Source organism: Ochotona curzoniae, unplaced genomic scaffold (assembly GCF_017591425.1).
Source record: "Ochotona curzoniae isolate NIBS_2020 unplaced genomic scaffold, NIBS_Ocur_1.0 scaffold_4701, whole genome shotgun sequence".
NCBI classification, from domain to species: Eukaryota; Metazoa; Chordata; class Mammalia; order Lagomorpha; family Ochotonidae; genus Ochotona; species Ochotona curzoniae.
In genome coordinates, this window is record NW_024467122.1 from 48403966 (window position 1) to 48525080 (window position 121115).

Here is a 121115-nt window from a genome sequence, read left to right on the forward strand (position 1 = left end):
CATTCATAGTGATGGATAGGTAGCACATTTCATGTAATGGCAGGCAGAACAAACCAAAATGCTTCTGCACCTCTAACCTTCTCTGACTCGTTGAGAAAACACACAAAGAGATAAGACACAGTGGAGGGCTGCAGGGCCTCCCACTCAACACTGACACTGATTGGGGATACAAATGCATCTTTAAGAGCTTGGAGATACCAAGAGAATATCAGGGAAACCAAGAACTCCTCCCTGGGCACATCTACTAGCACATGTGTCAAACAGAGGTGGAAGAGCCAGCCTTTTCCTATGTCCCTGTGAAAGAGGAAGAACGGCATCAAGAGAAGTACCAAATGTATAACTGGGGGGTTCCAGTAAATGGTGTCAGGTGCCTGTCCTGTCAACATAAAATGCTTTCCAATTTGAAAGTTAGCCAAATGGGCCTCCTCTTTGTGACCACCTCACTCTGTAGTTACCCTAGGCTTCCCTTCCAGTGCCTCTGCTCCATTTTCGTTTATGGACATGCTTCTCTCTGTTCTCTGTGGTGCCTGGAGGAGTGAGCAATCTCCATAATATGTCTCTGGAGTACCCATTCCAGACCATCTCCAAACTCCAGTTTTCACCCCCTCAGAGAGGTATGAGCTGGGACACAGAGAGCACTCCTTCCAAAAGAGCACATCTAATGTGATACGGAATTTCCTTCCATCAGAAGATGTAGGGTCACACAAGAGGATCAACTGGAGTGGCTGATAGCTGTGAATAGATCACACAAACTGTAGGGCCAGACTGTGTGTGTTGGGGTAGGGAGAGGGAATGGGCAAGAGACAAGAACACAAGCCTCCCGGCTTCTTCCAGGGTTCCATAGTCCTGGCTAGGAGTCTACCTTGGGGAAGATGCTCACTTTGTTGTTTCTGGTCATCTTCCGCTCCACCCTGCCCACCCTGGGTATCTTCGTCTGGATTAGCTCTTCTGGGGTGTTCCCCAGTGGTGGGAGCAGTCTCTTCTTGCTGTGCCGGCTCTCCGAGAGCCACTGAGGAGGCAGCTCAAAAGGCCCAAAGCCAAACTGCAGGGAATACTTCTCAGGAAATATCTCAGGATCCATAGCACCTATTGGTGCCACCTGGGATGTAGAGTCCACCACTCCTGGGGGTGGGGCCAAGGGTACAAACCGTGGCCCCTGCTCTCGGTCTAGGCAGCCAGGGAGCATTTCCTTGGCTTGGATGTCAGCTGAGCTGGCATATTTGGCTTCACTCTCTTCCTCTTCCTCTGTAGACTTAAAGATTTCCTGCTGCCCGATATGGAACATCTCTAGGAGCTGGCTGCCCGACCGCATGCTGGGTTCCAGGCTGGCATCGGGCATGCTGCTCCCCGTGCTAACTACATTCCGGCGGCTGTAGCGGTGGTGCAACTGCACCAAGGTCCCCATCAAGCACTTGCGAACAGATTTGTTCACGGTAAGAAAGAGCACGGGGTTCGCCAGCAGAGAGACTTTGGGCAGCCAAATAGCAGTGAGCAGCAAGAAGACAGAAGTGTTGGGAACATTGAGCACGGTCTGATAGACCACGAGGGTGGCATAAGGCACGCTACACAAGATGAAGACCATCACCATGGACAGCAGTGTGGCGTGCAGTTCAGCCTCACGCTGGGAGGCATAGGGGATGGAGATGGTGTTCTGCGGGGTCCGCAAGGCAGCTATGATGACCTTTTTCTTCTGGCTGGCACTGAGGGCCCGTCGGATCAGGATCAGGAAAAGGAAGACCACAGCCACAGGCACAATGACTGTGGTGATGTTGTAGATGAGGACATAGACCAGGTGGCCCAGGGAGTTGCTCCAGACTTCCGTGCAAGTGGACATGGCATAGATGTCAGCCACATTGGTCACTGCAAACACCGGGACACTGGCCACCACCGCGTGGGCCCAGATATATATCACCAGTTCACGGGACTTGGCATCAGATATCTTCCTCTCCAGTGGATAGAGAACAGAATAGTACCTGCAAGATACACACACACACACAGACACACACACACACACAAACACACTCTAATTTCACGGAAGGAAATACTCTTCCAACCAGGGGATCTACCCTACCAAAAGTAGGTGAGAAGGGAAAAATAAGTCAAAAAATTTTGGGGGGTTGGGAGAAAGGATGGGAGGCACAAAATAGAAGGAACCACTGAGGGGAGGGGAGGGGACAGATCCAGGAAGCCAGACCTTAATTTTGAGGACTTTAGACTACCAAACAATGCACAACATCCTAGACTATATTTTTGAAAAATAATATTGGGACTTCCTAAGAATTTTTTATTTTTCTGATTTCATATAGTACTTATAGGCTTTTCAAACTTACATTTCCTCTTTTACATTGATTGTACCTTTTGCCTTTTTGTTTTGTCTTCTTTTAAAAAATTATTTGTTTTTATTTGAAAGGCAGATTTCTCTGGATTCATCCCCCAAATGGCTGCAATGATCAGAGGAGAGCCAATCCAAAGCTAGGAGCCTGTGGATGACAGATCCGTGAGTACCAGGGTTGGGGGTCTGACAGGGCCGGGTCACCTGGACCAGGTCCTTGGGCCTGCCTGCAAGAACTGGTCCTGCTCAGTGGAAGAGATGGAGCAGTGGACATCAGGCCCTGATGCACATGGAGGTTATGGCAGCACCTTGGGGCCTGCTGAAGACATCTGCTTCCACAGTGAAGGAAAGAGAATAGAAAAAGTTGGACAAGTACCCCAGGCAAGTGATGACAGCAAATATCTGGGTGAATGAAGATTAAGTTCTACTATGTCAGCCAATGGACATTGGAAGGGTTTCCTCATTCTTGAATCTGAGAGAGTGACAGCATTTCAGAACTATCGAAACCACCTGGGCAGAACCCTTGAGGCATGTGCCACATTGATATTGGGTGACCATTCCCTATCCCAGGATACTGGAACAGTTGGAAGGCTGGGCATGGCTTCTTCCCTTATCACTGTCCCCATCCCCCGGAAACAGGAAGGAGAAATTGAAAATTTGGAAACAATGATCACACCTACTTTTCCCTAACCCTTGATCCTTCCTACCCTTTCCAACTATGTAAACAGCATCTAAATAAAAAAGAAGAAAAATAATACCTTGCCAAAACAGCAAGGAATAGCCCTGTATTATAAGTGAACAAGTTAATAATTTTAATTCATAGTTAATTTTATAATTACTGCCATATTAATCACTCAGTACTCCAAAAGCAATTGATATGTCTGAGATGCCTATGCTATTAAATTTCTGTTAAAATCAAATGAGTTTCTTTTTTCCTCCAAGCTTTCATTTGATCACTTTCTAATTGCCAATACAGAGCTCTGAAGTACTTTGCTTCAATGCCACTAGTGATCTGAGAACCTAGTACTGCCTGAGACCCCAGCTCACAGCTGCCATCCCAGATATGATCCATTTCCTCACTGAGCTGAACCCTCATCAGTGCAATCAGGTATTGCTGGGCTTGACCTCTCAACTCCACTGACCTTCACTCATCCACAGGGTCAGTCAAGTATGTATAACTTCCTTTAACAAGAGTCCCTGGACACCAGGAGCCAGGTGCTGTACCAGGCCTTGGTTTACAAAGATGAAAAGACAGATAGGAACATCTCCAAACCCAACAGAGAGAAAGACACATACAATCACCATCAGCAAAGAAATGATAGCTCTACTGGAAGCAGACACCAACGGGATGCAGGGCAGGGAGCATCTCAAGCTACCTGGGAAAATATCAAAGAGCAGGCATCACTGTGGAGGAGTCTGGCAGGGGAACACACTGGGGGAACAGGTTCCAGGCAGAAGGAGCTGTGACTCAAAGACAACAGAAAGCACAGATGATCAGGGAAGCATACAGCATGGTGACATGCATTCTAGATTTCTTCTGAAGGAAGAACAAAAGAAAGAAATGCTTACTAAGTGATGACATTCTCATAATTTGGGGTGTCTAACTATGGCTAAACTTTTCTAGTAACAATTTTCTAAGTATGTTATGGCCCCACCCCATCCATGAATTCATGTCTAGGAGCCCACTGACAGATTACCTTGTGTAATGACACATGACAAACTCAGGCTTCCATTAATTTCCAATACTATTATGCATTGGGAAACAGGCTGCAACGCAAGTGCACAGGCTCAACATAAACAATTGTCTTAGTGTGCACATTTAAAGATGAAACAGGAAGTGAAGGTGGCCTCCCAATCATATTGCTGACTTGGGGACCATGAAATCAATGGCTGCAAAAGAACAAACATTTTGCTTGTCTTCCCTTCTTCATGTGCACTGCATTTCTACTTGCAAGAACTGTGTCATTCAATAATAAAATAAGAGTCTACCAGTCTTGCTTTTCTGTAAAATGACTTCTTTACCTTTTTGCATTAATAATGGCAAAGAAAATAAGGAAAAGAAGTAAGGATTTTTATTGTTTGCTTATTTCTTGTCTAAGATTGATGACCCAGCAATAAACAACAGGGATTATTGCATTGCTTCCAGGTAAAACACCAAGCTGTTCAGAATAATGTGTTCCCAGTGTTGCTGAATCCAATTCTTAACACACCTTCAGGATTCATAGCAGTATTGTTTAAAATATTCAAACAGAGAAAACAGCTCAAATGTTCATCAGACAGTAAATGAGAAAAACAAAATGTGGACTGCTCCTGAAGCAGAATATTATTTGGCCATTAAAAAAATGAGGCCAGTGTTGTGGTACAATGGATTAAGACACCACCTGCAAGGACATCTGGTACCACAGCAGAGGACAGAGGACAGAATAAATCAATAAACTACCCTGCCAAGAGTTGGCAGTGAAAATCTGGGCAAACAGAGACTCTGAGGTGGACTATGTCAGCCGATGGATTCTGGAGAGATTTCATCATGCTTGGATGGCGAGACTGGCAGTAATTCAGAACTGTTGAACTATCAAAACCACTTGAGCAGTGCCCTTGGAGCATGCCCCACATCAGGGCATAAAATAATTTTAAAAATAATTAAAATAATTTTTAAAAAGACTCCACCTGCAATGCTGGCATTCCATATGGGCTCTGGTTCTAGTCCTGGCTGCTTTACTTTCAATCCAGCTCCCTGAGCAAACAGCCAAAGACGATCCAGGCCTAGGGCCCCTGCACCATATAGAAGACCTGGATGAAGCTCCTGGCTTTGGCCTGGTCCAGCCCCAGCCACTACAGTCATTTGGGGAGCAAACTAGCAAAAGAAAGATATCTCTCTATACATATCTCTCTCTGCTTTTCCTGTTTCTGTGTGTGTTGCTGTACTTTTCAAAAGGATAAAATAAATCTTTTTTTAATGAAGCACTGCTAATATGCTATAACATGGATGAACCTTAAAAACATGCTACATGAACGAGGTTAGATTCAATAGGACAATGAAAATGCATTTGTATGGAATATTCAAAGAAAAAAAAACATGTAGGGCCCGGCGCGGTGGCGCAAGTGGTTAAAGGTCCTCGCCTTGCACGCCCGGGATCCCATATGGGCGCCGGTTCTAATCCCGGCAGCCCCGCTTCCCTTCCAGCTCCCTGCTTGTGGCCTGGGAAAGCAGTCGAGGACGGCCCAAAGCTTTGGGAACCTGCACCCGCGTGGGAGACCCGGAAGAGGCTCCTGGCTTCGGATCGGCGTAGTATCGACCCGTTGCGCTCACTTGGGGAGTGAATCATCGGATGGAAGATCTTCCTCTCTGTCTCTCCTCTCTGTACATCCGCCTTTCCAATAACAAAATAATAAAAATAAATCTTTAAAAAAAAAAAGAAAAAAAAAACATGTAAAGAAAATGGATGAGAGATTGCCAAGGACTGGGGATGATGCTGTAGAGTGACAGTAAATGGATCTGAGGGTGACCCCAGGTTATGGAAATGTTCTGTAATTACATTAAAGTAATGGCTATACAACCCTATAAACATGCTAAAACTTACTGACTTGTGTGCACAGTAATTTGATGAATTTTGTAATATGCAAATTACACCTCCAAACTAAAGAAAATAAAAATTCAGAATGCAAACCTGAGGACAACACAGCACCACAGCAGGTTGCATGTGCAATGGCTGGAAGGATATGAGCCGGGGACACAAACTGCATCACAGCATCCACGAGAGTGTGGACCCCAAAAAAGAACTCTGATTTTATTCACTGTTAAACTCCAGTCCTTTTCAATGATACTTCCCAGATAGTCAAAGATCTCTTGTTGGGCAATTGAAGGAAGAAACAGGATATTCACCATAGAGCAGTCATAGTAAATTGGCATCATATGGCACATACTCAGCATGTTAAAGAAAATTCGGTAATCCATAGCATACTTTTTGAACAAAAACTAATTGAAAACATTTTAAAAATCCAAAATTTTTTCATTTTTGCATTTTCCTCATTGAAAACAGAAAGTCCTGTCCTCTAGAACAAGACACCCCCAAACCAACTGTTTCCTGTGACTAATAAGTGGCTGAGCCCTAAGAATGGTAACTGGAACTCACTCTCCATGAATCACAACCCCCAACCTGGCCCTTGACTTTGTCCCTTGATTTTGTCACCTTTCTTGACTGTCCCTGTAAATAGTGAGATTCTAATTCTTCTACAGAGCAGGAATGGTTCCCAACGAGACCTTACAGTAAAGGGTCTGTAGAGAATAAATCTAAGGATGGATACACTAACTGGAAAGGATTTTAAGAGAAAGAGGAATATATTGGTAGGGTCTATTCTAGTGCATGCCATAAATAAGTCATATAATCATTCTTTTTTAAAAGATTTACTTACTTTATATGAAAGGCAGATTTTACAGAGAGAAGGAAAGATAAAGACAGAATGGCTTTCATCTGCTGATTCACTCCCTAATAGCCGCAACAGGGGAGCAAGGCTGAACTGAAGCTGGGAGCTAAGAGCTTATTTCTAGATCTCTTATGTGGATGTAACATGTAATGTTCGGCCATACTCTGCTGCTTTCCAGGCCATAGGCTAGGAGCTGATCGGCAGTGGAGCAGTTGGGACACAAACCAGCACCCATATCGGATGCCAGCACCACAAGGAGGAGGTTTAGCCTACTGCACCATGACACCAGCCCCACATTTAATTCTTATAGCTGAGGAACCAAGGCTAAAATTGCCTAGGTAAGAGCTATGAAGCAGGTCTCAAAACAAGACTTCTGACTCTTGAGTTCTCAGCCCCAAATGCAGTGACTTCACCCAGCTGCCAAGGGCTGTCTGGGACGCTGCATCTCTTCATGCAAGCAACATGGGCAGGCGATGCAATCAGTGTTCCAGGCCTGAGGGGTGGAAGGGATGCCAGGTATACTCCCCACAGATCGCTAGTGTATTAAGCCTGTTTTGAACAGACAAGGGATTTAAGGATTTTGAATTCACTTAAAACTTACTTAAATTTTAAGAAAAACAACAAAAGTCAGAACAAACATCACTTTCTCTTCTACAACATGTCACCTCTGTAAATCTTGAGGTCAAAAGCAATTCATAGACACGAAATACTTTTCATTTCTTGTTTGCCTATTTAATTCTGTTCTCTCAAATGTAGTGTTATCTAAATTGTACTCATGAAGTGCTAACAACAAAGGAAAAGGAAGGAACTACTGATTGCTGAAATTGTCACATCTTACTGGAACACATTTGACCATATTCTTTCCAATGGTAATAACTAAGATTTAAGAGTCATTTCAAAATTACCATTCTTTAAATGAGGACAAGGAGGAGCACACAGGTAAGACTTAAACTGGTGGCGTTGGTGTCCTTCCTGGGAACCATGGACCACCTTGGACTGTGCTCCACTTCCCATCCAGCTCCCTGCTAATGTGCCTGAGCAAGTATTGGAGGATGGCCAAAGTCCTTGGGCCCCTCTACCCACATGGGAGACCTAGAAGAAGCTCCTGGCTCCAGGCTTTGGACTGGCCCACCTCCAACCTTTGTGGTTATTTGAGGAGTGAACCAGTGGATGGAACCTCTCCCTTTCTGTCTTTCCTTCTTTTTCTCTATGTAACTTTGCTTTTCAAAGAGGACAGGAAGAAAAAGCAGGTGGTACCACCACCACCAGCACGTGATGCCTCAGAAATAAATCTACCAGAAGAATTCTGCTGTGACCTGGTCAGGCCCAAATAGCCCATTTATAAAATAACCACTACATCCCTCGCATCTCCACAAATGTTCTCATCCTGTATAAAAGAGCCTTGATTGCAGTTATCAATCAGATGAGAAATCTACTACAAACTGCAATGTAAACACTAATTCCAACCAAGCTGAAGCAGCACCAGGATCCTGCAGCTCTGTCCCCATCCTCATCCTGTAACCTCACCCTCGGGTCTCTTCTCAATGATCCTACTTCCTGTCACAGCTGTTAAAATCAACTCTCCTTTGTGATGCATCTGTTTTGGGTAGCCATAGTTTTTCTGTGGATCACAGGCAGAATAAACACAGCGCATGGAACACTGACTATTCATCATTTCTTCACGGTGCTAATTTCTTCAATGCGCTTTCAAAAATGGAACTTGTGGCTACTGATCTTACCTGTCCAAAGCAATGGCAGGGAAGCTGAGGATTGTCACGGAGCAGAAGACTTTGTGCAGGAATTTCACGACCTTGCAGAAAAACATGGTGTAGATCCACCAGCAACAGTGAGGACTGGTGCTGAGGATGATGTCGAAGGGCACGCACACCAGACTGGCGCAGATACCCGAGCAGGCCAGGTTTTTAATGAACCTGTTGGTAACAGATTTGAACACGGTTGTGCGGCAAGTTGACCATAACACCGTGAAGTTTCCTGGCCAGGTATGCAAAGAAATAAAATAACAACATAATTTAAATAAAAAGGACAAAGAAAGAAAATACAGATTAAAAATATTTTAAAGCCACATATAAGATTTCAAATGTTGAATTCAAAGGATTTAAAACTGATGTTATATTGTCAATTTATGTGAAGTTATTAAAATACTTTAACATACTACAAAATGTAAAAGAAATACTAGTGGGGATGTTATTTAATTTTAGGCTTAAAGATATTGTAATGATGATGACTCAGTCTCATCAGTGTTTAAGTATTTTTCCAGGCATTATATAATGTCAAGCAGTCTACTCTTAGCAAGTAGGCTAATGACATCCATGTTGCCAAACCCTGTGGCACAAAAATGGCACAATCCATGGACATAATTTAAAATTATTTGATACCTATATTTTTAAGTATTAAACTAAAAGACAGTTGAAGCTTTAGTAACAATATATGTCACTTAAACCAGTATATCCAAAATATCATTTTAGCATGTAATTATCACTTAAAATTATTAATGAGATATTTTTCATTTCTGCTTTTGTGTCAAGACTTCAAAGTCCAGTGTCCATTTTACTTTACTCTTTCAGCACCTCTCAAGTTTGCAAAAGCCACATTTCCAGTGAGCTCCACTGCACTGGACAGCACGGTCCTGAAATCGTTACCACAACTGGCACAATCAACCATCTCTGAGCATTCTCCTCTTGTGGCTTCCAATTTCCTAGTCTTCCTGCTCCCTTTCACTTCTGCCAACCCCTGGCTGCTCCAAGACTTCTCCACAAGGTGTTCTCTCTCTCTCTCTCTCTCTCCCCCTCCCTCCTCCTCTTCCTCTCTCTTTTCTTGTTCTTAGGTTAGAGTACTCACTTCATGTGCCAAAGTAAGCCTCTCCTCTAAAATCCACTCTTGTTTCTATTTCTCTGATTCCTCAAGCCCTTTCAATTATGTCTCACTGTGGTGTCTTCAAAGGCCTCTGTAACCTGGTGCCTATCTGTCTCTTCTCAGACTTACCTGCTGACCTGGGTACAAGTCACTCGCTCTGACATTTTTTTTCTAGTTTTGAAACAAATCAGTTAAGCCTGCTTCGGTGCCTTGGCACACATTTTTAAACTCTGTTTAGAACATTCTTGATATGTTTGGTTCCTTTTAATCCAGGTCTTGGTTCCAGTGTTGCTTCTTCCAAAAGGCCTTATTTAATCATTTTACTTTTTTAAAAACTCACTAATTCTTTCTACATTATACAATGTTGTACTGTGTGTGCCCTTGATAGCTCTTATCATAATTATGGTTTATTTTTTATCTTGATTACATGAGGACAAAAGCCACATCAATCTTGTTCCCTAAAATAACTTCACGCCCAACTCAATATGTGGTACAAGAATAAGCATTTTGTAAAGATTTGCTGAATAAACAGTTGCCAAAACTCTCTGTGGAAAATTAAATCCTTTCTGTATGTTATGTCAAGGTATAAAGGTAATTTAAATCAGCAGAATCACTAAATCACTAACCATCTGAATGAATACTCTAGACAAACTGAATCATAGTCAATAGGTAGGGACTAGGAACCCACTGTTGTCACAAGTACCCCAGGACAGATGAGCTCACGTTAAAGTCTCAGGAACACCACTTCCAGAGTCCACAGTTCTGCCCCCACAGGGCTCTCATAGGGCCTTGCTTTCAGGTACACTGGGCAGTCTACGCCACAGGCACACTTTTATCATGTAAGATAGTCATGTCCCAGTGGTACTGCTCCCTCCCATGCACATGCTCAGAGAATGCCTCCTCCTCAAGTGAGCTGACAACTGTGCCACATGGTGAAAAAGGTGACCATGCAGAGCAAGAGGACAGCAGGGCAAAGGTACAGCCAGGGTCATGGCAAGAAGTGGCCTCTGCACTTCTTCAAACTCAGTGTTCTGTGGCTGCCCATTAAGTATCAGGCAAGGTTTAAAACAAAAACAAAAGGGCCCCTACATTTATGCATGTAAGCCATTTGCTTCCAGGAGACTTTCTACGTCTTGTTCTTTACATTGATATGCTGACTATGAGCATACATGCACAAATTTATTCTGTGTAATGGTTACTTATGCTGACACCGCTTCAAATTTTCCGCCAATGTAAGTCAAATGATGATATATTTCAAGCGTCAGTGGTTTTGGATTTCTCTTCCCTCACTCCACCTCTGTCCTTTTAATACAGCACAGATCTGAGTCTGGGTGAAGCATATTTCCTCACTGAAGCTTTACAACCAGGACTTACAATCTAATCATTACTTCATTAAGGAAATAACCCACTTGAAGAAATCTTCGATGATGACAATGGACGTATCTTGATATCTTTGGTGGTTAAGATCAGGGGAGGAACTTCCCATAAAGAAGATCCTTCCTTGTTATAAGTCAAGTCCTTTAGGGTTTGTTTTTTTCTGTCATTGTATCCTGTGTACACAGTAGCCAGTCAGTGTGCAATTCCTCCTATCCCATGTAAGTTTGATTTTCACTGCCTTTCTTCCTGTTTTTCTTGCTTTGTTGAATCCACCTATGGACCAGAATATTAGTGAAATGTTATTGCAGAAGAGACTATAAGAAAATTGGTGCATCATGCAGAGATAATGCAAAATTCTCTTTCTTGTTAAAAAAAAACATAGATTATTGTTTGTGCCTCAACCAATTAAAGTGCATGAAGGAAAAAAAATCTTCATGGTTTGGTAGATTATGCTGAATAAAACAGCTTAATAATAGAATAGGAAAATTCATAGTGAAAGAGAAGGCAGACTGTGGGCCAGAGGCCTTCCATTGGAAGCTTGTTTGGAAAAGTGAACTGTTTGGTAATAATGTTCATTACTACTCTCACACTCTCTCCCAAGCAACTTTTTTTCTCATTACCATAGCATACATGCAGTGTTACTGTACTTTTTCTTGGTAAAAGATCACATTTTAGCAACATATGGACTGAAATAATAATTTGAGGTCAAGGTATTCTGATTGTACGACAGAGTACCAGATATGTTAGAAACCATATCGGTGATATAATGAATGCCATGTTACACTTGGAAATGAGAAAACATGTCTTCAATGAATTTTTACTGAAAAAATCTGAGGATGTTAAAAAATTACATTATATCTCCATCTAGGTAAGACTCAGAATCAGAAACTAAATCCCTGTGCTAAGAATCTGAAGCTAGCAATGAAGCTAGCTTCCATTCTCTGCAGGACTGCTCCCTCTCTCCATTTAAAACAGACTCATTTGAATCCAAGAACCTGAAGTGTACCAAAATATCAGAAGAGGAACATACACACCCAACATCTGATTAGCCACACATTTCAAAAATGTGTGCATACATGTAAATACATATATAAGCATTCTCACACACAAATATACATATATCAAAGCAAGAAAACTGACTGTTTTGATGATTTAGTCTCAATAGCACTTTAGATCCTCCTAGGGTTTACAGGACAATCCAAGAATAGCTCAGTATATATTTAAGGAACCAGGCATTCAAACTCCAACTACCTTTTACTTTAGAGAATGTGCTCAAAATCACTTCACTTTCCTTAGGAATGATCCAAGCTCTGTATACATTCTTCCTACCGGGTATTCCCATTAGACTTTTAAATGCTGAAGTAAACACAGCAACATATTTCATACAGCTAGAGTAATGGCACTGGAACAAGTCTACTCAACCATTTTTCCTAACTAAAATGCAAGTAAAGATTTCCCTTTTCACAGTATACTTGATAGCCAAAAACAACTAACATGAAAGACACATTAACCACAACTTACAGGTAGTGCTCCATTGATAATGAAAGACCACTCAGTTAACTTTTTTCCAACTAAATATTACTTATGCAAATTTTGGCTGTGGTTAAACCTTTTATCTGGGTTAGAGGCTTTGCATGTTTGAAAGCAATGGTACTGGTGTGTTGAATAGACTCCTAATCAGAATGAAAAAGGTACTCCAAAACAGTCTTGGACAATGGTGTGTCTCTGAGAATCCTCCTAGGAAAATAGATTTAAAAGCTACCATCTTCCCTGAGACACTAAAAGCAGTGAAAAGAGTCACCATCATGATTTACAGGGTAACATATTACTCAGAACATTCTGAAACCTGAAACTTTAGAAAAGCTAATATAAACAAAAAAATATTAAATTACAAATAGAAGCCTAAGAAGATGAATTGACCTGAAGGAAGCTAAAGTGAACCTACAAGGGTTGGAAAGATTACAAAGGAACTTTTACATTCAGACAACAGCATGTGATGGAAGCGGACAGTCAAAGTAATAGTAACCTGGTAATACAGAAAAAAAGAAGAACGGCCAACTACTTATGTACAGTGGATTCTTCAAATGTCTTCTGTGAGCTTTAGCTTGCAGTCAAAAAGGCATCCAAGCATAAAATCTCTTGGGGTACATGAATTACATAAAGGGAATATTAGGAAATGCTTCTATTAATCTGCCAGGTAATATAGGAATGTCTTTTGGCGTGTCTTCATATTTAAAGTGAATTTCTCAGAGATATCATATAACTGGTCTTTGCTTTATTAGTTGATCTGACACTCTGTCTGTTATATTTAAACTATTTGCCTCTAATTTAATTTTTGACATGACTGAATAATTACAATCCACATATCTTCTAGCTCTTTGCTCTTTTCCCATTTGTTTTTTGTTCCCTTTTCCTATTTTTCTTGGTTTTCATTGAGTAACATATATTGTCATTTTAACAACCACCCAAAAGAAATAGCGCTTTTCTGGTTATACTCTAATTTGTTTACTGACTGTTACTGGACTTTTAACTTGTTTCTGATATTTCTGATTTCTCTACTACATACTATTCCTGATATTTCTCTTGTACATAATACTTAGATCAAAATCCTTATAAGCATAGATCTTTGTAAACTGAACAATATTGGTTAAGGAGAAATGCTTAGAAGAAATTCTTAGAAGCATAATTTCTTGGTCCAAAGGACTATGTGTTTTTTTTTTAAGATTTATTTTTATTATTTTTTTATTGGAAAGGCGGATATACAGAGAGGAGAGAGAGAGAGGAAGATCTTCCGTCCGATGATTCACTCCCCAAGTGAGCGCAACGGGCCGATACTATGCCGATCCGAAGCCAGGAGCCTCTTCCGGGTCTCCCACGCGGGTACAGGGTCCCAAAGCTTTGGTTCGTCCTCTGCTGCTTTCCCAGGCCACAGGCAGGGAGCTGGAAGGGAAGCGGGGCTGCCGGGATTAGAACCAGTGCCCATATGGGATCCCGGGCGTGCAAGGCGAGGACCTTTAACCACTTGCGCCACCGCGCCGGGCCCGGGACTATGTGTTTTTTAAAAATATATATTTATTGTTATTGGAAAGTCAGATATACAGAAAAGAGAGATAAGCAAAGATCTTCTGTCCACTGGTTCACTCCCCAAGTGGCCACAATGGCTGGAGCTGAGCTGAGCCAACGCCAGGAGCCAGGAGATTCTTCCGGGTCTTCCACGAGGGTGCAGGATCCCAAGACATTGAGCTTTGTGGCTTTCCCAGGCCACAAGCAGGGAGCTGGATGAAAGTGGAGCAATCAGGACATGAACTGCCCCCCTATGGGATGCTAATACTTGGAGGTGGAGATTAACCAGTTAAACAAACACACTGGCTCCAGGCCATGCAGTTTTAATATACTCATACACTGCACATGATCCTCTACAAGTAGCAATGAGAAAGTTGGTTTTGTCACACACTTGCTACAATTTCTGAGGTTTCACCAAAATTCTTATAACTTTGTGTGTTTTATCAATCCTAGGATTTATGTTTTCCTAACTTCAACAAAATCACACATTCGACTACACTCTTAATCACTTATATTTTCTAACTATTTATCCTCTGTAAACTAGGTATTTCTCAGGTGCAATTTCCATATTGCAGGTTCAATCCATCTGGATGTATTCAAACCATATATTTTTTTAAAAAAATGTATTTGGGGGCTGGCTCAAGTATTCTCCTTGAATGTGCTGGGATCCCATAAAGGCACTGGTTCTAATGCTGGCAGCCCTGCTTTTCATCCAACTCCCTGTTTGTGGCCTGGGAAAGAAGTTGAGTATATCCCAAAACCTCGGGACCCTGCACCCATGTGGGAGATCAGGAAGAAGCTCTAGAATCCTGGCTTTCTATTGGCACAGCTCTGGCCATTGCAGCCCCTTGGCAAGTGAATCAACAGACAAAAGATCTTCTCTGTCTCTCCTTCTCATTTTATATCTAACTTTCCAATAAAAATAAATAAATACTTTAAAAACGTATTTAGGTCCAACTTAAATGGTGTATTCTTTATTCTCTGTGCCTAGTTATTTGCTTATATCTTTCATTCTTTCTATAATTTGTAAAGATTTTTTTGGATGCCTTTTGTTTCCTTCATTTCTTTATTCTCATGTACCTAGTTCTAGAAGGGTTCGTTTTGTCATTTGTTGGGTCTATTGGATCTCTATAATGGTCGTCCATAAACCATTTTTAATGTTTAATACTGAGTTCATAGTTTGCAGAGGTGGTTTTTCTGTAAGCAGCTGTATTCCCTAGTGTGGAAGTGTTCCAAGGGACTAGCCATGCACACACCTAATGCTTTGCCGCACTTTCAGTACAAATAAAAGACAATATGGTTGGAGGATCATTATGAGAAAAGTTAAGTTAGCAGGCAAAGTTTTCTCCTTCTCATTGTCACCTCAGGGCAGTGACCTGCCTGAGGTCTCTTTTCTCCAGCAAGAAGGCAGGAGTTGCTGCAAGGATTGCTCATTCCTTCAAAGTCTGGCCTCAACTCGAAGCAGATGAGAGCTTTCATATCAAAGAGGCCTCTTCTCCAGATAGACAACTGTTCTTCCAAGTCTATAAAGTTTTCTAATAGAAAACATTCACACAGGGCCCCACCAAAACCTTCCAACAACACACCAACATGATACATCTTAATAAAGCTCCAGAGTGAATTTTAAAACCTCAGAGGGTCAAGAAAATTAAAAATGAAATCAATGGTCTTGATATCGTTTCATTAAGAAAAGATTTAAAACCTCCAAGTAATGATGAGTGCCTGAGGAGTACTTTAAATTCAATTAGCTAAGCAGCTTGAAACCACTAACAGATTATTATAATGAAAAAACTTAATGGTGTCTGGCCAAGGATGTGTTACATGTAATAAAACAATGATTATATTTGATTTTTAAAACTTTCAAAACATTAATCTTTACATGCCATCTTCCCAATAATTAGCCACTAAGCCCTTTTGTGCATTTAAGCTCACAGACTAACCAACTGAGAATTTTAATCAAATGGAGGGGTGTCACGTTTTTAAGCACCACTACTGGGAATTAAATGAATCCCTGAAGACATTGTTCTGATTTATTTCAGTGTGATTGAGGCATGGTTTAATGGACAGGCTACCTGAGTGCCAATGGTGCTGGGTGAAGCCCTCAGGCTGCCTGGCAGTGCATTCTGGGAACTTGGGAGTGTGGAGTTACAGGGAATCTGGAGATGTCACAGGTGGGGACAAGCAAGGACCTGATGGTTCATCTCCAGGTGAGGAATGGCTTCTCTGGGACTTCCATGGACAAAGTCCCTCTATTTGAAGAGTTAGAAGAGGGAACCCAACAGCAAGTCTCTGAAAATGGAACTGGTACTATCAGACTGAGCCATGAAGCCGATAAATACATGAGAGAGAATCAAGTCTGGAGGTAGAATCTGTGGGGGAGTATGTGGGCTCACCCATGTGGGAAAGCAATCTCCGTTGGCATACGGCATGCACAGGATCTACGACTGGGAATAGGCCTGGCTGGGGAGCTAAGGGGACTCCTTAGCTGAGCTGGAATTCCTACTGGTGAGTATGAGAGCCAGAATTAAGGCATTGTACTGGGCTGGACATGGTTGCAATCTCTCCCTGCATGGGTGTGGACTGGGTTTGGGGAGTACCAGACTAGGCTAGGCTGGCACCTATTGGTACTAGTGAGAGTCAGAGTTGGCATAGCATAGGCCAATGTGAAAGCTGAACCATGTGAGAGCTGTGTCTGTGCATGGACCAGTTGTGGCTGGGCTGCAACACTCAACAGTAAAAACTGGAAAGAACGTGGGCCAGTTGGGCAGGGACACCATTCCTGCCAGGACAAAGTCAACCTGGACCAAAGAACCATCGGTGTGTGCAAGATTTGCCACTGGGAGGAGACCAGATAAATGAGCTTGGTGAACTCCATTGTCAGGTTGTAGTCCCTCCAGGTAAGTGCAAGAACCAACACAAGGAATAGCCTAAATCAGGCCAGGTTACAGTACCCATGGCATACATGTGGGTCAGGTCTCGGGGAGGGCCAGGGTGGGCCAGTTTATAACATTCACTGGCAGATTTGAGAAACAGGATGGGATTTAGGAGGGACCGGGTCAGAACATAACACCAGCCAGCTCACACTGGAGCCAGGATGGGGAGCTGACTGGGCAAGACTAGGCTGCAGCACCAACTAGCATAAGCTGGAACTGGGAGCAGGATGCATCAAACTAGGCTGAAGCACCTGCTGGTGGATGCCAAGGTGAGATGAGCCATGCTAGTCTGAGGAGTCAAGTCTGTGAGTCCCAGGGATTGAGCGGCCCTTTGGCCTGCCTGAGAGGTGGGTGTTAGATCTGTGAGCCCTAGGGGTGGGGCGTTTAGCGGGGTTTGGGTCACCTGGTCCATGTCCTGAGGTTCACTTGCATGGTGGTTGTTGAATCCATGAGCCCTAAAGGCAGGGGTTTGGTGGGGCTTGGGTCTCCTGGACCAAGTCCTAGGTCCCACCTTCATGATAGGGATCAGGTCCATGAGCTCCAGGGGTGGAGGGTCCAAAAGGTCCTGTGTTGCATGGCCCAGGCCCTTGGGCCTATCTGCACGATATGTGCTGGGTCCAAGAGCTCCAAGAGTGGAGGCCTCAGTGGGGCTCAGATCACCCAGCCTGGCTTCTTGGGCTTACCTGCAGGAGTGTGCCATGTTCATGAGCCCCAGGACTGAGGTCTGGTGGGGCCCAGGTCACCTTGTCTGGGTCCATGAATACACCTATGAGAACTGGTCCTCTTCAGCATAAAGGCTGGACCTCTGGACAGTGGGCCATGATGAACATAGAGGACATGATAGTCCACTGGGGCCTGCAGAGGACATCTAGCTCCGTTGCAGAGGAAGTAGAACAGAACAAGTTGGACAACTACCCCAGCCAAACAATGACAGCAAGTATCTGGGTGAATGGAGACTCTAAGGTCAACTGTATCAGTTAGTGGACTTTGGAAGGGATTCCTCATCCATAGATCAGTGAGATCCACAGCTTTTTGGAACTATCGCATCCACCTGGGCAGGATCTTGAGAGCATGTACCACATTGTGACTCTGGGTTGACATTGGGTGACTTTTCCCCATCCTCGGTTACTGGGATGTTGTGGGGCTGGGTATGACCTATCCCCGTATCTCTCCCCTCCCTCCAGAAATGAGAAAAAGAAATAGAAAGTTTGGAAACAATGATCACACTCACTTCTCCCTAATGCAAGATCCTTCCCACCCTGATTAACTATGTAAACATCATCTAAAATAATAATAATTTTTAAGAGTTTTAAAAAGAGAGAGTACAATATGAAGGTAGGTAAAAGGTCTTGTGCACCCAGAATTACTAATGGTTGGGGCAAAATGGGACAAGGCCCTGGACCTATTCCTTGATGCTGTTGTTCATCGTAAATTCTGGGATTTTTGGATTGGGTCCTGCTCTAGATGTTAAGACAGGCATTGAGAAATGAACAGATGGGGATCTCGCTATGCATCTCTCCCCTTCCTTACCACTCAAATCATTGTTTTTAAAAAGCTGCAATTTCAAATAATAAAGAATAATAATCTCCTAAAAAGAATTATTATTTATTTATTCATACATAAGTACATAAATAAATAATCAGGAGACAAAAAGTAACTGATCAATTACATCAAATTTTTAAAAAAACAAGCAAAGATTTACATCAGTTTAGTTGATTTCATCAAAAACATTCAACAGCTCCCTATGGCCATTAAGGAAAAATGTAAATTCAAATTTCCAAGCAATATATAATACTCTTTGCTTAAGACAAGATTTCTGGTCGCACTCCACCCTTTAACCCCTCCCCTCTCACTTAACAACCCCAAACCATGATATTCTGATGGAAGGAAGTGATTTGTTTCAGGTCAATTATTCTGCTGTAACAGAGTATCACAGAGGGCAGTTTATAAAGAACAGAAACTTTCTCACAGTTCTGGAGGCCAGAAGTCCAAATCAAGGCACTGGCAGTTTCAGCTGTCTGCTGAGGGCTGCCCTCTGCCTCTAAGGAGACACCTTGCTGCTCCATCCTTCAGAAGGGAGGAAAGCTGAGTCCTCATGTGACAGAAGGTAGAAGGATATGCAAACCACAGCACAGGAAGCGGCTTTTATAAAACCTCATTCTTGTCCCCAAGAGAGGAGGCATCATGACCTAATCACCTGCAAATGCACCCAGCACCACCCCCAATCCCACCACCACTCTAAACTTTGGAGAAGCCAGGATCAAACCATAGCAAAATCCAACCATTAAATTCACTGAACTCTTCGATTTAACCTGGTTAGATTTTTCTGGATCCTTAAATTTGCTTTCCAAGTAAAACCTTTAAAAGGAACTCTCTTCTACAACAGTCAGAGAGAACACAGTTGAGAGTGAAGCAAAGACAAGGTAACAAAAGAGCACTCCTTTGTGTGAAGAAGATCAACCGCACCTGGAAAGCTCAGATACTGCTGGGCTGTGTGGCCCTGAGGACCCTTAGGGGCGAGGGACACTCACACCAAACAACTGAGTTTCAAAGTTCACACTTCTGAAGAAAAGTCTGAAGAATCCTAAAAACAATTCCCTCTCCTTAGTTTTTCAAAAAACTTCCCCTTTAACCTATGCAAATAAATCTATCAACTATTCAGACAGTCAGTGCTGGTTCCGCAAAAAGTATTTTTTTTTCCTTGCTCTGGTATCAGAATTATAGTTGACAACAAGAATATGGGCAGAAACCAGCAGTTACACAAAAGGTGCACCCGATGGTTGCAAATACAATTTGCTCTTCCTCCCCAGTCTAAAAAGCTGAAGCTTTTTCTTACTAATGAAGTGTCAGTTTCCTGTAGCTTGTGATTAAACCATCTATTTCTCCCCAACTCTACTAAGGAGAAAACTATGTTATTTTAGTTGTCATTTTTTTTATTCCAGAGGTTTTTTTCTGAGATGATACAGAAAGTTCAAATTAAGCAGGAACTAAATTAACAGTAGGAAACTACGTAGAAAATTAATTAAAATTCATGATGAATTTAAAAATAATTGCTTTGAATGAAAAGCATCTTATGAAATATATATATCTCCAATCTAACCTTGGATAGTTAATGTTCAGAAAATTTGTTCCCAATGAGTAATTCAAATAAAATATGAATAGGATTCACTTTTGTAATGCATAAGAATTATATAAAGAAACTCCAACAATAGCCTTGCCTGGTCAGCTCCAGTGGGGCCACAAAAAAAGGTTTCAGGCGAGTCTACAACTAATGCTCACATGTTTTAATGTTAATGATATCCCCAAAGGCAAGGCAGTCTGTTTAGTTCAATCAACACAGGAAGAGCTCAGGAACCACAGCCAAATCTGACCCTTTGGCTCTCTTACCACAGTCACAAGGTTCCTGAAATCAGTCCCTCCCATCTTTCACCATCCAGCAAGATACACACAAAGAAGTTAAGACAAATAGAGACTGGAGTTGGTAACTCCATCTTTTTTCAATGGCTTAAATTTTTTTTTTCCATATAAATCAACTAGAAAATTTTCATTGCTTCACAAGATACCTTATTCTCCAGCTCTCTCATTAAGTCTATTCATCTTCCTGAAAGGTATTGTTATTCCCTGGATCTCAGAGTCACTTGCCCCATTTAACTACGACAGCATTGAAACCCATTAATAATCAAAAGTTTCATTGCCTACTCGATGGTTTCTCTGGCTTGAAATTCTGTATCACCACCAAACTAGTTTTGAGGCCTTCTTCCACAATGTAATGGTCAAGAGGTGTTGGTGTCCTTAAGAGGTGACTGGTCTTTAGGATGATTAATGATTTCTTGGGGAAGTGAGTTCTCGCACTTGTGAAATTGGTTATTGTGAGTGTGAGTTATTATGACAAAGCAAGTCTGGCACTTACCTGTCTCACATACATCCTTCTCTTCAATATTTACCCACTTACTCTCTGCTTCCTGCCACAAGCTGAAGCCACACAAGGCCCTCACCAGAAGCTGAGCAGATGCTAAAGCCTTGCTCTTCAGGTGGACAGGAGGAGGCTTGTAGCCAGACCCTGGAGACTCCCAGATCCTCACCAAGGACTACATCCCAACTGCCAAGGAGACCACAGGGAATTGGAGTGCCTTCAGAGGCCAAGAATTCTGAGGTCATCCACCTCTGTTTGGATCTACCACATGGGATGGAAGAAGCCCAAATCCTTCCTCGCAGGTTCCAAGGTCATTGGAACAACAGCCAGGAGCCCTGAGCGGTCCGCAGAAACAGAAGAACAGCAAGCTTCCTTCGGGAATCGGGAGAGGAACTTTCTCTGGTCCTTACTTAATTCCAACTCTGGATCCCCACCCTCTCTTGCAATTACACACACACACACACATACACATACACACACACACACACACACACACACACACACACATTAGAATAGATAGACAGAGAACAACAAGGAAAGCTTAGAATCAGACAGGAAATGGTCAGCGTGGACTCACACATACCTTACCAGGTAGGACACAAAGATTAGTTACTCTTCACTAAGGTATTTAAGATTTCTCTGCACACCCCTCCTAAAACTGTTATGCTTTTCAACTGTTGACATATGCCTTGTTAGAGTTATAAGCCAGTTTAGACTATCCTAAAATCTGCCAAGTTCAGCAAAATTATGCTTCAACACTATAAAATGCTAAATACTAAAATGAAAATAGACAATAGACAGCTGAATAGTACCCTATAATCATTTTAAGGTGTATAGCAGATGGTTCTGTGTATAAACTAAAACTGAAATGTTAATGAAGTAGTCAAAGGATGTGATTAAGAACTTGCTTTTTAAAACATATTTGTTACTCAATACCATGTCAATTAATTCCATAATGTTGTAAACTGTTGTTGATGTTATGTTGTGAATTTTAATTGATCGAGATAATATTCTGCCAGCTCTACCTTCAGACTAGAGATGGTCTCCCCAAGAAACCGTTGAATTGATCTGGACAATAAGATGCTGAACTCTATGCTTGGTATATGTTTGCAAAGTAAGAATCTTGACTGAATTTGAACTGTAATACTGCAACAAGGTGGAGGAATCCACCATGGAGGGAGGATACAGGGAGGAGTTGGGGGAATCCCAGAGCCTATGAAACAGTGTCACATAATGCAATGTAATTAATAAAAATTTAATTAATTAATTAATTAATTAATTAAGCCTTGCTCCTGGCCTTCTGGCCTCCAAAACTGCCTTGTAGGAAGAGAAAATAGATTAAGATAACAGGCACTTGAGGAAAGTCTCCAGGGAAAAGAATATGAGTAATTCAATTATGTCTTTATGTTCCCTTTGGGTCAGCATCCAAACAAGGTATGCCCAACTGAGGGGAAGCAAAAATAATTCACTACCATAAATATGTGCTACACAAGCCATTTCACCAAAATTCTTCACATCTACCACTCTGGTCCAGCAATCCCTAAGGCAGGATCCATATCTTCTGCATCATCCGTGCTGCGATTAGCCTACCATTTCTCCACTAACCTAAGATTATGAGGTTTGAAAAGAACTGTCCCTAAAAACTCTGACAACCTTCAATTGCACCAAACTTGTTTTTATATCTAGGAGTTGCTTCCTAAAGACCTCATTAAATGAATAAATAAAGAGTAACTTCACCAGAATCATCAGAATGGTTTGTGTACTCAATTGGGTTGGTGTATCTTATGGATGGCACCTGACTTCTCCAGTCAACAAACTGAATGTTTACTGCCTCCTGTGGCCAACACACAGCAACATATAGCATTGGGGGCAGCTTGGGAGAGATGTATTCAGCAACCATGCATAATTCTACATTCTAATTAGTGTACTGGATGGAATACTCATGCACTTCGTTCCCATACTCCCTCTGTTCCAGGAACTATAATTATGCCATCGGAAAGGAAAAATCATGTTGGAAATATCCCCAAAGACCCCAAAGGAAAAACAATTAGAGACTAAGAAAAGAAAGTGGGCCCGTTCCTGTTGCAGTCCCTGAGACTCAGTGTAGTTGATGAGAGTTGGAGGAACAATAGCCTGGAAATGGGAGCCTCTTTCTCCTTATGATCCAGCGCAGCTGGACAATACATTACTTTAAAATTGAGAATTCCATTCCCTTTTTCACAGCTGAGTTTTGGAAGGGAGGCAAACAATAGAGAAGAGGATAAGGAACAAGGGTAGATCTCTAGAGAATAGCCCTCCTGTGCGTCCTTCACACACTTTTTCCTCTCCCCACAAGGAAGGAGCAACTAACAGCATAGGAGCATTTGTACAACAAGGAACTGGGTGAGAGCAGCAGATGGGGTAAAAGCTGGAGATTGCCAAATAGGGATGAGGCCAGAGGCAGATGGCCAAGGCAGGGAGGCTCTGGAAGGAAGTTGAAAAATGATAGCTCTGGAGGTTAAAGCAAAGTCAAGAACAGATCACAAGAGGCATTATAAGAGTGAGCTTCAGCATGTAGTCCATGGGGGCAAACTAAGAGAAGGGAATAATGCTCAGACAGAACAGGACGAGTCAAGAATACTATAAAGGGAAAAAAAATAGCACCTTGATACAGGGTACAAGTTGAAAACTAAGGCACCTGATTTGAATATGGTTCTTTTCGAGGCAAGAATTATGCCAACAAGAGGTGTTGAGATGCCCTGCAGATGTTACAACATTTGTCTGTGATTTAGGGCATGTGGGTGGGCAGAAACACCACCCCTTGGAAAGCAAATTGTTCAATTTTCTTCTTTTTTCTTCTTCTGCCGTCCGTCAAACAGTACCAGAATGGGGAGAGTGGAAAGGAGAACAAAAATTAAGGGCAAACCAGTAGCTTCTATTTGTCTCCCTGTTGTAAACCCTGCAGTTTATGTGCCTTTCACAGTGACTATTTAAGGCAATCAGGACTTTTTGTACCTGTATCTCCATTACTTCATTACTGAAAACTGGACAAAAAATTTCTTTGCTTTGTATCATTTTCTAAGAATCCAAAATCTGTGAGGGTGATGGCCACAGTGACACAAATAAACAAAGAAGAATTTGCCTTTTTTAGCATTTCATGAATAGTCAGCCTACAATTGCTGCATTTTTCCTCTAATATTAGTTGATTTGAATAACACAGAGTTATTTACCATGTAATTTCCCTGCTGGTTCAAAATAAAACCAGCATGAAATACTATTAGCCTGTTTAAGCCACCAATATCAATGATGAGATCTAACCTCTTATTTTCCCATTACAAAACAAAAGACAGAAGAAAAATTAGTTTGTGAAATATTGATCTTCTATTTTTCAAGTCTGTAAAATACTGGCTTTTACAGTGCAATTAATGTCACTGATTTAATGTGGATGAAGCAATTAACATAAACTATACAATCTACTTAAATTAAGCTACAGTTTCTGTCAGACTTACATTACATGGCTGGAGACAGAAAACTGCCTAGTAAGTATTTCCCCAAATAAGGAAATAAAAGTGAGTATTTATGCAAAGGTAGGTGACACACTACCACTTCTTAAATTATTATTTTGTTCATTAAGAACTTTTAAGGAGCAAGATTATAATCAATAACACCAAATAAAGTCTATGCTGTCATACAGACTGAAGAATCATCTTTAATTTCCTTCTATAGTAATCTACCCCTAAGATGGTCAATGATTCCTCACTTCCTAGAATTCCCCACCCATGTCTGGGTGTGGGCTTCTCCCACAATGAACAGGGCCAACTTGAGTAAACAGTGGATGTGGCAGAAATGGGTAGCGAGACTTCCTAGCCTATAACATAAAAGACATTGTGGGGAAAAAAAAGACATTGTCATTTCTGTCTTCATTTCCTTTGAATCAATTGCTCTAGGGAAAGCTAGTTGACATGTCTCAAGGAAAGCCAAGCATCCATATGAAGACATGGAAAGAACTGAGACCCCATGTCAACAGCCATGTGAGCAAACTAACGAGGAAGTTGATCCTCTAACCCAACTCAAGTCTTCAGGTGACTGCTGCTCTGCTCCACATCTTAACTGCAGTTAACCATACTTTGAGCCAGAACACCTAGCTTAGCGGCTTCCAAATTTCCGGCCTACAAAAACACGGAGAGATAAATGTTTACAACTCTGAGCCACTATCTACTGAGATCTTTCACCTAGACACATTGCATAAGCTCTGTCTTACTTTTTTCAAAAAGTTTCCAAAAAATTTTTCAAATAATTACATTGCAGGGATGCTATAATAAAGCACTAAAAAGTGCTGCCCAAACACTGCCTCACCCATGCTGTTAAATAACTATCATGTTATGTATAATTATTTGCAAACAATCTTTTATTAATCATTACATAATTATAAATAGACATATTTCTGTAAGCCATGAAAGGCATCACAGTACTCACTGAACATCCACAAAATACTATTACTACAGAGAGGTAGGTTTTCATTTCAAAGAAAATAAATCAAAAGGCTTTCCACTTTTCTCCTAGACATAACTCCGCTAACTCATGAGAGTAAATCTCCTGTTTAATCTGTCTGGCTCAGAATTACAATAAACACAAAAACCCAGATGATTAATAGTCCATAAAATAAGTTTATCAGCTTGACTTCTTTCTGTTAACAGTAAAAATGATGAAATTAGGAAAACATAGCTTCTTCTGGTGGAATATGATTTGCTTGATGAGTGGCTATTTTTTTTTTTTACCTTTCTATTTTCCACGATATAGTTTTATAGGCTCAGGGATTTCTTCTTTCACCCTCCCCATTTACACTTACACCACTCCCAACCCCGATAAGTTGCTATTTTAAAAGGCACAAAATAGTTGAGACACATCAGCCATTAACACCAAGGGTGAAACTGGCAGGGTGATAGTAAGGGCCTAATAGTAGCAGCATCTACTTTTCCCTTATGGGATAATCTCAACAAAACCGTTTGGAGGTCTGATATCTACTACCAGTTAGACATTAGAGACTGGCAGCCACACATCCAGAGCTTTCTGGTTTTCTACCACTTTGGCCACTTCTCTTCCTTCATCAGGGCTCAGTTTTGGTCTTTGTCATGCAGTTTACTCTTCTCATATTCAGACTGTTTCAGAAGAAATTCTAATGACTTCTGCACTTATTGCTTTACTCGCCCTTTATTTGAGTCACAGACCTAAATATACATATTGCCACCAGATTATCCATATGTCCACCTGACAACTTCACTTTAGATTTTCACAAGCATTTCAAAGCTAAAATTACAAACTAAATCTTTGATCTTATTTCCCACATCTCCTTCTCCTCCAATATTCTCCTGGTTGTTCATGTCAAAACATGGGAATCGGACTTGACACTTCTTTCTCAGCCCTACATCCAAGCCGGTGCTGACTTCTGTCAAGTCTGCCAATAAATGTACAACACACCTGCCTCTCTGCTTCAACCCGATAGCTGTCTTCTCACTGCAGCTACTGTAATCACCTCCCAGTTGATCTCCACTCTCCATCTCACATATTCTCCACACAACAACCAGTCTGATCATTTGTAAAGCCATCAGCAACATCATTCCTCTTTCTTGAAATTCTTTGCTTTCCTACTGTTTGTAAAGGTAAAATCCAAATGTCTAGCCTGGCCCACCACACAAACATGTGAGAATCAGAAAAGCTGCTCTTTCACTGTGATCACTAATTAGAGCAGACAAAAAGTCCATGAACTTGAATGTAAATGACACCTCCCAGAGTAGTGTGATGGACAAAGAGGCGTAGCACCTTTACAGTTTAAAACTATCCTCTTTCTTTACTCTTTGCTTCTTCACAAAGAAAGAGGATTTTTAAAAGAGATATATTTAATTACTTGAAAATAAGAGTTACAAAGACAGAGAGATCCATATGGGCACCAATTCAGTGCTAGTTGCTCCACTTCTGATCCAGTTTCTTGTTATAATGTGCCAGGAAAAGCAGTGGAAGATGACTTAACTGCTTATACTCCTGCACCTATGTGGGAGTCTGGAATGAAGCTCCTGGCTCCTGACTTCACACTGACTCAGATTTGAGCAATTGCGCTCATTTGAGGGAATGAATGAGTAGATGTAACATCCCTCATCTCTTTCAACTCTGCCTGTCAAATAAATAAATAAATCATTAAGAAATAAAAATAGAATGTTATTATATATGTACATACATGTGTGTGAATATATGCAAATATATGTAGTACATTTCAGGATGTAATAATGTAATACATTATTCCTGCAATGTAAATTGTATGGGGTAAATACATTACAATTTATTTCGATTTTGTCCTACAAGTTGACAATCACTTTGTTTATGGGGTTTTGTCATTAAAAACAATACTACTGGACCCCGACATGGTAGCCTAGCTGCTAAAGTTCTCTCCTTACATGCACCGGGATCCCATATGGGCACCAATTCTAATCCTGGCAGCCCCACTTCCCATCCAGCTACTTGCCAGAGGCCTGGGAAAGCAGTTGAAAATGCCCCAATGCCTTGGGACCTTATACCCACATCAGAGACCGGGAAGACATTCCAGGCTCCTGGCTTTAAATTGGCTCAGCTCTGGCCATTGCAGCTGCTTGGGGAGTGAATCAGCGCATAGAAGATCTCCCTCTCTGTCTCTCCTCCTCTCTGCATATCTGACTTTCCAATTAAAAAAAATATATACTGCCTTGCTGTTGTGTATAAATACTCATTTTCTGTTGTTTTCCCCAGAGACTTCTTACTAATTTTTGCCAACCGATGGTCAACAAGTTTATCAAAATCCAGAAGGGGGGCTGGCATTGTGGCAGAGGAGGTAGCATCATTGCCTCCAATGCTGGCATCCCATATGGGTGCCAATTTGTGTCCCAGCTGCTCTATTTCTGAACCAGCTCTACTAATGGCCTGGGGAAAGCAGCAGAAAATGATCCAAATGTTTGAGACTGGCCACCAATACAGGAGACTCAGATGAAGCTCCTAGCTCCTGCCTTCATCCCAGCCCCATGCAGGCCATGCAACTATCCAGAGCATGAAGGAGAGATGAATGATCAATCTCTCTCCCTCTCCCTAACTCATTACTTCAAATAAAATTTTTAAATCCTTTAAAAAAAAAAAAGGAGTACTCCCTGTGTCAGTGTTTCATCTACTCCAAATGGGAGACTGAAGCATTTCTGGAGTAACCAAATTGCTTCAGGGTTGGATGCTGCTCTCAACACTCCACAGGCTTAGAAGCAAGCTTAACTGGGTCAGGCAGACACTCCAACCTCACTGCTCTGATTCACAGATCAATGTACTGCCTTTCATTGGGAAAAGCATCCTCGAGAGAGTTAACACCACTCTGGGGTGCCTACTTTGTAGCCTACTGGATGAGAAAGATGCCGGAGTGAAAGGAAAGGTAGATTTTTATAAGAAAATTTTTTGCCTTGGAGAAAATCTACAACACACACAGACACACACATACAAGACCCTGAAATTGTGGCCACATCCTAGTCCAAGAGACATGCCATGTGGACAAGCCCAAGCAAGGCAGTGGATGAGGCAACTGAGAGTTCAGCCTGAAGCAGAGATGGAAAATCATTTTCAGAAAAACCCAATTGCTCTTCAGCAGAGAACACTGACAGTAGGTACATTCCTGGAAAGGGCCTGGGAGGTTTCTGGTGAAAGTAAAGACAGAATCTTAGAGCACCTTAAAAGCTAGGAAACTCTCAGGCAGGAAGGGTCTTGTTTTAGCAGGGAAGGTGGAAAGATGTGAGGCTGCACAGCTCTGGAAATGCTTAGGGTTTCCTGGTTAACATGCTAGCCACGCAGATTGTCCTCCCCTCCTGCAGGGGAGCGCCTGTGGCCTCTGCAGAGAGCTAGGCAAAGCCAGAACACTCCTAGAAAGTGTGTACACATATTACCTACTTTGTCTTCCTCATTCCCATAATCTTTCTGAATTACATGTGTCTGAACGCCATCTTTTTATGTTTCTAAATTTATTCAGCACACAACAGTTTCTATGACTAAAATCCATCATGCTTACTGAAATTGCTTCTTCAGCTCTTGCCTGGAGAAAAAGGAAGCCAGGGTGAGGAAGTGTGAACAAGAGGAGCTGAAATCAATCCCAAAGATAGCACCAGAGTCAGCCTCCAAGAATGAAACTTGACCACTGACACAGCACATCCGAAGGAAAAAGGAGAAACCATCTTTCACCATTGTTCAGCAAAGACAAAATAAAAAGACACAGTACTAAAGGATGGAGATAGAAATATCCTTATATGTTTAGGGTGACTAGTGGATTGCTACAGGCATAGGAATGTACCCTGGAAGTATCTACTAAATGCACGTATCTTGAGCATAGTTCGCCTGTTGTGGAAGTACCCCATCCATAACCAAAACAATATATATCGTTGTATGTTCAAATGTGCTTGTTCCAAGACTGCTGACAGGGACACCTACATGAAAACAACCTGAATATCCATCATTAAGCTACAACATGGCACATCCCTGTGTGAACATGTAGAAGTGTCCATTCCACGTGGTCAACATTCACTACTTTACTAGTAGAACTAGAAGATGGAATATGTGATTTCTTTGGCTTTTAAGATCAAACAGTGTTAGGGAATATATGCTTGTTCAAACACACAAAACAACCACACACAGAAAGACAACTCTCTAGTTTTAGCCAGTCAGGTGTAACGGTAACAATATCACCTTTAGGGGTTATTTTTTGTTTGTTTGTTTTTGTTTCTAAAAACCTGTTCTTAAAATACAGATATTCCTGGAGTTGTGTGTGTGTGTGTGTGGTTCTTTTTTCTTTTTTTATCCTTAACTGGAGATGAAGATAATGTTGGGATTATTTTACAGCAGTGACAGCAAGCTCACAGAACCATCCTGAACTAAGGTGGGAACTAGGAGGAACAGAGGTAGGAACAGTCTCTCCTACTCATGGTCTGAGTGACAAGCATCTTGACAAAGTACCTTGTCTGGAAAAGAGAAGCCAGGGAGGGGAAAGACCCTGAGTGGAGGGGCTGCTGAGTTGCCTCCACTTCCTGTTCCTGTCTTCGCCTGAGGCCAAGGTTTCTTCATGCACTGCTCAGGTTTCCTGTCTGGTTCTTTGGGGATAGAGTGGATTCTAGGCCACCTGAAAGGGCAGTTTACAAGGACCTGAAGGATGGAAGTCTTAGCATAGGTTAAGAAAGCAGCCTTACCAGCAGGGATCAAATGTGCCAAACATGGTTTCTTGTAATTCACCCTGGGAACAAGATAAGTAATCAGAAATGTGTGATTTTTCCCTCTGTTCCAGTAAAATAAAAAAAAAAAAATTAAAGACTGCCCATGTACTAAAAAAGAAGTGCCAGGAGAATCGAAGATAGGGAACTGGGGGTAAAAAACAAACATAAGTAAAGAAGCCATGAAATTAGAAAGAATGCCAAAGAATCAAACGATAAATGTGCATACAGACACCAAGGAACGTGCAATGCCCTGGGGAATCAATCTACAAGATCTCTGTAGAGGGAAGCTGCAGGTATTTACAGAGAAAAGTGAGTAATTGTAGGAATGAAGGAGGTGGGCTTAGGACACACTTAAAAGTGGTCCAAGAGCTGCAGACATGAGTCAAAAATAATTAGTTAATGAAGATCTTTGCTCTGATTACTTTTTCTGTTGTAAGACACTTTTGTTTATTGCTTTAACTTCATTAGCATTGTCTCCACTCTGAGTATTTGGCTACCTGGCTTTACAGCTCTAACTTGCAAAATTAACTACCTCCCTTAAGGACAAAGTTGATCTGTTCTTCAGTCCCTGTCTCTTCTCTCTAAACTGAGAGACCTGGGGCCCCTGAGCTGGTAGCACATGAACTTTCCAACCAGATTTTCCTTAGTTGTTATACCAAGGCTGCCATATTCACACAAGGATGAGTAATAAATATTAACTGGGAAGTAAATTTCATGTTCTCGGTTTTGAAAAATTCAAACAATTTGTAGGGCAGAAGGTCTTCAAAAAGTTTCTGGGAAGTATATATTATAAAAAGCAATGGGTGCATTCCAAAATGTTTTGTACCAAAGTAAAATAATCTTTCCATAACTTTGTGAAGGATTTTCAAATATTTATTTATATATGAATACATACATAAGCCAGCCAGTTATCTAAATAAACAGATCTTGTTATTGCTCCTGGCGTGAATCATTTGCAGAATTCAAATCATTTTATTTATTTTGTATCATAAGATAACTGATATGAAGAGAATGCTAAGGTGCTGCTAAGAAGAAATTATCATTATTTAGTCATTTTTCTGTCTTTTTGAAAGGTAGACTGGGAAAGAGATAGCGACATAGAGAAAGGACAAACAGGGATAAAGAGATTTTTCATCCACTGGTTCAATCCTCAACTGCCGCAGCAGCCAGGACTGGGCCAGACCTGAGTCTCCCACATGGGAGACAGAGACCCAAGCATCATCACTACTGCCTCCCAGGGTGCACATTATCAGGAAGCTGGAACTGCACCTTTCATGTCCAATGACTATGGCATAATATATTCAATTTTCAAGGCTAAGGGCAAGGACATCTTTAGGGCAGAATAGGGTGGACAGCACTATCCTGTTGCCAACCATACCCAGAAATTCTACTTCTAGATACATATACAAGAACAATAAAATTGTCCACCTCATAATGTACAGAATGTTCACTGTTAATAATGACAAAAAGTGGTAGCAACTTCAATGTGTACTAACAAAAGAACAAAGAAAGTGTGCTCCATCCATGCCATAGAGTATAATGCTATAACATGGAAAAAAAATTCAAAACACTGCCAAGTGAAGAAGCCAGTAACACACACATACACACACGTACACAGATTTCATTTATATGCATGCATGATAGGCAAATTCTTAGAGATAGAGAGCAGATCGGTAGTTGCCTAGGGCTGAAGGCAGCAGAAACTTGTTTGGGAGGAAATGGAAATGTCAGTGAGCATGAGGTATCTGTCTAGAGTAATAAAAATATTCTGGATCATGTGATGATGGTTGCACAATTCGATGAAGATGCAAAAAATGCTGAATTGCATACTATAAAGGAAAACTGAGTCTATCAATGTGTTCCTAAAGTGGGGACCAAAAAAAAAAAAACCAGAGAAATTCATTTACTTTATCAATCCCATGTCCCTTATAGGCTGATTTTAGTATATTCTTTTGCAGGACTGCTGTCTCCCAAGTAAGTAAAAAAAAAAAAAAAAAAAAAAAAACCAAACAAAACACACACAGCTAAATAATATTCTAAAAGAGTTGACACAGAGATGTGTCTGGCATGTCTGACACCAGTCTCAGTTGCCTGCACCAGAGGAATCTGATCTTGCTCCCCAGTAAATGGTGAAACAGGGAAGCAATTAAACAAGTGAAGCATTTTTGCTGTGTTGATGGTATCTCCAGTCTCTCTCTAACTCTCTCTCCTCTGTCACAATCACATTTCTTTTCCTACTAATTCTCCCCCATATATAACGTAGCACATTTTATATCTCTTGCTTTCACAACTCAACAGTTTATTTATTCTGCTAACAGAAAGCTTGCTAATAGCAAATCACAGGCAAAATCAGAATCTCAAGACAGACTTAGCAATTCTCTTAATATAAAATGACATTGTGACATAAAGGGTTAAGCCACCATCTGTTACATCAGCATCCCATATGGGTGCTGATTTGAGTCCCAGCTGCTCCACTTCCAGTCCAACTCCTTGCTGATGCACCTGGGAAAGCAGCAGAAGAGGTCCTAAGTGCTCAAGCCTCTGCATTGTAATGGGAAACCTGGATGACACTCCTGGTCCCTCAACCTGTCTTAGCCTCAGATATTATGGCTACCTGGGGAGTGAATCAATAGATGGAAGATTCTCTCTTTCTCTCCCTTTCTAATACACAGAATAAATCTTAAATCTAAATATTTTGCATAAAATTAAAATTCTAAGTCTGTTAAATCAATTTTTTAAAGCGATAAAGTAAAAGCAAGATAAAAAATCCTTTATCTTGTAAACATTATGCAGAAGAAAATGCATTGGACAAAATAGCTGAAGTGGCTAAATCCTCACCTTGCATGCCCAGGATCCCATAAGGGCACTGGTTCATGTCCCATCTGTTCCACTTCCCATCTAGCTCCCTGTTTGTGGCCCTGAAAAGCTGTGGAGAATGGCCCAAAGCTTTGGGATCCTGCACCAATGTGCGAGACTCAGAAGAAGTTCCTGTCTCCTGGCTTCAGTTTGGCTGAGCTCTGGCCATTGTGGCCACTTGGGAAATGAATCAGCAGACAAAAGATCTTTCTCTCTGGCCCTTGCAACTAAAAGTGACAATAACTACAGATTTAACCTAATATTTGGGCCTCCCTGCCAGAATCTTGGTCTTCAAGTATCATAATTCATGAATATTAAACATTAGGTTGCTTGTAAAACTAGAGTTTCTCATGACATACCCAATACCCTCAACAAACCAGCTGAGTTATTCTTTGCATTTATACCCAGGAATATGTATTTAAGATTCTAGGTGAGTAGCTACATATTAGACATTGGGAAACACTGTCATAAAATATAAATTTAACCTCAACCCACACTATATAGCTATTAATTTAGCTACTCATCTGCTCCATTATCCAAACTATAATGAAATTGTGGAGAAAACAGACCAAGGAGGTGAATGAATGAAGGTCGAGAAATCATTCATAATGTCTCTAATAAGCTAATGAGAACCCTTCTTCTCACCCATTTGCTACCCCGCATTTCCTACTGAAAAAAATAAATTGGGTGAGAAAATTTAGTTCTAGAACCTACAGGCTACATAGATCCGGTTCCAGAAGTACCTATACTTTTCTTTGGCTTTCAGATGTCAGAAAAACACATTTTAACAAGACCTCAACAATTCAGGGCTTTGAAGAACAACACTCGGGTTGTGCAAACCACTATGATATTCTTTTAATCTCTTCTCACCCAAGAGCCAAGTAGAATAGGTGCTGAGATGACTCTTGGACTCCCTACGAATATCCAATCACCCTGGTTTGCCCAGGACTGACAAAGCTATGGGATACACGTTTTTAGTGCTGAAATCAAGAACACCATAGGTGAAGCTGGCATTGTGACATACCAGGTTAAGCTACTGATTACAGTGCTGGAATTGCAATATGGGTACTGGTTCAAGTTCCAGCTGCTCCACTTCCAGTGCAGCTTCCTACTAACATACCTGTGAAAACCAGCAGGGAATGGTCTGAGCGCCTCTGCACCCACATGGGAAATCCCAGATGAAGCCCCTGGTTCCTGGCTCCTGGTTTGACATGGCTCAGCCTCAATATTTGTGACCATTTGAGGAATGAACCAGTGAGTGAAAGATTTCTCTCTCCTTGTGAATCTTATCTAGGATGTGAAATTTTCTTGGGTCAGACTCTCCCTCTCTTTTTTCCCTCTATAACTCTGTCTTTTGAATAAATAAAATACATCTTTTTAAAAATCTGAAAATCAGAAAAACAAAAATTAAAAATCCAATAAATAGGCTTAATAGCACAATGGAGGGAAGATAGGGAAGAGAACGTAGGTAGGAGTACCGAATAGCAGAAACAACAAGGGTCCAGCGCCATGGTTTAGTGGCTCAAGTCCTCACCTTGAGTGTGCTGGGCGCCAGTTCTAAATTTGGCAGCCCCACTTCCCATCCAGCTCCATGCTTGTGGCCTGGGAAAGCAGTCAATGATGGCCCAAAGCCTTGGGTCCCTGCACCCATATGGGAGACCAGGAAGAGCTGCTAGCTCCAGGCTTCGGATCAGCTCAACACTGCCCATTGTGATCACTTAGGGAGTGAATCATCAGACAGAAGATCTTCCTCTCTGTCTCTCCTCCTCTCTGTATATCTGACTTTCCAATTAAAATAAATGAATCTTTTTTTAAATGCTGAGATAGGCAATACTGAAAAAAAAATCAAATGTAGCATCAAAATTTAAAATTCAGGGGAAAATGGGGAAAAATATAGCATTCCTTATCAGGATTTGTGTATCTCTAAGTTCTTTGTCTCATTCCATTTCTTCACAGTCAATGTTAAGTTTTTATCATTCCACAAGATAGCTTATATAGTTTTTGTAAGATAACTAGTAACCACAAAACAAACAGCAAAAACAGCATCAAGGAATCAAAGTACACTAGTAAAAAAAAAAAAAAAATCACCTATCAACAAAACGAAGCTTGTAAGACAGGGAAAAAAAAACCCACAAAAAAGAACCAAAATACATACAGGGACCAAAAAACAAAACCAAAAAACCACCTGGGGCTAGGCCTTGGCACAGCCAATTAAGTTACCTCTCGTGACACTGGCATCTCAATCAGAGTGCCAGTTTGAGTCTCAGTTGCTCCAATTCTGATGTAGTTTCTTGCTAATACACCTGAGGAGGCAGTGGATGACAGGCCAAGTACCTGGGCCCTGGCAATCTACACAGGAGAGTCAGAAGCAGTTAACTGACTCTTGGCTTTAGCCTGGCCCAACTGTAGCTACTGCAGTAATTTGGTAGGAAACCAACTAACAGAAGATACTGCTCTTTCTCTCTCTCTCTTTGACAGTCTCTCCCTTTCTCAATGATGTTGTGCTTTTAAATAAATAGATAGATAAATAGATAGATAGATAGACAAATCTTTTTAAAAATTAAAAAGATTCCTGGCTGCGAAACCAGCAAACAGAAGAGTTTCTCTCACTCTCTCTTTGCCTTTCAAATTAAAAAAATAAATCCTAAGAAAAGAAAAAGTACATATTTCACTATAAAATTCTCAATATGATAAGGAATATTAAATTCTCAATATGATATAAAAATTAAAATTCATATAAAATTCTCAATATGATAAGGAATATTATTTTTAAAAAGCCTCCTCCTAACATTATACACAATGTTAAAAGACTAAATTTTTCCCCTTACAACTGGGAATGGGATGTAAGGATCTCCATTATCGGGATTCTTTTTCAATATAATGCTATAACTTTTAGACAGATAAACTGTTTGATTCCCTGTTATTAATTTTCCTTGAAAATATAAAACTTACAGAAGAGGGTAACAGTTCAGGTGTTGCTAGGGAAGGAGACTGTTGTACCAGGGATATAGGAGCATACAAAAGCATCAGAAGGACACTTGTGGTGGTGTGAAATTTCTGTATTTTCATTTATCAATGTCAAGATCTTAACTGTAATATCACAGCATAATACACAGTGTCACTCTTTGGGGGAAACTGGGTTAAGTATGCAGTTATTTCTACTATTTCTTTTCTTTTCTTTAAGATTTATTCATTATTTTTATTAGAAAGGTAGATTTACAGAAAGAAGGAAAGACAGAACAAAAAACCTTGCATCTGCTGGTTCACTCCCCAAATGGCCACAATGGCCAGAGCTAAGCTGATCTAAAGCCAGAAGCCGGGAGCTACCTCCAGGTCCAGTATGTGGGTGCAGGATCCCAAGGCTTTGGGCCATCCTCCACTGCTTTCCCTGGCCAAAAGCAGGAAGCTAGACATAAGTGGAGCACCCAGGACATGAACCAGCACCAATATGGGATACCGGCACTCACAGGCAGAGAATTAGCAAGTTGAGCCATCATGATAGCCTTGGGTCTCTATTATTTCTCTATTAAGTCCAAGCCAATCTACTGTTATCTCAAAATAAAATGTCTAATTTAAAAATAAAGATCATCTTGATGACTTTGGGGAAAATTAATAGCAAAAGCACAAGAGAACAAAAGAGACGCTAGTGAGGAGACTATGAAGTTTTCCTAAGAAAGAAAGGGTCATGTGACAAATAACATGGTAGGAGTTGAAACAGGAGAAGTAAGTAGGTTGGAGCTATATTATGGAGCTAAAATCTATAGCATTTGTTGATACATCAACTTAGGAAGTGAAAAAAAAAAGTGAAAATGATTCCTTGGTCTCTTACTTGAACAACTCTAGAGAAAATATTATTTACTGAGACAATAACATTTATGTTCAGAGAAACACTTGAGGTCTGAGATTATTGTCCAATTGGTTCGCCTTCTTTAAAAATTTGTGGGCCATTGCTTTGGTAAGCTAAGCCTCCACCTGTGGTGCTGGCATCCCATATGGTCACCAGTCCATGTTCCAACTCCTGCACTTCCTGGCCTGGGAAAACAGCAGAACATGGCTCAAGTCTTTGGATCCCTGCACCTCTCAAGAGACCCAGAAGAAGCTCCTGGCTCCTAGCTCCCAGCCACAGCTGTTGAAGTCATCTGGGAAGTAAGCAGATAGAAAACCAATTTCTTTCTTTTTGTACCTGTCTTTCAAACAAATAAGTGTATCTTTCTTTTTAAAAAAAATCAAGAAATAAAAAGAAGTCTCAGGAGCCAAATCAGGGCTGTAAGGAGGATGCCTAATAATCTCCCGTCGAAGTCCTTCTCCTGATGACTCCTTTCCTGATGACAGCAATGAGCTGGAGCAGTGCTGCAGGAGAAGAGGACTCTTGGGAAATCATCCTAGCGACTTTCTCAAAACTATCTCATAATAAGCCTTTCAAAAAATCAACAAGCTAACTGCTTTGAACAATCCAAAACACTGCTGTCATGAACTTGCTCTTGACTGGTAAACTTTCACTTTTACTGGACCACTTCCACTGCTAGGTACCTATTGTTTTGATTATGTTTTGTCTTTGGAAACACTGATAAAATATTTTGTCTTCTATTACAATTCTTTGAAGAAATACCTCATGATCTTGATTCCAACTGTTGAGGATGTTCCTTGAAACCCTTGCTATTATCTGTAACTGATCCAGGTGCAACAGTCTTGGCATCTATGGAGCAGATAATTTCTCAACTTCAATTTTTCACCCAGAATTGAACCATGTGATATGTCTCTGATGCTGGCTATTGTTTCTGCTGTTAATCAGCAGTCCTCTTCAGCAAGGTCATGTACAAGATTCACATTTTCCTTGAAAATTGTGAATGGTCTGCCAAATACAGGCTTCATCTTCAGTATTGTCTTATCCCTTGTAATAGGTTATCTGTGGGTCTGGTTGAGGCATAAGCATCCCAGAGCGGAGTACTGGTTCAACTTTGCTTCTGATCAAGCTCTCTGCTAATATTCCCAGGAAACAAGCAGAAAATAGCCCAGGTACTTGGGCCCATATGAGAGACCTGGATGGAATTCAGGTTCCTGGTTTCAGCATGGCCCAACTCTAGCCATTAAAGTCATTTGGGAAGTGAAACCTCATATAGAAGATTCTCATTCTCTCTCTCTCTCTCTCTCTCTCTCTCTCTCAGAGTGTGTGACTGCTTGTGTGTGTGACTGCCTTTCAAATAAATTTTAAAATCTTTAAAACTAAAAAAAAAAAAAGAATCCATTTGTAAAGTATTGATTTTGACCTGTTTTTTTAGGCTTTGTCCCCAGGAGTTTTTAAATAAAGCATCATGATAATATCATCACTCTTCCATGCAAGTTTCATCATGAATTTGACATTGGTTACTGCTTCAATTTCAGAATTCATATTATTCTGATACTACTTTTTTATTGGTGCCTTAAATTAGATCTTGTTTAGACATGTTGTAACAAATTAGTGTGAGTTTACTTTGGCAGAGGAAAATTTTGAATTCCTTTAAAAGTTTTTCTATAGAATGCATTTTCCATTAAATGTCTAAAGATTCCTTGTAATTATTCCAATACATGAGGTACCTACAAGGTTTAACACTGTTTGTAGTCTTTTAATAAAATCAATATTAGAAACATAAGCCTAAAAAAACAAAAGAGAGGAAGCACTGCTAAGTCAGAAGCCTCAATTTCATCATTTTTCAAGAATCTGAATACCACAGATACCCTGATATTGTAAATAAACTGCCTCCTTAAAAATTTCCCCACTCAACCAAATACCCTCAGTAACTATGTTTCCTGGTATCTGATAACGCTGCTTCATTTAGGATAACTAGATGACCTACACCAAATAATCCCCAATCACGGGGTGTTACAAGACTGAAGGTCTGGCACCCAAATGGGCACTTGGGAGCCTCTGTCTTTTTCTTTAAGGCAACGCTTGATCCTTATGCATTAACAACAATTCTTGTTTACCTTATGAGCAGGAATCAGCATGCCGCGGTCCCTGGTTGTCATAGCAACTGGAATTTCACACACCAAAATGGATTTCTCAGAACACTGACTTGGAGTAGCACTTTTTTGGGGGGGGGGGGCATATATTTTAACACATGAAGGCTCTGGCACCATTTGCAGTCATCTCTTTGATCTCAGACATATTTTGTTTCTGAAATGTCGTGGTGTCTGAAGACCAACACCAAAAAAAGATTTCTAGCTTTGCCCCTTAATGAGCCTTTCAGTTGTCATTGCTCTCTTGGCTGCGCTCTGCGCCTCCTTGTGGTCCTGTAGCTCAGGGATATCATAAGGCCATGTAATCAGATTCATCCACCAGGCAACAATAATCTACCGACATATCCTAAAGGGAAGAAATTACATATCCCTTTATTTCATGCTGTTCTTATTTTTCTGGTCTAGTGTTTCCTGCTGCCCCCAAAAAGAGAAAAGAATGAGATTGTTCAACCATAACATTATGGAGAAATTGGGTACATTCATGAAGGGAATGTTTTCTTGTTTGGGAAGTTTCCAAATGGCCCTAAAATACATATAAAGCACATGTATTGCACCTCCCGCTCTCATAGTGAACACTGAAAATCTACTGTCTCTCTGGGCCTCATCTAGGAATCCTTCAGGGGGAAAAATTAAAATATTTTCTATTTTGGACTTCTGACTTAGATAATGTTACAAAAAACACAAGTGTAGTGCTGTTTGAGTAAAGAAGTCAGAAAGTCATCCTAATAAATACCATAGATTTTACAAAAACAATCTGAAAACTAGTCTGGGTATCTCACTTGCAAAGTGAACTAGTCCATACCTACCAATTAAGGCAAATCAACTATGATGTCAAACACAAAGTCATTAGGGAATACAGATGTTAGCTTTCTTCTGTAGCTCAAATTGTATTTTTTTTTTCCAGATTTGTTTTTTATTGCAAAGTCAGACATACAGAGAAGAGGAGAGACAGAGAGGAAGATCTTTTGTCTGATGACTCACTCCCCAAGTGACTGCAATGGCCAGAGCTGCAGCAATCTGAAGCCACCCAGATTATATTGTTTAAAAAAATTATTAGAAGGCCCAGCACAGTAGCCTAGTGGCCAATAAAAATTAATACAGTTTTAAAAAAAGGAAAGACAAATTGTTGGTTAAAGCAGATGAATTTCCAGCTTTGCAAAATGAAAAATATGCCATTCTGGTGTCTGTTTCCAAAGATTAAGCCATACTCTTAATATATGGGTCAGTTCCTCTAGATTACATAATCATGACAGTGTCCAGGGCCTTTGTAACACTAAACTGTAAACAGTGGAAACACCCTGAACCCTGTACATTTGTGGCATAGGAAAACTCCAGTGATCACTATGAATTTACAATCTCAGGGTCTGTGAGCCTTTGTGCTCACTCTATCCTGCCTGCTGATAGAGTCTCTGTAATTTCCACTGTAACAACACAAAGCAAAACAAAAGATATCTCCTCACCAAGAACTCTCTGATTGTGCCTGGGAGGAGGGAAGCAGGGAAGTCTGTCCCATAGAGGAGCACCCAGCGGTCCTGGATCATTGTTACTGCTTTCTGTTTCCCTTCCCACTCAGAAATCACTGAGTCATCCTCTTGGAAAACTTGTCCTTACCTCCAAAGGGTCTCTCTATGCTAAATCAGCAAGGAATTCTCCCAACAAAAAGGATCTTTCCCAAATGATTTTCCTAGTGATTCTCCATTTAATAGAGGATGGTTAGAGAACACCATTTTCTCTCTACATTAAAACTACAGAATACATGACCAATATTATTTTCAAGCCCTTTCTCAGAAAAAAAAATTGCACCAAAAAACCCACACAAACTGGCATACAAAGCCTTATGCAAAAAGGAGCCATACTGCTTACTTTACTCTTCCCCCAATTTAATCCCATTTATACAATTAGTGAAGGAGTCAGGGAGCAGAATAAGCTCTTACTCATTCTCAGCCCACCTAAAATTCAGCATTACCTTTTAGGATTACTGTAGAGATTAGAGATCAGGTATTTCTCAAGTGTCCCTTGCCACTAATGTACAGATCTTAGTGTGATTTCAGTCCCACTAAGAACACACCTTTGGGAACTGTGAGCAGCCTGAGTGATGTGAAGGTTGCAGCATCTGGAGGCTGAAAGGAGCATTGGGCAAGCACAGTAACAGAAGCTTTGGTTCTGTGCAGGCAGCTCTGGTAGAACTTCTGGCATTTATACCCAGGTGCTATAAAAGCCCCTATGCCCATGTAGTTGCAGATTTTCACTGTATGGTTCCTATTTAGTACCCAAGCTCAGCTCCCTTACTGTCTCTGAAATTCTGCAAGCTGCCAAATGTCTTCTCAGAAAATATTCTTCAGCTAGGTAAAAGTGGATTCTGCTACTTGAATCTAACAAACCTCCAAAAAAAAAGTTGAGGATGAGGTGCCTGAAGTTAATCACAATGGGACAACTAGTGCTTACTGATCACTTGGAATACCACAGGCAAAATTCTAAACATCTGGCATATGTAAATTGATTTAGGTCTCCTAACAACCATAGAAGAGGCAGGCATGTTATTAATTACATTTTTTTCAGTTTCAATATATTTTTATCTTGAATTTTGAATTATGTGGTATAATTTCATATAGGCTGGGACTTCCCACCAAAATCATACTCTCATTAGATTATTCCCATTTTGTTACAATAGTGTAGTCCTTCATAAGGAATCATAATTCTATCAGTCTCTTATTTAAGTGTACCCCAACATTGTTGGTACAATCTCAGACAGTCCAGCATCCCATTGTCTACACATGTCCAGCAGTTTCATTGGGATCCATCTTTGGTCTGGAAGCAGGGATGCATATTCCATTATAATCCCATATCTGTATTTGATAGACCCCAGTATTCTATCACTATGTATTTCTGTAAGTGTGAAGCCATGAAACAAGGTTAACAACTGGTATGAGTTAGAATAGCCAAGACAAGAACGAGAATCAAGATGGAATAGGGTAAGGATATGTTTAAATAGATGGAAAAACATTTAATCAAGATGAAGCAGAGAGGACACATTCCAGGAAATAGGAGAGGACAGAACAACAGCAGAGGGGTACCTGGAGATTGACTGACACAGAAAAGCAGCGAAAACAATGGTGTGGTATTGCAGTGACTGACACTCCAGCCGCATTCAGCAAACAGCAATCTGAACTCCACCAGCAGCTGGAACTCCACCAGCAACCAGGTGGGAAGAGACTTTCATTAGGAGCTTGGGACAAAGAACACTCCGTCCTGCTGGTTTGTTTGATTTGACTAGGAGCAGAGACAGAGCAGCAGATCCCAGACTGGTAGTGCGAGAACAGGGTGTATTCCTCAGCCCAATCAGCCCTCGAGAGCCAAATTGGGTGCCATTTTGCATAAGGAGGCAAAGGCAAGGGAAAAGACTGAGTATACGCTGAGCTGGGAGTGAACTCATTTCTGACTCAGTGAACTGCAGCAATGCAGCATCTACAGGTTCCACCCAAGACAAGTCTGGGTAGCCCTCAAACCTAATGCCCAGCAGATCAAGAACTCTAATAGTTGCATGTCAGGCGCCATATTATACAATGTGGCAAATGTTTTAATGGACAACAATGAACTGCGCATGTGCTGAGCTTGAGAACTCACTGAGTTCCATGGATTGCACTGGTCCCATAGGAAAATAATACTTACTGTGGCATCGTATGGGTCAAAATAGGTTCATGTGGCACCCAGACCTAACGGCCAACAGGTTCTGGCAAGATCACCACCAACAACAACCTAGCTATATAGGACACCTGATGTCTCCCTAATCCTGGGACCTGTCCCAACTGGAAGTGGGAGAAAGGTTGCAGAGATATAAGTGTAAACGCAGCATGATATCACAGGAGGTGGAGAGTGGTGAGCCAGGAGCTGGGACTACGGAAACCATGGTGGAAATCTAACATGAGAGCCCAGACCCAGAACTTGCTGGAGGGAGTAGCTGCAAGCAAAGAGCTGTGTACCAACTGCAATAAGTAAAACTGAATTATAGACCTGTGGCTGACACAGCTTAGTAACCTGCCCTAAGGAGAAGACTCTGATAATTAGAAGTACAATGAGCAAGAGCAAAAGAAGAGACAGAGGCACAAAGACTATTACTAAAGACTCCCCTGCAAAGGAGCAAAACCCTATGCCAACCTTAGAGTTAACTGAGGAAGATATCAAGAAAATGGGGGACACAGAATTCAGAAAACTCATTATAAAGCTTCTGATCAACAATGAGAAGCACATACAAGAGTTCAAAGAATTTAAGGAAGCAATATGTTACACAAGAAATAGCAGCAATAAAGCAAATCAAGGCTGATATATCAGAAATTAAAAATACCGTAGAGCAAATTAAAAGTACACTGGAGAGTCTCCAAAATGGAATTAAGCAAGCAGAAGAAAGAATCTCAGAATTGGAAGATATCTCCTGTCACGAGGGGGAAGCAAACAAAAAGCTAGAAGCAGAGCTGGATCCGGCCAAAAAAAGTATTCAAGAACTGAAAGACACTATTAAGAGGCCAAATATAAGAGTTATGGGAGTCCCAGAAAGTGCAGAAAGAGAAATTGGTTTTACAAATATATTTAATGAAGTAATAAGGGAAAATTTCCCTAATCTGGAGATGAATTGGGAAACAAGATCCAGGAGGGTCACAGAACTCCCAACAGCTTGATCAAAAGCAATCTCCACCACAACACATGGCAATCAAGCTTTCTTCACTCAAACATAAGGAAAAGATCCTTAAATATGCACATGAAAAAAAAATCAACCGACATATAAAGGAATGCCAATTAAACTCAAAGGAGACCTCTCAAAGGAAACTCTACAGGCAAGAAGAGAATGGAGTGACGTATTCCAGATTCTAAAATTGTCGGCCCAGAATAACATACCTAGCAAAACTTTCTTTTGTTTTTGAAAATGAAATAAAATTCTTCCACAGCAAAGAAAAGCTAAAAGAATTTGCCTCTTCCAAATCTGCCCTGCAAATGATACTTAAAGATGTTCTCTTGACAGCGAAGAGGAATAGCACCCACCAAAACCAAAGGCAAACGGGAAGAACATCACAGCAAAATGACAACAGAAGATTAAACCAATGAACAACCCATCCCTAAAATGACAGGACCAAATTACCACCCATACATATTAACCCTGAATGTAACTGGCTTAAGCTCAATCAAACATCATAGATTAGTAGACTAGATTAAAAAACAAAAATGATTTGTTGCCTACAGGGACATATCTCACCAACAAAAATCAGTGGAAACTGTGTCTCACGGATTTTGATTTTTTGTTGTTGTTGTCAGTTTCACCTCCTCAAAATAGTTTCTTCTGATTAAATTATTCAGTGACACACAGATCATACAGTAGGATCATTTTCTTCAAGAAGGTTCTTGATTTTCTTTTTCTTTCTCTTCAGCAACACATTAGTCTTTCAGTAGCATGTTATTTAACTTCATGGTGTTGTTAATTTCTTTTTCTTCCTGTTGTTAATTTTGTGTTGTGGCTTTTCATTTAAGGGAATGTATAGTAGCTGTTAAATGGAGACTCTCAAATCTAGTAACATGTTATTTAACTTCATGGCATTGTAAATTTCTATTTTTCTCCTATTGTTGATTTTGCATTGTGGCTCTTCATTTAAAGGGATGTACAGCGACTGTGTAATGGAGACTAACATATTCAAATGTGAGGATACAATGCAGTATGCGTCTCTACTTCCTGACTAAAGATGGACTCCCAGTGAAACTGTTCAGTGTATGACAATAGGATGATAGACTCTCTGCCATTGTCCATTCGCACAATAATGGACATATGACTGTGTATAAAGAACTACACTTTAGTAATGATATAGGGATAGTAGTGATATATAGTAATGATTGGTGGGAGAGGATTGAGGGAGGGAATAAGGGAAATCCCAGGGCTTATGGAACTATATCATAAAAGGATAATAATAATAATGATGATGATGATAATGATAAATAAAAGGTTAAAACAATCTTTTAAAAGACTCAGTCACAAATCACACACATTCATTAGAAGTGAACAGGAATCCCGAATCTGTATTATAAAATACCGGAAATTTGTTCACCTTAGATAGCTAAAAAAAATTTTAAAGACAAAAGGAGAAAGAGGAGAAGGAAAATGAAAGAGGAAGAAGAGTACTAAGTCTAGCATCATCCATGCTGGGTGGAATGCCACGAGTGAGGGGTGGAAGAGAGGCTGGCTATCAAGCATAGACTTTGTTTGACTTGTTCCCTATTACAGTGGAAATATCTAGAAGTTTCTAGTAGGTATTGAATATATATACATATTTATTAGTTAAGTGTGAAGAAACAAAATAACTAAGATGTAGAAAATTGGGACCCTTGTACACTCTGGCATAGCACGGTGCAGGCTGCTATGAAAAACATTATAGGTTCCTCAAAAAATAACAATAGAATGACCATATGATTCAGCAAACTCACTTCTGAGTATACAAATATATCTAAAAGACTGAAAAGAAGATTTCATAGAAATATTTACACATCCAGGTTCATAACAGCATTATTCACAGTAATCAAGAGATAGAAACAATCTAAATGTCCATCAGCAGATGAATGGATAGAAAACAAATGTGGTAGACACATACAATGGAGTATTATTCAGCCTTTAAAAGGCAAGAAAACTTCGAGGACATTAAAACAAGTGAAAGATGCTATTCACAGAAATAATATTGTCTGAGTTCTCTCAAAGAATTGTTTAAAGTAGTCAAATTCATAGGCACAGAGAGTAGACTGATAGTTACCAGGCACTAGGATGGGGGTAAAAAGAGCAGTTGCTTATTAAGTGTACAATTTCAGCTTCGCAATATGAAAAAGTGCTGGAGAAGGTTGAACAATGTAAATTTAGTTAACACCACTGATAAGTACATTTAAAAGTAGTTAAGATTGTAAATATAAGGCTGGGCACAGTAGCCTAGTAGCTAAAGTCCTCACATTGCACGTGCTGGGATCCCATATGGTTGCCAATTTTAATCCCAGCAGCCCTGCTTCCCATCCAGCTCCCTGCTTGTGGCCTGGAAAAGCAGTGGAGGACAGCTCAAGGCCTTGGGACCCTACACCCATGTGGGAGACCAGAAAGAAGCTCCTGGCTCCTGACTTTGGAATGGCACAGCTCTGGCTGTTGCGGCTACTTGGGGAGTGAATCATTGGACAGATCTTCCTCTCTGCCTCTCCCCCTCTCTGTGTATCTGACTTTCCAATAAATAAATAAATATTTTTTAAAAGATTGTAAATATATAGTATGTGATTTCTGCCATAATTTAGCAGGAAGCCATAAATAAGGACAGCACTGTGTTACTTCATTTGTAACAGGTTAAGTTACCATCATCTGTAGTGCTGGCATCCCATACAGGCCTCTGTTCAAGTTTCATCTACCCCACTTCTGATCTAGCTCCCTGCTAATGGCCTAAAAAAAGTAACAGAAGATGGTCCAAGTACCTGGGTCCTTGCACCCACATGGGAGACCTGGAAGAAGCTCCTGGCTCCTGGCCTCAACCTAGCCTAGCCCTACCAGCCACTATGGCTATTTGGGGAGTGAACAAATAAAAAGAAGATTTCTCTCTCTCTCTCTCTCTTTCTCTCTCTCTCTCTCTCTCTCTCTCTCTCTTAACCTCTCTCCTTTCCCCTTGCTCCCCACCTCCATCCCTCTCTTTTGCTGTAACTCTATCTTTCAAAATATAATACATTTTTTATCCAATCTTCTGCTGATGGGCATTTTGGTTGCTTCCATGTTTTTGCAATTACTGATTGTGCTGCAATGAACATAGGGATGCATGTTGGTTTGTCGTAAAACAGGTGTTTTGGATATATTCCTAGGAGTGCTATTGCTGGGTCATTTGGTATGCAGATTTTGAGTTGTTTGAGTGTTCTCCAGACTGATTTCCATAAAGGCTGTACCAATTTGCAGCTCCACCAGCAGTGGAGTAGGGTTCCCTTTTCCCCGCATCCTCGCCAGCAAGCGTCGTTGGTGTTCTTGTTTATGTGGACAATAAGACGCTGAACTTTATGCTAGGCATGTGTTTGCAAGCAATGAATCTCAACTGAACTTGAACTATGGTTATGCAACAAGGTGGAGGAATCCACCATGGGGGGAGGGGTATGGGAGGGGTAGGGGGAATCCCCAGCGCCTATAAAACTGTACTACATAATACAATGTAAGCAACAATAGAAAATATATATATATAATACATTTTTAAAGATTTTTTTTTTTAATTTGAAAAAGAGACAAAGAAATCCTCCATTCACTGCTTCACAGATAGCTGCAATGGCTGGAACTGAGCAGATCTGAAACCAAGAACCTGGAGCTTCTTCCAGATCTCCCATGTGGGTGCTGGGGCCCAAGGCGCTGGTCCATCTTCTGATGCCTTCTCAGGTTCTTTAGCAGAAAACTGAATTGGAAGCAGAGAAATCGGACATGAATCAGAGCCCGTGTAGCATTCCCAGCACGTAGGCAGAGGTTTAACTTACTACACCATGATGCCAGCAAATAAATAAAATTAATATTTTTAGGGCCCGGCATGGTAGCCTAGTGCCTGAAGTCCTCACTTTGCATGAACAGGATCCCATAATGGTGCCAGTTTGTGTTCCAGCTACTCCACTTCCCATCTAGCTTCCTGCTTGTGGCCTGGGAAAGCAGTCAAGGATTTCCCACAGATTTAGGACCCTGAACCCACTTAGAAGACCTGGAAGAAGTTCCTGGCTCCTGGCTTCAAATCAGCTCAGCTCCGGCTCTTGTGGCCACTTTAGGAGAGAACCGGTAGAGGGAAAATCTTTCTCTCTGTCTCTCCTTCTCTCTATAAATCTGACTTTCCAATAAAAATAAATAAACCTTAATAAATAGATAAATAAATAATGTTTAAAAGCCTTAAATCCCCTGTGGTTTGGGGCTGATGCAGCAGCCTATCATTTGATATACTCCCTAAATCAAACTTAGAAAAATTAGCCTTTTACACAAGCACAGAGTTTATCATTTGTGTGACCAGACACACAGACAGAGGCTCACACTTCAAACTACCTCCCCCTGGTCTGTAGAAGAGGCTTATAAAGAATCAGAAGCAGAAGTGGGAAAAGTAGGGATGGGATCTGACTAGAGGTAATAATATCCTTGGCATGTCTTTTGTGCTGACTGTGGAAGTGCAGCTCCTGTTCTTGAGATTGCCATACAATGTCTATGTCAACAACACATTTTTCCATCAGCAGATTTGGCAACAAATTTCTTGAAAAACAAGAATTTTTCTCAAAAAAAAAATGGTAGCTTTCAGATAACAGGGCTGAGGAAATTGACAGAGGATAGGAAGGGGCTATTGCAAGGGAATAGCAACTTCAATAGTCAATGATTACAACAGGGCCAAGGAACCGACTAAGAGAAAAAGAGCCTTTTTTAAGGGATCCCAGCGTACACACCCCGAAATTCACTGTTATATCTGTTACTAACAGAAATGAGCACAACAGAAAAAAACACCACATTTATTAATCCCTTAGCTCTCAGACTTCAAAGTGACACTCCTTTGTAAGCAAAACTAAGATATTTTTTTAAAAATCCACTCAATGACAATCATGAATAAAGACATACTTTGCACTGAGGGGCGAGAGGCTGGGCAGTGCAAATGCTGTAGTTAGAGGCTCTTAAAATAAAGGCTTCACATCCTCATAAATGCAGAGGTCACAGTCAGAGCATTTCAGGCTATTCTCAGCCAACAAACAGCTTCTCCAGCATTGCCTCAACCCGGGAAAACAGACCCATTCTCCTCCCCAGGGCACTTGAAGTGCTATGCCCCTCCGGCATGCTCCACATATCCTACAAAGCAAAACAGAAGCAAGGGCAACTGTTCTGAGTTCCTAGGGCAGAAATTAAAGCACAGGGGACCTGGCGCCATAGCGTAGTGATTAAGGTCCTCGCCTGGAACCCGCCAGGATCCCATATGCGCACTGGTTCTAATCCTGGTGGCTCTGCTTCCCATCCAGCTCCCTGTCTATGGCCTGGGAATGCAGTCAAGGACGGCCCAAAACCTTGGGACCCAGCACCAGCATGGGAGATCCAGAGGTGGCTCCTGGCTTCAGATTGGCACAGAACCAGCCGTTGCGACCACTTGGGGAGTGAACCATTGGACAGAAGATCTTCCTCTCTGTATCTCCTGTCTGTATATCTGCCTTTCCAATAAAAAAAAAAAAAGCACAGGGGGCTGTAAGAGCCTGCTGGCATCACATATATGGACAAAAGCAAATACTGACATGACTCATAATCAGGAATAACTGAAAACAACTCAAATATCCTGCAGCTGTTAAATTCATAAACTCATATAGCAGTATTCTGTATAAGAGTGGTTTATTTCACTAAGCATAATGATTTACAGTTATACCCATTCTGTTGCAAAATATCCCATGTCTTGTAACTGTAGATTCTTTTCCCTCTGTTAGCCATCTGGAACATCTGTTGAGAAAATGCTTTCATTCAAAGTTATTTTTAGGGCCCGGCGCAATCGCATAGTGGTTAAGGTCCTCGCCTTGAACACGCCGGGATCCCATATGGGCACCGGTTCTAATCCTGAGGCCCCGCTTCCCATCCAGCTCCCTGCTGGCCCCTGCCTTTGGAACCCTGCACCCATATGGGAGACCCAGAAGAGGCTCCTGGCTTCGGGTTGGCTCAGCTCCAGCCATTGCGGCCGCTTGGGGAGTGATTCATTGGACGCGAAATCTTCCTCTTTGTCTCTCCTCTCTGTATATCCGCCTTTCCAATAAAAATAAATAAATCTTTTTTTTAAAAAAAGTTATTTTTAGTTGTTAATATACTTCCTGCCACTGGCTAAATAAGGACATTAAAAAGGAGAGATCCAAGGGCTCATAGCCTGCACTCACATGAGAAAGACAGGCTGGCTTTGGACTTGGTTGGTTGCTGAGCAGGATTGCAGGATGAAGCAGGAGAGCCAGGCTGACTTTACTCTCAATATTGACATCACATTTATCACAACCTTCTCAGAGTTAATGCCCCACTTGAAACATAATGACAGTTTAAATGATAATGATGTGGCACCTTGGAATACTCAGTAACATCAGATGAAACAACTAAAGGTTCTAATACCAGCTATGAAGGAGAGAAATTCCCCTGAGAGACATGATGACTTGGCCCTAACTGCAAGCATTCTGCTTACCATGGCCCTAAAAAATACCTAGCACGTCCCCAAAACTCCACACCATCATGACACCTAACAAAGTTTATCAACCTTGATGTGATGGCAGGGATCCTTAAAGATTATGAAAATGAACACTATGAAAATAAAAACTATACATGGGTTTCAGAGGGTTTTTTGCACAAAATAAACATCTTTAATTTTATTTTCCATGAACTTTTTGAAGTCCCTTCATACAGAATTGCCTATAATATGGTGTTTAAAATAATTTCATTCAAAACTACAGCACCAGTGTTACTAAGAACATGTTAAAAAAAAAAAGGCTTAAAAGAAATGTTCACTCTTCTATTAAGACTGTGACGATCTCTGTTTAAGTTTCTGTATGCTTTTTAATGGAGATGAAGTATGTACCCAGTGGGAAATCTCACATCAACTCACATCAAAGAGGCATCAGTTCACTCTCATTGGAAACATGTATTTCAGTTCAGAAAGTTCTGATTTTAAAATGTTGAAGATGTGATTCACAGAGGAAGCAGGAACCCCATAACAAACCTTAACACAAGGACAGTACCAAATCTGGAGAATCAATGTTAATCCATCGGCCCAAACATTACCTATGCCTTTTAACAAGGAGACCTCACCAGTTCTAGAACTGGCACCCTCAAAACACTTCACATATTCTAGGTCACTGTTCAGGACCCTTTTCTCCTTTGAGACCACTAACCCCACTGAAAGTCTCCAGTTATAGCCCTGCCTCTGTCCTCAGAGCAAGAACTCAGCTCAGACTTAGAAAGAAGAAACTACTGATACACACGTGAATTTCAGCACCATCATGCTAGGTAAAAGAAGCCAGCCTCAAAGGGTTACTGTAGGAGGAGGGCTTCAAAAAGTTCATGAAAAACATATCTCATGAAAAAAGTATTCATGGTTTCAAAAAAAATTTTTCTACACTCAATCTTTTAATTCTATTTCTCCAGAAAGTTTCTGAAGTATCCGCTAATGATTCCACTTATACAGCATTCTAGAAAAGACAGAAGACAGACTGGTAGTTGCCAGGGGTATGAGTTGGGTGGGGAGGTTGCCTACATTTTGGGAGGATGGTAGAACTGTTTGTATCTTAACTGCTGATTGTCATAGGATTGCATGCATTTGTCCTAACTTAGTCCTATATACTAAAAGGAACACTTTATTTTGTGTATGTTATTGCTTAACAGATATGATTTTAAAGGGAAAAGAGAAAACCTTGAAGGTGGAAGGTCCTTAAGTCAGATTGCAAAGCATTAAGACATGACAGAGGGCAAGAACACCTGCATGGTGGCAGCTGAATTGCAAAAGTGAGGGAGCAAGAGGCAGCAGATCAGATAGAGGGCACAGAGACGAGGAAAATAAAATCCAGAAGACAGAGAAAAAAAAATTTTAATGAGTACAAACAGCTCTTGGATGAAGGTCACGCAGAGTCCAGAATAGAGGTAAAAGTTGAACACTGGGAGGATAGTTTATACTCTGAGACTGAAGAAGGCAGCAGCATGTGATACACTGGTGAACAAAGTACAGAATTTATTTGCAGGTATTCATGCCAGATGACTTACCTCAATCCCATCTAATGTCTCCTAGAAGTCCTGTACACCTGCCACCACATGCTGTGCGTAGCATAGGGACTTGACTGGAAGGTACAGTGGGCCACAGATTAGGGACACTGGACTCAAACCTGGAGCTCAGGCTCCAAACTACCAGAATGAGAATAAGTGAGGCAGAAATGGATGATGGTCAGAAGCAAGGGGCAGAGACAGGGAGTCAGTTGTGAAAAGGCCTTGTAGCCATGGAGTTGGACCTTGACCCTGGAAACTACTCAGAGAACCTGGAGGATTTTAAGCTGTGGAGCGAAATCATCAGCTAAGGATTCTGTTTTTTCATTTTTGTTTTTTAAAAGTATCATAGATCATTAAAACTATAGTAGTATAACATTCTTAACTATTGGTTTGACAAAAATATAAAAGTTCTACAAAATTATATTTGCAGCAATACTGATAGACATAGGAATTTCTTTTTGTACTTCTGTATTTCTTAAAGGTTTTTTTTTTTTTTTAATTTATTGGAAAGTCAGATATACAGGGAGGAGGAAAGACAGACTGGAAGATCTTCTATCCATTGATTCACTCTACAAGTGGCCACAATGGCCATAGCTGAGCCAATCAGAAGCCAGGAGCCAAGAGCTTCTCCTTGATCTTCCATGTGGGTGCAGGGTCCCAAGGTTTTGGGCTGTCCTCTACTGCTTTCCCAGGCCACAGGCAGGGAGTTGGATGAGAGGTGGGGCTGCTGGGATTAGAACTGGTGCCCATATGGAATCCTGGTACGTTGAAAGCAAGAACTTCAGCCAAGAGGCCACTGCATTGGGCCCCATTCTTTTTGTAGTTAAATAATAATCCATTATGTTTATTTTCCCACATTTTCCTTATCCATTCATCTGATGATAGACATCTTAGTTAACTGTAAATTTTGGCTATTGTGAATAGTGCTGCTACAAAATGGTGACACAGATATCACTTGAAACAACATAATCTTTTTTTTTTTTTTTTTTTTTTGGTATATACCATGCAATGGGAGTTCTGGGTAACATGGCAAGCCTATTTCTAGTTTACTAACAAATCTTCACACTGATTTCCACAGTGTCTGCACTAATTTACATTCCCACCAACAGTGTCTAAATGGTCCTCCTTCCTCCACATCCTCCTCAATATTTGTTACTCTTTGTGTTTTGGATTTTTTTTTTTTTTTTTTTTGCCATTCTGACAAGGGTGAGGGGTTATCACACTGTGGTTTTGATTTGCATTTCCCTGATGGCTAGTGATGTCAAACCTGTTTTTATATGTTTTTTGGCAATTTGCACTTCTTCTTTAAAGAACTGTCTATTGAGATCCTTTGCTCATATCTTCGCTGGATTGGTGGGGGTGAGGGTCTGTTGTTGTGGAGTTTTTAAGTTGCTGATATATCCTGGATATTAATTCTTTGTCAGATAGGTATTTTGCAAATACTTTATCCATTCCTTTGCTATCACTTCATTCTGTTGTTTTCGTTGCTGTGCAGAGGCTTCTGGGTTTGATATAGTCTCAGTGGTTTGGTTTTGATTTTCTTGCCTGTGCTCTGGGAGTTTTGTCCAAGAACCATCACCAATGTCAATATCTTGGAGTGTTTCCCTAAGTACAGAACTTAGAAAACTTAGTTTCTTCCAAAACCTTCATAGTCTCGGGTCTTAAATTTAGATCTTTTATTAGTGCTGAGTTGATTTATGGATATGGTAAGAGCTGTATTTAATTCTTCTAGAGACAGACACAAAGTTAAAGCTCCATTTTTGCCAGCACCATTTGCTGAAGAGATTATCCTTATTCCATTTTATGATCTGAATCCCTTTCTCAAAAAGCAGTTGGCTGTGTTGCATGGATTAATTTCTGGCTCTCTTTTGTTCATCTATCATATTTTATGTGAATATCATGCTGTTCCTTATTAGTATAGTTTTGTAGAATGCTTTGAAAGCAAGCACTCCATACCTCTGACTTGGTTTCCCTTGCCTAGTATCACTTCAGTTGTTCTGGGTTTTTTGTGATTCCATAAGAATTTGAGGATTGCTTTTCTAAGTCTGTAAAGACAGTCATTGGTATTTTGATAGGCATTGTCCTGAACCTGTAGATCGCTTCAGGTAGCATGGACATTTCAATGATAAGTGATTCTTCCAATCCATGAGCAAAGAATATCTTTCTCACTTTTGTGTCCTTCATTCATTCATTCATTCATTCATTCATTTTGTCCATCAATGCTTGATAATTTTCACTGTAGAGAAGTTACACTTGTTTGGTTAAATCTTTTTTTTTTTTTAGTGGTTATTGTGGGGGAGATTTGTTTATTTCTCTTTCAGTGAGTATATCAAAAAGCTTCTACGTTTGTACGTTTAAAAAAAATTTTTTTTTTTGCAAAGTCAGATGTATAGAGAGGAGGAAAGACAGAGAGGAAGATCTTCCATCTAACGATTCACTCCCAAATGACTGCAACTGCCAGAGTTGAGCTGTACCGAAGCCGGGAGCCAGGAGCTCCTCTGGGTCTCCCAGGCAGGTGCAGGGTCCCAGGGCTTTGGGTCATCCTCCACTGCTTTTCCAGGCCACAAGCAGGGAGCTGGATGGGAAGCAGGGCTGCTGGGATTAAAAGCGGTGCTCATATGGGATTCCAGTGCATTCAAGGCAAGATAAGGACTTTTGCCATGAGGCCATTGCTCTGGGCCCTTGTATATTTATTTTATAAACTGCAACTTTACTGAATTAGTTCACCAATTCTAACAGCTTTTTGATGGTGTGTTTAAGTTTTTTTCATGTACATCATGTCATCTCCAAACATGGATAATTTTACTTCCTCTTCCAATTTTGATGTTCTTTATTCCTTTCTCCTCCCTAATTGCTCTCATTAAAACTTCCAGTACTATATTAAACAAAAGTGGCAAAAGTAATCATGCTTGTCTTTTTCCAGATCTAAGGGGAAATGCTTTCAGTTTTTTCCCCACTCAGAAAAATGTTGGTTGTTGGTTTGTAATATTTGAGGCATGTTCCTCCTGTACCAACTTGTAGAGCTTTTTATCCTGAAGGTGCATTAAATTTTATCAGATGCTTTCTCTGCATCTATTTGGGTGACTATAAGGTTTTTGCTCTTGATTCTTTCAGTATAATTTAGGACTGGTGAATGCTGACCCACCCTTGCATTTCTGGAATGAATCCCACTTGAGAGTGATGTACGATCTTTTTGATTTGGCTGTAGATTCAATTTGCCAGTGGATTTTTTTTTTTTTTTTTTGAGAATCCTTGAATCATGTTCATTAAGGATATAGATCTGTAGGGTTTTTTTTTTTCTAATGTCATGTTTTTTATTTTGGTATCAAAGTAATGATGGCCTAACAAGTTCCATCCTGCTCAATATTCTGCAAAAGTCTGCAGCATATTGGACTTACTTCCTCTTTGAATGCTTTTTGCAGAATGCAGTAGTGATGCCGTAAGGTCATGGACTTACTTTGATGGAAGACTTTTGATTACCACTTCAAGCATTTATTGTTATGAATCCACTTAGGTTGTCTATATCTTCTTGATTTAATATTAGTGCGGTATATGAATCCAGATGTTATTCATTAATATGTTCCAATTTAGTAGCATACAGTTCTTCACCATAGTTTCTTACAATCCTTTGTATTCAGTAGTGTCAGGTAATGTCTCATTTTTCATCTCTAATTTTATTTATTTGACCTTTTTCTTTTTTCTTTGTTAGTCTGTCAGGAGGTTTTTCTATTAATAGAAAAAAAGCCAACTCTTGCATTGGTTTTTGGTTTCAATTTCACTACTTTCTGCTCTGATTCTTACTATTTCTTGACTCCTGATAATCTGGGATTTTGTTCTTATTTTTTCTGTCTTCAAGATTAATTCTAAGATTTTTTTAAAGATTTATTTATTATTTTTATTGGAAAGGCAGATTCAGAGAAGAGAGACAGAGAAATATCTTCTGATTCACTCCCCAAATACCCATTATGGCCAGAGCTAAGCTGATCTGAAGCCAGCAGCCAGGAGCTACTTTCAGGTTTCTTCTCATGACTGTATTGTCCCAAGGCTTTTGGCCATTCTCCTCTACTCTCCTAGACCATTAGCAGGGAGCTGGATGGGAAGTGGAACAGCCAGGACACAAACTAGAGCCCATGTGGAATGCCAGTGTTTGGAGATGGAGAATTAGGCAGTTGAGCCAAAATGCCAGCCCCCATCATTAGATCTTTAGTTAGAAACATTTCTCTTTTATAAAGATAAGAACTTAATGCTATAAGCTTCCCTCTTAATACTGCTTTTGCTGTGTCCCAAAGGGTTTGATATGTTGTGCTTTCGTTTTCATCTAGGTCAAGAAAGTTTTGATTTCCTTTTTAATATCTCCAGTGACCCATTGGTCATTCTGTAGCATGCTGTTTAATTTCCACGTGTTTATAAGTATTCTATTGTTTTTATTGTTGATGTTTAATTTTATTCATTTATAGTCTTAGAAGCTGCATAGTGTGAATTCAGTCTTTTTAAATTTGCTGACACTTGATTTGTAGCCTAATACAGGGTCTATCCTAGAAAATGTTCCACATGGTGATGCGAAGAACGTGTATTCTGTGGCTGCAAGGAGGTCCCTTTGCTCAATAGTATGTTTCAACTCCAAAATATTGATTTTCTGTCTGGGTGATCCAGACATTGATCAAAGTTAAGTGTACAGTCACCAACGATTATTTTACTGGCATCTATCTCTCCCTTTAGATCTAATAATATTTTCTGTATATATCTGGGTAGTCTTGTGTTGGGTGCACATATTTGTTATTATTAATTCTCACTGAATTGAACATTTTATCAAAATACAATGTCCTTCATTTTCTCTTTTTATAATTTTATTTGAAGTTTGCTTTATCTTATTTTAGAATATAAGATACTAATTTTTCATTTCCATTTGCCTGCTCTGTCTTCTTCTAGCCCTTCACTTTTAGTCTGTGTCTGTCTTTGTGAGGTGAATTTCTTGTAGGTAGCATATAGTAAGATCCTGGATTTTTATCCATTCAGCCAACCTAAGCCTTTCGGCTGGAAAATTTTAATTCACTTACATTCAAGATTAGTACTGATACATAAGAACTAAGATTTGTCATTTTGTAGAGTGGATACTGATTCTACCTGCTCTCTTAATGAATGTAGCGATGTCAAGCACTCTTGTGGTATTCACTGCCCTGCAGGATGCCTTTCAGGATTTCTTCTAATATTGATCTGGTGTTGGTGAGCTCTCTCAATTTCTGCATACATCAATAAGGATTTTAGAACTAGTAAAGGACAAAGGGACAGAGAAACAGAAACAGATTCCCTTCTTGGCAGATGATCAAGCAGTGGAGAAGAGAACAGATTCTATTGGGCTGTATTTAGGACATTTGTATGGGAAGAAAAAGTCATGCAAGGAGTGGAAGTAGGGCTGAAAGAGAGAGGGCTAGAGTGTATGATCACTCTCCAGACCCCTCAGCAGCATCTCTGAGGAGTGATGACAACTGCAGCATATTTGCTCAAGTATTTCTGGAATAGGAGTTTGAGTATCTGAGGGACAGCATTTTGCACGGGCTTTGAAGTCTCATCTACTATTAATATTAACTGAATTCTAGCTATGTCTCTCAGGCTGAACATGGCCATAATGCCATTCTCTGAGGTCACTAACAACATCTCACTAAAGAAGTGGCATGGGCTGGGAGACAATGTAAAACTGATAAAGGCATGGGAAATCAACAAATTCACCCTGACCAGAGAATAAGGCTAAAGCAAAAAGATACTAATAGAAAATAAGCCCGGAGTAATGAACATACCCATCAACTGATTCCTTCAGGCTTTTCCCCTTTTTTCACAAATTTGTCTTTGCTTAAGAGTGATACAAATGACAATCAGCATACAAAATGTAGAGTGTCTCACTCAGGAAAACCCTTCAACCTGCCAAAGAACAGTGCCTGACTATAGGCAGAATGGGACTTCTAAATGAAAGCAGGTGGGAAGCTGGGTCAGAAGAAGTTATTGGAACACACAAATGAGATACAAAGTACCCATTGACAATACCTCCCTTCCTCACCAAAGCTGGTACATCACTAAGCATCTCACCTAGAGCAGTCAAGGAGGGTTTATTTAAAACAAATCACCCTAATTGGTGTCATCAATGGCGCATTAACTCAGCACTTACAATGAAATGTGAGGACAGGTCAGACTTTCAGAACTCCGAGGCTTGCCAGTCCTTCACAGAGCCTCTCTGATGGAAGGGCCGCCCGGACAGTGTTTTCACCCAAAGGGAAGAGCAAGAAGAGCCAGGCCAGGGTCTCTCCCTCCCTCACCTGAAGGTCCTTCGGTAAGCAAATAGGTCTGAAGTGTACAGAACAGATAGTGGATTTGCTACTGAAGTGCCGCCCCCCCCCCCTCCAAATAAGCACCTTAGTTCTGCATAACATTCTCTGAGGCACTCAATTCCAAACACACTGCACACACTTTCCTCTTGTATTCTGATTAAGTCACAGCAAAGGCAAACCGCATACATCTGTTTAACTTTTTTTCCACAAAAAGAGAGAGGGGGATCCTTCCTTTATTCTTTCCCCTTCCTTCCTCTCTGTCCTTCCTTTTCTTCTTTACTTCTGTCATTCCTTCCTTCCCTCGTCACTCCGTTCCTTCCTACTCCCCCCCCCCCTTTTTTTGGCTATTTTAGAATCCATAATTTAGTTTTACTTTAAAATAGACTCTATCATGAGAATTTTGAAAAATACTCAGATTTAGTGAAATTAAAATTATCCAGGACCCAGCACAATGGCTGTAATGGCTAATCCTCTACCTGCAAGCACTGTTATCCCATACAGACACTGGGTGGTACACCAGCTGCTCCATTTCCCAACTGGATCCTTCCTTATGGCCTGGGTAAAGCAGTGGAGGATGGTCCAAAGCCTTGGGACCCTGCACCCATGTGGGAGACCAGGAGGAGCTTCCTGACTCCTGGCTTCACATTGGCTCAGCTCCGACTGTTGCAGTCATTTGGAGAGTGAACCAGGAGACAGAAGATCTTTCTCTCTCCTTCACTCTGTAAATATGCCTTTCTAGTCAAGATAAATAAAATTAAAAATACACGTCCAATAAATCTTCCTCTATAAAACTGTTTTCAAGGGATACTATAGATGCTTGGATCTAGGGACCCCAATGCAGCAGCTGGAATCATGAGAGGCTGTGTGTGCCAAGCTTCTCCTGTGACAGCTATGCCAGGTTCTGGACAAGAGAGCCTTCAAATAATGTCAGCCTCCGGCAATTCTCTTGGCTCCCAGAGGTCCAGTCCTGAGTCATCAATCTTGTGAAACAGAAGTTACTTGTCACAGGAAGTCTACTGAGCAAGTCTGCCCTAAAGTATACAAATACCTCCTGGCCTCTTTTTTCTTTTCTCTCTTCCACTCTTCATTCTGACTGCTTTGTCTTCCTTTTTCAATCCCTTCCTTCTTATTTATTTGAACTCTTGTTCAGAGACTACTGTTTCTCTGCGGTAGCACACTCTCCATCACATTACCTCCTCAGACATAGTCCCTAGCTAGTTCAACTTCTTCCAACTTTATCCCCAGGCTCATTGAATTGTAAAAAATAAAGGAAACATCATAGATGTAGAATGACAATATCCCACTGGCAAATCTAGAATTCTGTGCAGTTATGAAGGGAGGGGATAGTACTGCTTTCTTAGGAATGAAGTAAAAAAGTACCAAAAACTTTCAGTCTTAAAACAACCAAGATTTATTCTGTTATACTCCTGGAAGCCAGAAGCCTAAGATTCATTTCCTGAGCCAATGTTGAGGTCCTAGCAGGGTCAGTTTCTTCAGAAGCTCTACAGGCAAGTCAATATTTTTGCCTTCCAAGATTCCTACACTTGTCAGCTCCTAATCCCTTCCTGTGACATTCCAACTGCCTACTTTCATTGCCACATCTCCTCCTTCTATGTCAGCTCTCTCTCTTACAAGATCATTTCAGATGACATTTAGGGCCCACCTAGATAATTCAGAAAAATGGCCTCATCTGAAGATCTATAGCTTAATTACACTTTCAAAATCCTTTTTTTCCATAGGAGATAATAGCCACAGCTTCCAGGAAGTAGGGCATGGGCAATAGGGGCCATTATTCAGCCTACCACAGAGAGCTAAACTAATTCCATACATTCTCTCCCTGAGTCAGTCAGGCACCTCAGATCTGCTCTTTAAAAAAAAGAAATATGGTAAATTTTAGTGTTTTATTTTATTAGCAAAATATTATTGGTAGCATCCCACAACTTACCACATCTTGCCAGTGTGGTGAAACAACCAAACAAACCAAAAAATGTAGCATTAGTGTGGGAGGCAGAATTCTAAGAGGATTCCCCAAGATTCCCAACCCCTGTTGTGCATGTGCTGTTTAATCCTCTCCCTTTAGGTGTGGTGGGACTTGAGAGTCGATGGGACATCATTCCCCCAGCTGCACATCAGAACATCTGATACTGGCACAGCAAACCAGACTGGGATTCGCCTGCAGACTGAAAAGAAAGGTCCCAGGTCACTATGACAAGTGCAGTTTTTAGGGTGAGTGTGACTATAGCTTATAGCCATCCAAAAAATGAGGACCAAATCCTAATAATCCAAGGGGAAAAAATTCTTTCAACAACTTGAATGAGGTATAAGAGGATCTAAATGAGATCACAAACCCAGCCTCAGCCTGGTGAGACAGTGAGCTGATCCAGCTAATCAGGGCCCTGACTTCTGGCCCATGGAGACTGGGACAGAGCAAATTTGTGTTATGTTAGTGTAGTAATTTATTATGCCATGATAGAAAACCAATGCAGTTGGCAAGCATTGGATTTGAACAGAAAGTTAGACAGACTTCAAGAGGGTCAATAAACTATTTAACACTTTATGACAATTTAAAAATACCTATAAACATGGGCCTGGTGTCATGGCCTAGCGGCTCAAGTCCTCGCCTTGAATGCACCAGGTTCCCATATGGGCGCCGGTTCTAATCCCGGCAGCCCCACCTCTCATCTAGCTCCCTGCTTGTGGCCTGGGGAAGCAGTTGAGGATGGCCCAAAGCCTTGGGACACTGCACCCGTGAGGAAGACCCAGAAGAGGATCTGGGCTCCAGGCTCCAGGCTCCTGGCTTTGGATTGGTGCAGCAACTGCCACTGCAGTCACTTGGGGAGTGAATTATCGGATGGAGGATCTTCCTCTCTGTCTCTCCTCTCTGTATATCTGACTTTCCAATGAAAACAAATAAAGCTTTAAAAAAACCTATAAATGTGCATTTAATTATATAATGGGTCCATAACTTGCTTAAGAGTATCAACATACTACTGACTCAAATAAGACTGGGAAGTCCAATGAAAGACTCATAACCTTTTGAAGTGTTTCTTTTGAAGACTCCATCTGGCATGATATCAAAAAATAGAGAAATTTTATCAAGCAAAAGTAGAAACTATCATTTGCTAGTATCGTCCTAACTCTCTTACCGCACAAGAGAAGGTGGAAGTGGAGATGGAGGAGCATATTTCATAGTAATATAGTAATATATATATATATATATATTATATATTTTTTATAGTAATATATATATATCAGTGAAGAGAAATGCAGCATAGCCTCTCTCTCCCAGAGGGCAGCTCACTGTCCTTAACAGTACACATACAGGGGCCCGGCGCGGTGGCGCAAGTGGTTAAAGGTCCTCACCTTGCGCGCCCGGGATCCCATATGGGCGCCGGTTCTAATCCCGGCGGCCCCGCTTCCCTTCCAGCTCCCTGCCTGTGGCCTGGGAAAGCAGTCGAGGACGGCCCAAAGTTTTGGGAACCTGCACCCGTGTGGGAGACCCGGAAGAGGCTCCTGGCTTCGGACCGGCATAGCATCGGCCCGTTGCGCTCACTTGGGGAGTGAATCATCGGACAGAAGATCTTCCTCTCTGTCTCTCCTCTCTGTATATCTGCCTTTCCAATGAAAAAATAATAAAAAAAAAAAAAACAGTACACATACAGAACAGACAGTGCCCAACCTTTCTCAGTTGCCACCTTTGATTTTATGCCCTTTCCCTAACTTTCTACAGTGCATCCTTGCTCCCTGCTCAATGAAGAAATGCCTCAAAATTCTTTTTCAGACTTTCCTAACTGAATTCAAAGCAACTCTCTCTTCTCAATAGACTCTCTTCCACTCATTCAGATGATCAATGTCTGATGGAATGACACCTGTCTATTACATGATTTCCTGGGAACCAAACAAGTCAACCTGTTTGGGAGTCTAAGCAATCCAGAGCTTTACATTTAAAGCACCTACATTCATTTAATGTCAACACCATATTATGTAATGATTCCTGGTGGGTGACCTAAAAGCTAAAACACAAAGACATTCAGAAATCAACCTTGCATCAGCAAATGAATTTGCTTTTAAATGGGCAAGAACTAATGAAGCTGTAATTATTTTATCCAAGTCAGCATTTATTTCCTGAGCACTTACAAATATGTAACCCACTGAATTAGGTTCTGTGGAGAATGCAAAAATCTTAAACTAGTTCTTTATATTCTCAAGGTAAGAATATAATGATCAGAGAAACATGAGAATAACTCAGTAAACTTTTTCATTTTAAGACATCATTTTTCTCATTTTCTTCCACCTTCCGCTTAATTTTTACTGTTATTTGGAAGGCAGAGAAAGAAACATTTATCTGCTAATTTACTTCCCTAGTGCCTGCAACAGCTAGGAACTGAGAACCAATCCTAGTTGGGTAGCAGACACCCAAACATTTGGGTGTAGTTATCATCACTGCCTCCCAGAGTCTACACTGGTAAGAAACTGTGGTCAAAAGTGGAAGCAAACGTCAAACCAGGTACTCTCATGTGGAACACGGTTGTCTTAACCATTAGAGCAAATGCCTGCTCTATTAAATTCCTTTAAGGCAGAGGAAAGAGTTATATCAGAGATGTGAACAACATCGGAAGTGAAACAAGAAGGTATGACATCTGACTTGATAAGCCTTATAGGAACAAATAGGGTGCTCCTCCCAAAGTGAAGGACAACACAGTCCAGTGCAGAGAAACTAAAAGCTCATGATGCATGCAAAGAATAAGAGAATGGAATGGGCACAAGAGAACATGAAGTTTTCTAAGGCTAGTTGTGATCCAATACAGAAGGTAATAACAGATCCTATACGTAGCAAGAAGTTTGGAAAGGGCTTTGTCTTGCTGCTGCTGCTTTGTGTACGTGTATGCATGCGCCCACATGCATGCATGTGCACACACTCGTGTTTAATCTTGAAAATGACAGAAACCAAACAATGCTTTCAGGAAATATCTCTGGCAGCAGTAGGAAAAATGGCTTGTAGTACCAAAATATTAGGGAAACAAAAACCAGTGAGGAGTTCATATGGGTTCTAATAGCTAACACTTATTGAACACTAAGCACTATATTTGTATTATCTCAATCTAAAATTAATCCCCAAAAGTAGGTATTAGCACTAACTTAATTATTTGTGCCTCTGAATTATCTAAGTCTCATTTAGGCTTAGAGAAGCTAAGAAGCTTTCTCAAGGTCATAAAGCAAATGGGTAGCAGTGCCAGATCCCAAATCAAGTTTAACTTCTGAATTCAAGTTTTTACTGCATCATATTCCAAGTGACAAGTTCTACACTAGAGCAACGGCAGGTGACACGGGAAACATTTCAAGGATGGATACATTATATTTAGTGACAGATTAAATTTGGAAGTGGGAAGGATATAAAAATAAAAATGTAACTAGAAGATTCCTGGCTCAAGTGACTATAAGTGAAGCTGTCCCTGGCAAAGATGACAGAACTGGACTAAGGATTCTAACACTGGTTGCAGCAGATGCAGAGCTACTGAATCTGTCGATCTGGTGGGTTACCCCAGATTTTAACTTAGCCCTTTGTTCTAAAGCATGTTTGCCAGGATTAAAACTGTTCTCATTAATTTATATTCAGTGGAAGGTGAAGTCATCTCCTGGCAGACCAGCTAGTAGGAGGCTGCAATGACAGCACCATCAGCATGCTAAACCTTCACCAGCAGCAGCCATCCGACCCCAACAAAGGCCATTCAGGTCATTTCCTTTTCATCTTCTTCTCTTTTGTCCAATCAATTCATTGACCACATATTTGTACCAAGCACAACAGCATAAAGCCAGATGGCCATATTCAAATATTCCTTGTTAATTATTCTGATTAAAGGTATCAAGTCACTCATCTCTTATAGATTTGCATAATTCATTATTTTTTTCACCTTTTACTATATTTATATTCTTAAGAGCCAATTAGAGTAATTAACTGTGTCTTACCATCACTGTTCTAGATGTTACATGAGGTTAATGTTCATAAAATCCTTCAACATTAAGTCCAGGCCCCAACAAACAAAAGTGTGCCATAGACTAACAGAACACCAAGAGCTGGTATGCAACCAATATCGCCATCTGTTGGTGGCAAACAGAATTGATCATTTTTGTTTAGTGATGCAGCTTCGTTCTGTCAAAGTTGGTACTTCTTAAATTCCTAAATATGGGAGCCACTATCTCAAACAGAATAACACATATAAGATAACCATGACAATACAAATGCCAATATCTATTGTTTCTTAAGCAATAAAGGAAGTCACACTTTATTGGGTAACATTTACTTTCTGAGAAATATTTGTTTTTATAGAATTCACAATAAACAAATGCATATTTTCATATCACTCTAAGAGTTAAAATTTTTAAAGTATTCCTGGAGAAATGCATATGCAATCACATACACAAGCAAAGCTGACTCACTCATAAATACTGAGCTTTTAAATTCTATACATAAGTCTTTGTAAAGAATTAGGAGGACCACTGGACTAACAGTAAACAGTTCTATAAGTTTATCTTAGTCAAATCCTCAAATTAGCCAATTTCTTCAAATATAAAATGAGGTTATAATGCTGATCCTCTAATTAGCCTGCTGAAAAATTCAAGATATGTGAACATTTTTTTAAAGTATGAAGCATAAAAAAAAAAACTTAAAATAGCCTCACCATCTTGTTTCACTCAAAGTTCCTCATACACATTGCATTCAACAGTAACTGCCATCAACTGATTCACCTGGTGTGTATTTTTGGCAGAGACCTAAAAGGTTCAATTTCATATTCTTCCTAAAGATTGGCCTTTTCAAAAGAATACTTTTAAAAAGAAGGAATATTAGGTGGTAGAACAAAAGTACAGTGTTTCTGCTTTCAAAAACCATAAAGCCCTTTCATGTTCCTACTGACAGGCATCTAAGCTTGGTTTTATGAAAAAATAATAAAAAAAATAAATCTTTAAATATATGAAATAAATAACAGATACCACACCCCAATAAAGGGGAAATTCAGGAATCTCATTTTCCTTTGAACTTAAAATGTCATTGCTAGCAGGACCGGTGCAATAGCCTAGCAGTTAACAGTCCTTGCCTTGCATGTGCTGGGATCCCATATGGGCACTGGTTCTAATCCCAGCAGCTCCGCTTCCCATCCAGATCCCTGCTTGTGGCCTGGGAAAGCAGCGGAAGATGGCCCAAAGCCTTGGGACCCTGAACCCATGTGGGAGACCTAGAAGGAGCTCCTGGCTTCAAATCGACTCAGCTCCAGTCATTGCAGCCACTTGGGAAGTGAATCATCAGATGGAAAATCTTCCTCTCTGTCTCTCCTCCTCTCTGTATATCTGATTTTCCAATAATAAATAAATAAACAAACAAATAAATAAATCTTCTTTTAAAATCTCATTGCTAGCACTTTATTTTGCACAGAAAATTCAGGCCCAGTTAATTGGAGTAACACATACCTTCTCCATCTTGATTTATTTAAAGATTTCTTTTTCTTTTCTTTTTCTTTTTTTTTTTTTTTAATTCAAAGGCAGAGTTACAGATACAGAAGAGTCAGAGAGAGAGAGAGAGAGAGAGATCTTCCACTCACTGGTTCATTCCCCAAGAGACTAGCCCAGGGTGCAGGGGCTAAAGAACTTGAGCCATCCTCTGTTTCCTTCTCAGGCCATTAGCAAGAAGCTGGATCCGAACTGTTACAGCCAGGACTCAAATCAGAACCCATACGTATGCTGGTACCACAGGCAGAGAATCTGCCCAATATGACACAGCATCAGCCCCCTCTCATTTTGATATTTAAATTTTTCATTATTTTTTAAATTTAAAATTTTTGAACTTAAAATATTTAAGGTATTTATTTGAGAGGCAAAGAGAGAGAGACAGAAAGAACCAGTTCACTTCTCAAGGATTGCAGTGTCCAGAACTGGGATGGGGCCAAAACCAGGAGTCAGGAACTCAATCCAAGTGTCCTATGTGGATGACAGGAAGCCAGTCACTTGAGTCATAACTGCTATCTCCCAGGTTCTTCATTAGCAGGAAGCTGGGATTAGTGGCCAGAGCCAGGTATCAACCCTAGGTACTCCATCCAATAAGGAATGCAGGTATCTTAACCACTAAGCCAAAACCCACTCCCATCTTCCTGAATACTAGATTGGTGTGTGTTGCAGTTCTTAAATGGTATTCTACCGTTCGTTCTAATATGAGAGGTGTGCTATAAATCATGTTTAGACTTTAATGCCTATTAGTGTTATAGAATTGCCTGCCAAGTATCTCACAAAAGCAGGGATTTTTTGCAGTTTATTTCCTAGTGGAAAATTTTTGCAGTGGCCAAGCAAATGCTCTAAGTATAGGTAGTTTGTAGTCTATTTTGCACCTTTTAGGTGATCTTAGAATCAGGGCACAAAAGTTACTTCTTTAACTTATAAACAAAATCTTCACTTCCAATGCCACAGTTTAGATGCCTTATCTATCTAATTTTATTCTATTTTTCTTAATAGAGCAATTAAAAATCTCATAAGGAAACCCAGTTACCAAGTCTAGCAACTCAAGAACACCTAGAGGAAATTCATGTTTGTCTCCAGTGCTATTTATATTTTCTCTTCTTTTATTCTTTAGTTTGTTGTCTCATAGGCTTGGAGAGATTTTTGTTGCCAGGAAACAGAAGAACAAAACAGAACACAAAAGCTAAGAGGAGAACAGGTTTTACACACACACACACACACACACACACACACACAAATGTTCAAGGGAACATCCCTAATTACACTCATTTACAGACATGTTCACCAAGATTCACCCAAATACCCTCAAAAAAGCAAAAATACTTTTCTAAATAGCTAATGCCTTTTATCAAATTAGAATCTTCCAATGAACTAGGTCCCAAGTGCACTAAAGCCATGCTCTTGGCTCTTATTTTCAACTCTTTCAATTACAGCTACAATATTTCCTGATACAGATGCACCAAACAATGAGACAGTCACAATTTCCTTCACTATAAGTGATGATTTTTGTTTTATTGGGGGTATGATTGAAAAAGCTGCATACATTTAAGGCATTTGTGATATTTTAACTGGTATCTACATTATGAAATGTTTACCACCATCAAGATAATTAACATATCCATAATCTCACAATCACTACTTCTGTGTGTTACAAACATCTAATGCCTACTTTATAAGCAAATTCCAAGCATACAATGTTATTAGTTATACTCATCATGCTGTACATGAAATGCAAATAACTTACTCGTCCTTCCTACTTCTACCCTCTAACCAACATCTGTCCATATCTGTATCTCTGGAAACCAGAATTCTATTCTCTGCTTGCTTGAGTTCAATTTTTTTAAGGTTATACATGTGAGATTCAGAAGAGTTTGTCTTTCTATGACTGGTTTTGCTCACTCAGCATAATGTGTGCCAAGTTCACACATTCTGTTGTAAATGACTGGCTTTTTTCTTAGAATTCAACCATATGCTGTGTGTGTGTGTGCCTGTGTGTAAAATCATATTGATATATAGTACCACATTTTCTTTTATCAATTGCTAGGCACTTAGATCAATTTTCTAACAGCTATTTTGAATAATGCTGAAATAAAAATGTGAATGTACATATCTCTTTGAGATGCCGATTTCATTTCCTTTGGATATATGCCCAGAAGCAGCATTGCTGGATCATATAGTGCTTTCATTTTAACTTTTGGAAGGTCCTCCACACTATTTTCCATAATGCCTATTCTAATTATTTAACATTCATACCAATTTACAAGAATTCTTGCCTTTAGCAGTGAATTCATTTTAAAGCTCTTTGGATAATTAAGCTTACTATTAAACAAATAAGAGAATGATATTTTTAAAAAGTGACCAAGTCCTAGTGTTCCACAGCACAGTAGGGTGACTACAGGTCACAAAATGTGCTATATACTATACAAAGAACTGGAAGAAAGGAGCTGGTAGGCTTCTAACACAAGGAAAAGATAAGGAAATGGAAAGATTTGTGACCTACTTTGATTAGTCAATATTTATTGACTAATAAATAATAACAAAAAAGCAAATGACCAGAGTGACAATTGGAAAGTTTGCTGGCTGACAAGTGATCCTTTAAAGTCATGTGAGCAGAACACTGAATAACCCCTACGTATTCAGGTACCTAGAAGTCCATCCTTCCTGAACATCATAGACGGGTAAGATGAGAACAGGCATTGTTGGGTATATGCATATGAGATTGGGAATGGAAGATGACCCATCTTGGTGGCAGTTAGAGTGAGAGGCTATTAGGTACTCTAGCAGTATCACAGATCTACATCTGGTGGAAGATCAAAACTGAACATACAGACTCATGCTACCATTTCAGAGACTATCTAGCCTACCTCCTCACTTTATAAATGAAATCACATCTAAACGGTTAAGCGATTAGTTCAAGTCCATTAAGCAGGTTAAAGGCAGAGCTAAGACTCCTTTCCAGGACTTTAACATTCTGTCCAGAGGTGAAACCCTGAACAGTTTTGGTATTGCTTCATGAACAATCCTCCCTCACTCTGAGATGTTGAAGAATATGGTCATGGGAGCCACTCATCCTTGAATGAACAGATCAAGGGACACCAGGTGATTTTTAGATAAAGACCACCTCCCAGAGATAGGGAGCAGGCTAATTTTTAAGATTACCATTTTGTATGAGCAAAAATGATGTTATAAATATCCAAATTACCTTTGGCAGAAAAAAAAAATACTGCCCACTCATGATAGTACCTGTATTCCAAAGCTATACTGAAGTTCTAAGGTCAATTAACCTCAATAACCTTCATTTTTTTTTTCATACATTCAGAATCATAGTCTCATGCCCACACTGTACAGGGCTTCCTCTCCCTGACCTTGCTCCTTATTCTCTTCCTTCTCCAACTTCCCGTTATATCCTTTGAAACTTTGTTCTGTGATTAGGACTAATACTTAACAGCATCTTGATTACTTCACAGACTACTCCCTATAACCTTGAGCTTCAGCAAAAATTCAAAGACCCAGCTTCCCCACTGGAGGCTGTTCATCCCATGTACTCCTGCTCAGGTTTGGGAATTGAGTCATCAGCTTCCTCACGCCTCCTCATATGCCTTGCACACTAACCTCCCACTTTAATATAAAACCCTGGCTTCTAGAAAACAAACTCTTCATTTCCTTCTATTCTCTCCTTGTTTCTGTAATCTGCCCATCTCCAGAATATTGCTTCTCATTTGCTGAAGAAATATTGGGCATGGCCTGTGTCTGCCCATACCTCGCCTTTGTCTAGAATAATTTCAAAGCCCAGATAGGTGACCAGATTCACAACTCCTGCATTTATCAACTCCAGTGAACATGACATTCTTCTCTTCATTCCACTCCATGCAATGGACACCATTAGTCTTTGTCACACTCGGAACTTGTCTGACTAGGAATCCTTAAACCCTAACCACAATTGCTTAAAATGGAGAAATTCACTCTACTCTTTTTTTCCACTTACTTATAAAACCATAGCACTCTACTTTCATTGCTTTTGTGAAATGGTTTTCTCCCACCGTCATTGTTCATTGCTCTCTGCAGCCAATGGATGCTCTCTGGTCTTTCTCAGCTGAGCATGATGCCTTTATCATCCCCTTTCAGAAATGCTCTATACCCTTTGCTTTTAAGGCATTGAAACTAACTCAGTTCTTGATCACTTCTTTGAATCTTCTACCACTGTCTCTTTCATGAAGCTCCTTTTCTTCCACATGCTTTTTAAATGCCCACTAAACACTCTCTTTAGGTAAACTTACCCATTCTCAAAATTTCAGTATGCCATGTTCTAATGACTTCCACATCTGTATCCTCAAGCTTTGGATTCTCTTATCAAACTAAGCTGTATTAGTCAGTGCTTTGTTACAACAAAATACCTAATATATACTACATACGAAGGAAGGAGGCTTATTTCGACCCATGGTTTTAGTGTCACAGCCCAAAACTGGGCAGGCTCACTGGTTCAGCGTCTTGAGAGTGTTCCTACTTGCCAAGGCATATAGTGTCACAGGGTAAAAAGAAAGTGCACATGCCTGTCTCTTTTTCTCCTTATAAAGAAACCCTAATCCTATCATGGGACCCCACTGTGATGGTTTGATTCAATCACAACACTTCCCAAAGCCTTATGTCTTAACACCTTATTAGGTTAAGTTTCTACCCTCTGATTATCATTAACACAAAACCTTAACAAATGGGCCTTTAGTGGATCTTTAACATCCAGATTAATATACAAACTATAGCATGGGTACTCAATGTGTATCTCAAATTCAACTTGTAATAAACATAATCACATATACATCTTACTTTACCCCAACCTACTTTTCCTGAATTCAGTTTCTTTGTCTATTGATGGCACCACTCCAGAAACCCAGTACAGAAAACTAGGCATCATCCTTAAGTCCATTTATTATTATTATGATTATTATTATTATTTTATAATACAGTTCCATAGGCCCTGGGATTTCCCTTATCCCCTCCCCAAATCCCTCCTCTTCATTGAGTTCCCCTATATTATTACTATAGTATACTTCATTATACATAGACATATGTCCATCATTGCGGGCATGGACAATGGCAGAGAGTTCAGCATCCTATTGTCAAGATATAGTAAACAATTTCATTAGGAGTCCATCTTTAGTCTGGAAATAGAGATGTATACTGCATTGTATCCTCACATCTGGATATGACAGTCTCCATTACACAGTTACTATAATACTCTTAAATGAGAAGTCATAAAACAAAATCAACAATAGGAAGAAAAAAGAAATCAACAACTCCATGAAGTTAAATAACATACTACTGAGTGACTAATGTGTTGCTGAAGAACTATAAAAGAAAATCAAGAACCTTCTTGAAGAAAATGATGCTTCTGTATGATCTAAGTGTCATTGAATAATTTAATCAGAAGAAAGTGTTTTGAAGAGATGAAACTAACCAAACCTTCACCCTCATATCTGACCAATCACCAACTCCAATTTACCGTCCATGTTTCTTGAACTTGTTACCCTTACACCCTTGAATTCTTCACCCTTACTGCCATGTATTGACCTGAGCACTTACTATATCTCACCTAGAAATTTACAACAGCCTCCCTTTGACCTCATGTTTCATAGCTGGCCTCCCTCAAGCCCATTCTTCCCTACAACCACGAGAATGATCTTTATTTTTATTGGAAAGGCAGATCAGATTTATGGAGAGACAGAAAGAAAGATCTTCCATCTCCTGGTTTATTCCCCAAGTAGCTGCAACGGCCAGAGCTGAGCTGATCTAAAGCCAGGGAGCCAGGAGCTTCTTCCGGGTGTCCCATGTGGTTGCAAGGTTTCCAAGGCTTTGGGCCATTCTCAACTGCTTTTACTATGGATCTAGATAGAAGTGGAGCATCTGGGACATGAACTGCCACCCATAAGGTATTCTGGCATTTGAAAAGTGAGGATTTAGCCATTGAGCTGGGCCCCAACAGAATGATATACTTGAACATTAATCTATCATTATCTCTGCCCTATTTAAGACTACTGTATGGTTCCCTAAAGGCCAGTGAAAAAATTCCAAGATTCCCAAGTAGCAATGTTCACCCTTGTAGGATCTGCTTTCTGTTCAATCCTCCAGCCTCACCTTTCATCATCCCCAACTTTATCATTTATGCTGCAGCCACTTTGAACTACGACTAATTTTCACATAGCATGCTGTGCACATCTCCAGCACTACACTTAATACAATCAATTGTAACTATTTGTTTTATATTTCCATCTTCTCCAGTAGACCATGAGCTGGCATACTAGACCACTGTATATCTTGCTCATTCCTCTGTCTCTAATAACAAGGTATTTGGCACAGAGTTAGCACTAAATATTAATGAATGAGCAATAAACTTAGAAGTTTCCTACTATATCACTAAAGATAACAACAGTATAGAACTCTCAGGTGACCCAATAGGTAGTCCAGTGTAGATCTGCCAGTCTAGGAAAAAGTTTTACTCCCATATACTCATCCCTTGTATTTGAAATGAAAAACCAACTGGGATTTTTCACAGCAATTCTATTATGTTCTTAATATAATCATACAGTTAGAAGCAGTACTTGGTGCAGCTGGCCCCAACTAACATATTTTTGCTTCCTTGTGTAGAACTGAGTGTAAAACTTTCACAGTTATTGATATGCTGTGTTTTATCCTACATTCACATACAGAAGATAGTTTTGGCATAAACATAGTAATGAAAAGAGCAGCAAAAGTATTAGACCTCACAATAATTCTTTGAGTAGTGAATCCACCTAGCTATTCTAGAACAGGCAGAGACTGTGAAAACATAACTGGGACATCTTGCACAGCAAAGGAGAGCCAACACTATCAGACAATTATTTCACTTTCCATCATGTTGCTGTCCAGAAAAATCCTCTCAGATCCACTTGAAGCAGTCGAAGGCTTCCCATCATTTTCAAACTGCATTTCAAAAACTTCACATAACCTCCCAACTAAACTGAGCTTTTCCAAAACAAGTACAAAATACTGCTTTGACTCATTTTGACACTAAGAGCAGAAAAGAGACCAAAAATCCAGAGAAGAGACACCAGAAACATTACATATTTCAGACAAAACAGATAAAATTATTTCCAAGAAACTAGTAAGGCCAGACATGAGATTAAGGACAAATATGCTCACTGGAAAAAATCAATGTAAGTATTTAGCACAATTATTAATAATTCTTCTGGAATCACATATCAAAGGCATGCCATGTCTAACTATCTGAAATGATTATTTATGTATACTAGCAGGTACTTCACAGTTATATGAAATTACTGACTGATGTTCAAAGGCTGCACATGAATTATCATATGAATGGAACTGGATTCTATCACCAAAAACCCAGTCTGTAGAAGAGATTTCTTTTTGTTTAGTTAACATTTATTTTGTGAGTAATAATATAAATGGGAAAAGGTACATTAGGATCAGTTCCGAGGGAATAACCTGCCAAGTCTGCAGTGAAGATGGAGGATGCTACACAAATAAAAACATTTGACCTTTATTCCAAAACACCCACGTCTGTAATCAACACAACAGCTGACATTTAACAATGTACCTTTCACTCTTAGTGCAGTCTTGCAGAAAATAGTTTAGATGTGAATGTAGTCAAATTATAGCTATACTGTGCACATGTCTTCTCAGTATGCTCTGTAAAGAAACAGGCAAACTTTCCTCAGAAATTCTCTGGCTGGCTGGCTGTCAAGGATGGCCATGCGAACTCCTGAAAAATGAGGAATAAGAGTAAGGCAGTCCTGATTCACACAGATAGTGTCAGGAAGGGGCAGTTCCTTGGCTTCAAGTGACAAATGTCAGCAACGTAGTTAGTAGCTGGATATTCCTAATGGTCCTTTTTTTTTTTTTTAGATTGATTTATTTTTGCTTAAAAGGCAGATTTTACAGAGGGAGGTGAGACAGAAAGAGGTCTTCCATCTGCTGGTTCACCACCCAAATGGCGACAGTGACCAGAGCTAAACTGATCCAGAAGCCAGGATTTTCTTCCAAGTTTCCCACACAAGTTCAGATTCCAAGGCTTTGGGCCATCTTCCGCTGCTTTCCCAGGCCACAAGCAGGGAGCTGGATGGGAAGTGTCATCACCAGGACACGAACCAGCACCCATATGGGATCCGTGGCATGCAAGGCGAGGACTTTGGCTACTAGGCTACCATGTCGGGTCCACAGCCTCATACTTAATATTCTTATCCAGGACCAAAAACTATTTATGCTAAATATTGAGAGTAAGTATTGAGATTTTTTAGAATGAACCACAAAGTTGAAGGAAATTAACCTGTAGATTCAGCATCTGATAGAGCTCTACTCTGGTCTTTGGGTAGAAAACTTATCATTTTCAGACACAGTTTCAGTGTGAATTATTCCAAGTTTCCAAATTGATGGAGACATCACACCTTTACCGCTGTTCCTGGCAGACTCTAATTACGAAGAAATGCTTTCTATTTTAATAAGACAATGAGAAAAAAAAACACTGGATAGAGAATTCATCATCTAACTAGATACTGAGTATTTTACTTAGAAATTGCAATTAAATTCTTTTTGATTGACAAAAGAAACTGTCAATTTTAAGCATGCTCTTTACTGAGGAATGACTGACATGTAAAAGCACTGTTTATATTTAATGTGTATCATTCAATAAATCTGGAGCACATATGCATGAAACCATACCTACCATCAAGGATGTAAGCATGCCCATCACCTCCCAAGGTTCACCCCACCCTTTTTATTAAGCATGGTTTTTATTATTAATTTTTTTACATTTTACAAATGTACCTCAAATTATGATATACTTGTGTCCAAAGCATCCTCTAAGTGATCTGTACTAGCTAAAGGTTTGAGATGTCAAGACGGCTTAAAATGCACACTCTATACTTCCATATGATCATTTAGAAATTTTCTTCTTCATAGGCCTGAATGCTCTGACATTCACCATGTAACTAGTTTTCTTTCTTGTCATAGACAAATGGATGCAGCATCTATTATTAACTATTCTTATATAAATAAGACACATTAGACATATAACAACATTTAAAAAGAGCATGTAATGGTATCAAATTTCTATGATAAATCTTTGTTCAGAAATGCAGTGTTTTGCTATTCAATGATTCTATCAAAGAAAACCCTGATCGGTAGTACTGCCTCTGATAAAGTAATACATCCATGGAGTGATCCTGGACCAACATCTCTGTCCCAGAGGAGGAAAGAAAAGAGGTCTAACATCTTCTTTTCCCCACAGATACTGCTCTTGGTTGTAGGCAAACCCTTGAGGCCCCATGCTCTTAAAGTAACTTTCTGGGTCCTGACTGCTCTGACTTTGACTTAATTCTCACTGGCAAACAGCAATAGGGAGTGCCCGTACCACCTTAAATAGAACATTTGACAAGTTCCTCTATCTTGGTGTTCTGTAACTTTCAACAAAGTAGTAGATAAGGGAAACTCTCAAATCTAAAATTTCTAACTCTTTAAGTTGAAGTGTTAGTACGAAAACACCATAATTACATACACCTTGTATAAGAATTATAAAACCAACAGTTTCCTAACATGGTATTTGGCTTTATATACCAGAAATGCAACTACAATTTGAAATACAGTTAAGGCACAGTCTGCAGTGTCAGCATTTCACATGTATATCATTTTGTGTCTCTGCTACTCCACTTTTGATCCAGATCTCTGCTATTGTGCCAGAGAAAGCAGCAGAGAATGGCCAATGTGCATGGACTCCTGTATAAACATGGAGTCTGCTGGGGTTCATGCAGTGGATGTGGATGACATAAAATTGTGAAGAGAACAGCTCCCCTGTTTGGCAAAGCCCAGAGGAACTTCCAGCTGTTTGGCAAAGCCCAACGGATGTCTCCGACCACCTTGACACAGTCTCACCCCTTTTTGCATGGACACTCAACCACCCCACTAAGAATTCTGTAATCCATTGAGGCATTGTTGTTTGCCCTTTTGAGATGGGTTTTGCAACTGATGTGAGCATGGGAGTTAATATCGCTGATAATGTCTTAGTGAGTGGGCCTTTAATAATTTACACACAGGAACACAATTAAGCCAGTGCCATTTCTGGACACCTTATTGTGTGCCTATCCATTGCCCCGGAATCTGGCCCAGATATGTAGCACACCTTCTGGGAAAGCGCTTGATAAATATCCTAAATATTAATGAAAGGGATGGGAATATGAGTTGAAACTGAAATGGTAATAAATACAGTCACTGAGGAATGAACCAGCAGATGGAAAATCAATCTTTCTCTCCTTTCCTTCCCTCTCTAACTGCCTTTCAAACAAAGATGAATCTTTAAAAAAAAAAAAAAGCCCAGACTCCTACCTTTCTACTCGCCATTCTTAGCAGACTGTGTAAGTGCAATACAATTACTCCTTCCCTAGAAATTACATGCATATATCATGCCAAAGAGACATGGGTAGAGGTCAGTGACTGAAAGCACACCCCTAGCTTTCTGTATCTCTTTTTTGGAAAGAAAAAACTACAATCCCAAAATCTACTCTGTAAATGTCCACTTGCAATCCACTAGTTGGATATGGGTAACCAAGCCATTCCTACTTAAAAATTAATCTCACAGATAAATTTTTTAAAGATTTATTTATCTTTATTGGAGAGTCAGATTTACAGAGTGAAGGAGAAACAAAGTTCTACCATCCGCTGGTTCATTCCCCAAGCAGCCACAATGGCCGGATCTGAGCTGATCCGAAGCCAGAAGCCAGGAGCTTCTTCCAGGTCTCCCATGTGGGCACAGGATCCCAAGGCTTTGGGCCATCCTCTACTGCTTTCCCAGGCCACAAGCAGTGAGCTGGAAGGGAAGTGGAGCAGCCTCAGTGGAATCGATGCCCATATGGGATCCCGGGCATGCAAGGTGAGGACTTTAGCCACTAGTATACTGCACTGGGCCCAGATAATTTTATCTGAACATGTTTTTACTCTCAACAAATTAAGGTTCTTTAAGTCATAATAAGAGAATAGATCTTGAATAGGCAATAAAAAGAGGCTGCAACATGATCAAAAACAGGTAAGCTTTAGCTAAGTTCCACATGTCAAAAACCACTGACTCAAACCTCAAACTGTCTACAATTTCAATTTTTTTCTAAGAAACAGCTCTAATGTTCTGTTCTTTGCCTTCAAACTTATTCTTCATAATGCACTTACATTGCTGCTGTCCTTCATAATGATTCCCCAAACACTCCTGAAAATATCACTTTGGCAATAACATTTGAAAAGAAGAGATAAAGATGCACCAGGCCATCACCAATCTCTTAGGAAATCAAGCACATTCTTGAGCGCTGCTCTGCTTGACAGAATGTTTCTGCTGCTGATTCCATAGCAAGAAATGTGCCTGTGTTCATTTCAGATGTAAGATCATTTCCAAAGCAAGTCTGAGAAAGGAAAGATGAGACCACGAAGGGAAACAAACCCATTCTCTACCTCCTTGCACCTATGCAATTTCTGCAGCCCAGTAAGTCACCTGTAGCTCTCCAAAGGAAGTTAGAGACAAGTCTTTCAATTAATTAGCTGTGTCACAATTATCACAGGACTTGGCAGTACTGCACACTTGTCCTCATAGGTAAGGAGGGAAGTCCCCTGGCCTTGACTGTTTCTCACAGTGTCCCTCTCAGAAATGATCTCTGTGGATGTAGAGCAGGACACAAAGAGGAAGACACACTTTCTCCAGATCTCACACTGAGCAATTTCACGTAATTTTCCTGATTTCCCAGAGGAACACCAAACAACATGCTTCTTTAGAAATGGGAATATCGGGTTTTGTCTGTCAGGAACTGAGAATCAGCAAACAATTGTACAAGCACATGTCCCTCCTGTTGGGCAGCAGCACAACGAACACAAGACCAGTCTCGTGAAATTGGCAAGACCAAGGGATTCGTTCCAATTCTGAAATACCTGAAGAGGTCATCACATCCCTCTCCTTTACCTTGATTCTCACATCCATAAAATTAAAATATTTGGCCAAATTGAAGATTGATGTGTTGTTTTTCACCACCCCACCTCCCATAGCAGCCAAATGGAGGTGAGTGAATCCACATTTGGCACATAAATATTACAGCAACAAAGCAGGAGTTAAGGACACAAAAAGTGTTTATTCATACTATCTCCTTTTTGATAAATGTTTTGCAAATTCCTGTCTAGGATTCATGATGTAATGATAGTAGGGTTCAACATTGTGGCATAGCAAATTAAGCCATATGGGCACTGTTTCTGGCCCAGGTGTTATTGTTCCAATCTAGCTCCCTGTTAATATGCTTCAGAAAGCAGTTGAAGATAGCCCAGTCTCCATATGGGAGACTGGAAGAAGTTCCCAGTTCCTGGCTTCAACCTGGCCAAGCTCCAGCCATTGTGGCTGTTTACTGAATTGTGAATGGAAGATGTTTTCTATCCCCTCTCTCTAACTCTACCTGTCAAATAAATAATCTTTAAAAAAAAAAAAAAGACACCTCAGTAGCTGAAAATGAAATAATTACAATCTCCTTCAGCTGGAACAACTAATTGATCCCAGGCCTGCTAGCAGCAAAGCATCACATACCGGTAACCCTTGGAAAAAGGCTTTGTCCTTAATGCCCAACCAGATTGTACTGGTATTCTATTTTAAACAGAAAAGTGATAAGGTCAGACAGTCTATACTTGTTGCAATGAGACACAGGCTGGGCCTCAGGAGAATTCTGAAGTTATTTCCTCCCTAATATTCTATTAGTCTAAACGAGTTGTTCTCAAACTTTAAACCTATGCATTACCTGAAAAACTGTTTTTAAGATGCAAATGCCTAAGCCTATTCCAGTGGATTTAGTTCAGTTGGTTCATTTCCCAGATGGCCTCAAAAGACAAGAGCCTGGAATTCTAACCAGGTGGTCTAGGTCAAGCAAAAATCAGGAGACAAGAATTCCAATGGAAAACCATCTCCTGCTGCTATCCAGGCCCATTAGCAGGGAACTAAGACAGAAACACAGCAGCCAGGACTTGAGCCCAGGCTTACTCGGGATGCAGGCACCACAGGTTGCACCTTAACCAGCTGTGGCACAGTGCAGGTTTGGAGTGTTTCCCAGGAAGAGATACACTGGACAATCACAAGAAGGAGATTCTGATATACCAGAAAAGAGCCTGGGCTTCCTTCACTTGCTTCAAACTGTCATTATGAATCAGAATGTTCTTGCTTGTAAGGAATATGGAGGCAACCTGGGTGTGAATCAAGTTACGCATATTCTAGAGAAATGTAGAGATGAACAGTTCACAGCCACTTTTGCTTGAAGGATGCTGAGTAAGACAACAGCCTCATTAGATACTGTATGCAAATGACTCATTCATTCCATGGGTTTAAAAAGGCAGAACAGTGGCTCTGCAGAGTCCTGTATCTGCCACCACTAGAGACACAAGGTCCTTTTCTTTTACCTTATCACTTCTCTAAACATGTACTGGTCTCTGTTAAACATACTCTAAAAGCCAGCATTCTAAGCCACCTATTTGAGATTTACTCAAGTCCCTAAGTGTTTCTCCAACATGCTTTGACATGAATGTCCCCTCCACAAGTCATGTTTAAATTTGATCGCTAGTGGGGCCCAGCGCGGTGGCGCAAGTGGTTAAGGTTCTCGCCTTGCATGCCCGGGATCCCATATGGGCACCGGTTCTAATCCCGGCAGCCCCGCTTCCCTTCCAGCTCCCTGCCTGTGGCCTGGGAAAGCAGTGGAGGACGGCCCAAAGTCTTGGGACCCTGCACCCGTGTGGGAGACCTGGAAGAGGCTCCTGGCTTCGGATCGGCATAGCATCGGCCGTTGCGGCTCATTTGGGGAGTGAATCATCAGATGGAAGATCTTCCTCTCTGTCTCTCCTCTCTGTATATCCGCCTTTCCAATAAAATAAATAAATAAATTTGATCGCTAGTGTGGTGGTATCGGGAGGTGGGACCCAGAAGAGGTGATTAGGTCATGAGGGTTCCATCCTCAGACTGGATTAATGCCATTAGATTCTTGTTTATTTTCTCTCTTAAAAAGTGCATTTTTTGAAAGAATTGCAGAAAGATCATCCACCTACTGGTTCACTCCCAAGATGACTTTAGCTGCCAGGGTGGGGTCAAGTCAAAGCCAAGAGCTTCATCTGGGTCTTCCACTTGGGTCAGCCTCTGTTGCTTTTCCTAGGCCATTATCAGGGAACAGGATTTTAAGTGCAACAATCAAGATGTAAATTGCAGCAGCTTTACCCACTATACCACATACCATAATGTTTTCTCAGGAGTGGGTTGGTTATCCTGGCAGTGTATTTGTTATGAAAGCAACTCTCTCCTTATGAATATTCTCTTTTTCCCACCCTCTCACCAGTATACGGACCACAATGTTACAATACAGCAGGTAGGTCCTAATCAGATGACAGCACCATTATAATAATGGACTTCCCAGCTTCTAGAATTGTGAGAAATTTCTTTCCTTTGTAAGTTATTCGGTCTGTGATACTCTGCTATAACAGAAGAACACCAAGAAAAAGACATCTATGTTAACAAATTTCTCTCTTGGGGCCAGGGCTGTGGCCTAACTGCTAAAGTCCTCGCCTTGAACACACCAGGATCCCATATGGGCGCCGGTTCTAATTCCGGTGGCCCCACTTCCCATCCAGCTCCCTGCTTGTGGCCTGGGAAAGCAGTCGAGGACGGCCCAGAGCCTTGGGACTCTGCACCCATATGAGAGACCTGGAAGAAGTTCCTGGCTCCTGGCTTTGGATTGGCGCAGCACTGGCTATTGCAGTCACTTGGGGAGTGAATCATCAGACCGAAGATCTTGCTGTCTGTCTCTCCCTCTCTGTGTATATCTGACTTTGCGATAAAAATAAAATAAATCTTTTAAAAATGTTTCTCTCTCTTTTTCTGTGTCAACATGTCTTTTGTTAAAAAGGAACCAAGGGAAAACTCAGAAGGGTAAAAGGAAAATCATTTTTCCTTGGCTGTAATGTCTGAGTCCTCCTTCTCCCTGAAGCCCTGCTTCACCAACCACTTCCTATCCTTTTTGAGTGAGTAAAGTTACCAGGCATGATTTTAATTTCCAGAAACGTATCTCTTCTGGAAACTTGCAGCTGTCATTACTTCCAAGGAGACAGTGAATGGTTTGCAACAGAAAACTGAACTCGAGACAAGACCCTTCTCTACTCTGCTCTTTAACTCCCACCCCTAGCTTCACTTCCAATTCCAGATTCCTGCTAATACAGACCCTGGGAGGCAGTGGATGCTGACTCAGGTACTTCAGTTCCCACCACCCACGTTGGAGACTCGGATGGAGTTTTAGGATCCTGGCTTCACCCTGACTCAACCCTAGCTGTTGCAGCCATTTGCAGAATGAACCAACAAATGGAACATCCTGATCTCTCTCTCACTCCCTCCCTCCCACTCTTCCTCCCTTCTTCCTACCCTTTGTGACAATAAACAATAATAAATTTCAACACAACCCATGCAATTGCTTTTCAAAAAATGAAAGTTGGGGCCAACACTTTGCACAGTGCTTAAGATGTTGTCTGAGACACCAGCATCCCATACAGGCAAAGGCTCAACTTGTGGCTACTCCATTTCCAATCCAACTCCCTCCTACTGTGCCTAGGAAGATAGCAGGAAATAATCAAGTACTTGTGCCCCTGCCACCACGTAGGAGACATAGATAGAGTTCCTGGCTCTCTGCTTTCAGATAAATAAATTTTTAAAAAAATAAGAGTTAATTGAGCAAAGACAAATTCTAACATAACGTAAAGGGAAGACTAAGGAGTTAAAGCTTAAGCATAGCCGACTCAGAGCCTATGGAGATATTGGCTCTTTAAACGGGACACTATGGATTTTTATACTCTAATTTTGACAACAAATTATACTTTTTACTTTTAAACATATTTATTCCATTATGAGCCCATTATTAGAATATTTGCTTCACAAATACTGACTCATTAGTCTAGCTACCAACACCACGTATGAATGCTCCATTTCACTCAGACAAAAGACACTACTGACTCCAACCATTTTCCCCATGAAAAATCAGAAGCACAAATCTGCTCACCACCCACTTAATGGCTCTGAGCCTGCTAATGGCACAAAATGAACTGGAATTGAACTGTATCAGATCAGGAATAAACTGGGCTGACCAGGCCTCTACAGTGGCCACAGGCTACATCTGGTACCCTGGAATATGGCCCTTCAAATGCACAACTTGAAGGGTTGTGAATTAAGGCAGAAGCCCATGGGGAGGAAGCATTTTGGTGTTGCCTTAGACCTTCTCTTTGTTGAAGAGATAAGAGATAACAACAATTTATTAAATATTCTTCAGCTTTATAACAATGGCAACAAACATAAAACAAAATACAAAACATGTTCTTCTTGTGTCTTTAAATATTACATCATGAATAAAAAATTATCTCCCTGAACTCAGTATTGACAATAAACAACAAAATCTTCCTGTAGAGTAATCGTATGCCAAGAGCATCTTCTTATGCTGTTTTGTTTTTTAAAAACATTTTTATTTGAGAGACAGAGAGAGATGACAAAATGGAGGGAGAGAGAGAAAAAAAGAGGCAGAGAAGGAGAAAGGGAGAGGGAGAGAGACAGCTGGCTCACTCTCAAAATATCTGCAACAGCCAGGACTGGGCCATGTGAGTGGTGGAGTCCCAGGTATTTGAGTCATCATATGCTGCCTCCTAAGGCAAGCATCATCTGGACACTGGAATCATAACAATAGCTGAGACTCAATCATAAGCATTCTGACACATGATGAAGGCATTCTAAAGCAGTAACTTAACTGCTGAGCCAAACACCCAACTCTGCTTATTATGTTTTAGAACTAAACATCAGAATGAGACCAAAATAAAACATATATATCCCACGTAGGAATTTTAAAACCAAAAGAAAATAATAGTCTTCATGTATACTTTAAGCAATTAAGACAAACCCAACCCTCAGTAACTTAAATGTTGGGATCCAAGTGAAAGAAACCATTTTCTTTCCAAATAATAATCTACAGCCATCTGCTTTTTTGAGTAAACTAATTTAAAAATGTTTATTAAGCACATAGCATGCACTAGCACTTAATTAGATGTTGCAGGAAAAAAAAGCAATGTGAAACACAATCCACACCCTTATGAATGAGAAGATTTGCTCAGATGAAGAGATAAGGTCTTCTTTGTGGTTGAAACAACATAAACAGAAAATATGGATTCTAGGTGAAGGAAAGCAGTTTCTTTTTTTTTTTTATAAAAGCAGTTTCTTAAAATTAGAGATCATTTCAGGTAGCAGGGTAGAGCCAAGTGAAAATATTTAAATAAGATATATAAGCAACAGGGAGTCATGGCTAAGTTATACAACTGAGTAGTTGAGGTTAGAGAGCTCAGCAATGGATGAGGTAAAAGGAGAGATTCTGAATTTCAATTTGAACTCTCTGAGTTTGCTGTCTCAGTGGGCTGGACTATATCCCTGGAAACACATATTACAATTTGAACTCCTCTCCAACCTCCCCAAGCTATGAATAAGACCTTATAAATAGGGTCCTTGTGGATATAATCAAATTGAAATGAGGTCATATGGGAATAGGGTTGGGCTTAAACCCAATGACTAGCATTCTTAAAAAAGAAAATAAAAAGATTAATTGATTGATTGATTGATTTTACTGGAAAGGACATTTACAGAGAAAGAGATACAGAGAGAGAGAGAGTTTCGTCTGCTGTTTCACTCCCCAAGTGGCCCTAATGGTTGAAACTAAGCCCACACCCAAAGCCAGGAGTCAGGAGCTTCCTCCACATCTCCCACATGGATGCAGGGTCCCAAAGCTTTGAGTCATTCTCGACTGCTTTCCCAGGCCATAAGTAGGGAGCTGGATGGAAAGTAGAGCAGTGGGAATATGAACCCACACCCATATGCCCAAGGCAAAGATTTCACCACTGGGCCACCATGCTGGGCCTAACTAGTACTCTTTTTTTTTTTTTTAATCCTATGGTACAGTTCCTTAGTATTCTTATAAGAGGAAAAAAACCATACAAGAAACCTAGGGAAGAAGGCCATGTGATCATGGAGGCAAAGACTGAGGTACTGTAGCTATGAGCCAAGGAAGGCCAAGCATGACAGGCAACTACTGAAATCTAATAGGAAGACATGAAACAGGCTATCCCTTCCAGTTTTTAGAAGGCATCAAACTTCCCACGTTTTTATTTCAGACTTCTGGCCTCCTGTACTGTGAGAGCATACATTTCCATTGCTTTAAGCCATTCCACTTTTGGCATTTTGTTATGGTAGCCATTAGGAAATTAATGCAGCCCTGCCTTAAACAGCAGAATGTGGGTGTAAAGAGACCATTTCACTATTTCTTGTTTATTGAAAAATGATCATGTTATACTTTTTTTCAGGTGGTTCTGAGACCTCACTATATTAATTAACACTATACAAATTAACAGTCTGGGATATGTGGGAGGCAGTGGGTGACACCCTAAGTAACTGGGGCTCTGCCACCCACATGGGAGATCAGCCCTTAGCCCTGGTCTTGCTCAGCCCCAGAATTTGGAAACAATTTGGGGAGTGAACAAGCAAATGAAAGATCATTTTCTCCTTTTATCACTTTCAAATAGATAAATAAATTTTTTGAGAATTGCTTTTTAAAAGATATTAATAATAAAAGCAGATCCAAGGACAAAACTACAGTAAATGACAGAACCAGGACTTCAACCTAGAGCTATCTGACTACATAGCCCAGCAGCATACTACCCACAGCAGTCTTACCCAAATTCCTATTTTTATCCCAGGGCCATTACCCTCAAAAGGGCCATAGGTCTGGCATAGTCAAAATAAATTATTTTGCAAAATAAATTGTTTTGACTATGAGTTTTCATCACTTAAAACATTACTTCCAGCTCTTGTGGTTTTTTTGTTTTCTGGTACAAGCCACCAGAGGCACAGTTCAGTTCAAATAAATCCATTTTGCTGAAAGACAACACAAACCAAGAGCAAAATTACCCAGAAACAAACTGGCCAGCACATCAGTTTACAAAAAGAAAAAAAGCCCAGAGCTTCAATTCCAAGCATTTCAGCAAATAATTGATCAACAGTTCCATGACCCTAGGGAAAAGGACATTCAATTAATACATGCTATATTTTTAATGAAGTTGACAATTGTGGTTCTCTTTTGCATTCTACTCTCTACAGTCACAGGAATCTAGGTCACCAGATGATGCAGTAGACACAAAAATCACATCATGAAGGAGAGTGTCCTTATTTAAAAAGAAAAAAAGTATTTCTTTTATTTAATTTGAAATGTCCCACATAATTTTTATGTTGACTGTATATACATTTACAAAATCCTTTGTTCCAGGCATTAAGACTGACCTCTGAAATACACACATTACAGCCACTTCGCAAATAAAGTTTTAAGTGTATTAGCCCTTCAATCTCTACCTTTCACTAATCCTTCTCACATCAGCGAGTGCCATGGCAACAATGCATCTGATAGTAACTCACATTTGTTGCCTGAGAGATCATAACCATAGCAGTGAGGAATATTTTTAAATAAATATTTTTACTAAAACTTTTTTATTTGGCAATAGCCTAGTTTATTTCAGGTTTGATATATGTCTGGTCCTGAACCTCTATATAGTCACCTAATAATCTATCCGTGTTTCAGTGTCTTCATCTTCATAGACAGTTCTCCTTTTCTTTCCCTAACACTGTTGGGGAAACAAAGTTAGTTCAGTGATTTGCATGAAGTCATTCTCTTTTTGTAAGATTTTCTTATTTATGTATTTGAAAGTGACAGTTACAGAGAGAAAGAGAGAGATAGAGAAACAGAGGTCTCTTTCATTCACTGGTTTGCTCTCTAGATGTCTACAATAGCTGGAGTGGGTCAGGCCACTCCAGAAACCTCAGAATCAGGAGTTTCTCCCAGGTCTTCCAGGTGGCTAGCAGTGGCTAAAATACTGGGGTCAGAAGAGGAGCAGGCAAAACACAAGTGGCAATCATCTGGGATGCTGGTGTCATAAGCAGCAACTTTACCTGATATACCACAATGCTGGCCACAGGCTGCTCCCTAAAGCAGCAGGTGACCCTGCATACTGTCAAAGCTCCAAGTTACCTGAAAACCTTACAATTCTTCACTGTTTCCATGGACCACATCATGGAAAACATTCTCATCTAATAAAACGTAGTATATTTTATTGCTTCATTCCCATGAAGCTATAATATCAGTGAATATTGTATAGTTCAACAGAAGTAATTCACACAATGTTGGCAGTGAATATCTGGGCAAACACAGACTCTAAAGTGGACTATGTCAACCAGTGGATTCTGTAGAGATTTCATCATGACTGAAGTGGTGAGACTGGGAGCAATTCAGAACTGTTGAACTACCAAAACCACTTGAGTAGGACCTCGGAGCATGCCCCACATCGGGGACCCGGATGGGTGGGAGGCTGGGTGTGGCTTCCCTCCATACCTCCCTTCTTCCCCCAGATACTGGAAGGAAAAAAAGAGAATGTGGAAATAGTGAGCTCACCCACCTTCCTGTAGCCCTTGACCCTTTGCACCCTAATCAACTATGTAAAAATCATCAAAAATAAAATAAAAAGAAATTGTTCAATCTGAGTCAACATAGTGAAGCTAACAGGATGTACACACAAAGCCAACAAGGTAATACATTCGATTAAGCCCACATATTTCTTCTTCCTCCACAATACAAGACTCAAATTAAGATGAAAAGAAGGCAGCAGAGATTTAAACCAGCTTTGTATTCACATCTTGAGATGGTACACAAAGTTTCCTTAGTCCAAACCAAAGATGCCTAATATTAACAATAAGCAGGCCTAATAAGCATCCTAAACGGAAGTGGGATGTACCTTTAAATCTGCCCACGAGCTCCCTGGTTGTTCATATTCTAACAAGAGATTTGCATGCTAAATCAGTAACAATTCCCTCCAAAATCAAATGACCCTTAATTAGTTCTGAACACCCACTTGCCTTCCCTGTTCTCTCTTGTGTCCAGCTGAAAAATAACCTTTAACTACAGAAGTGGGTAGAACACAGCATGCCTGACACGGCACAAGGGAAGAGGAACCCCAAACGCTAACAGTGGTGTAAGAAAATCCCCATAAGAAGTTATACGTTGTTTGAAATTTAATTTCTATCTCAATAAAACTTTCACGAGTTTTTAAAATTCTACCAAAAAAAAAGGGGGGGGTGGAGAAACTGGTTTAGTGTTGCAATTTAAATACCAGCAAACAGATGCACAATTTTCCCACAGGTAATCCTCCTTCCTGAGATACTGGGTTGCAATATAGAGAATAAGCAGTCACATAGCCAACATTACATCACAGAGCTACACCCAGAAAGGAAAATGCCAGCACTTCCCTCTTGCCCTTTCGGAAAGTATGTTAGTCACTACTTACAGGATATAAACTAGCACAGAGATTATTAGAAATGACAGACCTAGGAGATTCAATGATCTCATTGATGAATTTTTTGTTTAATAAGGCCCCCAGCCTATTCATATTTACAATCTCTTTTTTTCATATTACCTTCTACCCTAAAGCAACACTAGCTAGTAAAGATGGGCAGAATTGTTACCAAAAACCCAAAAATTAAATTCCGACTTCCTCTTCATCGCAACTATTCTCTTTAAAAGAAAAAGTTGACCATAGGAAATGGCATTCCAAAAAAAAGTTAATTAGAGCCTGGTGTAGTAGCCTAGCGGCTAAAGTCCTCACCTTGCATGTGCCAGGATCACATATGGGTGCCAATTCATGTCCCAACGGCTCCACTTCCCATTCAGCACCCTCTTTGTGGCCTGGGAAAGCAGTTGAGGACAGCTCAAAGCTTTAGGACCTTGCACCCACATGGGAAACCTGGAAGAAGCTCCTGGCTCCTGGCTTCAGATTGGCACAGCTCTGGCCATTGCAGAAGCTTAGGGAGTGATTCAATGATGGAAGATCTTCCTCTTTGTCTTTCTTTCTCTCTGTATATCTGACTTTCCAATAAAAATAAATAAATCTTTAATAATAATTTGTGAGTGACCTCAGCATTTATCTTCCATAACCAGTTTTCTCTCCATCTGCCTATCATCTACTTTCATCACTTGACTCTCACAGCTATAACCTGGGATGATCCCTGACGCCCATGCACCTTCTCCAGCCATTAAGAAGTTGGTCAGGCATCCCTAGTGTGAAGTATGTGCTTCATATCAAAATCAAGATGAATGTTCTTCAGAGGTACAGATGCCAAATGCACCTAAACATTATTTCTGTTGATGGGATTCAAGAATCTGCCTTTTTACCAAGGAACTTTTTTTATACACAGTAAGTTTAAGACCTCTACCTTGTAATTACAATCAAAGAGACAAAGTGATTTTCCATCAGTCAGCCCAGTGCTCAGCAGCCAGGACAGGGTAGAATTCACCCACCCTAAACACCTGGTGTGATCTTCACCAGCCATTGCCCACTGATTTGTTACTAACAAGGAAAATGATTTGGCACTTTCGAGGAGGGAAAAAAAAAAGTCCCATCAAATCCTAACAACAGTAAAACCCCGCAGAGAAACTGACAGTTAACCCTGTGGTCCCTAATCCTGCCTTTCATGCGGGAGAGGCAGAAAGCTTCATCTTGAGTTTCTGATATTTGTAGATATGCTACTGCTAAAAAGTTGAAACCTTAAAAGCAGATCACAGAAACAACAGGACAAATACAAAAGGCGCTATTTTCATCAATCAATCAATCAGAGGGTCTAACAGCCAAAATTTGATTATTTGTCTCTGCTTGAGTCTCATTTGAACTCTGTGTTCCTGGAAATTAAATTCACACTCAGGTTGACTTCAGAGCTTTTCTTTCCTTTCCAGTTAACAGCCTCTGAAAATGTTTCTTAAACTGCACAGGAAGCCCCAACAAAAAGTATCTGTAATTAAAGGTGCAAATGAACACACACAAGGATGCCAGGGAATCAGACAGTACATGCTGCACACCCGCTAATTCAAGGAAGAGATGTCCTCAAACATACTTGATCAGAAAACACTATGTCACCTCTTAATACAAAGAACTCTCTCAATTACTTGATTTGAAACTTGGTTTGAGTGTCCCTGCCTATTTTGGGTTTCCTTTAAAAGCTATCTGTGGAAATAAGAAAATAGAGAGAGAATATAATCCATCATTTTTGAGAATGTGAGTTTTTAACTGCAAGTTTTATGCATTCAGGTTTTTGGGGGAGGTTGCATTTATTATTATTGCTATCATTTTATGATTGCATTCAGTTTTTAAAGCTCTACATTATTATGTCATGGAATTAGTGAATGACAATCAGAAAAGTGGGAAAAGGAAGGAAAAAATTACTCCCCTCCCAAAAATCAGAATGATTTACTTGTGTTTTAGTTTAAATTTTTCAATGGTCAGATATCATATGAATAGTTTCTTAGCCTTTTGGCTAAGATCAAATGTAGATCACACATGAATTCAAAAAAGAAAGTTCACCATTTTGCAAACACAGCTTCAAGGAATGATGATGGACACTCAAAAACTTCATGAGATGGCTCCAAAATGCTCTCCCAACAAAGGTAATGCTGACATTGACGAGGCAAAATGGAGAGTTGGAACAAAATGGCTTCATGAATTTTAAGTGGGATAAAAGGGATTTTTGAAAAAGATTTATTTATTTTTATTGGAAAGGCAGATATACAGAGAGAAAGAAAGACAAAGAAGAAGATCTTTCATCATTGAATCACTCCCTAAGCTTCTGCAATGGCCAGAGCTGTGCCAATCTGAAGCCAGGAGCCAGGAGCTTCTTCCAGGTCTCCCATGTGGGTGCAAGGTCCTAAAGCTTTGAGCTGTCCTCAACTGCTTTCCCAGGCCACAAACAGGAAGCTGAATGGGATGGGACCTCCAGGACATGAACCAGTGTCCATATGTGATCCTGGCGCATTCAAGGCAAGCACTTTAACCACTATGCTTTCACGCCAAGCCTTAAAAAAGGATTTTTAAGTGAACACAGCAGTTCAACATTGGAATCAGAAAATTCTATTATAGCAATAGCATAACAAAGTAAAATGCAAATTATTAAAAGTTACCGTCAAGGGCTATTAAGACTTCAGCCTTCTTCTATTACAGAATAGACAGCTGATCTGCGTGTATTCGGTGAGTCCTTCCCACCCGAACAGAAAGGAAGAGAGTATCCACTTTGCCCCTCAAGCCTGGCCTGAGACTTTCAACATGCCCATTCAGGCTGCCTGTTCTGTGTCCCCGCAACTAGAGCTCACAGTGAGTCTGTGATCCATTCCTGTCTCAGAAACCTAAAGGCAAGAGATGGGATAACAAAATGTTCAAAGAAGATGACAATGGAAAGCCTACATGTTCAGAACTTACTGGAAAAAGATGTATACGTGTTCCGGTGTAACAGATATGGTGTGAGATGTGAGAACAGCATGAGTCAACCCAAGACTTTTTCAAGAGTATTACCTTCCAGGGACCTAGATTGACACATTGGAGCCCAATAACCTTTACCAGGGCTAAGAACCAAACAGCAGAGGGCCTCACTGTCGTCAAGGACTATTGACAGTTCAGAGAATATGAAGCCAGTTAACATCCAAGAAGAGTCACAGAAGCCCTTTCTGACATCTCCCTCCTTTACCTTCCCCATCACCAACCCCTGCCAAGCTCCAATCCTGCAGGACCAAGAAAACAGCCAAAATCTCTTTTGCCCAATGCCAGGTTTCTTCCAAGCAACAAATCTAGACTAAGGACTTGAGAAAGAAGTAAAATTTTAATATTAAACCAAGTATGATGTTTCAGCCCTTTCCAGATTGCACATATTATGGATTAAATTCAGAGTGTTTTGTGACTTAAGAATAACCAGACAAATCATGGGGTTATCCATCCTTTCACTCAAGGTCACAAAAATGAAATCAAATAAAAAAGGAACAAATTACTGATGTAACAATTTGAATGAATTTCCAGAGAAATTATACTAAGGAAAACTAAAACCCAACAGGTAACCATATTATTTTACTCATATAACAGCCTTAAGAAATTATTATAGAATTGATTAGTAGGTGCCAAAGCTAAGAGTGAAAGAAAAAGGAAGCAGTTGTGGCTATAAAGGTGCAAGAGGTATCTCTATGGTGATGTCAGTGGCAACATTCTGGTTGTAATATGGGACCCATCCTTCACACAGACACACTAACACCTACGTGTACTGCATATTAAGACGTTACAATTACTGGGCCCAATGCAGTAGCCTAGAGGCAAAAGTCCTCACTTTGCACACACCAGGATCCTATAGGGGCGCCAATTTGTGTCCCAGCGGTCCCTCTTCCCATCCAGCTCCCTGCTTGTGGCCTGGGAAAGCAGTTGAGGACAGCCCAAAGCCCTGGGACCCTGCACCCATGTGAGAGACCCAGAAGAACCTCCTGGCTCCTGGCTTCAGATCAGCTCTGCTCCGGCTGGCCATTGCAGCCATTTGGGGAGTGATTCAATGGACAGATCTTCCTCTCTGTCTCTCATCCTCTCTGTATATCTGCCTTCCCAATAAAAATAAATAAATCTTTTTAAAAAATAAAGATGTTACAAGTAGGAGGAGGTGGATAAAGGATATAGACATCTTCCCATGTTTTTTTAATGTGTTTTACATGTATTTGAGAAGGGGGAGAGACATGGAAGAAGAGATATCTTCCATCTAGTGGTTTGCTTTCCAATATACCCAAAGCAATGACTCCTGGGCCAGGTTGAAGCCAGGAGCTCAGAACTCATTCCAGTTTCCTACACAAATGCATGAATCCAAGTATTGAGCCATTATCTGCTGCCTCCCAGGGTGTGTATTATCAGGAAGCTAGAATTGGAAACAGGTATTTTGATATGGGATGTAGGCACTGTAAGCAGTATCTTATCCACAATGCCAACGCCTCTCTGCATTATTTCCTACAAATGCATGTGAATCCTCAATTATCTCAAGGTGAAGACATTTTAATTTTTAAAAAGATGGTGAAAGTTCCAGGTGCACAAGTAGATGGAACAGATGATTGCCAGGCTTTCTCATAGTGATCAACATTCTATCAGTACATTTTTCACCTGAGTCATTTGCAAAACACACTGAATTCCCTCTCTGGAACTCTGCTGTTCAATTAAAAATAAGTCTTTGAGAGTAAGATGCTACTACACAGAGCCTGGCTTCCATTATCCTGCTCGGTAATCCCTTTAGAAAGATTTCTCCACAAGTATCTCTCATCGTTGATCAAATCAACATGGACAAGGACCTGAGGTTAGTAAGGTCTACACTGGGAAAGAGACTACACTGAGTGCTGTGAGCTGTGGTCTCTAAGAATCATATGAAATAGAAAATGGCAAGTCCTGGGTTGGCACAATAGCTCAACTGGCTAATCCTTGACATTTTGTAGTGCTAGCATCCAATAAGGGCACCAGTTCATGTCCCAGCTGCTCCCTTCCCATCCAGCTCCCTGCTTATGACCTGGGAAAGCAGTGGAGGACAACCCAAAGCTTTAGGACCCTGCAGCTGCATAAAAAACCCAGAAGAAACTCCTGGCTCCTGGTTTTGGATCGACTCAGCTCCAGCTGCCTGTTGCAGCCACTTGTGGAGTGAATCAGCAGACAAAAGACCTTTCTCTCTGTCTCTCCTTCTCTCTGTAAATCTCACCTTCCAATAAAAATAAGTAAATCTTAAATAACTAAATAAATTGCACATACCAAAGTCTGGCTCATTCAATCTTCCTTCAGTGGTCATCTGTTCAAGTATCTGCTTTCCCCTGCTACAAAGATTGGAAAGCTAAGTACACTGCTCTGCAGACAACCTTGCAATTAGGTTGTAGGCTTGTGATGACAGATCCACCCAGAACTTCTCCTAAGGAGATATGGGCATGATCAACACGGGGTAATGCCTGGGTACGGAGCCATTAGATTTCTTTGTAAGTATAGGGAGATTACATACCTTTGGCTCTTCTGGGCTAGCTGTTCACACGGCTCTACAATTTCAGCCCTACGCAATAAGTGGCAACATGCTCCTGGGCTTTCCTCACTTAAAGTCCTTTGCAAATTTCTAAACTCCTACACACTGTGAGGTTATCACCACTTGAAAATCAACGTTGCATGTGGAGTAATCTACTTCTACAAGTATACAATGACTAAGCATCAGCTACTAAAAATTTTGTAATCACAGACAAGTATTATGGAGAACCATCAGGACAAAGAAAGGAAGTTTACTCTGTACATCAAATCCAGTGTAATGACTGTCTGAAAAAGAGGATATAGAACAGTTCTAATGAAGGAGAAAGGGAAAATTTAATATCTAATGTTTTATTTATTTTTATAAAATATTAAAGAAAATACCAAAAGATTTTTAACAAATGTTAAAGATTTTTAAATATATGAAATAAACATTATAAAATGTGGGGCTGGTGCAATGGTTCAATTGGCTAATCCTCAGCCTGCAAGTGTCAGCATCCCATATGGGTGATATGGGTGTCAATTTGTGTTCCAGCTATTCTACTTCCCTTCTGGCTCCCTGCTTATGGCCTGGGAAAGGAGTTGAGGACAACCCAAAGCCCTGGGATTCTGCACCTTCTTGTGAGACCAAGAAGCAGCTCCTGGCACCTGGCTGCAAATCAGCCCAGCTCCAACTGTTATGGCCATTTGGGGATTGAACAAGCAGGTGGAAGATCTTTCTCTCTGTCTCTCCTCTCTAAATCTCTTTCCAACAAAATTAATAAATCTGAAAACTATAAAATGCTAACATTTGTTATTTCTGAGTGTGGGTTTATGATAATTTGGTAAATTTTTTTCCTATATGTTTAAAACTCTTCAAAAGAGAAGTAGTGAGGAAACCAGAAAGATGGTTTATGCTTCATCCTTTTTCCTGTAACTCTAGAATCTTAACCAGAGAGAGAAACTATTATCAGATAACAAATTATGAGTTCCAAAAATGATAATAAAACCTTCATTAGAAATGTATTTAAAGTGCCAAACTGCCTAGATAGTACTGGCTTAGTCTAAAAGTCTATTACAGTGTCTCAGATTGGGTAAAGCAAGCTAGAACAACCTTTTCCCAGGTTCCTCAGAATATACTGTGACCCAGGATGTGGTTAAGAACTTGCTTTTTTTTAACATATTGGTTACTCACTGTCATGTCAATTAATTCCATAATGTTGTAAATTGTTGTTGATGTTATGTTGTGAATTTTAATTGATTGAGATAATATTCTGCCAGCTCTACCTTCAGACCAGAGATGGTCTCCCCAAGAAACCGTTGAACGTATCTGAACAATAAGATGCTGGACTCTATGTTTGGTATATGTTTGCAAAGAAAGAATCTTGACTGAATTTGAACTGTAATACTGCAACAAGGTGGAGGAATCCACCATGGAGGGAGGGCACAAAGAGGGGTTGGGGGAATCCCAGAGTCTATGAAACAGTGTCACATAATGCAATGTAATTAATAAAAAAAAAAAACCATTAAAAAAAGGATATACTGTGACCACTAACTAAAACATTGCTTGACAGACTGGTATGCAGCGTGACAGAATCAGATGCTGTTTGGGAAGCTCACAGCCCATTTTAGGGTGCTAGTTCAAGTCCCAATTCTGCTCCTTATTTGGGCTTTCTGGAATGTGCACCTTGGGAAAGCAACCAGTGATGGCTCAAGTAGTTGGGAACCAGTCAAAACATGTGAAAAACCTAATTTGAATCTCCAGTTCTTAATATCAGCCTTGCCCAGCTCCAGTTGTTTTGGGCATTTGGGAAGTGAACCAATGCATAGGAGGTCTCTTTATCTCTCTCTGGTTTTTAACTAAAATGATTTCTTGTTCAATCTTATGAAATAACAAATCTCCTGAGCAAAAACATTCAAGTTTTCATGAAGATAAATCTTTATGTGTTTTGAGTAGGTAGGGGGAGAGCTGCTTTTTTAACTGACATAATGATAATTAAGAGAGTTCAGTGCTACAGACTTGACTATTGAGTGTGTACTAGGTCTTACAATGTGTTCAGGAGGCTTTATTTATACTTATTTCCTTTGACAGTAATCCTCAATAAAGCCTTAGCTTCATTATGGAATTTCAATAAATTCAAACTTACATAAATCAAAACTGTGTAATTAGTTTCTGTGATTACTAATTGATCTAGGCCTAAAAACAGGAGTCCTGGAAACTGTCCATTACACAACCGGTTTAGTACAAGTTCAAGTATATTGGCTAAAACTGCATTTTAAAGCTGTTGGGCTAGAAATTTCAAAAGTAAGTCACTTCTCATTTGAGAAATGAGTTTATGTCTCCAGTTGGGGGTCCTACATTTAACCTGGGGTTTACCTTTTTAGACACCCAGGAACTATGAGTTTAAAGGGACACAGAAATAATGTTAGTTTTTTGTGACTATAAAAAAATTCACTTATTCATTTGATAAAAGTATTGAAGTCCTACCCTAAGTAGCAAAAACATCTCCTCAGACAAAAAAATGGATTTAATCATTCTTTACAAATCTGTCTCTGACCTCAAGACAGCCTTATTCCTGTCAAGTACTTTCAACCTTTAGTAAAGGATTCTTTCCTTCATGTTCAAACTCACATTTGTATACACCAAATCTCCAAAATCCAATCTGAATTTACCTATCAAAACTATTCCAAAATTTTGGAATCAGATAGTTCTTCCATAAATATATTTTCTCTAAGATATCTCTATGAACCCTCAGTTATTTCAACATAAGTGCTCACTTTTCAAAAACTAATACTTCTTTGAATCATATCTCCCCTAGGATCAAGTCTAGTAATCATTCCATTTTCTTTTATTAAATGCGTTTTGCTTCTTCTTCAACTTCTGATTCCGGCAACATGACAGATCATATTTCACAAATTTAGAATGTTGCTATGAACACTGGAAAAATTCTGGGCACGAAAGGGGTCATCTTTACATTCATGGCTGAGCTAATGAGATTTTTAAAAAGGAAATTCCTCATTTCATGGATACATGGAGACCAGAGAATTTACACTTTTTTGTTTAAAAATGACTTACTTTAGAGGTAAAGTGAGTAAGAAAGAGATTTTTCCACCCATTGATTCAATTCCCAACTGGCCATACTGGCTAGGGCTGGGCAAGGCAGAAACCAGGAACCTGGACTCTACCCAGGTCTCCAAAGGAGTGGCAGAGACCCAAGTACTTGAATCATCATCCATTGCCTTCAAAGGTACATTGGTAGGAAGGTGGATCAAATGCAGAGTAATTGGAATATCAGAATCTCAAGTAGCAGCTTAACTCTCTGTGCTACAATGTAAGCCCCTACAATATTTGCTTTGAGGGAATGATTTTCAAATCAGAAAACAGGTCCTCACAACTAACTTTAGGTTGTAACACCCACATAGTGACTAAATAATAGTCCTAGGCCACCTAAGGCAAAATAGGAATGGAAACTCCATAAAGCCAAACCCTTCATTGAGGCCACCTCAGTGAAAGGAACTAAAAACTGACCTCTACCCTACAGGGATGACAAGGATATTTTTCTTTCTGTTGTTAAGTCTGGGGCTAGTGACTGCACTGGGACATATGGCAAGAGCAAATGTGAAATCAGGCTGCAGGCCCCTTCCACACCAAGAGTCACAGAATTCCTCAGAAAAGAGACACGTGCTCACATTAAAAAACAGACACAAAAGAAAACTGTCACCATGGGTGAGAGTTCAGAGATGGGTAAGCATCCCAAAGTAACAATCTGGAATAATAAATTTAAAATTTTAGGAAGGAAGTTGCTTTAAAATGTAGCTGGGGGTGGGGGGAGAGGAATTGCAGTAGTATAGCAGGCTAATGTTCCACTTGCAAGCACTAGCATCCCATATAAAGCATCAGTTAGTCCACTCCAGCTTCTCCACTTCCAATCAAGCACTCTGTTTATGGTCTGGGAAAGCAGTGGAGGAGGATGGTCCAAGACCTTGGGATCCTACACCTACCTGGGAGATCACGAAAAAGCATCTGGCTCCCAGCTTAGCTCAGCTCAACTGTGACCACTGCAGTCATTTAAGGAGTGAACCAGTGGATGGAAGACCTCTCCCTCTGCTTCTGTCTCTCTTCTCTTTATAAAAATATGCCTTTAAAAAACCAACATACAAAAAAACATGTATCCAGGATTTAATCTATAGGTGAAACTGAGTGCCACCAAAAGAAGCATGTTATAATTTCCCAGAAATAAAGGATGTATCATATCACATGGAGCCACAGGAAATCAGAAAGAACACAGACTGTGGGAGTGGGCCTGTGTCTTTATTAATACAGTGGCAGGAAGTAGCTAGATTAGGAGATTCATTACTGGGCAGGGAACAAAGCATAGGAGGGTTTGATTTAAAAGTTTCATGAATTTGGGAAATCTGGATGTCACTGTTGTAAATAACTGTTGCCATTGGTTTCACTCTGTGATTCATGGATGCCAAATCACTGAAAAGAAAATCCGTAAAAATTAGTTAGAATACAGATAAAAAGAGAGATTTGGAACTACAAAGAAAGAACAAAGTAACTAGTATCAACCTGATGCCCTACTGTTCTTTTATAGGTGTGTATGTAAAAACTCAATTTTTCTAAATGCCACCCAAGCTATAGGCTTGACTACAAGGTCTGAGGTGAGGTTCCTAACATATTGACCAAACCCATTTCTATCTACAGCTGTCAAGCATGTAAAATGCTCATCTTGCCATCATTTTTGCTTAATATAGTGAACGCCATCTAAAAGAAACTAAAACTATTCTTAAAGATAATATACTAAGGACTGGCATTGTGGCATAGCTGGTAAGGTTGCCTCCTGCGTTGCTGACATACTATAATAGTTCAAGTTCTAGCTGATTTACTTCCCATCCAGCTTCCTGCCAATACACCTGGGAAAGCAGCAAAAGATGGCCCAAGTGCTTGGGCCCCTGCCATGCTTGTGGGAGACCTGGAGGAAGCTCCTAGTTACTGTCTTTGGATTGGTTCATCCCTGGCTGTTGTGGCCATTTTGGGAGTGAACCAGAGGATGGAAGATGTCTCTCTCCCTGTCTCTCCTCTCCTCCCCTCTTCTCTCCCCCCCTCCTCTTTTTACTTTTCCCCTCCTCTCTCCAACACCCCCTCTCTATAACTCTATCAAATAAGTAAAAAATAAATATTTTAAAGAAACTGTTAATACACTAACAGGTATAACATTTGAGTTGGCTTGCTGTGGCTGGTGTCTCAGTAGTGTTCAAGTTGCTGCCTACAATGCTGGCATCCCATATTGAAGTGCTGCTCCAATACCCAAATGCTTCTGATCAGCTCCCTGCTAATATGTCTGGGAAAGCAGCAGATGATGCCTCAAGTATTTGGACCCAGCTATCCATGAGAAGGACCTAAGTGAAGATCCTGGCCATTATGGCCATTAGGTGGATGAATAAACATATGTACCTCTTTCTCTTTCTCTAAAGCTGCAAATGAAATGAATTTGTTTATTTATCCAGCATGCCACATGAGAGAAAGGAAGACAAATACTGTTAAACTTAGAAGAGAGCATATGCCAACAAGCTCAAAGAAAATAAAACTAAGAATTATTTCGGTGCAAAAAGAATTTTGAATTCATTTATCCTTATAAGTAACTCATAGTAAGATCAATGGCATCCAAAAAGAAGAAAACAAAGAATCTGCGATAAAGTAAAATCCTAAAAACAAAAGTCAATTTTCTGAAGATAAAGTTTTCTTACTTTTTAATGTTGCCTGGGATAAACCCTTTAAAATTTGCCTACAGCCATTCCTACTTTCCAATCTAGGCAAAAACTCCTCTGAGTTTTATGTGCCATAAGACTAGTTTAGGGTTCTCTACCCAGTTAACATGAAAGCTTCTTGACACTTAAAATAGTTTTCACAACAGGTTTCTAATCACTGTTCAGACTAAATACCTTATTCAAAGCAATACTACATAGAAGAAGTCTTTGTTAAATTATTGAAGAAATACTTTTGGAGACAATAAGTTAGTTGCTTAGTTTGTCAGCATCAAAAATAGTCTACTACCTATGCGTAACTTCTAAGACAGAGATATTTTAACATGCAAATTCTGCTCAGTTTGGGGACCTCACATAGGTTCTATTTGCAATCTTCCGGCAAATGATGTGTAACACAGGACCACAGGCTAAGTATGGTCCAGTTAAAACAGAACCAGGTTATCAGAAACAAGGCACTCAGCTGTATGCATGTGCTCATGCGCCAATGAGCTCACTACCACTGAGAACTATAAAGGTGGAAAATTTCCAGAGTTACTTATTTCAGAGTATAGCCATTCCTTTTAAAAAAATAATAATAATAATGGGCATCTTTCATAACATTCAGTAAGAAGAAGGAATTAATTATTGCTACATGGTACAAAACAGATGAAATAAGCAACTAAGCCAGGCAAAAGAAGCCAGCCACAAAGATTACATATTGCATGACTTCATACAAAATGTCCACAATGGAGAAATCTACAGAGACAGAAAGTCAATTAGTGGTTGCCTAAGGCTGATGATACTGAGAAAGGGAAAGGAATTACCAATGGGTTCATGGCTTCTTTGTGGGTGATAAAAATGTTATGGTATTCAACAGTGGTGATGGCTCCACAACCTTATGGATATGCTAAAAATTAGTGAACTGTATGTTTTAGATGCATTTTAGAATGTACATTTTTTTCACAATAAAGCTGCAATTTAAAAAGGTTTTCGTATGAGAATTCCATTTCCAGAGAGAATTGCGAAGTGGAATAGTAAGACGGTCAAGAAAGACAAAGCAACAGAGTTATTGACAGTGTTTCTCTCAGATAGCGATCAGACGATTTTCTCTGCCCAACATAATATAAAGTGGGCTAGAAAGATGCCCATTATGTGGAATCACAGTACTGATATATGATGCAATTGTATTCAGTACACTAAAAGTTCACCTATCCGGCTGACAGCTACTGATTCTGTCATACCTCACTCTTGTGATCAGTTCAAGACACCCTGGGCATACAAAACAGAAGTTGCATGTAGAAGTATGGTTATTTATACTATAGTATTAGCGACTATAATTATGGTCATATAATAATCATATAAAATGGAGTAGAAGCATAAGCACAAACTAGCATTAACACATCTTTAATCAAATATTTAAGAGATTCCAAGAACTGGCCAGCTGCTATCTAATTAACCTCAACTAGTACCAAAGCACAAACATACTTCTCTATCACATAAGTACCATGAAAGCTGCCAGTATTTTGATGTGATTTTCTGAAAGACTAATGATACCTAAGCAAAAACGGTGTTTTCCCACATCATTTCCTCTAACAGACTGAATCAGTCAGTTCCCCATCCTATTTTACTTTAACAATCATATTATGGAATCAAGCCACAGACCAACGGAGTCCTCACTCGGGGGTCATCAATTTCACACAAGCTCATATGGGCCATTTTTGTTAAGTGTATTGTTTTGTTCAAGCTACTAAAACTAAACACCACAGACTGGTTGGCTTAAGAAGCAGGCATTTATCTCTAACAGTTCTAGAAGCTGATAAGTCTTAGGAAGGGATTATCAGTCTGATTGGTCTCTGGGAAGGGCTCTCTTCCTAGCTTGAAGACAGCTGCCTTCTTGCTACATCTTCAAATTGTGGAAAGAAAAACAGAACAGTGGTCCTGGAAATGATCCTATCAAGAAGACCCCATCCTTGTGACCTTATCTAAACTTAATTACCTTCCAAAGGTTCCACTTCACAATATCATTAACTCAGGGGTTAGGACTTCACCATGTGAAACTTGAGGGGACACAAATAGTGCACAACAATAAGAAAAGATGCAGCTTAAAAATAACAACTATTGTACATATGAGGGTTGAACAGGAGGAAACTGTTTTTCTTTTTTTCTTTTTTTAAATTTTTTATGATGCAGCTCCATAGGCTCAGGGATTTCCCTCTCTCCCTCTCCTCTCCCCACTCTCCTCTCCACCACTGATTTCCTCCATATTATTACAATAGCATAATCCTTCAACAATAGTCACAAACCCATTATTTTGCTATTTAATTATGTCCTGACATTGTAGATATAGACAATAGTAGATCCTATTGTCAAGATATATTAAAGATATATCAAGATATATTAAACAGTTTCACTGGGAGCCCACCTTTTAAATAAATTTTAGTAACATATATACATGTTGGCTAATGACTATAGTGCTAGATTTTTTTTTACATGAGAGCAAAATCATTTACAAATATCCCCCTCTGATTCTAATAATGACAGATACCAATAACAGGTATTCTGGAAATGATAGACTAGTTCATAATTATTGATCTTTTAAATCAAAGTACCCAAGAGCCTAGCTCTAAAGCACTTCGGTTGTGAATGAATCCAAGAAGAGTAAAAAAAAGAAAATTCAACAGTTTAATTCAACCCAAAACTTTTTTTAGAAATGATAACTCCAAATATTTCTGGGTCTTTGAATTCACACTATGAACTACTAAAAGTGGTGTGAGCCATCTATTTACTGAATATAAATCTAAATCATTATATCAAAATAATATCAGCATATCTAAAAACATCCCAAAAGGTGACATATTAGCTGAGAGACATTAGTTTGTTATATAAACTCCAAAATGCATAGTTTTGGACTAGTATCATATACAATTCTTGAATTCATTTTCAACACAGCAAATAATGTTCCATATTGTTATAAATACACAAAAATATACACTTAAATAAGAAACTGATGGACTTACGACTGCTTATGAAGGACTATACTATAATAATAACATGAGGAGAATCAGGGTGTGGGAATTTGGGGGGTGGGAAAATCTCAGATCCTATGGAATTGTACCATAAAAAATGTAAAAAAAAAATACAATTGTTCCAAATTGCTAAGGATTTTTAAAGGGTTTTTCTTATTATAGGGCACTAAAAGTTTTGTTTTTTAAAGCTGCAAAATATGAAAAGCATAAAGGCATTATTTTCATATTACAGTAGATCTCTGGAAATCCCAACAAAAATCTATTTAGAGAAGTGTATTTGAATGTATTTAAAGGGAAAAAAAATGCCTATGTTTGGCAACAAGGGAAATAAGCATACGATGTCATCCATTTGCTATGTTGTTTATTGTGTACATTATTCCATTCTCCCACAACTCCCTTGGCACCACATAGACTTATTTCCTTTTATTTCCAATGCATGACTTTTCTCTGTTTGAAAGACTTACAAAACCACGCTTCCCAGAGTAACTTGCCTTATAACAAAATGCACAAAGCTTTGGAACTCAAACTCTGAGCCTCAACTGGAGTTACTAGAATTCAGCTGTTGCAGGTATATTTGAGTAGGTCAAATCCTTAAAGAACAAGGATCCAAGGATACCACAAGTAATATGGATACAGGGCAATGCTGTGATTCAGCTACACTTTTAAGAAACCATGAAAGACCTCAAATAAGGAAAAGATCTAATATAAGGGCACTGTGCCTATGAATTCCTGGATCCAGGGAAAACTACAAAAATGTAAAAGACTTAACAGAAGTAACATTCGCTAATATCCAGTATTTATTATGACTTTAATACATGCCTTGTCTTCTATCTCTTAAATTTTTTTATTCAAAACATAAGAAAAATTTCTCCTAATACCATCTTTCTTCAAAATCAAAGTTACCAATGAAGAAAACTAGCTAATTAAATATATGTACACATACACATATATTTGCAATCCAATGAGTGTGTGTTTAAGTGTGTATATACCTGTAAACAGATACATGTAGGCTGTAGAAATAAAACTACAGCCACTTATTACTACTCAGTAATCTACAAACTTAAGTAACTGTGACAATACTGCAATTCAACACCATGCATCTTGCCTGGTATCTAGCTGGTTTTCGGTAAATGTTAAATGAACACTGACTGCATTTGAAACATAGGCTTTCCTCTAATAATGAGCATTCAACATTTCGTTCAACGAGGCACGTTCTCGCTTTTCTGTGTTCTCCAAAACACACACACACAAAACACTAGACACATATAGCCTCAATCACAACTCCTCTTGAAAACTGCCCTCGTGACAAGAGCTGGAAAATAAATATTACAACAGTGGAATGGGATGGGATGACACTTAGGAAAATTCCAAAACACTTAAAATTCTTCCAAATATAACCCTATGGTGCCAATTATCTTGGTCTCCACAGGATTTCGCCAGTGCTTACAAAAAGTAACCTATTCCTATTTTGAAAGTTTGTTCTTTTCCATAGTATCACATTTAATCATTAACAATCTTTTTACATCCACATAAATGCCACATACGGGAATTTCCATTTGAAAAGGAGCTACATATTTACAAGTAGTGCCCATGGTGCTCAACAAATCTGAGGGCAAAAGAATACTGATTGTGTCATTCCTCATTTAAAAAGTACAGCTAATTCCCACGCTAAGGGACAAACGCTGTTGTCAGCCACTCTTTACAATTGGACTTTTCTCCCCAAAACCAGTATACCCAAGTTCGCTGTGTGTGCTTTGGAGGTTTGTTGTTGCATCTTGTCCTAAGTCTGTACTTCGAACTGAATATAGGAAAAAGAGTGGGTTTTCTTTTTGTATGGGGAGTTAAAAGATACTGAAGGCAACACAGAGTTCAACTTCGCAGGGCTGTTTTTTACCAGCAAGCAGGTCGGTGCTCCGTGAGAGTCACCCTTAAATCAGGTATCAAAAAGAGTTCTTTCAAAAAACGATTTTATATAGCTAGAATGGATGGGAGGGCAAAAACATATCTTTAACAAAGAACGGAACATCCCTGCCAGTCCCAAGCAAGAAAATCTTATTTGTCAGCCGGGCCAGCGCTGCACCCTGACACCCTGGAGGTGAGCAATGGTGCGTCCAGCCTCAGACATGCAGCAGGGACTGTCTGGGGAGGTTGACCTCGCTGGGGCAGCGCACCCTCCTCGGGCCGGGAGAGCTGTATGAGAACTCTGCTTCCAGTTGGGCAGCTGCAGTCGGCCGTCCCCGCTCAACTCCATGGCAGCTACCCGGGCCTCCCGCACCCATGCCCCGCACTCCCCGCGGCGGCTTACCAAGCAGCGAGCCTACGAAAATGACGACCTGCACGGTGGTGGTGAACTGGCGGTAGAGCTGCGCCTCGCCCAGCTCCCCGGGCGCGGTACGGTTCGCGCCCACCGCCACGGCACCCGACGTGTTGAGGGGCTCGCTGCCGTTCCGCGGGATCGAGCTCCCATTATGCCCCATGGCGATCCCCAGGCGCCAGCTCCGCACGCTGCCGAGCGCCTCTCCTCCCGTGGGCGCCCAGGGATACGCGGGTGCCTGGCCGAGTCCTGCAGAAGCCGGGGCAACCGGCGGGTCCCCTCACGTCTCCACATCGCCAGCCCCGACACCCGGGAGGCGGGGAGGCGGGGAGGCGAGGCCGCGCCCCTTGCCTGCTCCCTCTAGGGCTCCTGTCAGCGGCCACATGAAGGCGGATCAGGGGCCAAGCCGAGGGGCGTCGTCCCGTCCCCTCTCCAGGGGCAGCCAGACCCACTCAGCAGAGGGGGCGACTCCGGAGGCCTGTGACGGCCAGGGATGGCGCTCTCGCCCTCGTCACCCCCTCGGCCTGGGCTCACTCCACCCCGCGAGGGCCACGGCAGCCCTCTCCAGTGTCCCTGGGCTGAAGGAGCACGGTCCCGTCCTAGGACGGCCCCTGAACGCCTGGCGGGAGCTATTTCTCAACCTTAAGACTGGAAAGCGGGGAAGCCCATGAAAGGCACCCCCACGGTGCCCGTGGCCAGTACACCCTGAGTTTCCTCAACAGCCTTTCCCTGAGGGCCCGGCTGTCCCACGATAGTCTCCTTCGGTCCGACCCCTGGCTGACGGCTCCGACCTCCCGCCAACTGCAAGGGCCCCGTTCTGCAGTCCCTATTTGCCTCTGCCCAGCCAGCCCTGACCCCCCTCCGTCTCTCGGTCGCTGGGGAAGAGCTTCGTAACCGGGTAGGAACAAGGTGGAAGGCCCGTGGTGGGGATGGGGAACCATCTGCGCCGCCGGCAGCCTCCCGGCGCGCGCCTCAGGCGGCCGGGGCCGCGCGGCTGGAGGGGGTAGTCACGTGACGCGCGACTCCGCCCCTCACGCTGCCGGGGACAAGGCGCCATTTTGGCCCTGTAGAGCGTGACTGACTTACTTGGGCGGCGAGCGTGGGAGGCGTAGAGTGTTGGTGTCTGGCTGCAGTGAAGGCGCTTGCGACTCCTCCCTGGCTCTGCTTCATTGATTATAGTCGTCCCTGCGTGGTGTAGAGTCTTCAGGGACTACCTACAAGCCTGGGTAGGAAGTCCAGTCTCGTGGCACCTCGGTCAAGTCTTGGATGTACTTGAACCATTTAAGAAAGCTGGACCGTGGGAATCCCATGCCTGTTTTTTTGTTTGAGCCGATTTGTTGCCTGTCGTTTCTCAAATGTATTGAATGTCTCACAGGCCCTAGGATTCTAGCATGAAAAGCTGGGAAGAAGCAGCTTCCTTCAGGTCTTTGCAAAAGATTGGCAAGCTAGAGTAAGAAGTAGTGAAGAGAAGCCAAAGGGGAAAGGGGACATGTACAGCCTCAGAGCAGGGTTCTGGAGGAAGAGGAAAGGTGAACTGAGAAAGGAAAACGATAAGGAAGAAACAAAGGTTTCTTTGTCTTGCCTATATGGACACAAAGCACATGACAGAGAGCTTTGGCCTCTGTCAAGGGATTGATTGACAGGACTAGCCCCATGGACTGTGTCTCAAAAATTGATTAAGATTGCAGTTATTTCTTGATTATCCCAGGGATGAATCTCCTACAGTGTGGCTGCTCTGCCTCCCTTCTTACCACTTTGGAAAGGGCAAAAATCCATGACCTCAAACACTTAGAACTGGGAGGCCAAACCCTTTTCAAGATGAAACCCTCTATATGTAAAACAAGTTATTATTCAACATCGAGCTTATTCCTTTGGGAGTAATGTGTATACACAGAGTTGTTTGGTTACAGTTGTAAAAATACCCCTTTATCCACTTTTACCTTCCACCACCTATTCAAAACTAGCAGTTTCCTAGTAATAATCATTAGGAAAGAGTCCATGTTGCTAATATAAAGAGTGAACAAACTGCAAAACCTTTGCCACATATTCATTCTGAAAAAATACCTCTAAATTATTTAGAGGCCTTAAAGCAGTGTTAGGATACAGATTTAGGAGAACCAAGAAGTAACTGGGTTATTCTCAAATCTGAGGAAAAATTTCCTATGAAAATACAGGGCCAAGAAGCAGGATAGGGTGACGTGATTCTCATGGCTGTGTATTATATGAATTTTTCACTGATTTCAATTGTGAGTCAAAAGGATTACGATTGATGTGTAGTGTAAGAGATTAGAGCTTGTTACTGTTTGGATGTAGTTTGTGTCTCAAGGGTTCCTATAGTGGAAGCTTTGTCATAGTATGGAAGTGTTGTGGTAAGGAACTGTTAAGCTTTAGGAAATGGTTAGGTCTAGGCACTAAGTTCAGAAGAATTTAAGGTAGTTCTCATGGAAACTGAGTACCTTCAACTGTTTTTTGATGATGATGATGATGATGGTGATGATGATTTTTACATAGTTGATTATGAAAGTAGGTGAGATCATTATTTCCATATTCTCTTTTTTCCTGCCTGTATCTGAGGGAAAGGGGAAGATTAGGGGAGAAGTTACACCCAGCCTTCCAACCAGCCCAGGTTCCCCGACATGGGACATGCTCCAAGGGTCCTGCTCAAGTGGTTTTGATAGTTCAACAATTCTGAAGTGCTGCCAATCTTACCACTTCAATCACAATGACATCTCTCCATAATCTGCTAGTTGACATGCCAGTAACTCTAAGTCTTCTTGTGCTCTAAGGTGAGAAGAAACTCACTTTAGAGTCTTCGTTTGCCCAGATATTCACTGCCAACACTTGCCTGGAATTGGTGATTGATTTGTTCTGTCCTCTATCCTTTGTTATGGTACCAGATGTCCTCTGCAGACTCCAATGTACTGCCATATCCTCCATGTACATCTGGATATGGTGTCTATTGCTCCATCTAAGCCCACTGAGGAGGTCCAGCTCTGACAAAAGCACTCTGTGGTCAGACCATGGAACCTGCACTTCTCTCGATGGCTAGGGTTCGGAGTCCAGCAATTCAGCTAGGGGGATCCCCAAAGAAACGTCATCTGAGGTGATCCCAGACCTGGTTCTTGTGTGTGCTTGCCAATACAGTAAGGTCTGGCACGGTCTGTCACCCCAATCAGCCTATGCACACGCTGGTGGTTGCAATTGCTGGGTCAATTCTATCTCCAGCCCTGTCTTCTACACAAACCATTGGGTGTTTCAGTCCAGCCTGATGTTGCCCACCACACACTTGGTCTTCAAGTAAACCAGCAGAAGCTGCAGCCTAGTCAGAGTGACCTCCAATAATTCCCACCAGGCCTGTCCGCTGCCCTGGTTCCCATGCCTGCCAGTATGTACAGCAGACTTGTCCAGTCTGTCCCACATCCCTTTCAGGTCTCATATGCGTCAATGGGCATTGAAGCCTAGTTCAACCAAACTGGCCTCACTATCCAGTCCACTCATGTGCTGGTGGGTGGCACTCTCTGTCTGGCCATGCCTGCCCCAGTTCTCAGACTCACCAGTGGGAGTGGCAACCCAAGAGGAAGGTGCCCACTGGTTTTTAATGGGTCCACTCCCATTCAGGAGTGGTTTGCGCAATGCCCTCAGCAAGTGCTAGTACCACACTCTGGTGTACAGATGGTGCTTCTATGTCCTCACATAGTGGGAGAGTACCCCTTGTACTAGTGCCCCTTTTGCAAGGGCACTAATCACATTCATAAATGCAGTGCTGCCATGGTCTGGTCACCTCCCAGGGCACCATGTCCTCATTTTATCACCTTGGTGATAGGTTTCAGCATATGACTTTGAAGACGATGCAAATTTAAGACAACAGCAGTTGTTGGGTTGATATCAGCCGGCTGATATTAACCCTCAGCAGCTATCAGGTACACAGCTGTAGATGAAGTCAATGATTAGAATCATTAAGTGCATTTATGTGGTTGCTCATTTTTATCCAGAAGTTTCTGAAGCTATCGTAATAGCAGATAATTGTATTAAGAGATGCCCAAATAATTAAGCAAATAGTAAAACATCATTTGGGCTGTGTTTCTGGGTGTGTTTCTGGGAGAGATTAGCATTTCAATCAGTAGATTATAAGAGGATCTGACCTCACCATTCTGTGTGGGCATCATCCAGTCCCCCGGAGTCCACTTGAAAAGAACAGCAAAGCAGAGAAAGGGCAAATTTTCTCTGTCTCTCTCAGCTGGAATATTATTTTCCCTACCACTGGACATCAGTACTCCTGACTTTTGGGGATTAAGATTCATGGAAAGTGTGTATACAAAAACATAGTGCACATAGATTTAAAAATTTGTTTGCACCAAAATAAACTTGATCTATTTTTAGTATTTACTTATTTATTTGAAAGAGTTACAAAGAGGGAAGGAGATACAGAGCAAGAGAAATCTTTCCAATGGCTGCCAACAGCCAGGGTTGAGCATGCCAAAGCCAGGAGCCAGGAATCAGGAGTTTTATCTGGGTCTTCCACATAAGCAGCAGTGGCCCAAGCACTTGAACCATTTTTCCACTGGTTTCTCAGGCACATTAGCAGATCACTGGATGGGAATTGGAGCAACCTGAACACAAATCACCACACATATGGAATGGTAGTGTTGCAGGTGGTGGCTTAACCCACTATGCCATAGTGTCAGCCTCTAAAGTTTATCTTTTAGGTCTACTTTCCATGAATGTTTTGAAGTGACCTTGTCTATGTGTGTAAGTACTTGTGTACATGCATACCTGAAGAATTCTTTACAAGTTTCTGGAAAATGTCTTGAAAAACTATACTTGGATTTCAAAAGTTTGTATAACAAAATCAATTTATTTTTAATGCTATTTTCCATAGACTTTTTGAACTATCCTGATGTGTGTGTGTGTATTAGTAGTAGTGGTGGTAGTAGTAGTTATGTATCACTTAACAACATGAATATATTATGAGAACTATATCACTAGGCAATATAGTTTGTGGATATCAGAGTATATTTGTGGATATTAAGACATTTGTCATGTTAATATATATAATCTCTTTTTTAAAATTTACTTATTCCCCAGCTGTAGGTAACTATCTAGGTTGGATTGTATCTAGGCAAGTGTCACACTGCTGGGAGAAAAGCAGATAATAGCTGATGGACATCCTGGGCCTGATTAATGCCAAATTTGTGTTAACTCTACCAGTATGCCAGCATAGATGCCTATTTGTTTAAGATATGTTGAGGGAAGACGTCGGCACACCAGTAGACAGGGTGTAGGGACCCACGTGTGAGTGTGTGTAGGCCCTGGGTAAGCAGACAGAGTCCTAGGCTGACACAGCCCTTGACAGAAGCAGGCTTGGGGATCTGCGTGTTTGTGGCATGGGGGATTGTGGATTGCTTAGGGAAGCAGGTCTGGAGGTGTTTGGGAGGGAAGACTGCTGAGGAAGAACATGACAGGTGAGGAAAGGCTTCTTGGAGACATCCACCAACCAGGCAATTGAACTTGTAGGTAAACAAGAGGGAGACTAGGTGGTTTGGAGGAGGGAAACCAGAGGACCTTTGGCGGTGAAACCAATACATCCACTCATGTAGGAGACCTGAACTGGGCTAGTTGGTATTGACCACTGCCTATTGGCACACACAAAAGCTGTCGCTGGGGCCTGCTTGGCAGGGCTCAATCACAGTACCTGTAGTGAGTGTCAAAGCAAGGTGTAGCGCCTATAAAACTGTACTACATAATACAGTGTAAGCAACAATAAAAAAAAAAGCAAGGTGTAGACCGTGTTAGACTAAGACATGACACTAACTAACTCACAAGAGAACTGAGACTGGGAGTAGGTTCTGGGACTGCCATACCAGCTGGTTTACTCAAGGACTGGGTGGTGACAGGCTGTTAGGCATTATCATGGAATTCAACAAAACTCATGGGCACTGGGATTGGGAACTGACCGGGCTGGTCCAGGTTGTAGCAGCTGCAGGCACATCCAAGAATAGGATGTGGGATGGACCAAGCTGCAACATCTACGGTACACACAAAGACCAATACTGGAGGGCAGACTGTGATGGGTAAAGACCTAGTACCCAGGGTGGGCTTGGCTCATGAGTGCCATTTGGCATTGGCCCCCTGGTTAGAGCCTGTAGGTGCGGGCTTTCTGGGGGCTGAGGTATGGTGCCAGCAAGAGCATATAGGGAACTGGGGACTCATTGCAGGCAGCAAAATGAGCCTGGGGATTTCCTCCCATATGCTTGGTCCTAGGTTGGGGAGAGGGGAGAGAGTTCTAGGTTAGCATGCTGGCCTGGTGGGATGGTAGACTGACCTTGGGGAGCTTTAATTGAGCCTGAATCTTGGATGTGTAGAGGGATAAGGTCCCAGGCCAGCACAAGTGCCAGGAGCTTGAAACCATACTGGCAGGCAAGAGCTCCAGGCAGCACACCATCCCACCAAAACACTGGGCTCCAGAAGGCTGGACTGGAGAATGGATTTAATCCTGGGTGTGAAGACTGTAGGTTAATCAGGGAACGTGTTAAGGGAATGTGTGGGAGGGAGGACACTAAGGGAGTATGTTGCAAGTGAGAAATGACTTCTGAGTGACTCCCATTAACAAAGCCACTGTACTTGCAGGTAAGCAAGGGGCCTAAGACCAAACAGTTTGGTGGAGAGAACTGGAGGACCTTTATGGGTCAGACCGATACACTAGCCCACATGGAAGACCTGAACTAAGCTAGCTAACATGAATTACTGCTGACTACCACTTACTGTCACACACTAAAGCTCAGGGTGAAGACCTACCTGGCAGGGCTAGATCACAGTACATGCCAGTAAGAACTGGAACAGAAGACAGGTAGTGTTAGGCTCGGCCATGACACTACCCAGCACCCAAGAAACCAGGACTGGGGGCAGATTCTGTGGGGGATAGATGGGCTCACCCATGTGGAACTGCAGATTCCTCTTGTTTACATAACAGCTGAGGGTGGTAATGGGCTGAGCTGGGCATGACCATGAAACCCTCCAACACTCGTAGGTGCTGGGGTTGGGATCAGACCAGGCTGGTCCAGACCAAAGCACCCACATGCACAACAAAGAATAGGGTGTTGGGCAGACTAAGCCACAACATCCACCAGCTCATACAAAAGCCAGACAGAGGGAGCAGACTACTGGGTAAGGGCCTCTACCCACCGGCACACGTGAGACTGGGTCTGGGAATAAGCCTGGTGGGGGAATCAGAGAAACTCCCCGGTGGGACATAACTTCCACTGGTGAGCATATAATTCATGCCTGGGTGTTGGTCAGGCCAGGCATGGTAGCTCCATCTTTGGGCAAGTGTGTGGTTTGGGTCTGGAAGGGGTGTGGATTGGGCAAGGCCTGGCCAACCTTAGACTTCTGGCATGTGGAAGAGACAGACTGGAGAGTGAGTCATGCCAGGCTAGGCTATCACACCTACTGGTTTGCATGAGCCAGGGATGGGAGCAGACAGCAGGGCTAGGCTGCAGCACCCGCTAGTGACAGTTGGGACTGGGAATTGGCAGGTCAGGCCAGGATACAATATCCAAAGGCAAAGGCCAAGAAGGGGGATAGGTTATGCCTAGCTGGATCAGAGCAACCACCAGCACACACAAGATCTATGGTGGGGGGACAGGCCTGGTTGGGGAGTTAAGGAGATAGGAGATGGCTCAACTGAGTTGTGGATCCAAATGGTGAGCAAGAGAGCTGGAATGAGGGCAGCAATCTGGGCTGGACATGACTGCAGTGTCCCTCAACATGGGTGTGGACTGGGTCTGGGGTGTACCAGACTGGGCTAAGCTCCCACTGGTACTTACAAGTGCCAGAGTCAGGGTAGAAAGGTTGGGCTATGTCTCAGCACCTGGGTCTGGGGATGGACCAAGCAGGGCTGAGCTCTACCATCCAACAGTAAGAACCAAAATGGGTATGGGTCAGTCAGACAAGATAATTGTACCTGCCAGGACAGAAAGAAAACTTCTCTATCAGAACACATTTTCTGCAGGTGAGTACAAAAACCAAGGCTTGGAGCCGCCCAATCCAAGCTAGGTTATGGTACCTGCCAGCACACATGTGGTCAGGTAGCAGGGCAGGCCAGGATGAGCCAGTTCATAACACCCACTGGTAGATGTGATAACCAGGATTAGGCATGGGACAGACCAGGTTGGACCACAATGCAGCCAGTACACATTAGATCAGAAATAGGGGGGTGGCTGGGCTGGGCTGGGCTGGGCTGGGCTAGGCTGTAGTACCCACCAGCATGAGCTGGAACTGGAAGCAGGCTGGGCTGAGCTAGGCTACCACACCCACTGGCACATACTGAGATGAGGGAAGCCATGCCAGACTGGAGCATACCTTCCACCACCACACTCTCCACAGGTTGGGGAGTAAGCCCAGCAGAGGAGCTGTAGAGGGCTTCCCTGCTGGACCACTGCTCCCACTGGTGATCATGAGTGCTGGAACTCGGGGCAGACCAGGCCTGGCAGCGCTACAACACCCTTTGGTCTGCATTTGAGCTGGTTTGAGAGGAGAGCCTACTTTCCCCAGATACAGAAAGAAAAAAGGAGATTGAAGGCAGTTTTCTCATCTACTTTCTCCTCATTCCTCAGCCCTCTCCATCCTAATCGGTGGTCCACATGGGTATACATCCTGTTCAACTATGTAAACATCAAAAATAAAATGAATTATATATTTTTAATAGATTTACTTATTTATTTTACTTGAAAGTCAGAGTGACAGAGAGAGAACTTCCATCTGCTGGTTCACTAGCAAAATGTCCATAAGAGCCAGAGCTGGGCTGGCCAGCAGTTTCTTCCAACCCTCTCACATGAGCGCAGGGACAATATTCTGTTGTTTTCCCAGGCTGTTAGCAGAGAGCTGGGATGCTGGCACTGCAGGTAGAGGATTAGCATGAAACACTACCACACTGGCCTCAAATAAACATAATCTTAATGAAATTGCTATTGTATATGTGATCTGTCATTGACCAGAATGTCGGTATAAACACATGATTGTGTATCCTATTGTTTTAATTTCGCTAAAGAACCCCATCAAGTTTTGACACCAGGAGTGACTGGTTCCAGAAAAACAGGATTTGAAAGGTAATTTTTAAAATTGATTTTGGGGCTTCTGAGGTTGATTCTATAATCTGACTACATTTAATAAATGCTAATGCCTCTATTTCAAGTAGCAAAGAACATACTGTTAGCCTGTAATATGAACTGTTCATAGAGATATACAAACTATGTGGATCAGATACTCCTGGTCAACCAGTTTTTTTTTAAAGATTTATTTTTATTATTTTCATTGGAAAGGCGGATATACAAAGAGGAGAGACAGAGAGGAAGATCTTCCGTCTAATGAGTCACTCCCCAAGTGACCAAATCAGCTGGTGCTGTGCCAATCCGAAGCCAGGAGCCAGGAATTTCCTCCAGGTCTCCCATACGGGTATAGTGTCCCAAGTCTTTGGGCCGCCCTTGACTGCCCTCCCAGGCCACAAGCAGGGAGCTGAATGGGAAGTGGAGCTGCTGGGACTAGAACCCGGCGCCCATATGGGATCCCGGCGCATTCAAGGTGAGGACTTTAGCCACTAGGCCATCGTACTGGCCCGAATTTTTTTGTTTTAATTTCATTCCTATTGTTGACTTTGTTTCATAGCTTCTCATTTAAGGGAATTTATAGTAACAGCATAATAGAGACTATCATATCTAGATGTGAAGATACAATGCAATAAGCATCTCAACTTCCAAATCAAAGATGAACTCCCAATGAAACTGTTGGATATATCTTCACAAGACTGCTGGACTGTCTGGCATTGTCTGTACCTATAATGTCAGGATACATTTAAATAGCATAAGGATGAACCTATGACTGCTTATGAAGGGCTATACTATTGTAATAATATGGGGGAAATAAGTTGAGAAGAGGGAATATGGGGAGGGGTAAGGGAAATCCTAGACCTTATGGAATTGCATCATAAAATTCAAAAGAATCATTTTTTAAAAGACAGGGAGAGAAGTAATTGTAGATTTTTGGCAAACTGTGGAGTAAATGATGTTGGTTGGGTTCTCCTAATGTTTCTGGACAAAATTTTGAAGGAACTGGATGATCTCAGGAATTCAGATCCCCAATTCAAGTGTCCCCTAAGGAACAAAATTACTGCCTACAGCTACAAGATAGAAATTGTTGGAAATCAGATGCAAGATCTTTTTTCTGCAGTTCTCCATGTTACAATGTAAGATGAATGCCCAGCCTCAGAGGAGTGTTAAAAGGAAAGCACTAGTTAGGAATTGGATCCTGAATGTATATTTAGGGTGATCCTGATGCAACCTGGGACATTGAGCACATCAGTTCTGATAAATCTTTCTTGCCTATGGAAGTGGCCTTCCCCCTCCAGTGGTATCAGCCTTTCTACCTCTGTTTGAGGGATTAACTCAGCATGGGCCTTTGGGATTGCGTAGGTCCTGCCATCATCCATAGACATTGTCTTTTTTTTTTTTTTTTTTTTTGAGAGAGAGACCGCTCATGGCCTGCTACAGGGCCTTATTTAGAAAGAAACTAAATGCTTGATCGAGCCACCAGGTTACCACGTGACCTGAGCTGTCTATCATGAACTGGTTTTTAACTGAATCAACAAGCTGCAAAGTTGGCAGTACTCCATCATCAAATGGAACATCAAGCCCAAGCAGGTCCAAACATGTAAGCTACATGAAGAAGTGGCTGAAATACTCCACTTCTGTTACATTTCTCTCATCTAACCTATACCTGGGGTCTGATGGGAAATTCTCTATAATCAAAAAAGACTGAGGCCTGATATATGAGTGATCCTGCATGATATCAGGCACAGCTTAAAAGTGCACAGCTACAGTACCCTGCTGGGACATCCAAGAAGAATGATAATGAAGTGAACTTCAGGCAGTGCACCTGGTTGTGAGGAAAGAAAAGTGGTCAAATGTGCAATGGTATTCCACTTCATAGGTTCTAGTCAATGCTTTGGTTGGATAGTTAGGTACTTGGAAGGAATAAATGGGGGTGTTTGTGGTAAAGAAATTTGGGGAAAAGATACGTGGCTAGACTTCTCTGAAAGATCAAAATATGTGAAGATATCTGCATCCCATATGATACCCAACAATGACCTGAGCAGAGGAAGATTCATTTTTTTGAAAGGCAAAGATAACTACCATTTGCTGGTTCACTTCTCAGGTGTCCACAACACCTGGGATTGGGCCAGACCAAAGCCATGAGCATGGGAACTCATTCATGGTCTTCCTATGGGTATCAAGGACTTACATTCTTGAGCTAACACCTAGTGTTTCCTAGGGTGTGAATTATCAGGAAGCTCGATTGGAAATAGAGCCAGGACTCAAAACCAGAGCTTTATGGGATTTAGATGTTTCAAGTTGCATCTTAACCACTGTGCCAAATGCCACATCAGCAGAAGTAGATGTTAATAAGTCCATAGGATCATCTGATCTTTGTATAACAGCCATCCTCTTTCCCCACTCAACTTACTGGTTTTCAGGCCTCCAGACCCAGTTACACCACTAGCTTCTCTGGGTCTCAGCTTTATCTGAACTTAATCATTGTCACAGCATAACTCAGCCTGTCTTGGAAAATATATTGTGAAAACATGGGGGGAAAAGCCTGCGTATTGATGAACGTAGTAATTATTTTTGGGAAATGGAAGGTATTGAGTCAAGACATTCCTTCTTAACCACTGTAAAACAGATATGATGATTAGTTTCATGTGTCAACTTGAGTGGGTCATGACAAATATTCCATCTATTTAGAATGAGATTTTTAAAAGACCAAAGTGATGAGATAAAGTAGGGTCGATCCCATGGGTTTTATTTTCCATTTCCTTCTTTCCTATTATCAGGGAAGGTCCCCTTCCTGCCGCCCTTCTCACCACACTTTCACCTGCTTCTGTGTGGCTTCTTACAAAGGGAAGAGAAAAGAGAAAAGCAGCAGAAATGGAAAGTTTTGGGAATAGTAAGCCCCGTTGGTAGTATGCTAAGGGACGAGCACTGGACACCCATCTGGACAAGCACTTCTATTTCCAGAGGACTGTTTCTGTGTCTGTGTAGAGGACATAGATCATGCTGGCTATTGTGTGGACATTTCTATTGTTTGGCTATAGTTTATTTTCTTCCTCCAGATACACAGAATACTATCCTCATCCTTCTTAGTTGACCTTTCAGAAGGACAGAGTCATGTGACTAGTATGACTCATGAAGTGTCAGCAGAGGCAGCAAATCATTTGTGGGCTAAGGCTATGAAAAGCTATTCGTGACTCTTGAGTCTCTCTTGTGCTCTACTAGTGTTATTGTGGATGCGGCCTTGTATTGAGCCACCACATGGGAGGGTGGACACCCTGGAGAGCCACTCAGACTCACAATAAAATTTTATGCGGATAAAACGCACCTTTATTGTACTAGACAACTAAGATTTCTGGACTTAATCATTGTCACAGCATAACTCAGCCTGTCTTGGCAAATACGTTGTGATAATGGGCCTGATATTTATGAGCACAGCCTTTATTTCTGGGAAATGGAAGATATTGAGTCAAGACATTTTAAAAACCCATGTGTAGCTTGGTACTAGTAATAAAGATATCCCAGCTCCATGTAAAATGAACAAAGTAGCTGATAACAGAGCCTCTGGGCATTTTTAAACTAAACAATTGGGCTTTGTGTATTATCCACACTGCTTTTCGGAGAGTGTATAAACTTAGCATAGGAAATAACTATTTCTCTTTTCCTGGAAATCCAAATTGCCTCTTTTCACAGGCAAACGTACCAACTCTCTTAAACACACAGTCTGGTAGAGCAAGAGAGAGGGGAAAGAAGGAAGGAAGCATTAATGTTGTCATGTGGTCTTCAGGTTAAATGCCTGCTCTACCATCACCAGTCATGGTCAGATAATTAAGTTTCTCAGAAATAAAAATGCCTATTTTGCAAGACTATTTTGGGTACCCTAAAATGCTGGATAAATGAAAACTCTGATAGTTTTTGACATGCTGTAGGACATAAATAACCATCTATGATCAATTCCTGTTGATTGATATGTAAAGAAAACTAACACCTAAGGGGGCAAAGCATCACTGTCAAACTTTTTTTTTTAATTTCTCTCTGAACACTTAACTAAAATGCTGCCTAACTGTACCTGAATTTCAAAAAGTGAAAGAATCACTTATTTTGTAATTGCAAATGAGAATGGCTTTTCAGAAAATTTTTGCTAAACATTTGTAAGTCCAGAATCTGGCTTTCACATGGTTAGGCTATAAGTTTACTTTTTATGATTTTTATTATGATTTATTAAATTTCCATCAGAGCAATTACCTGTGCAGGAGTGGATGTTTGGTCTATCAGTTAAGACACCCTCCTCCCACCCTCTAACTTATAACTTCAGCTTCCTGCCAATGCAGACCTGGGAATCACATGGGAAACCTGCGCTGTGTTACTCGCTTCTTACACTGGTCCCAACCATTGCAGATTTTTAGGAAGTAAACCAGAAGGTGGAAGATTTTCCTTCCCTTCCCTTGCCTCCCCTTTCCTTTAATTCCCTTCCCTCTCCTCCTCTTCCCTTCTCTTCCTTTCCTCATTCTATTCCCTTCCTTCCTCTCCCCTTTTCTTCCTTTCCTTCTCTTACTTCTCTCTTCCCTTCCCTTCCCTTCCCCTCCCTTCCCTTCCCTTCCCTTCCCTTCCCTTCCCTTCCCTCTCCTCCTCTTCCCTTCTCTTCCTTTCCTCATTCTATTCCCTTCCTTCCTCTCCCCTTTTCTTCCTTTCCTTCTCTCACTTCCCTCTCCCTTTCCCTTCCCTTCCCCTCCCTTCCCTTCCCTTCCCTTCCCTTCCCTTCCCTTCCTTTCCCTTTCCTTCTATCCATCCCCTTCTCCCTCCTATCTTTCTCTCTCCCCAACCCCAATAAAGAAAAGAAATTGGAAATCAATTATCAGTTTTAAAAGATGCTAATACATCCCGTCAAATATTACTATGTATTTCAATAACTGAATTGGAAAATTTTTTCCTAGTAATAGGTGTCTATGGCTACATCTCCTAACTTAGTTCCACAATTTCTAATAGTCCTCATGGCTACTTACTTGCTATTAAATCCATCAAGGATATTTGGAAAGTGGGCACTTGGTTACAATGGTTTAAATGTAGTTTTGTTAGAGTACCTGGGTTCCAGTCCCAGCTCTGCTTCCTATACCAGCTTCCTGCTAATGTGTACCATGAAAGGCAGCATATAACAACCTAAGTACTTGGACCCTGGTCACCCTTAGGAGGCACCCAGATTCAGTTCCTGGCTTCTGTCTTTGGCCTGGCCTATCTCTGGCTAATGTAGGCATTTAGGGGAATGAACCAGGGGATGGAAAGCTTTCTCTCTTTTTCCCTCATAAAACAATTCAAAAAATAATATAAACACAGGAGGCACTCTGTAAGATATAGGCATTGATAAAGACTTCTTAGAAAAGTCACCCAAAGCACAGGCAGTCAAAGCCAAAATAAACAAATGAGATCACATCAAACTAAGAAGCTTCTATACAGCAAAGGAAATGATCAACAAAGCAAATAATGAACCAACAGAATGGAAGAAAATCTTTTGCACACTATACAACAGATAGGGAACTAATATCCAGGATTTACAAAGAGCTTCAGAAACTCAACAACAGCAAAGCAATCAACTCTGTGAAGACGTGGGTGAAGGAAATGAGCAGGTATTTTTCAAAAGAATAAATTCAAATGGCTAATCTTTGTATGAAAATAAAATGCTCAGGCTCCCTGGGTATTAGGGAAATGATTAAAAAAAACATATACACTGAAGTTTCATTAAGTTCTACTAACAATATCTGCTAGTGTGGATGTGGGGAGAAAGGTACCCTACTCCACTATTGGTAGGAGTGAAGGCTATGAAAGTCAGTATGGACAGTGATAAGCTAACTAAAAATTGATCTACCATATGACCCAGCTATCTGACTCTTGGAAATATATCCAAAGGATATAGTTCTAATATTGCATATGAGAAAGTAACCTGCAACCACATATTTTTAGCAGTACAATTTACAACAGTAAAGACATGGAAACAACCCAGATGCCCATTGAAAGAGGAATGGATAAAAAAAAATAATAACTGTGGTATATTTACTGCATGGAATACCACTCAGCCATTTAAAAGAATGAAATTCTACCATTTTGCAACATAATGGCCCCAACTGGAGACCAGAGATGATCTGCCCAAGAAACCATTGAACGTATCTGAACAATTAGATGCTGGACTCTTTGCTTGGTATATGCTTGCAATGAAAGACTCTCAACTGAATTTGATTTGTTATACTGCAACAAGGTGGAGGAATCCACCATGGGGGAGGGGAGTGGGAGGGGTTGGGAGAATTCCAGAGCCTATGAAACTGTGTCACATAATACAATGTAAATAATAATAATAATAATAAAATGAAAAAAATAAATATCATATGTTCTTTCTGATTTAAGGCAACTTTCACGCAAAATACACAATAAGTAGAGATACTGGTAAACATGTGCATACATACATTCTCATAGATGAACTGTATGACAGAGACTAGCATACCAGAAGGTGAAGTTACATTGCACTGTGCACCTCTACTCCTGAATAAAAGAAGGACCCCCAATGAAACTGTTAAATATAACTTGACAATAGGATACTAGATTTTTCTACCATTGCCTTTACCTACAATGCCATGATACACTTAGACAGCAAAATGTTGGATTTATGACTGTTGCTAAAGACTATACTTTTGTAATATGGGGGGGAACAGTGTGTTGGGGGAGAACAGAGAGGGGAAAAGGAGAGGTAGAGGGGGAAAGTCCTATATGAGACTGTGTGATAGAAAAGAAGAAGAAAAAGGTTATGCCAGAACTGAAAAAAATTGTGGGACTGGGGGAGGTTAAATATCCCTTTTCTCACCTCTTCAAGAAACCTCATATTAGCTAAATACACATTGACACACCTAGTGAACATAAAACAATCACAGTACTTTTTAATAATAAATGCACCAAGTTAAATAATTCTATCAGTGATACCACCTCCAATGGAAAGACCTTGGGAAGCTATTAAACTAGACAAGACTATCAACACCTTTTGGGGGACTTATATGGTTAACCTCAGTAAATGCAAATTTCACTCTTGTACCCTTGGTTTTAATAAATATGTACTTTAGGAATAAATTTGAGGAGCTGGTATGGTGGCATAGTGAGCTAATACTCCAGCTATGGCACTAGCATCCCATATGGACACCAGTTCTCGTCCTGGCTGCCCCACTTCCAATCTAGTTGTCAGCTTATGCACTGGGAAAACTGCAGAGGATGGCTGAAGGCTTTGGACCACAGTATCCACATGGGAGACCTGGAGGAAGTTCCTGGCTCCCAGCTTTGGCCCAGCCAAGCTCTGGCTGTTTCAAACATTTGGGGAGTGAACCAGCAGATGCAAAATCTCTGTCTGTCTCTCCCCTTCTTCCTCTCTGTAATTCTTTCTCTTTTTTCAGATTTATTTTATTTTTATTGAAAAGGTGGATATACAGAGAGGAGAGACAGAGAGGAAGATCCTCCGTCCGATGATTCACTCCCCAAGTGAGCACAACGGCCGATGCTATGCTGATCCGAAGCCAGGAGCCTCTTCCGGGTCTCCCACACGGGTACAGGGTCCCAAAGCTTTGGGCCGTCCTCGACTGCCTTCCCAGGCCACAGGCAGGAAGCTGGATGGGAAGCGGGGCTGCCAGGATAGAACCGGTGCCCATATGGGATCCCAGGCATGCAAGGTGAGGACCTTAACCACTGCGCCATCGCGCACCAGGCCCTCATAATTCTTTCAAATAAAATGAATCTTAAAAAAAATAAATTCAATTGCTTTTAATACAGCAAAATATTACCTAAAATCAATTATAGTAAATTAAGTGATTAAAACAACATCTTTAGTAAAAGATGCCTACAACTATAACACCCTATGATTCATAGTCTAACTTGGAAATACTGACACAGCTTTGGGATGAGAGTATATGCTTACTCCAAAATTTAAAGTGTAGGACTCTTTTGAGTACATAAAATATGGGTAGACACAAACATCAGGTGATAGAAAAGTCACTAAATAATTTCTTTTTCCACTCTCTTGGAAGTTGGGGGAAAATTATCTCTCCATAACAGAGGTGATTTTTAAGATTGAGAATTGCAGGAATTGTAAGTACTAAAGAAAGCAATCCCATTTTGATAGTGTTTGTGGTTTTCAAACAGTACTCTAACTGCAAGTAAAGTAAGGATGAAGACGGTGGGTCGTTAGAGCTGCTGAAGAGACCCAAGGAAGAGATGATGGTGCCCTGAACGATTTGGAGCATTGTGGGCAGAGGATGGAAAGGAAAACAGAATGGGAATCCAGGATCAGGAGGTGTTATTTACCTTGTCTGATCACTGGAAAAGTAGGTAAGTAGGTTCCAGTGGAGAGAAGATGGTTGG

General features: G+C 40.9%; 1 protein-coding gene across 2 annotated transcripts; it reads right to left on the bottom strand.

The window, feature by feature from the left end:
* Positions 1–723: 723 nt before the first annotated feature.
* Positions 724–103877, bottom strand: GPR176 (G protein-coupled receptor 176). 2 transcript variants are annotated; one of them, XM_040969708.1, is made up of 4 exons: positions 103624–103877; positions 9045–9100; positions 8497–8690; positions 724–1973 (listed from the first exon to the last, which is right to left on the bottom strand). In XM_040969708.1, exons 1-4 carry the CDS (start codon positions 103793–103795, stop codon positions 851–853), a joined length of 1545 nt encoding a protein of 514 aa, XP_040825642.1. In that variant the 5' UTR covers positions 103796–103877; the 3' UTR covers positions 724–850. The 2 variants fall into 2 exon arrangements, with proteins under 2 accessions (XP_040825642.1, XP_040825641.1); XM_040969707.1 differs by lacking the exon at positions 9045–9100 and having other exon boundaries at positions 8497–8749.
* Positions 103878–121115: the final 17238 nt, after the last annotated feature.

What these genes read in the sequence shown, in the direction of transcription:
- GPR176 (XM_040969707.1), bottom strand. Translation starts at nt 103,795, where the DNA reads ATGGGGCATAATGGGAGCTCGATCCCGCGGAACGGCAGCGAGCCCCTC. An exon ending in TTTCGTAGGCTCGCTGCTTG is followed by an intron (nt 8,750 to 103,623) that starts GTAAGCCGCCGC and finishes ATACCTGGCCAG; the next exon opens with GAAACTTCACGGTGTTATGG. An exon ending in CCTGCCATTGCTTTGGACAG is followed by an intron (nt 1,974 to 8,496) that starts GTAAGATCAGTA and finishes TGTATCTTGCAG; the next exon opens with GTACTATTCTGTTCTCTATC.